Below are 144,179 nucleotides of genomic sequence, written 5' to 3' on the forward strand. Positions count from 1 at the left end.
TCTTCCTTTTGTTTTCCACATTGTTTGCAGGATATTACATGGCCGTTTCCTAATCTGCCTGAAACAACCTCCGGCCAGGAATGTCTTTTTTTTTCTTTTTTGTAATTTCCTGTGTTCATTCCTGTCTTTACCAACTCCTTCTGCTTCAAGAGGCCGAAACTGCCCCAACACCATTCATACCTGTCCACCTTCCTTTGGAAGCATCTCAAAATATAGAGCTCAATTATGTGCATTTGCTTATTTGTGAACTATAAAAACAGTCTCCATATGTGCTGCACACTGAGCTAACTTGATTCACCCCGTGGATGCATGTAAACCATATCCAACATCTTATTTCTAAATATAATATCAACTTGTCGGAGATGTGAAATCTAAGCATGCACTCACATAAGTAATATATGTAAGAATACAAATTCTATGCTCAGACACACTAAAATTGAGGCTAAATTTCAGATTTTAAAAAGTGTTGGAAGGAGTACAGTATTTTCTTTACTCGACTTTTAATTATCTAAATAATCAGTGTGCGACAACCTCAAAATCCCGTTCACACAACAGTCAATCGTAACTTCCATCATTTCTGTGTTTCTGTTTACAAAAAGTTTTGCGGTCAGACGGCAACGTTTGGAAAAGGATCACGGCAGATGTGGAAGCGTCAGCGATGATAAAGATGCTGTGATTTGCATGTCATTCCATAGCGCGCACTGTGTTTCTGCAATACAAGCAGCCATGCATGTATGTGAAAAACATACGACGTAAACATTCAAACTCCTTGCCAGTGGTTTTGGACCACTCAAATTCACTGATTCACACATACAAAAAAAAAAGCTACTCTGGATGCAGTTGTCAAAAACTTACATTTTCAGAGATTCTGCTGTTGTCCAGTAACCAAAAAACCAAAAGTTTGCCTTTTCTGAAAACAAAAACAAAAAGAAGAAGATCAAAGCCAAAATACCAACAAGGGAAACTCCTCCAGCTTTTGCAGTGACATCTACCATCACTGGCCGCTTTATTAGGAACACTGAGAACAGCCATCAAAAAAAAAAAAAATGTCTCACTGTTTTATTTTTTATTTACCCAAACCTGTTTATCATCCTAATCTTCAAACGGTCTTACACTGCATAAAGTTTGAAAGAAGAGAAAGCCATCCAAAACACATTTGTTTGAAACTAAATTGTTCAACCAAACATGTGCATGTGTATACATTAAATATGTTTGTACAGAACATGTAGGGATTAGAACAGCAGGCTTTAAGAGCTTCCCTCACTGAGCCTCATCATCACATTTAGTTTATATTGACTGTTGACTATGAATTTCATTATAAGCTGCAGTTGAGTGATTTTCCGTCTCTGATTTACGGCAGTGCTCATCAGCGCTCCGTCAAATGTTGAACTCTTTCAGAGCTTGAGGTACCGTCACACAATGTGTGGGATGTTCTGCATTCCACAACTACCAGGGCGGGTTTAATCAGTGGCTATGTTATCTCAGGCACACCCAGCCTTTTTTGCCTCTTCTTCAGAAACATAACAAAAGATCCTGCCAGCTTTTCCTGTGATTGAGGAGTCTGACAATGAAGTGTTTGCTTGGCGCTCAAGCCAGAAGTGGTGACCTGCAGGAGCTCACTGACAAAACCACATCTTAACACCTGTGTTGAATGTTTTGTCTCAACTTTTAATCCAGCTGCTTTGTGCTACAGTGAAACAGGAGAGCTCCATGCTGAACGTTTCAGTCTGTTCTGCATGAACTGTACCGGACTGCATTGAGAGCACTTCATCCAGCTGGGACAATTTAGATTCACCAATTAATTATAAATACTTGTTTCTTGGGCCTCCTTCACACTGCAGGGAAATGCAACCCAGGTTTGTTTTTTGCCCACAGCAACTCATATACGACCTGTTTTCTTTCCACCAAAATGTTAAAAACTGTGCTCTCTTTTTTACCCCTCATTCTCCTTCTTTAACTCGCCATGTTGTCTAGATTTTGTCGGCTCCTATTTAACAACCACTTGAAAATGAATCTGGTGTTGCCAGATATGGCGGGTATCCCCTGACTGGCCTTCGGGAGGCAAATTCTCCTTAACCTTCTGTATTTAGTGCATTTGTGTGTTTATGGCCTGTTCTTTAGTCTACATTTTACAATTTTTACCACAATTTCTACAGAGGTTGAAATTTGGCCTGGCTTTTATTGAGGTGTGAGGTTTTAACGTTGTTTAGGCTGAAAACAGTGAGTCACATATGTAGCAACCTTTGTGCTGACCAGCATGCCAGTGTACATAGCATAGCTTTGTGTGACTTTACGTTCACACCGCGGTCTGATAGAGGTCACGTTTGAAATGGAATGCGAATGATCACACACACAAAAAAATAGAATCAGAATTGAGCATCTGGACCTGTAGTACTAACGTCGCCTTGGACTGTGGGAGGAAACCAGAGTTCCTCAATAAACAAAAACATGCTTGTACCAGCAGAACATGCAAACCCCACACGGAAAGGCCCGGCAGAAACTGTCTCACTGTGAGGCGAGTGAGCGACCCACTACACCACCGTGGACCCGGATCACACTGTACCAGGACATGTAGATCATGACATAAAGAAAATATGTTCTCGTCTTTATTGCCAGGGAGCTGAGAAAAAAAATATTGACAGCTGACTGATTAGATGTTTGATGCCAGCAACATGTCAGAGCAGCATGTTTGACCAGTTTTTGTTTTTTTATGGTCATGACTTGTCTGCATGTAGAAGAAAAGTTATTGAGGCATAAATCATCCCCTGACATGTGTGACATAAGTTCAAAGGCATTCAGATTTTTGTAACAAAATGTCTGTTTGAACCAGGTGTTACACTTGGATGGAGACTCACCAATGTGTGTGCAATACAAACTGTACATTCACTTTTTTTTCTTCTTCAGCATCTGAGTTGAATCAGTATCGTAACAGTTTTTCTCTGCGGAACAGGAAACTAGAAAACGTCTCCTCTTGTTGCCGTCTTTACTGAAAACTGTTAATGTCTCTCTGGTTGGGCCGAGACGGGGCACGGAAGAACAGACGGGGATATTATCGACGATATACAGGGTTTAGAAATGTCCACAGAAATAGTCGAGAAGACATAAGCCATATCTACTACATCCTATACAACAGTTATATAACCAAATTGACATGAACAGATTAAACTAAAGAGACAATATATGTATATACTTAAAGACATAAACTAGACAAAAGCAGAACCATCCCCCCCAGAAAACTGTCCATTCACTTTTACTTTCATCCTGACACACAATTCAACAAGTTGAAGGTCACATCCTGCCACGACACAGAAGATAGTTTTCATAAAATTGCTACGGTTATAAAAACGGATCTTTATGGCTTTGGGTGCAGTTGTATAATACACTTTCAAATCTATAAAGCTAATAAAAGTCAACAATTAAATTCATTTGTTATTGTTTCATTTATATACTCTTGGTTTTTATTTTATGATCTCACCAAAGTGTTGAGTGATGTTGCTTTATGACAAGATTCTTCCCATTTTGACATGCTCCGTCCTTTTATATAAATCCTTCTTGTGTATCTATTTTCTCCAAACCCAGAGAAAAACCCCACATGCACGGGAAGAGCAACACAGCAGGTCCTGCCCCCTGACCTATAGAAGTATTAATCAGTACACCGCCGCGCATCATGACATTTAATTACATTGTTCGTGTGCCAACTTCCTTAATTTCTGGGAATTAAAATAAATGACTGGATGCTGACTGATCGGTGAATGTTTGCAGCATGAGAGCTGCATGTCTGACCATGTCCATTTGTTTAAACATGTCTATGTATTGAAAACACTTCTAATGTGGCATCAATCACTCTCTTTGGTTTCCACCGAGTGAATACAGAAGAAAATCATTTAGATTTCTTCATCCTGCAATTGATGCTTGTACCATTTTGTCTGCAGCATTTATCTTCTGTGTTTGATAGACTTACTATGGTTATAAATAAAACAAATGTTTTGGCTCAGGTACACCGTATCTCAAAAGAAACGACACAATTCAGTTCATGTGTTCATTATTATGAACTCTTTGTTTTTATGCAGATTGTGTTTGTAGCGTGAGTTTGGGAAACGTATCAAAGACTGTGGCTCAGTTAGAATGGGTCGACTTCCAAAAGCCAAGAAATGACTTCTTCCACTTCAACTATCTGATTTACCTGTGTTTGCACACATACACACACACGCAAAGCCAATTTCGTGCTCTGTCGAATGTTGTAAAGCTTCACTGCGGAAACTGGGCGGCTTCAGAAGAAACAGAAGTTACACCACCTTCTTATCACTTTCCATTAATGTTCACCTTTCACTTCACAAGACGCATGCTTCAACTCGTCAAAGACCGAAGCAAAAGCTGTGACATCAACCTCACGTAATACAAGTGCTGTTGAAGATTTTAAGGTTCCCGACAGCACACTAATCTGAGGCAAGATAGTAATCCAGGTTGTTCCGTTCCGTTTGAGATGAAGCTTGTTAAACACGTTTTACTGATTATATTAAAACAAGGAAGAATCAATTTGAAGACCTTAGCCAGCAAAATACAAGGATTATCAATAATTTATAGTAAAATGCATTCAGTCACCACTCATATCTCCACACTATCCTCATAGCATGGTTCCAATTCTACTTAAGTTTTATTCATAAGCAGCATCTGAAGAACTGTTTTAGCCTTTAACAACAAGTCACTGCTTTCGCATGACAATATTTGCACAGTCACCCAGGAGGGTTAGGATGGTGCATTTAGTAATTGTTCCCGTCTTCACTCACTAATTCTGTCATCACGCTCAGCTAAATGTCAAATGTTAAAGGACAATTTCACCCCTGGGCAGCAGACAAAGTTTATCAGTCTATCTAAAAAAACAGGGTGGAGACTAAAGCCTTACTCCCCCATGGCTTGACTTGTTCTAACAAGTGTCTTTAAGGCGTGAGCTCTCGAGAAAGGCCACTGTGGATCAGACCAATGGAAGAATGTAGTCCTCAAAAAATGGCGGCCAAAGTCGCAACCTGATGCCAGGAGTGTATCAGAGTGGAGCTACATGAATGTACAAGGTGTGCCAGGCCGGTTCACTACCAGCTGACGAGATTTTAATTGTTCAAAATTACCGTTTTGTTGCTTTATCTGATTACCTCGGCACTTTGTTTCAAGCTTCCTGTTCCCCCCCCTCTTGTATGTTCCCAACACGTTACCGTCTTGATTCTTGTTCTTTGGATTTCCTCAGTCTTGCCCGTTTAAACCTCTATCATTGCCACCGTCTGCGTGTTGAATGTCGGTTTTCTAAACTGTGGATTTTTTTAAATAGTTGCATCTGTGTTATATACCTTTATGTTTGAACAATGACTGAAAGCAAATCTTCAAAACTAATGAAAGCATTAGTGAGAATGATTGACTCTGATTTCTGACATATTTCTCATTAAAAGCACCTTTTTGCTGTGCTCTGATTGCTTTTGGTCCAACATTCATTTATTTTGTTGTGAAAGCTGAGCCTTTCCATGGAAGTGCAATAACCTGTTTTGGCAGCTCTTAAACTGGAAACAATGTCTCCTGTGTTATTAAATACCCAGACCCACCAGGTCATCGGACTTGCTTCCTGTTCCCCAAACGCAGGACCAAACATGCAGAAACTGATTTCTAACTTCTAAAGCTGCTATTCTGTTTTAATATCGCACTGCTTTGTCAATTAAAGCAGTGCGACATTGAAAATTCCAATTCAAAACTCCTAATAGTTTAAAATTTGAATAATGCTACTCAATACCTAATTTGTATAATTAAAGTGTTTTAAAGGCATTTTATACAAGCAAATTAAATAAAAATGTGCAAAAGTCAATTAAACGTTTAAAAAGTAAATACTTTGTACTTTCATCATTCACATGACCATAAAAAAAAATACAATTACAAATATACAGTTATGATACTCGTGTGAAACGGGACCTCCACCTAAAAAAAACCAAAGTGTGATCTGATTTAAATCCCGTCCAGCCTGCTCACTCCAGCTCCTGTGACAACATAGTTGATAAACCTATTGTCCATTGAGTCGCGTCAGATTCAGATTCATTTTATTTGCCATTTGCAGTAAAACCACATTGGAATAAATTTGTAAAAGTCCCCAGTGGGAAAAGTCAGTTATTACTGTGATTCTTCAGTCACTTTAAAAGTGAGCATCACGTACCAAGTGTCCACCGGTGACACCTGCTGGTAGTAGTGGTGAACTGCAGCTATACTGAGCATCTCATGTCAATAAATTGGCCCTCACACCCCTTTTGCTTTTCCTTGAATCACAAACATTTTTGAAGTTTACTGGATTATTCACACTCATGCCTTTGTTAAAGTGCAATTTTTTCTCTATCATCACCGAATGTGTATTTTAAACTATGTTCATATTCACAAAACATGTCACATATTTTATTTTGATTGGACTCTATATAAAAAAAATTAAATAAAAAAAAAGGAGGGTGGGTTCTATATTCAACACTTTATTTTAAATGGCTTAAATTGAACATGTAAAAGATAACAGTAATTAATCAAACAGTCAGGTAAAATTCTTCAAAAGACTACATTTATTAAACTTGCTAAAACATTAAGAACTTAGTGAATAAAAGTGACTTGTACTTTATCTTAAAACATTTTCTTTAACATTTACTATTGAAAGAACCATTCGTTTGGGTTTTTTTTTTTTTTAAACTGCAAACAGAACAAGCTAAAACAGTGCATTCTGTCTCAAGCCATCTTGCTACTTCCCAGTAGCTTGTTGGTTATTTTGAGGCAGATGATGCGGCTGATGTCTGGTTGGGAGCGGCCACTGCTGTCGTGTCGGCAGCAACCGCTGCAAAGCCCCCGGTTGTGGGAATGGAGGAAGGCCGTAGAAGTAATGCCTATAATTCTGACAAATAAAAAACAACAACAATATACGTCACCGCTGGTTTGATATGAAAAGCAAGTTTCCTCAACCAGAACAAAAAAGCTACAATCTCAACTGCTGGCCTGTAGGGTTTAATAGCAACAGTGACTTACGGCTGGATATGCCAGTGGCGTTTGAGCCGTGTAGCGAATGGCTGGCCGCCACCCAGCAGGTGGAGGAGGTGGAGGTGGGATCCAGGGCAGGTTGGCAAGGTACTGCCCATGTACAGGGAAGCGTTGGGGGCAAATGTTGGAGTCCACAAATGGGAAAGGGATGAGAGGCAGAGGACCCCTCTGCTCCAAATCAAAGTCAGAAGAATCTGAAAGGAGGATTTTAACTCAGTTAACCACCAACCCTCAATTCAATATTAAACAACAAAAAAAAAAAACATTTAATAGGCAACTGAACTGTTTGAAAAGCCACAGGAATTAAATTCTTTACCAACTTCCCTCCATGTTTCACTCGAAGGTGCATCAAACAATATTCTAACTTGTCCAGATTTGATGAAATGTTATAAAATAATCATGTTTCTTTCAGGATACACACATTGCCCGACTCTAAACCTTTGTGATATAAAGAATAATCCATCAAAATCTTAAAATGGTTTCAAATTTTAAGGAAAAAAAAAAAGCTCTTTATAAACTTGCTTGTTGGTACATAATACTGAAATGTTTGACACCCAACATTTTCTCTGATTATCTTTACAGAAATTCAGCATTGTTAAAGATTTATACCATCTCTACCTACCTGAAAACATCCAGTCAAACCTCAACACTGGACCACATTTTACAAAAATAATTTTGCCGTTTTGGTAACAATAAATCAAGATTTGAAGAGGACATTGAGAAAATGTATAAAGAATGATGGTCTGCTATTTAAAAGTCTGATTTACAATTCGAAAGTTATTAGATATTTACATTCGTAAACCTAAACATATTAGTGACAAGGATTACTTAAACGTCGAATACTTCCTCTGTTCAGACTCAGATGACATAGTTTCACATAGAGTCAGGTGTGAATTAAATATTGTAAATGAAAATGCCATTTTTGGCCCGAATTTCAATTAAAGTGAAAAAAGGCCAAAATCCGTCTCTTTCTAGCAAACTACTTCTCATGACGATGACGTCACTCACCCGACATCGACCGTTAGTATTTTAAATAAACGGCTTATTGTTTTCAATATTCGTTTTAACCCGCGAATATATAAAACCATGGTCTCGCGCGATAAATAGATTTTTTTGCAATCAAGGGAATATAAATAACATTTCGTTTCTAAAACGGTTATTATATCATGATTCGAGTTCTTTAAACACCAGAAGGATTATTAAATTGTATAGTTTCTGAAAAATATTAGTTAATCTAGATTTATATTAACATGTGAACAATATCTTATGGGTTTTCGGCTCAAGTTTAATGTATTTATCACATTAAACTGACAATGTTGTAGAATTAAAAACAATTCCCAGGTTCCGATCAATAAAGTACATCTTTAAGAGGTAAACTGGGGGTTACGTATTAATATTAAACTTATAAATTAAAGACAGTAGCGCACCACAAATAATTCATTTACAAAATTATATTTATACTTATGAGAAACTGATTAACAGATGACTCACTTCGAGCCTGAGGCGGCTGGTCGCTGCTTTCCAAGCCGGAGGAAGGCGCCCCTCCTCCGTCAGTGGGGGTCCGGGAAGCACCGGGGCTCCCGGGGGCGGCGGAGGCCGCGTTGACCTCGGCCGGCGGCCTGCTCACGCTTAGATCGACCACACCGGTCCCGCCGTGCGCGGCCGATTTCACCACGCTGTTTCGGACTTTACTGAGGCTCTTCCGGGAGGCCAAGGTCCCCCTCCGCCGGGCGATGACCCCGCACTTCGGGCACGGGCAGCCGAGGAACGGGCAGGCCCGGTGGCCCTTCTTCGGGACGATGAACCCGTGGTTGCGGCACAAGCAGCACTTCGGCGCCCTCTGCTCCTCCGCCTTCTCGGTGGTGTCAGACATCGTGACGCTCCCCTCCAGTGTTGAATCTTCCACCGGGCTCAAGTTTATAAGCAGGTGTCCGCGGAGTTAAAACACAATCCGGGTTCTCACACTAGACCTCCTCTGACAAGAGTAAGAAAAGTATCATTTGGCCGTGGGAACAGACTCCTCGTCACAGCCTAACCGCCAGCTGTGTGTCATTAGGAGCTGATTGGTCTGCACACACACGCTTCACTCCATTAATCTGCTTTTTTTTCTTATTTAATCAAACTATGATTTTTCATTTTTTTAACACATCATCTGATCCAAGACTAATTTATTAGATAAATATGTCAAACCCTTCATTTTTGAAAGCAAACGTGGTGACCGACAGACACCCATCGCTTCACACTCACCTGTGCTGCAGGGCCACCTGTGCAGGCGCCAGTTGATTGGATGGCGGCGACCCAGCTTGAGGCTGATCCAATTTCCCATTGATGTATATTTAAATTTCCCCCAAATAGTCTGACCAATCAGAGGGCCCACAAGGGCCCCCAGACTGCAGCCCAGGCACAGACTGCTGAAGCTGATCCCAGTTGATAATAATCCAAAGGTCAAAAGAGCAGGGTTTTTTTTTTTGTCACTTTTCACCAAATCAAATTTACTTAGAGCGGCACAACACGTTTAACCTTTAAATTAAGGCTGGCAGTTTCTAAAGTTGCACAAGTTTTGATATATTAACATAAACTCTGTCTTATGTTGCATTTATGAAGTTAAAATGACAACCTCGGGTGGTAAACATATAATTACATTTCATCTGTTTCTGTACCTGATTTTAGATATTTCAATGTTATTTTTCTGCATTTTACACACACGCACACACACACGACACGCACACACTTAAAACATTTTTTATTTTAAAAATCCTAGTTATTATTTTCAAAGCTGTTTTGACAGGAGCCATTAGAGCCACATATGTTCGACCACTGAGTTTGACAGATAAAATTAATTCATGAAGCAGTGCAATGCCTGACCCTGCAATAAAGAAGTGAATAGTGAAATAAATACATAAATGTTTTTTTTAAAATAAAAACAATTCACATTAATCAATGACATTAATTATTTAATAGTGTATTTATTTCATTTTGGCACAATTGATTGATTAAATTGTAATTTTTTTTTTTTACATAAAATAAATTGGTATTGTAATCAATGACACATTTATATATTAAATTCCAAATTTAATGAATTGATGACAAAAATATTTAATGGTATATTTATTTATTTAATTTTGGCATTTAGTTCTCCAGTGTTGAGTATGCATATTGTAATAATCCGGGAACATGTGTCTGTATTTAGTTTTTTGTTTTGTATTTGGTAATTGTTCAAACAAAATCTTTAGGAGTTATTTGTTTTTTTTAAACATGTCAAATATATGAAATAAAGAAAATACTTGTTGCAGCCAACCATTTTACAGATTTGCTGTGAAATAATCATAATAATAATGTCATCAATAAACATTTACTCAAAATGATTAGAGAAAAAAATCTATTGATCAATTATGCTTTTTTTCCAATCAGTGGTTGGACTTGTTGACATGTAAACTTTTATACACCTATTTTTTTTCCTTTTAATATTTTCATTCTTTATTGCCCGGTGCATGTGGTCAAGAAACTAGTGATTAAAACCAAGAAACCATTTTTTTCATTTCCATGTTTATTTACACAGTATAAGGTGTTACAATAAAATTCCTTGTCACCATTTTATTATAAATACACCATTTTAAACAAGGCTTGATAACCATCACTAAAATACATCCTTCAAACCTTTTAAAACAAAAAGACAGAAAAAAAATGCTTTAATGGTTACAACTATATCATTTTGTCCATCTTTTAAATGTTAGTAAATCATGCAAAGCAGAGATATAGAATATGAAAATAAAATGATATAGATCAAATGTGCTGCTTTACAAAGGATAAATGAAATCAGAACAAATATATGTAGTGTAAAATACAAATACTGTGTCTGGTGCAAAGCTTTAAGATCTTTCTCAAAGAGTTAATTCATGGCTTTCAGCAATAGTTTTATATCATTAATATACAGTACATACATTACTTTTGTGTGAACCAAAAAAAGACTTGTATAATGTTAAATTCAGCTGAAGAATATTAAAATAAATCCTTTTTTTTAGCCCTATGTGACTACAACATTTCAGAATGGTTATGTTAAAGACATTATTGTGACAAACTGTAGTCGGACTGTAAAAAGGCTCACGTGATAACACAGTAATTGTTACATTATGGGTAGCGTTGCTTCATCAGTCATGCATGTGTCAGTTTACAGTAGGACACTGCACCATCTCGTAAGACTCAACATCCCAGGTAAAGTGTTACACAGTATTTTGCAGGCACTTAATAAGCATGGTTCTGGCCTTTGGATGACTCTTGCTCGGCTTATAGAAGAAATCCGATTAAACATTGAATGAGTGTGTTGCAGTGAGGTTGCATAATATCATTCATTACAGTGAAGATCATAGTCCAAATTACTGCAGAGGGTCTCTGGAAGACATCTGAACGAAGAGGTGGGGATGTAGAACTGTGAAGGTGATTTCTGAAACATAAAATATACAAATAAATATAAACAAGACTCCACAGAGACAATCATTATTTTTTTTTTCCTGTACTTACCTTTAAAAGAATCCCGAGATGCAGGGACTTTAGCCTGTCGGCCTTGGAGTTGGATGTGTGAAGTCGAGAACTTGTCAGATGGTGTTATTGGTCAGTCACATTTAGCTTAGTCTGGTCTTTGTTGAAGTTTCATGTCCATTTCTCAAGGTTAACATGCTGCTGGAGTGCCAGGTTTTTTGACGGACCACAGGAGATGGAGCAGAGTTCAGGTGTAGGAAGAGTATATGAGGCAGTGTAGCCCAGACAAGGAAAGATCTTGAAGCTTGGCATCATTAAAGTATTTAAGTGTTCATCTTAGGGAAACTCCATATTCTGCTCTGCAGAGTGGATTTTGTTATTTTTCTTTAGCTGATGGATTTTGAAAAACTGACACATGTACCTAAAGTAAACTTTGTACATCTAATTTGGTTCTCTTTAACAGTGGGGCTGAGGAGATTTTTAAACTGTTAACAGTATATGTTTATGATATTGAACTCAGATAATCTCCTCCAGAAATATCAAGTACAGATTTGTGACATATGTCAGGCGAGATAGCATACACAAAAGTAAATGTGAAATGTACAATAAACAAAATTATTCAACCTTTAGAAAATTAAATATTAATATTCCTGTAACAACCCCATGCAGAGCAGAATAAAGGTCATCTTTATTCCACTGAGAATTAGGCATCTGGTGAGTATTGTGGTTTTATAGCATTTGCGTATCTTAGACTTTCGGATCAGTATCGGCGGCTGTAGCTTGGTGAACTGAAGGAGGAAGACGAGAAGGTTGTTGTGAAACTCGATCCAGTGGCATCGAAGCTTCCTCTCCTGGAGCCTGACCTGGAACCAGTTCTTGAACCAGACCGTGACCCACTAGCAGAGCCAGACCCGCTGATGCTGTAGGGACTGTAAAGGCCTTTGCTGGACTGAGACGAGGCTTCAAGTAGTCGCAGACCAGTTCCCTCCTCAATCATGCTTCTTTCCATCGCATCCTTGTAGGAGATCTTGAGCTTGGTTTTTGGGCATGTGAGATATTTTGAATATGCACTAACATCTCGTAACTTCTGCGCAGTGCGTGCATCTAAGGTGCCCTTCTTCACTGCCTCATCTATAGAGACTCTGCCCGTCGCATCTGGTTCCAGTAACCCACCAGTGAGATACTGGACCTCAAGGAATCGTTGTCCCGCTTCATAGTACAACCAGCCTTTCTTAAGAGCTTGCGCTGCTGACATTTTGGTTTTAGTTCTGGGATCTTCAAATCCATTGAATGCCTTCTGGGCTAAAGTGATGCGATCAACCATGATTTTATCCACAAGCCCCTTGTTCATTGCGTCTGCAACAGTAAATTTATCACCACTGTTGGGGTCAATGATGCCTCCTGTGCAGGCCTGGGCTTCCAACAGCCTTTGACCAGTTATGTTGTCCACAAGATTCCTGTGAATAGCCTCTGTGACAGAAACTTTCTCCAATGTGTCTGTGTCCAAGATCCCAGCCACTGGACCGGTTTCTTCAGTTGGGTCATTCCATGTGGTTGCTGGTGTTTTTATTGAAGGTATTGGGCTCATGGTGTAGGAGGAAGAGGAGCCAAATGACGAAGACCTTGATCTAACGCCACTCATGTTTCCAGACAGCATGTCTGCAAATTCTGTGATGGACAGGGTTCCTGCTCGGTATTGGTCCAGGGCTGACTTGTCAATTAGGCCCCTTGAAATGGCATCATCAATATCATACTGCCTTCCAGACCTCCTGTCATTGATTATGGATTTCACAACTCCATCAGAAGAGGTATTGGTAATTTCCTCCCACTCACACTCCTGTTCTGCAAGCTCAAGGTAGGTCTGGTGGTCAATGAGCCCTTTCTGATATGCTTCATAGACAGACATCTCTTTTCCTGACTCTGGGTCCACAATGACTACCCTTCGTTTGCGAACTGAGGACTTTGATGATGTCTTCCTCTCTCGCTTCTTTTCCTTCAGCAGCAAAAGTGCAAAGCCGGTCTCTGGGTCTGTCATACACCTTTCCATGAGCTGCAGGTAGGTGAGGTTTTCCTCAGTGTTTGGGTCAAAGAAGCCTTTTGTGTCATCAGAGGGGTCAGTGAGAATCTCGTTCATTTCTTCATCAAAGAGCCCACGTTCATAGGCTGTCTCAACCGGCAGACGATGGCTTTCCTCTGGGTCAATTATTCCACCCGTAGCAATTTGCGCCTCAAGCAAGCGGATGCCATGGTCTTTCAGGATGAGACCCTTTTTCATCGCCTGGAAGAGTGATATAACTTTGCCTGAATAAGGGTCCTTGTAGCCTGTGACAGCTCGTTCAGCTGAGAGGAGTTTATCTTTGAACTCTGTACCAACTACGCCCAATTTAACAGCTTCAGTGACATTTAGCTTCAGGTTTTTGATGGGATCTATCACATAACCTGTGGCAGCCTGAGCCTCAAGGAGCTCAAAAGCAGTACCTGGTCGAATCATGTTCTTCTTCATTGCTTGGTAGATTGAGAGCCGGTCTTTGCTGGACTCTACAAATACCCCAGCAATACAACTGGTCCCCTCAAGATATTTCTTCAGGTCTCTGCTGACTTCCTCCACGGAAATAGCACCTGCAGTAAGTTGGTTGTATGTTTTCTCATCTATAATCTGTGACCGGCGGAGTTCATCTGCAGTGATCTGCTTTCTGAGACCCTTAAAGAGAAGCCTTTTGTCTGCCAGTGAAAGTAGTTTCAGCCCACTCTGTTTATCTACTCTGCATCTTTTCAGTAGCTGGACATAGGACTGTTTTTCATCCGTTGTGGGATCAGTGTATCCTTTCACATCTGCAGTAGGTTCAGATATTCTGTCAAGTGTCTCCTTATTGATGTATCCACGTTGCATGGCAACATCCATGGGGAGATGGAAATAGTATTCAGGATCCATCAGCCCTCCAGTGGCATTCTGGGCCTCCAAAAGCCTCAGAGCATAGTCTTCTGGTATGAGGTCTTTCTTCATAGCCTGGAAGAGAGAAATGACTTTTCCACTGTATGGATCCTTGTAACCTGTGACAGCTCTTTCAGCAGACAAAAGCTTGTCATGAAGCTCAGGGCCGACAAGCCCCTTCCGAACAGCTTCATCCACTGTTAAAAGTTCATCTTTTACCGGATCAATCATGAAACCTGTTGCTGCTTGAGCTTCAAGGAGATTCAAAGCAACTTCTGGGTTTATCTTTCCACTCTTCATAGCCTGGTAAATGCTGATCTTTGGTGGACTGTCTGACATAATACCAGCTATGCAGCCTGTGCCGAAGAGGTGCTGCTTGACTGATGGCATTTCCATCACCTCACGAATCGTCATCTTTTCTTGTTTCAGGAGGTTGTATGTGTGCAGGTCAATAATCCGAGAACTGTACAGCTCCTCAATGGTAACTCTTCTTCTGATGACATCACAAGACATGCTTGGTTCTGGTTCTAGTGTCTCCCTTTGCTCCATGATTTCAATGATGATAATGAGCATTCTTTCCTTTGTGATTTGTCCCAAGCGATACTGCTCCATGAGGTGGCGTCTCTCCTCCTCAGGAAGCATGTTTGAGTTCATGACTTCCCAAATAGTCATGCTCTTTCCAGCGAAGCTCTTATGTGGGATGTCTATTTGAGTATTTGCTAGATCTGTTTTTGCTTGCTCCTCCGAGCGCTGGTAAGGTTTCTCCGCGGGAGCGGGAGCTTCAACATTAGACAGAGGCAAGTAGCAGAGGCCGGTGGTGGGATCTCTTGTGCAGTTCTCCAGTAATTGTTTGTAAGTGACACTTTCATTAGTGTTTGGATTAGTGAACCCTTTCACGTCCCCTGAGGGTTCATTGAAGGATTTGCACATCTGTTTACTGCAATAGCCACGCTGGATAGCGACTTCATTAGGGACACGGTGGCTACCAGTTGGATCAATTATTCCTCCTGTTGTAAACTGAGCTTCCAAAAGAGGAATGGCATGCTCCCTCAAAACAAGCTCTTTCTTCATGGCTTGGAATAGAGAAATCTTGTTGCCTGTGTATGGATCTTTGTATCCTGTTACTGCTTTTTCAGCTGAGAGAAGTTTCTCATGGAGCTCGGGCCCAACAACCCCAGCCTTCACAGCATCATCCACAGAATATTTCAGGTTTTTGACGGGATCGGTGATGAAGCCAGTTCCAGCTTGGGCCTCAAGTAGTGTAAGTCCAGTGTTTGGTTGTAAAATATTCTTCTTCACTGCTTGATATATACTTAACTTTTCATTTGTATCTTTCATAGTGACACCATCAATGCGGTCTGTGCCCTGTAGATACTTCTTGACTTTTTCAGTTTCACTGACTTCTTTAGGGGTCTTTTTACCCTGCTGAAGCTGTTCGAATGTAGCCTTATCAATAATGTTGGAATCATGCAATGAACTAGCAGTGACTGGTGCCCGAAGACCTTCAAAGCAGGCATCTTCCTTTGTTTGTTCTTCATCTTTTTTCTCAACCATTGTTACCACAATCGTTATTAACTTTTCAATTGTTACTTGTCCCATTCTGTACTGGCGAATCAGTTGTATTCTTTGTTCCTCCGTAATGTATTCTGAATGTATGATTTCCCAAATAGTGACTTTTCTCCCTTTAAAAGGTCCATACTCCAGTTCCATTGTTGCTTGGTTAAAGGCCTCTTGTGTTTTTGCCTCCGTAATCTGTTTGTCTTCTTTTGGTTTTGGGGCCTTCTTTGAAAGAGAAAGCAATGGGAGTCCAGTCTCTTTGTCAGTGATGCATTTCTTCATGAGATTTGCATAGGTTACATCCTCCTGTGAGTTGGGATCATAAAAGACTTTTGTTTCTCCTGTGGTTTTGCTCAAGGTCTTGCTGGTCTCCTCGTCAAAATAGCCACGCTTGCAAGCAACTTCATGTGGGATTCGATAGCTTTTGGTTGGGTCAATAATTCCACCGGTTGAAAGCTGTGCTTCTAGCAGACGGGTGCCATGATCTTTCTTGATTAGGCCTTTGTTCATGGCTTCAAATACAGAAACCTTTTTCCCTGAATAAGGATCTCTGTAGCCGCTGACTGCTCTCTCTGCTGACAGAAGTCGCTCATGTAACTCTGGACCAATGAGACCCGACTTAACAGCTTCATCGACAGGGACCCTCTCATTTTTTACAGGATCAATTACAAATCCTGTTGCTGCTTGAGCTTCCAGAAGATTCACAGCCGTCTCTGGAGAAATTAATTCCTTTTTCATTGCCTGGTAAAAGGGCATTTTCTCTTTGGTTGTTTCATTTATTAATCCAGCAATACTGGGAGTTCCATGCAAAGCTTTTTTCACTGAATCCATCTCAGAGACCTCTTTCACTGTTATCTTTCCATTGCTTAATTTGTTGAACAAGTCTTTGTTAATGACTTTTGACTCCAGCAGTTCATTAGGAGAGACTGGAGCTCTCAAACCATTGAACACATTGTCTTTGTTTTTCTCTTGATCTTCCACAACAGTGATGACAATTTTGATGATCTTTTCCACTGTGATCTTGCCTGTCTTGTACTGACGGATCAGCTCTCTTCTCTGCTCGTCAGTGAAATACTCTGAGTTAATGACCTCCCAGATGGTTACAGTTTTTCCTTTGAACTTACCAAAAGGCACATCAATGTTTGATTTACTCAATGCTTCCTTAGTCTCCAGATCTGTGTATGTTCTCTCACTCTGAGCAGCATTCTCTGTCACGGGTAATATCAGCAGGCCAGTCTCTGAATCCTTGGTGCATTTCTCCAGCAGCTGTTTGTATGTGATTTGCTCCTGAGTGCTGGGTTCTATAAACAATTTGCACTCATCACTAGGCTCAGTGAGTTTCTTATTCATGTCTGCATCAAACTGACCCTGCTTGTAGGCGGTCTGAAGTGGCACTCTGTGGCTATTGATAGGGTCAACGATGCCACCAGTTGCAAGTTGCACATCGAGGAATTTGGTACCCTGCTCTTTCTCAATGAGCCCCTTCTTCATGGCCTCATAAACGGAGATTCTGGCTCCAGTGTAGGGGTCTTTAAAGCCAGTGGCTGCTCGCTCTGCAGACAGGATCCTGTCATGGAGTTCAGGGCCAATCAGGCCCTCCTTAACAGCTTCATCCACTGAGAGGAGTTTGTTTTTCACTGGATCAACAACGTAGCCAGAAGCTGCCTGAGCTTCCAGGAGCATCGTAGCCGTGTTGGGAGTAATCTTGTTCTCTGACATGGCCTGATAGATACTCATTTTCTCTTTGGAAGGAGTCAGTACTCCTCCAACACAGTTCTGCCCCTTAAGAAGAGCTTTAATCTTATCTGTCTTTCCAAGGTCTTCCACAGAGACTTTGCCCTTTTTCAGTTTGTCAAATTCCTTCTTGGTCAGGACGCCAACTTCAAAAAGTCTTTCGGCGGGAACTTTTTCTCTTATTCCATCAAAGGCAAATGGTGATTCTCCAACTTTCTTCACTCCATCTGCATCAACAGAGCCGTTGAAGAATTTCTTTGTTGTTGTTGCTACAGTCATGGAAACCAGCTGCTCCTCGGGAACCTTTTCAGTCTGAACGTCAATTTCCTTCGTCTTGGATGCACCCTGCTTTGCAGCACCTTGTAGATTCTGAAGTTTCTCTCTTAGCTTTTTGTTCTCCTCTTCTAACAGCTTTTCTTGCTCAAGCCTTTTCTTTTCAAGCACTTCCATTTCGCTCTGCTTGTTTTTCATCTCCGCTTCGGCTGCCATCTGCTTCTTCACGGCTTCGTCCATGATCGTCTGAAGCTTCTTCTTCTCCTCTTCCATGAGCTTTCTCTGACGTTCCTGTTCGTCCTTGAGAGACTTGGCCTTGTTTACTTCATCCTCAAACTGTTTCTCAAGTTTCTTCTTCTCATCTTCCACGTCTTTTTCTCGTTTCAGCAACAGCTCCTTCTCGGTGAGGAACGACTGCTGAAGTTTAGTTTTCTGCTGCTCAATTTGTTCTTGTTGAGCATTTGCCATCTGTTGTGAAAAAAGAAAAAGAAAAAGTTACTGAGCTGTTCATGAAACATCACAATTTACAATTAACCTACATACATTTGTAAAATAAGAGTCTCTCATCTATTATATATTCTTAGAGTCCGATAAGCCACAAAAGCATTTTTTTGTCTGAAGGTAATTCTAAAGTGAACACGACTAGTTTGATCTTGTATCACTGATCTTTAGCTTCAACTCTGACATTACATAATATACACATTTCAGTTTTGTGTTTTGAATTACTTTCATATAAATTGCTGGGTGTTACGTCAAGGCTGCAATTTACATGAATAGTAAAGATATACTCTACAATAGTTAGTATGTTGGATTGGACTACGTTAATCACAAGGTTTTACAACAATGTTAATCTGGGTCACAATACCTCTTTGGATTTTTTCTGAAGCTCCTCAGCCTCTCTTTTCAGTTTCTCTCGCTCTTTCTCAAGGTCACTTATGGCTTTCTTTAAGTCGTCTGCCTCTCTTGTGCTCTGCAGTCTCTGCGTCTCCAACTTCTGCACGACAACTTCTGTCGTTTGCTTTTCTGTGGTTTGTAGGCGAGATTTTGCTTCGTCGGCTTGTTTCTTAAACTTCTTTGCCTCCAATTCAGCCTTTGCCTGAGCATCGCTGAGCTCTTTCACTCGCAATTTCAGTTTCTCTGCTTCGGCCGAAACCTCCAGTTGCCTTTTCCTCTCGGCCTCCAACGACTTCTGGAAGTCCTGCGTCTCCTTGTCAAGGCGCTGTTGGATCTGTTGTTTGTCCTCCTGAAGTTTTTTAGCCTTTTCTTGTGCCTGGTTCTTCTGTTTCTGCAGCTCCTCTGCTTCGGCTTTCAGTTTTGTAGCCTCTTGGATGGCCTGCATCTTCTCCTTCAGCATTTTCTCTGCAAGCGCCCTCTGCTCCGCCAGGTTGGCCTCAGCCATCTGCCTCTGTCTGGCTGTTTCTTCAGCCTCCACACTGAGTCGAGCAGCTTCCTCTGCCAGGCTCTTCATTTTCTCCGCTTCCTCCGCCAGGAGCTTCTGTGTGCCATCCTTGTCTTTTTTCATGAGACGCTTATTCTCTTCCTCAATCTTGAGCTTCAGTTTCAAGAGCTCGTCCATCTGCTTCTTAACTTTGGCGAGTTCATCCTCTACCTTTGCCTTCTGCTTGACGGCGTCGTTGACTTCACCTTTAACTCGCTGGAGCTCCTCGTCCAACACGGCCTTCTGCTTGTCAGTTTCATCCAGCTGCAGCTTCACCACTGTGAGTTCCTTCTCCACCTGAGACTTCTGATTGAGAGCCTGTTCAGCCTGCTTTTTGTGTTTGGCCATCTCTGCATCAGCCTGCTGCTTCTGCTTCAGAGCCGCAGCCTCGGCGGCAGCCCGCTTGGAAGCCTCGGCCTCTGCGTCCTTCTTCAGCTTCTCCGCATCTTTTTGAGCTTTGGCTTGTTTAGCGGCTTCGTCTTCTGCAGCTTTTTTCTGCTTTTCAGCCTCCTCGGCTTTCTGACGAAGCAACGCAGCCTCTTTTTCTGCTTTCTCTTTGGCTTTCTCTGCAGCCCGGGCAAGTTTCTTAGCATTTTCAAACTCCTCTTTCAGCTTATCCTGAGCAAGATTACCTTCTTTATTCTTACTGAGAACGTCCTGAGCGTTCTTCTCGGCGGCACTGCATTTTTGCGCTGCCTCTTTGGCCAAAACAACTTGCTTCTCTGCGTCTTTTTCAGCCTTTTCTTTCTGTTTATTCGCTTCGGCGGCTTTGTTTTTGAGTCGCTCAACTTCCTCTTGTGCAACTTTGCATTGCCGAGCCGCCTCCTCCTCGGCGGCGGTGCTCCTCTTCACCTTCTCCTCAGCTTCTTTCCTCTTCTTCTCTTCATCCGCTGCAAGCTTCTTGAGTTTCTCTGCCTCTTTTTCAGCTTTGACTTTACTTTTCTGCGTCTCATCTGCAATATTCTTAAGCTTTTTTAATTCCGCCTCCAGACCTGATTTCTCTTTAGTAGCTTTCTCAAAGTTGATCCTGATGATGTGGATCTCTTCTTCAACCACACGCTTCTGAATCAAAGTTTCTTCCACCAGGGTTTTTTGTCTTGTCAGCTCAGTGTCCGTTGAGCTCTTCAGATGGGTGATTTTCTCTTGAATATCTTGTTTGTGCTGTGCAGCTTGGTCTTCCAGCAGCTTCCTCTGATAAGCTTCATCCTCAGCCTTTCTCTTGAGTCTTTCATTCTCTGCCTCCTTCGCTTTCAGGGCAATCTCTGCATCAGTCTTGAGGCGTGTCGCCTCATTGATGGCCGCCAGTTTTTCCTTGAGAATCTTTTCAGCCTCCGCTCTTTGCTTCGCCGCCTCGTCCTCTGCCATCTGCCTCTCTTTCTTTGCCTCTTCAGCGACGGATCTCAGGCGAGCAGCTTCGTCAGCGAGTTGCTTCATCTTCAGCGCCTCAGACTCAAGAAGCTGTTTGCTCTTTTCGGTATTTGTCAGCGTTAACTTGTCGGCCTGAACTTTCTTCTGCAAGAGAGCATCCATTTCACTTCGAACCTTCGCAAGCTCATCTTCAAGTTGTTTTCTTTGTTTTTCCGCTGCATTGACGTCATTTTTCAGGCGCTGGAGTTCGTCGTCCAACAGGCCTCTCTGCTGCTCGGCGTGGTCGAAGTCAGCCTTTAAACGGATATACTCTTGTTCTGAAGACAGTTTCTGTTGTGCTATCTGTTCTGCAAATGTCCTTTGTTTATCAAGCTCTTTCTCTGCATTCTCTTTCTGCTTGAGAGCAGCCTCTTCAGCTTTAGCCCTTTTCTTGGCGTCTCGCTCTGCTTCGACCTTCTGCCTCTCTGCTTCATTCTGAGCCTGACTCTTCTTCTGAGCCTCCTCCTCAGCTTGTAGCCTCAGGCGGAGCGCCTCGTTGGCTTTTTGTCTCCATGTTTCAAGCTCTTTCTCTGCTTCCTCCCTGGCTTTGTCAGCCTCTTCTTGTTGTTTCCTGAGTTTTTCAGCCTCCTCCTGCAGCTGGAGCACAGTGCCCTGCTCTCTCTTAAGAGATTCCTCCAGTCTCGTTGCCCTCTCATTGAAGGACGTGGCTTTGGATTGCAGCTCGGTAGCAGCACTTTTCTGCGCCACCTCCTCCACCACCTTGATCTGCCGCAGTTTTTCCTCCTCAGCTTGTTTCATGCGCCTTTCCGCCTCCTCGGCTTGCATTTTAAACCTGTGCAGATCATCCAGGGCCTTCTGCTTTTGCTTGGCTGCCTCCTTTTCTGCTTCGGCTTTACGTTTCAGTTCATCTTCAGCATTCTTCTTTTTCTGAGTCTCCTCAGCCACCTGCTTGCGAAGCCTCTCTGCCTCCTCCTGAGCTGCTTTCCTGAGCTTCTCGGCCTCTGCGGCTCTGTCTCTGAGCATCTGTAACTCGCCCTCAGCCGTGCCCTTCTGCCTTGTCGTCGTCTCTAACTGAAGTCTGATTATGTGGAGTTCCTCTTCAATCCTTCTGCGACTGACAACGGCCTCCTCCAGCTGCTGAGTTTTGGACTTGATCTCCTGCTCGGAGAGACTCTTCACCTGATGCAGCTCCTGCTGTATATTCTGCTTCTGCTTCTCTGCATCCACCGCCACATCTTGCCTCTTATTGGCGTCTTCCTTCATTTTCAACTTCAGCTGCTGGGCCTCTTGTTCTGCTTTGGCCACAGATTTAGCTTGAGCCTCAGCCAGCTGTTTCTGTTTATCTAACTCGGCCTGTACCTCAGCCAATCTTTTCTTTTCCTCTTCTTTTAGTTTTTCAGAAGCTTTCTGTATTAGTAGAAGCAAAAGGGGAGTAAAAGGACAATTAGAGAATGTTAGAGGAGTTAGATTATAAAACGTCAATATAAAGTAGTTGTAGTACATGTAGGTACATAAAAATGTAAATACATGAGAATAAGTTACAGCTAAAAGTTTATTATCTACCAACAAAGAATGGAAATAGCTAGAGAGAGATACTGTATTGGGAAATGCTTGTCATGTTCATTCAATGTATGGCACACAAAATGACATTTTACTTCACAACACAGGACAACAGTACATTTTTGCCATCATGCATCTGAGGTATTTTAAATGATCAGTGTTTACAATCAGTCTAATGCTTCACAGCACCGTTTGCTGTGTTTACATTATGAACAAGTGGAAATTAACACAAAACCATTTTCCATTATTTTCTTCAGGAAGTCAAAGGAATTTCAAAAGATGTGTGTAATTGGATATCAAAAGGGATAATTGAAGCATAATTCAGTCATTGTTGGATATTTGGGGTTTGAGCACTACTGCTCTAGTAAAACACCTTTTAATGTATAGGGTAATGCAGAAATAAGCAGGGGATTATAATTTGGAAGAATGCAAAATAGTAGTTCAATCTAAAGACCCAAAGAAGCAACCTAAAATTTTACTGTAAATAATTGTGTTATTTGGAGTTTTCAATGTCGACCATTAGAAGTTGGAGATATAGAGTATCGTCACTTTATGGAACAGCGTAGTGATGGAGCAAACACAGCATGATTTCATGAAAAACACAACATGAGTGAGCTTGGACTGACATAAATATGAATGCAAGATTAGGTGGGGATACACCAGACAACAGATACAGCCTATATGAAGGGGTGATTTCTACCGTCTCTGGAAAAATGACCATTTCATATCAAAGTGATGGGACACTTACAAGGAAGGTTCAACACTTCAGAAACCTGTCACACTGATAAATAACAGAGCTTCGGTTCAGGACAGTTATTTATCCTTAATTGTCCACAACAGGGATGCCAAACTCCGTTTAGTTCAAGAGGCACATACGGAACAATTTGATGTCAGAGGGACCAATAAAGAGAGCCTATTAAACTAAATACAGACAAAACAAATTGTTTAATGACGGATTGAAATTTTCTTTAACAGAAAATTCTCACAACACAGGATTTTGCAGCTTTTGCAGAACATAGTTTCAAAATACAACACTGAGTTTTTGACTTGGTCTTATGTTCTCAACGTGTCCTCAAACTAGCTTGATCTCCAGTGGAGCTGCAGTTTGTCATTTTAACACATTATTCATCAAGCTGAATTTGACTCTTTTGCAGGATTGTTTTGGCCCATAGTCTACGTGTTTTATACCAATGGCCTACTGCCTAAAAGATTCATTGAAACAAACAGAATTCACTACTATCCAAGCAAGCGAATAAACAAGTTTTCAGTCGCTTTTTAAGGAGTTTTACATCAATGAAGACATTCCCATAAAAAAACAGGAAAACTTTTTTCTCAATTATTTTCTCATTTTTAATCTTTAGGAGATGGAAGGAATTTTTAATTTCAGTCTTAACTATAAAGGTTCATATGCATTAATGTCTCCAATCGTTTACATTCTGATGCTTTAAGTTTTCAAAATTAACATAACTGTTGGAAAATTGATTGAAATGTGACACATTTGCTCATTTTGAAACGTTGATAAAGTCAGACACACTGGCTTTACTATCGAAGTGAAACAATTAGGATTTATGAAAGATTTCTAAATGGTCTTGAACCTTCCCTTGTTCATAAACAACACAGGATGAAAATAGGAATGAAATGGACCAAGAGGGTTGTTTTCAAATACCTGAAGCTTTGGGGGGGGTTAATTCATCTCTTTAAGTGCGTGACTACTATTCATCATGACAAAGCACTGGTGAGCAGGTCGGCAGGATCAAACACAACAGAAAGTTAGAAAAGAAGAAAAGTGGGGAAGGGAAGCAAGGTATATTTAACTAGGTCAAAAAAAACTATGTGTCTGAAGGCAGAGTGAAACCTTCAAACCACTGTGGGTGATTTCAGGAGGAAATAAAGAAGCAAAGGCCAAATTAAAAATAGCCGGAGAAGCAAGTTGAGCAGTTTGAAAATGTGGGCTGAGAATCTAAACTAATTCAAGACTCTGCGACATGACCAGTCTAAATACAGTGTGGGAGAATGAGAGACACACTATAGTTGGGATGTGATGTGCTGCGACACCAGGATGAAACAGTTTGCTTCACCATTCTACACTTCACCTCATAGTATTGACTTAACAGCCTCATTCACCTTAAAGGCCGACATTTTGGTAATATTGGATGACAAATTATTTCCCATACATTAAGCTAGTTCACGGGCGAGGGTGGCATTGTTAGAGTTAGTAGAGAGTTTACGGTCCACGGTGGGTTTGCATGCAATTACCTCTTCATCTTCCAGACGGCGCTGTGTCTCTATGATGAACTTAATGTACTGGCTGGTGAGAGTCATCAGCTCACTGTAGCGTGTTCGCAGGTCAACATACTGGAAGAAATGCAACGACATAGGGATAATGGAACAATTAAGTTTGTTAAAATGATTTTCTTGATGCAAAAATGTGCCAATAGAAACAGCCAACTAAATGCAATAACTGAGTTTCTTTGACGAGCATAGAAGTTCCAGAACTCCCAATTGTATCTGAACAAATCAAAGCTGCCAAAAATAAAACAAATTCATAATAAATACCAACATATTATATGGTTAAAAGTTGTAGGGATCATTAAGCAAGACAAAGCACCGTTCTTCTAATTTTATGTCTGGTGAGTCTGACATGGAGTTTACAACAGTCATAACAGCTGTGGAATTCCAGTCAAACGTATTGGATCTATTTTTAAAATGTATTCTATTTAAACTCATCGAGACACAGGTTCCCTTGTTGAAGACAGGCCTGTTAAATGAATTGGAAATCCTCTCATTTACAAATGGATACTAGTGACTGCATGACCTTGGCACTCTGTCAGTCCTACCTCATGAATGATGTCATCAGACGCACACTCCATCTTTGGTTTTTTCAGGGGAGATGCGATGGGATCTTGCAGAGCTTTGTATGTCAAAAGCTGCAGCTCATAATCCTTAAGAAAAGAAAAAAAAGAAAAACAAACTTGGTTAAAACTGCGAAGTATGCATTTCTTTGGTTGTAAAAGTGAAAAGCCGTGTGTGTACCTTGACTGAATCGATGTAAGCCTTTGCATTTTTCTGGCAGTCCTCGATCTTGTCCTTGTTTTCCTCGATCTCGTCGAGCAGTTTCTGGAATACCAATTGAAGCAAGTAACATTTAACTTTTGATCTAACCTTTTTTTGCTTTCAAAATAAAGCCTTACAGTAGGTGATAAATGAACGAGACCTATTTCACTCTTGACCACCGGGGGGCACAATAACACATTGTCTTATTTGCCCCACACCACTCATTCTCTCCCTCTGTGGTACCTTCTCCTCTGCCAGCTGCGCCTTGAGAGCCTTGCTGCCGCCGATGGGCACAGCCTGGATCTTCTCCTGTCTCTTCCTCGCCTCCGTGAGCCAGAGGATGAGCCACTCGTGGCTCTGCCGGTACGAGTTCATGTTGCGGCCCAGCAGGTCGAGCTCCCGCTGCCTCAGGTCCATCTGGGCGAACACGGCCTGCCAGCGGTCCAGGAGGCTGTTGACCAGCTGGCGGTAATGCTCCAGCTCGGCGTCGCGCTCGCTGTGGATCCTCGACATCTTGTCCGTGACGCTCGTGGCCTTCCTGAGGTCGTCCTGGAGGCGGTCGAACACCGCCTGGTCGGCTTCGGCCTCAGCTCGCATCGCCTGCCAGACAACAGGTTAAAGTCATCCCCCCCTTGAATTTCATGTGAAAGAAAAGAACAAAATACCGAATGAATATAAAAAATACCTTCAGTTGACTACGCTGAGCATCCAGCTCCTTCTTCTCTGCCGGCACTTTACTGACGTCACGCAGACGAGTCTCGTAATTCTTCACCGTGTCTTCAGCGTCTTCAGTGTTTCTGATCACCACGTCAACGGTCTTCAGCCTGAAATCAAGGAGTTTAGAAATGTGTCGGAAAAAAACCCCCATCTAAAACGTTACGATAGCGCTCAGAGGCTGAAAGTCTCACTTGTCCAGGTAGACGGAGGAGAGGCCGTAAACGTGGTTCATCTTCTTCTGGGTGATGTCCAGCTCGGAGCGCAGGATCGGGGCAGAAGTGGACTGCTGAGGAGAAGCCAGGACCTCCTCCGTCTTCTCGGTGATGGAGTTCAAGTCTTTCTTCAAACCCTCCAACTCTGACTGGACTTTCTGATTAAAAAAATAATTATAAAAAAAATAAATCAAAGACACGATGAGCAAATCAAGCATTTACAGCTGAGCGTGTTCAATAAACGTGTGACGGCCGGTAAGAAAAAGCTAAATAACTCTCAGTTCCTGTGACGTTACCATTTGTTCTGCAGTCTTCATGGCGCAGGCCTTCAGAGGCTCCCTGTCCACCGGCTGGCGGAGACGCGTCACGGTCCGATTCTCGCAGCCCTCCAGCTTCAGACGGAGGTCCTTGATCTTGGTCAGGTAAGACTTACACACCGTCTCATCCTGCTCTCCTGATTGGAACAAAGCGCACGGGTGTAAATTTCACACGCGTTAAAATAAGGGGGTGAATACGCTTATTTGAATTGCTTTTATGTTATAGCTTGGATCATCGAAGGTAAAGTTTTAATATCATCATATTAAAGTTATTTATTCTTTTACGATAGTTTTTTTTTTCCACTTGTACAATTTAAATCAAAGCTCTGCGAACCGATTTAAAGACATGACATTCCTTAATCACAAGGACCTTTAAGCAAAGTTACATTCATGATTTGTTACTGTGGCTGTATTACGACGCACACACTGACTTTACTTAATCATGCCGAAATTTTCATAGTTGACAATCAGATGTTAATCGGCCGATCAATTGATCTGTTCATTCACTGATTAGCTGCAGTGGAAATCCATGCACAGAAACAGGGATGCGATGAAAAGTGAAGTTAGGAGGAAGACAAAAATCTGGGAGGATGATTGGGTTGATTCGAGTTAATGCACGATGATGTGGAAGTGACATCACAGCAGCCTTCGGTGCACACACAATCACAAACACACACACTCACTCACTCACACACAAATATACACACACACACACACACACACACACACACGCATACACACATACACAGTTGTGTCCAGCCAGTGAAAAGCACCTACAGCACATCGACCACTTTAACTGAAACACCTTACCTGCCCTGGGTGGCTCATAGCCTGCAATGTGAATCCAACAGTCAACTTACACACGAATGGCCATGACTGTATTTCAAGAGCTTTGGAATGATCTCGTGATAAAATGACAAATAAAAATAAAATGCATGTTCAAGGCTGTGTTTTGGTGACTGTGGTGGGAACCCAGCACACACCTTGCTCTGCAGAGCTGACCATCGTGTTATAGTGCTGGTTGGCTTTGCTGTAGTTGGACTCCACCTGCATGCGGTCCTCCGCTGCAAACATCTGCGAGTCCTGGCTGTCTCTCAGGAAGTCCTGGTAGTGTATCTCCAGGTTCCTGAGCGCCAGTCGGTACTCCTCCACCCGCAGAGTTTTAAACTACAACGAGGCGCAGACAAAAGGCTGTGTTACGTTGCCTGAGCACAGAAGAACGCGTTTTTGTCCTCGAAGTTGAATCATCAGCTAAAATGACGATTCATTCAATGTAGAAACAACATTAACAAGTGAAGCTACAATCAAATTACCGAAGCTGTGATTATAGCTACTCACCAGACAAACACACGTCACATTGTTTTTAAATGCATGAAATCCCATAGGAATTTGCCAATAGTGTTACATTCATACATCTTCCGACCAACTTCTTTTCTTTCTCAGATACAATTAACCCAAATGCAGAAATTTCATAGATCAAACTAAATTTAAATCATTTCCCAAAAGAAATTCAGACATCATTAATGTTATAGATGCTGACAGATAAAAAAAAAACATCAACTGGATCTTTTAATGAAGGAATCAACTGAGCTTTTATTTGAATTATCCTTTGTCCTAACATGGTTATCACGGACGGATGGATGGATGGATGGATGGATGGATGGATGGATGTTTTCAAGCTTTTACCATTGTGACATTCCAGGTTTTGATGATGTGGATGTCTCTCATCAGGTACTGCCAGGACAGCAGGCTCTTCATGTCCACAAACATCGTCTGCCACATGCTCTGCAATCTCTGGAGGTTTCCATCCAGCCTGAGGATGGCAAGGTGGAGGTCAGGCTTTTGCGTGTGCGCGTGTGCGTGCGTGTGTGTGTGCGTGTGTGTGTGTGTGTGTGCGCGTGTGGCTCACCCAGCCACACTGTTCACAGCGTCCTTGTTGGTGGGAGGAACCAGGAAGCAGATGGACGGCACCAGCGACTCGCTGCCTTTGTCATTCAGCACCTTCCACTTGTACGGCTGCGAGTTGTTCATCAGCGCACACTCATCTCCTCTGTGGACCGTGATCTGACGGAGGGGGAGGTGTTAAATTACTGAGTGGATCATTAATCATTAAAAATTCCTGTATTTTTTTGTTTCAGAATATTTGTTTTCATACTCCAAGTTAAACATTCTTTTCAGTCTGTTTATTTACCTCCATCTGTTTGAAGTCACAAACAGCCTGAATGGGCTGTTTTCCTTTTATCGGGGTCGCAGGGTTACGTGGTTTCAGCTGGATGACGGTCTTGGCTCTCCGCTTAAGGCCTTCCAGGTGAGTTTTATACTCATTCAGCTGCTCTTTCTCATCCTGTGTACACATGACATACTTTCACCATCATAAACTTAAAGAACTGTAGCCTAATGAGGCGTTTGATCTGCGATCTGTAACCACAGTTTTACTGAAGTGTAGAATAATTTGCCAAAGCACTGAACAAAATGCACTCCTCAGCTATGCAATGTATGCGTTAACAGAATGTTGCAAGTAAACCCACAGCAGCGTCTTGCAGGAGATCTTCCAGCCGTGTGACCGTGATGGAGCGGTCGCATGTGTACTTCCTCTTCATTGTGTCATGGAGCTTGTTAATCTTATCCTCGGCCTCCTTCACATCGGAGAAGAACTACGTGAAGAAGAAAGTGGACAAGTAAAGTTCAAATGTTATTGTGAATGTAAAAAAAAAAAAAAAAAAAACATTTGCCTTACATTAATAGACTGCCACAGTAAGACAAGCGAAAGGGCTGCAGGCTCAGTCATGGGAAGCAGTTTTGATAAAGTTAACTTTCAGTCACTAAACTGATCACATGAACTGGAAAGAAGTTTGTTTTTTTTAAGAGAGGGGCGGTACATTTGGCACACAGAATGCACAAACAGTATCCATTTAGAAATGTTGCTTTTGCAAGATTTCTGGAAGTTGTAAAACGATGACAAAGCACATTCCTGCCTCACACTTCACAAACTGCTTCACTCATAAACACTGTTCTACTTTGCTTACTTTACTTTTTACAAAGTATTTTTACTTTTAAAAACGTCAGCACGATATAATTTAATTGATAGTCTTAATTAATAATCAAACCTTTTGATCTGCAAACCTTCAGTGTTATATCTCCATTTACTGAGAGTAATTTACAAATACTATATTGTTATTGAAAAAAGAAAAGAAGTCAACAGTCCATGGTTGCAAAGTGGTCAGAGGGGAAATCCTCGCGTGTACACGGTTGAACGTACTTGGAAGTAGGCTGTGTTTTCTTTCAGGTGGGTTTCGATGCAGCAGCACAGCTGCAGGATCCAGCTCCACTGAGTCTGCAGGGCAGCGGTGAAGGCCTGAGGGGGAAGAAGAGGAAGATGGTACTTTTATCTCTGCGTTAAAAATATCTCCAGAGACGAGCTGCAGCGAGTCTCACCTCTATCGTCTTCTTGGCCGGGTGTCCGTCTCTCAGCAGCTTGTCTCCGGTGGTCTGCACAGTGTTCACCTTCTTCTCCCTGAGCTCCAACTCTCTCATCAGACCCTGCTCAGCACAGGCAAAACAACGAGATTCATCGTCACCATCGCCTGAAAATGCTGAGGTGACAAAAAAAAAAAAACAACCCATGAAAACACGACATCTGTACCGAGTAATTGTCTTTCTTGGATGTCATGTTGGTGTTCTTTTCACTCCAGTCGTAGTTGACCTCTTCCTCCTCCTTCTCGTTCAGCCACATCAACTCTTTGGTCGCCGCGACGACGAAGGCGTGGAGCTGGTCCAGGAAACGCAGGCGGGCCTTTGAGGCGTTCTGCAGGGATGCAGAGACGCATCAAGACATGTATGGACTCAAATGAAGGGAGAGTTTCAATGTGGCATCATCGAAAAACCGTGACAATGATTGAAAAAAAAAAACATACCCCCCCTTTTCTCCTGTTCAAAACTTCATTTTCAAATGATCACGGTTTGCAAATGTTAGAACATAATTTTTTTACTCAATATTCATACATCAAAGAGACATGCTAATAAATTTAATAAAATAGGAAATAAATGAATAAAACAAAATGAATTAATGTGAAAATGAAAGACAATTGGGTGAAACAGTTTTTTTGTTTTTAAACTTACCACCAGTTTGCTGTATTGCTGCTCCAGTTTTCCCAGATATTCGCGGTATGCAGCTTTACTGGAAGACGAAATCTGGCTCTGAAGAGGCAAACAGAAAGACGATGAAATCAAGTGTTTATCATCACTGAGTTGCAAACATTGTTTGACAGCATTCAAGCTACTAGTCTGGTATCAGTATCCGTTTCAAACATAGTTTGTGTACACAAACTTCTGGCCGGGATTCAGACGTGTGCAAACAGACTGAAAGCTCCAGTCTGGAACGCAATTTCCTCAAAGATTTCAATCTGCTCCGTCGTACCTCGTCCGCCTTCGCCCTCTCGATCTTGGAGCGGAACTCCTCAACGGACTGATGCAGGCCGCGGTGGCTGCCCAGCTGGGACTCCACGGTGGGCAGGTCGGAGCCCCACTGCCCGTCGTCCACCCGCCGCTGGTTCTCCTCCACCCAGCCCAGCAGGTCTCGGATGTAGCGCAGGGTGACTTCATCCAGCTCGGGCCTCAGCCTCACGGGGGCCTGCTGCAGGACCTGGGCGGTGTGGACCTGAGTCATGGGGATCTGGGCGGCGGTCACGCCAGACTTGAGGCGCAGGTTGTACTCGCTGCGGAGGTTGACCAGCCTCTCGTGAAGACGGTACACTCTGGAGGATGAAGGTCGGTTAGTTTCCAGTGGTTTCTTTCTTAACATTGTAGCGACAGTCAGTTGTTTTGGACACATTTTGACTGCAGGGACAGTTCAGACAGTTGAAAACCAAACCAGTAAAACAAGCAGCAAAATTTCTCTTTAGGGTAATTTGCAACCTTTGTGCGTTTGTTCCTTCAGCGCTGGATGCCACAGTTTGATTGTTTTGTATTAGAACTTCTGCAAATCAAGCTGTCAGGCAAGCACGGTCTCTGTTTTTAGGATCTCAAGCTTACAGCTATTCTGGCTCAGTTCAGTCTGGAGCATTTTCTCGCTGAGCTGCTCCAGGTCTATGCACTCAGCTTACTTTCTACTAAGTGCCATGAGGTTTTTGTAAGATAAAAGCATCGGTCTAAAAAAAAAATGAAAAGAAAAAAAGAAGTCTGTTGTTTATTTTACCTGCGATACATCTGCTCAGCTTGCAGGTGGCGTCCATCTTTGAGCAGCTGAACGTCATTGAAGAGGAAGCGGATCATTCCTTCAGCTTTCTCCAGGTCGGCCTCCACCTCCGCTGCGTGCTGAGCAGGTTTGCCCGAGCTCATCAGCCTCATGTCCTGTAGCGCCCCCACCCCCCAAAAAAAAAAAATACCTGTGAGAATTTATTTTTTTACGCTTTTTTTCTTTCTTCTTACTTGGAGCTGAGGATTCCGCCTCACCGTCTGCAGCAGAGTCTCCACCTGGTTGAGCTGCTCCTCACACACCCCGGACTCCATCTGCACCTTACCGACGACCCTCTGGAGTCGCTCCATCCTGCAGGGGAAGGGTGGGGGGGGGGGGTCAAAGGTCAGAAAGTAGCTCAAGACATTTTAGCTCCATCGCGTCGCAAAAACTAATTAGCAGACGAAACATCCAGAAGAAAAACTGAAAGCACTTACTCTGTCTTTTCTCTGAATAAATATTTAAAATCATATCCCTGTTGCATGAACGCCATGATGTCGCTCCGTTTAATCGGTGCATGTGAGTGAGGTTAGTCGCAATTTCTCCACTGCTGAAAGCAGTAAAATCAGAAGCTACGCCCTGCCCAACTTGTGATTATAAAACATGTCTATGAGGCAGTATCAAATGACAATAATATTGGGGAATTGCTACCATGGCGATGGCTCCGTCGTCATGTGTTTGCCCTAATATGAGTTTTTTTACTTCTCGTCCGACAAAGCCGTCTCAGTTTCTATTTCAAAACCAACATGGAAGTTATCATCGGGAAATGAGTCATCCTCGTGGTGGAACAGCAGCGGATTCTCACTCCCTTGTGGGTTGTTTTTTTTTTTAACTTCCCAAAAAAAAAGAAAAAGAAAAGAAAAGCGAAGTTTATGTTGGCAGCATCACGAGGTTTAAATCGTTACCTCTCGAATTCGGTCCGCAGGAGGCGCTCTCGCTCCAGTATGGCGACGTGCAGGCGGCCCCACTCCTTCTCCACGTCGAAGGGATGGTAGCCAGGCGGCACTTTCACTTGACCGGCCTGGACGGCACCCTGAACAGTGACAACACGTGAATTTTATCCTCTGCTAGATTGGCAGATTTTGACAACCTCTGTGAAGAAAAAAAAAAAAAAAGTTACCTCAAATGACTTGAAGATGTGTTTGGAGCGATTTTTGTCCGCCTCTTTCGCTGGGAGCTCGGTTTCCTTGAACTTAAGGAACTGACGCCAAAGAACCTGCAGGTGAAAAAAAAAAAAAAGACTTTCAGACGATTTCTCCACATTTTTCACTGATATTGATGCCGATTAATCCGTTTGACTGCTTTCTTTTCTCACAGAGTCGTTGTATTCTGCATAATAGACTTGGCTAGTTTCTCTGCTGTCTCTCTGTACTGATGGATGTGAGATCTGTAGCTCAGTTACTATTCCACTAAACTCCTCTTGACTGAAACAATTAAAGCTTTGAGCAACATTATTTCATATATAGCTACTTTCGCAATATAACATAGTCCGTTGCCTGTTTGAAGGTACCTTCCCATTTTTGCTGAATCATCATTATTACCTTACATCCATCCACTCACCTCAATCTCCTCATAGCTGGCCGGGAACTTTCTCTCCTCGAAGACGAGGATGTGGTGTCGGATCCACTGCAGCAGCATGGTGACCAGCTCATAATACTCCTGCCAACGCAGCTCCAGCTCCTGCGGCACACCAGTTCAAGCAGTTTGGATTACCAGAGTAGATGGAGGAGCTGACATTTTAACTGCGATCTCCTTTTAAAACTTGATGCTGTTTCCTGCTTGCATGGTGCACAATTTGCATGAATAAATTGGTTTTATATTGAAGAAGAAGCCATGCTATATGGTATGAGCGTCGTCACTCTGTGCATAAAAAAAAAACAACCTGCAAGGATCACAATGGGTTTCTGTTGATGTAATTTCTTCTCAAAGGTAGAAACACGATACTCACGTTGGCCACGACGCCGTCCTGGACGTCGGGGACGCGGGGCATGGCGTCGTACATGGAGGACACGTACGTGATGATGGATTTCTCATCAGGATGGGGAACGTCCACGTCTGCAGGGACGAACGACACGAGAAACAAACGAGACGGTTACGTTGCTGGAAAATTCAAGAAAAAGAAAAGACGGCAAAAGAGTAAACGTATGCAGGGATCTCGCTGTTCGACCTTCGGGGTCCAGCAGTCTGGTGACGCCCAGCTCTCTCTCTGCGACGCTGAAGGCCTGCTCCAGGTTCTCCTGGTTGCTCTGTCGATACACCTGACTCATGTCGATCAGCACCGGCCTGCGGGAACAAATCACACGCCGCCGTCAGTGGGAGGCAATCATGACGCTCGTCTTCACATGTTCTTCATCTTTCTTCAGAAACAGAGACACAAAAGGTATCGATAACATCTGCGTTATTATTATTATTATTATTATGATTATTATACCTACAGACTGATGTTTCGCAGCAGGAGATTGACTGATTATTCCTCAAGTTGCGTTTTTTCTCAATTACGTTTTAATGATTTAACTTTTGAAAGATTCATATTCTACTCTTTTCTATAGAATATCAACATTGTATTGTTTTCCAATCCATTTCTTTCACTCTTACATCCTATTTCATTTTAGTTTCTATTCAATTATTCATTATTATTTCATTACAATCTATTGTATTTTATTCTGTATAATTTATTTAATGCTATGATGTACAATTTCACCGTCTATTCAAGTCAATCCTCTTTATTGTCTATTGTTTTTTTTAACTATACTATTATCTACTCTAAACCTTTGTTTAACTATAATTTCATTATTTTTGTTATTGTATTCAAATTTAATCAATATTTGATTTTTAATTTTGATATTGTATTATATTTCACTCAACTATAATCTATTTGCTCTAAAACTTAAAATACTTGCATTAGTCGCTGACCTCTTACTGACACTCGAATCCATCAATCTTAATTAGTGCAGCCGACACGCATGTTGAAAACACGTGTGCTAAAAGGCTGAAGGCAGGTGGATCAGAATTGGTATTATCTCCACCGATACCATGAAAGGCAGGCGAAAACACGACCGTCTGCAGAGCAGACTAAATCCCCTGATGAGTTTTCACAGTGACGTGACAGACACGTCGCCTCAGGATGACACAGCCATTGCAGTCGACTGACGTTTAGGAACGGGCGTCTCTGAACTCTCAGGGGATTAAAAATACATTCGACAAGTGAAAGAATAGATCAGGAGAAAGACCAATTAGTTTTTAGAGGTTCATACACTTGCACCACTTTGTGAGTGCAGTACTCCTGCACTTGCTCCCTGTCCACATGGCAGGCCTGCCGGTAGGCCCGCCTGCCGGAGCTCATGTGGATGAGCTGGCGGTCCGAGCCGGAGTCCTGCTCCTCGCACTGGGAGCCCCGGCTGCAGGATCGGGCTTCCAGGCTGCAGGATCGGGCTTCCAGGCTGCAGGATCCGGCTCCCAGGCTGCAGGATCCGGCTCCCAGGCTGTGGGAGCTCCGGCCAGACTCCATGGAGTATCTCTCGTTGGGGATTTCCTCGCAGTACATGATGACCCGGTCGTCCAGGTCACTGACGGAGCCGGCGGTGCTGCTGGAGGCGCTGTGCAGTCGCCTCTTAGAGCCGAGCTTCCTCTTCAGCTTGAACATTGCTGCAGTGAGTCAGTGCCGCTTAACGGTTTCCAAGATACTTGTGGTCACTTTGCAAAAAACAGAAGTGGAAGGAAAAAAAAAAAAAAAAAAAAACTGAAGCAGAGGGAACGTGTAATTCTTTCCAAAGTCTGCTCGTTACTCCTTTTGGCAGCAGAGTCGTCTTCCCTTCGTCCGCTTGCTCACTGCAGTCCTCCGCACATCCTTCTCCTCCCGCTCCGTGGAAGAATGAGCAGTGTTTTGCAACGACCTGCCGAGCGTCCAGCGAGCGATCCCTAAGGCCAGCCTCTTTTCTCTTTTTAGTGCGATACTCCCACATCGTGGAAGAAAACACCCTCCAACCCCCGCCCCACTTTTCTTTTTCTTTTTTTCTTTCTCAGGACATGTGCTGCCAACTCGGCTTCCACATGCTTACATTGTGTTGCTCCATCCCACAAGGCTCGTTTGTGCAAACACAGACTCAAAGTGGCACTCCACCCAAAATAAATGTTTTGAGTTTAAAAGTCACATCCTGAGCTTCATAGGTGGCTGCCTCCCAAAGCACTGAGCCGGAGTTCATTTCAGTAGTCATGAACAGCACGAAGAAGAATCAGCGTGTCTGGAAGAACTAAAGGAGAAACTCCTTTTTCTTTGTTTGCTTCAGTTTGAGATCTTTACAGAAAACCCAACAAACAAAATGGACATTTTTTCCATCTGATTATGCAACAGGAAAAGTCTAAGGAGCTTGTGCAGCCCATTACTTCAACTGAGAAGTTAAAAGTAGATTATATTTCAAAATTACAGAGTGCTTGAGTGAGCAGAAAAACCACTTTGCACTCAAATCACTGTTAAACAGCTTTTAAACTTTTCCAATTGACTTATAGTTTTCTTCATGCTGTTTCCATTATATCTATACAGATGTTCTTCTATACACATTATTTTCTTAAAGTGCTTCATAACAATGTTTAGATAAGCTAAATATAAAGATAATAGTTTTTTTTACTGATGTGTCTGTCGCGCTAAACATTAAGTTCAAAGCAAGTGAAGCAGACGGGCTGGAGTTTCTTGAAGGAGAAACAGGTGGGTGTGAAAGCCAGAAAATCACCAGCTGACCTCATTTTATCTCCTGAATTCTTTCGTGCTTTCAGGCAAACCGTATAATGTGCCCCAACAGGGACAAATTGTTACAGGAAAAACCTTCATTTCCTCTGAAATGAGAGTGTTTAACACACAAATCCTCGTTTGCTTGTTTTTTTCCATGACGACTGTTTATTTTTTTTCATCAGTAAATCCTACCTATTTAATTATATTATGAATTCTATTACACTGTAGCATAATAAAACTTTTATTTTTAACATTTCCAACATCTTGATGAAAAGTGTTTTGATGTGTATATGCAAAAATGGGGAATGCAAGAAATGTATAAAGGAATAAATAAAGATGTTTAAACTGAACTAAACAATTAATTTTCTTATGTTCCACTAAAAAAGCAATTTTAAAGTAATAAATTAACGAATGGTGGGGTCTGCTGACATTTACTGTGATATTTGATTTAAAGTAGCCATTCCACCTTTTTGTCCTGACACGCCAAGTAAAACTGTAAAATATGGCATTCCTGCTCTGAACTCGCTGCAATAAATAATTAAAAAAAATACAACAACATGAGACGTGAAAAGGGCCAAAAAGAAGACCTTTTAAAAATGTGAGTAAAATTCCTGTCCTGCAGTGCCGCGAGCCTCCGAGTCTGAACACGTCCCTCAATTCAGTGAGGTTTGAAAATCACATCTGTGCAACAAGTGTTCACTATTTCCTTCCAAGATTAATCACAGCGACATCAGAATCCCATCTATCGCCCTCTGGAGGCGTTAGTCCGCCTGCCCGCTGTGGCCCGGCGCTCACCTGTGCTTGTGTATGATGGCGTTGAAGAGCTTTCCGTCCCTCCAGCCGGTGGTGAAGTTGTCGCAGCGCAGGCCCTGGTATCCCTCCACCATCCGCTGAGACCAGAGCAGCAGCTTCTCTTTGGCCGTCATGTCGTCCGACTGGCCGTTCACCTGGATGTCCGAGATCTGGAGGAGGGAGACGGACAACTCGTGAGAAACGGGAGCAAAAGACGGAGCAAATTAAGTCGTTTCTTTGAAGAAGCGTCACGGAGAATCTGTTCCAGCTGCTTTTGGGGTTTTTGTGTGTTTCTTTTCTATTATCAGGGCAAGACAGCTTTAACTGCATGGCCCATTTGTAGATTTAATTTTACAACAATGATGGTTGGAAACATTCCCGTTTCCCTTTCATGAATAATGATTTATAGTGTTATAATTACACTGCAGTGTGTGTTTGCACATGTAAGTGCTTATCACCACCATCAAAAAGTCTGATATGCCTTTAGCAGACACACCGTGTATCAATGTTACTCTTGTACCTGAATACATTGAAGAACCCGTACTTTTTCCGGTCCAAATAATGATGACTGAGCGGCTTTGGAGGTTTTCAAAGATATTTTCATGACGTAACAAAGATAAGTGACTTTCTCTCTTGGAAGATTTCTATGTGAAATATTAAACATCTCTGTTATCATTATTTGAGGATCTGACAGGAGGAAAAAAAAAAAGTATTTTTCCACTTTGTCTGGCTGATTTATTCCAGATTTGGTCGATGAGTCGCATTTTAAACCGCAAATACCAAAACAAGCACTTTGACCGACAGACCGCATGACAACCATGAAGCTGCACTGTTCTGGAGACGAACACCGAACAGAAGCTTCAATCTCCTGCCCGTGAGTCACTGATATCACAGAGACGTGCCGTAAACGTGCCAAGAAAAGTCTCGAAGAAACTAATCAGGCAACTATTGAAGAAATGTTGGAGCGTGCAACAAAACCTCAACTGGCAGACGATTTCAGGGCCCCGGGGCAAAGCCGTGACTCACGTTTACACACTGATGAAAATAAAACTGCAAGTCAAACCAAATCTAAACTACTTTTATGCGTCACCTTTGTCTCTCCGTCTATTCTTACACTGCGGCTGTCTCTCCTACAACTCGGAACAATAATTATGAGATCACTTTCAATAAGTTTTGTGTGTATAAACCAATCATCACCATGGCAACCTGGGACCTCAGTATGACTGTCCAATCGGAGGCAAGATTCACGCAGATGGGAAAACACAGTAATATCCAACACCAGCCTCATATTCAACATGGAGGAAAAAACAGAATTCCTTGCAGTTTGACAAATCTACAGTCCTGAAATCACAATAAATAAAGCAGACAGTCTGAATGTAATTCAAGCTATTAAGAGGGTGAAAGACTGCTCTGCAACAAAGAAAAAAAAAAGAAAAGAAAACAACAGCTTATGTAAAGGAAGAAGCAAGCACTCCAGATTAGAGTCAGTTTATGCCATTTATTTCTACTTGTTTTACATTTTGAAATCATTTAATCTAGTTTAGCTTATTTGGCACTTTTATCTTTCTGCTGGCATATTTATTGTTTTTTTCTGTTTTGGAGCTTTCAAAATAATGTTTTTGTAAACAAACAGACAGACAATGTTTGTAATTTCTTACTATTTTGCCCACAAAGTGGCTACATTTTTTTCCAGAAATCTCAAACTAGTTATTTTTTGTTGTGGAGGGTGCATTTAGTCCATTTCTTCTTACTGGAAGAAGCAGAGTTTTGTTACTAGTAAACACTGTTTGCAGTGGTTTCGGTTGATGCAGATGAGTCACGGTAGAAGTAAAGATTTCACTTGCAGATATCGTTTAAAGAGGGGGGAGGGCAGGAAAGGGTGGAGAAGAGGAAAAAGAAGGCATTTCGTCTTTCTGCCATTTTTCTTTTTTGGAAAGGAAACCCTGGAGCAGTGATGTGGACGCGGGCACGGTGTGACTCAGACACTGGATGGAAACGGGACCGCCGCCCTCGCAGCGTTTTAAGAGAGTTCCTCCGTCGCCGCCCCGTTATTCGAACAAATAAACAGTCACCTGTGCAGGAGGGAGCCGAGGGCTCAGAGGAAGCTCGCTATTGTCTGTGATGACTAAAAGGAGCAAAAATGCAGAGATGATGGGTTTGTTTTGGTTAAATATCAGCTGCAGAATGAATCAGTGCGTATATAATGTGACTTCACTTTAATTTTTTTTTTAAACTGAACATCAAACGGGATGCTTTACAATATGCACTGCCTGATCATTTCAGATTTTTTCCCGAGCTGCCACGCCCACGCCCCGCTGCTGGCTTCAACATGGGAACCACTGAGTCACAGCGAGCGGCGAGGAGAAGGATCCCACATGCACATCCCAACATAACCCGCACAGTCATTATAGCATCAAAGAATCTCCATGTGCTCCCTTTCCTCGAAAATCTACTAAAAACCATCTGCTTGCAGATCATCCACACATGCAGACAAATACCGTCCTGCAGTGCAGCCTGCACGCCCACGGGTGGCAACGACAATTCTATGTGGTTAATATTACTAAATAAGTCTCCTCTGTTTGAGTAAAACCCTGATATTTCAGGCTATTTCCAACTAACAGAGCTGTGCAGCACAAAAAACAAAGACATTTAAAAAAGCATGAATTAACTTTAAAAATGCATGAGCACGGAAAGATTTGGTTTCCATGTAAATGACTGCCAGCGCTGCATTCAGGAAATGTGACTCAGCCTGCTCCCCGCAGATCTCAGTCACTTTACTTTTAATACACATAACATGCATGCAACTGGAAATGGAACTCTGGAACTGCAGTACAGCAGGACACCGAGTAACGACCTCAGCTAAATCAAGAAGCAATGATTAAAAAAAATTATTTGAATCTTTGAGTTGTGTTGAGAATTTGAGATTTTAGGTGTCTATTTATACAACAGCACTGCCGTTAAACCTAACAAACAAACCAAAAAGCAAACAAACAGTTTTTAGCTCAAAAATGTTGGGTTTAAATTAAATGTATTGCTTGAATAATTTTAATGAAGGTCCGGTGTTACCTGGAAGTGAAGGATGATGGTCCATATCAGGCCCAGGGTCAGCTTGGGGTTTCCATCTGCAATGTCATCATTCCTGATGTTGACCAGTTTGACCTGAAAATATGTGACAGACAATAATTTCTCAGATGAAACGTGATCCAAACGATTTCTTGATGCGGGAAACGAGTGTGGAGACAGAATTATGTAAATATACAGTCAGAACCGGTTTCCTGGACTGACCTGTCTGTGTTTGAGGAAATCCAGGGCGATCTGCACGTTCTGCAGCTTGTGGAAGCGCATTCGGCCCTTCTCCCGCGGCTGTGAGAGACCAGAGGACAAGCAAGGGTCAAAGGGAAGGAACCTCGCGAGTATTAAACCCTCAAGAATATGCAAAGCCCCATGACTGAGGAGCAGGCTCCTCTCCGTGTCCAGTAACACCCACATCTACAGTCTACACGTCTGTACAGTCATGGACTTCAAAACTTAAAACAAAAGAGCAAATTTGAAGCGTGATTCAAATTGTGCGTGGCTGTGATTGAAGCGTTTGGCCCGGTCTGACCCGGTATGACTCCGAAATGCACCAAGATCCAAGCCAAGATGTCTGCTGGTGAAAGCATGATAATGGATGATACACATTCTCAGTAATTCGCCTTATCATCATCGTCACCACACCTCCTTCCTTCCAAAACCTGACAACAACTCTTCCCTGCTTCTGATCCGAGGCTTTGAAGTTGCACTTTCCCCTGTCGGCCGCCGCCTGATAAATGATGGTTTTCGCTGAGACACAGAATCCAAGAGTTTCTACACATCAAGTGGTTTAACCAGTAGTGATGGTCATGACATGCATTGGTGCTCCAAGTTGTAAGCTTTCAGCCAGTCGCAAGCTTGGTTGCAGAATAACTCATCAGAACAGCTTGCAGTGATGAAATTGGGCCTCTTTGCAAGTCTTGTTTGACCCGAGACTTCCTTTATAAATGTCAAAAGGACCATACCAGTACATTTAAAGGGGTGAAGTGAGTGAGATATAGTGGCATCTTGTGGTGCGGCTGCACACTGCAAACAGCTGCAACCAGGGGAGTGCTGCTTGGATATGAATGACACGTTTTTGAGTTGAAATATTTGCATTTTAAGTGATTAATTTGACTTTTAATACCCTATTCCCACTCACATATCCAACTCTATGCACAAGTATAAATCACCAAAGATAGGCTCCTTTTAGCAAGCGTATCGTCGTTGTTATATCAACATTTGATCAATACTTTGTGCTATCAGATGGAGCGTTACCGCACTTGATCGTGCTGCTAAAGATTATATTTCACGTTGATTTAATAATATATCATACCTGCTATCAACAGGCCAGAAGCACAAAAATTAAGAAAACAATTACTGAAACTTTGCTGGTGGGAACTGCAGATGGACATGTGATCCAAAAAAGGGAAACTATTGCACATTGCAGTTGTTTTTAATTAAAATTTGATCCTGGAGATCATTAGAAGTCAACATTATATCGTGAAGTGTTTGTATGGACAAATAATTTTATTCTATTATTTCATCATTGCATGTTTAAACAGTATTGTGCAGCCCCAGTTCCCAAAAATAATTCCATGAGACATTTTCTTTTACAAAGATACATAGTCAATGAATAAATAAATGTATCTGATAAATTCATTAAATAAATAAATAAATAAATAAATAAATAAATAAATCACCCTTAAATAACAAGATATTTATATCGTAATTTAAAAAAAATAAAGTCTCATATCTGAGGTGTCTGTTCTTTTTTAAATGTATGATATGGTCCTTTCAGTGGATGGTTTTTGACTGGTATCGTATTTGTTTTTAAAAAACTTTTTTTGTAAAAACCTCATTAAATAAATTTCTCACAATCTTCCGCAGAACCTAAATCAGCTCCAACCTCGACCTCAACCGTCTCGCCGTCTGAACACGACTTGACTCCCAGCTCGCCGAAAACATGAAACAGGACGATGTTGACAGAACAAGAGACGACAAACGGGGTGCGACTGTCCACATGCACAACCCAGCAGCCACCTGGCGGTGGCGACGCATGCGGGCGGCCGCGGTCCGGGCGGCACTCACCAACCGCACGTTCCTCACAACGTCACGCTCCCTCGGCTACCACAGCAAGAGCATCGCAAGAGAGGAAGGCAGAGGCACAAGGGGAGGGGGAGAGGTCAAGGGCAAAGGTCAGCAGACAGGAATTAGATCAAAGGAAGGAAAATAAAAACCAGGGGGTCAAACAAGTCAGTGCAGAAAGGTTACAAGATGGAAGCAAAGAATGAAATTAGTGTTTTAAGGCGACATCACAGGTGTGTTTCCCAAAGACCGGTGCTGAGGTAAGTAAAGTAAAAGAGTGCGCGCAGCCTCAGCATGGACTGAAATGTCCCCTAAAAAAAATCTTGGGCGTCGACACATGCAGAGGCGAGGACGAGAAACCCACAGAAAAAACAACAGGTAAACATTTAGAGCAGCGACATCAGGGGACGTGTGACAGAAATTAAAGTCTGCAGAGCGGTGTGGACAGGACGGGGGGGGGGGTTCCTGGTGTCAGAGGTCAAAGGTCACCCGACGCTCACCAGTGTCTCTCCAGAGAGCACCTCCAGCAGGGAGATGAGGTTGTGTCCATCTCTGAGGTCCTCGTACAGGTCGGTGATGTGTCGCTGGGCCTGCAACACACAGAGGAGACGAGACGACGTCGCGTGTCAATTCCAACACGCAGAGTGATTCTGACATCTTGTTCGTTTCCACACGTGGTGCAAAAAGAGCTGCAGATCTCCACAATGACGGCAAAAGCAATATCACAACATTCACAATCACATCTGTCTTCAACGCTTAATCTCACTCAAAAAAAAAGGAAGAAAATCGAACTTGAAAGAAAAATGTGGACACACAACGGCACAGGACTGCAGGTTCTGTTTCCTTTCTGCACCGAGGTTTTAAATGATCTTTTCTCTTTTCATAAATCACTAAATGTTGGTTATGATGCGTCACAAGAACCCAGGTCAACCTATATTTTACCCAATTTTTTTGTGTTTTCGTGAAAACCTACAAACTAAAGTCTGTATCGTGTAATTATTCACATGTTTGTGAGCTATAAACACATTAAATTATATGTTTGGAAGTGCTGCAATAATTCTGTGTATTCAGCTCTGAACACTTTGAATTTTATTTCTTTGCATTTTTTTTTCTTCAAGCACAAAATACTAACGTATGAAAAAAAAAAACTTTTATAACACAAATGCAAGCAAAATAAAAAGTTGGGTAAAAAAAAAAAAAAAAAAAAAAAAGCAGTGTATTTGTTCACAAATCACGTCTTTAATAAAGACCATTAATGACACTCATGTGAGAGTCGTATGATGAGGCTATAAAAGTGCTAAAATGTTCTCCTTGATGTTCGCTTTAGAGTCTCGGAAGACCGAGTTGATTCATCCCCGGAAAGATACAGGAATTATTCTAATAATTTTCAAAAATACGACATCAAAATCACATAAAACTCCATAAAAATAGTAGCTATACTAAATTACACCGACGTAATTTAGTAGAAGATGCACGTTAACGGCTGATAAGATGATTTAGCTGAAGCCCTATCGAGAGGAGCCTCTTATACAAGATGGATGTTGTAGATGCAGAACTTGTAGAGACGAAGTCTTAAAGTCTTAAAAAGACAGAGAGAGGGGACAGAGGGGAGAGGTGAGCAGCTGAAGCACGGAGGTGAGCGAGGGTCAAAATGTCACCGCAGACATGCAGGCAGAAATGAACATGAGTCCACTCAGCACCTACCTCTGCCTTCCAGTGCTGAGCAGGAAGGACGCGAGGACAGGGTGGAGGACGGAAAGAAGGAGGAGATGAAGGAGAAGACGTGAGAAGATGGACAACCCCGGGACTCGTGAGAGAGGAGAAGACAAGGACTAGGGTGCTGGGTGAATTTGACAAAGACAGTGGGATGTTTTCTGTATTTAGCTATTAAAACTAAAAGCAAAGTAAAAATTGTGTTTCCGTATTTATTTTATTTTTAATGTTTATTTTAAAGTGAGGTTGGACACTTGGAGGTACTTTCACGGTATTTCGTCCATCTTGGTCTCAAAGAAGGGCCGTCTCCGGTCTTTTTGGACAACAGATCTGAGGGATTTCCAAGAAAAACTGACGACAAAACCTGTGAGTCATCTGAAAGGGAGGACCGTGTCGCAGTATGATGCACATGGATGACGGTTGAAATTCCTCACTTTAGTTCTCGTGTGGAAAAAACAAGGATTGGGCAGGTTTTGTCATCTGCAGACAACACTGATTCAAGCTTTTTGCATGATTGATAATCTATTATATTTTTTTGACTCAGTGGTGGCCTCGAGGTCAGGGAAACGAGCTCAGACCGTTTGCTGGATCGAATCTCACTGTCCCTGAGCAAGGCCACTAAATTTTTTTTAAATAAATAAATAAACTCAATATAATCAAACATTAATGTGAGATTTCTCTTTGAGGAGATCACAAACTGAGCTAGAGTGCTATTTTTATTAAGCATTTTATAGATTTCATCATGAAAATTTGGTAAGAGGGAATTTGATTTAAACACACATAATTAGGATTCAGAGTATTTGTGGACGTAAAGCCTTATTTCTCATGATGCCAATCGCTTCATATCGTTGTTGGCATCTTAAACTGTGAGGTTTGTCTACCCTACAATGAATGGAGATAAAGTCAACAGACTTGCGAGGAATGTGGTTTATCGTGGGAATCGGGAAATAAGCAACAGGCAGATTCCCACTGACAACATTTTATAATATCAAAATAATATGCAACCATGCAGAGCAAAGGAACAAAAGTCATTCCCATGGCATTCTTTTTCCCTTGCAGAGCGGTAACATCTTTATTCATGAGATTAACTCAGGTTTTAAACCGGATGCTTGTCGGAGTTGAGGCTGACCTCTGGGATTAAAACCAGGGAACTTCCCACATCGCAAACTTGCTTCCCGAACCTCCCCCCTCCCCCTTTGGCCCCTTATGGGTAAATTACTTAGAATTCGTGAAATATCTTAAGGTTTTGTTGGATAAACACGCAAATTGAAAGCACAGCGGCGGGTTAAAAACAAAGAAAACGAGCAGAAGATTAAAAGCAGATTTTCATCTGTGACATAAAACCACTGGATATTTACTTATTAAACTTTCAAACTGCTAACATGCTTTTGGGTTTCTGTAGTTTAAAGCGGTCTTCTTCTTTAGTGCATCATTACGTATGAATCAGCCGTTGGCTGGAGAGATGGCCAAAGGCAAAACTGCAAGTTGAGTTAAAGGAAGCACATTATAATATTATAATCGCTTTGCATGTAAACCACCGTTTTCATAGTGGGACCACGTGGGTGATGCATCTTTAATGCACAAACTATTAAAAATTGACAAAAAAAAAATACGATTTGTTACTGCGGCTGCAGACGTTTGTTTCCTTTAAAGGCTTCGTGTCAGAACATTCTGGTGCATCGTGGTTGCCCTCATTTAACACATGTTGGGTTGTGGAAGTAGAAGGTTCCTGTTCCCCTGCAGAGCCCTGAGAAACCCCCCCCCCCCCCCCTCCACATTGTGTCTGGGTCCCAGATGTGAAACCTGAGTTGGCCCCGACCGCAGAGCGCCAGCCTAAGCGAGACCAGGTGTTCGTGACTCACTGCCTCACACGTACGTGGTTAAGTCAAATAGCACGCATGTTAGTTTTTTTTCAGAACGCAGAGAGGCGATTGGTCGGCTTTTGTTTCGTATCGACTCAGCGTTGGGTTCAGGTGAAGCTCTCGAGCAGGAAGTCTCAATCATGTCAGAGAGAAATTGTGATTTAAGATTTGAACAGAATAAACTGCGGGACTTTCACGACAACAGCAGAACCTTGAGGGTGAATTAAGGACGACGTGTTTCCCCAACAAAAATCCCCCCTATTCGTTTTAATGCACCAAGTGGGAGGAAGTACACATTTTTATTAGCGCGGTGAACTTATCAAGTGTAATCTGATGTAAGAATGAATTGTTAAATGAATAAAGAGTCGCCAGAATGTGACCTTACCTTTATCAAATGTTTGTTGACCCATTTTGTGAAGGTCTTCTTCTGAACTCGATCCCGTTCGTCTGTGGAGAGACGGAAGCTCTGCTCAGTCGGCCATGTGAGAACAACAGCATGTGCACATTTGGTTCACTACAAATCGTTTATTTCATAAACAACCGAGCCTTCCAGCAGCAATGGAATCCGAGCAATGGGGTAGTAGTTCAGGCTTTGTAACAGTTTCTGTTTGGAATGCGTGTGTAAATAAAAGAAATACATTCGTGGTAAATTGGTTTCTCCTTGAGACTTGTTAGGAGGTGTGAATGTGATTGTCCAGCCAGGAGGGATCGGCTCCACATCCAACGATTCATACAGATAAAGTAAAGATGAATGGACTTTACTCATCATGTGCTTTGGGTCTCATCAGTCACAATCATCCAGTCACACACACCAGCAGGGAAGCTATTTGGAGCGACTTCGGGGATCAAACCACCAACCCAGGAGACAAAAAAGATGCTGCAGGAGTCAGAGAGGAATGTTTTCCTGTTTGTGTTTAGTACGACAACGAGAATTCCGCGGGCGTCCGTTCAGCTCCGCATCTCTGCTGGAACATGTTCCACCTTGTAAACTGTTGCCGTTTTGGCTTAGATTTCATTCTCTGATTACTCAAAACAAGAATGTCACATACCAGCAGGTACTCCACACTCTGTTTTGGTGGGATTTATGAAGCAATCGAAAACTTTGTAGAACAAACCACCGAACAAGCACCGACTAACATTCAGCTTCTATAGGCGAGGATTGTGAAATAACAAAAATGGAATCAGGAGACAGGACAAAGAAAGCCGTTATGCGTGTTGATTTAATGATCAAAGCTTGTGAAACTGATCAAATCACATGAAGACGGAACAGAAAAACCAATGAAAGAGATGTCGCGTGGCGGCTTCTTTTTTTTTTTTCAGGGTGGCATTACTGCAATGACTCATCGACAAACTCACAACTGTTTCCTGCGTCAAAAACAGAAGTGAAATGAATATAAAAGGAGAAATAATAATTCTGCTGCTTTTTTTCTTTCTTTTTTCGCAAAGGCATTGGAGCAGTGTGATGGGAACAGTGTTTTTTTTTTTTTTTTTCATGTTAACTCATGTGCCCTCTGCTCAGCACAATGCTTATAAGTGGAGACATTAAATACACTGTGAGGAATCGCATCAGGCACTAAGAGCTGCAAAACCCAAACCCAGCATGATGAAGCAAACGTCCCTGATCCCTCTGACAAATATCAGGTTTGCCGGCTCAGTTTTTAACCTGAAGCAGCAGAAACATAGGAAATAGATGAGGTGGTAGATTTGGCCAGAAACATTTCAATCTGGTTTTGAATTTTGCAATAAGCACTTCAAATGTTTCCTTTTCATTGTTTCTCAATATATTGAGTGGGAATTTATTTTCTTTTTCGCTTTTTTTTTTTTTTTTTTTTTACTATTTGCCCTTGGGAAAATTTTTTTTAACGTTAGTTCTGTTTGGGGAGTCGGAGCAGCTGACCAATAAAAAGAGGAAAAGAAGTGACACATAAAGGGGTGTGGCCCATTCGATTAAAAGGGAGGCAGCAGACCACTGCTGTCAGAGCTGGACTCTATGAAAATTATACGATTTGAATCTAAACTCTCGGACTCGCCCGGTGAATTTCCACGCCGCAGCAAGACAACAACTGCTAAACAACACCGGGACAACAGAAGCGTAACAGACTCTACCTTTCTTGTAATCCATGGCCTTGAGGATCCCCTGGTAGTAGGAGTCTTCCAGGAAGACCCCGTCACTGCCCATACTGTCAGAGGAGTAGGTCCTGAATCTGTGCTCCATCGTCACGCTGCTATCGGCTCATCAACACCAAAACACAAGCCTCTGCAGGGTTCGCTTGTTTTCTACCTTCAAAACTTCTCACTGTTTTCTGGAGCACTGCTGCACACTTTGGAGGAGACAAGTAGGAGTGTCCAAGCCACCGATTCAGTTCCTGATCTTCCTCCCTTTGCTATCTCTGACATTCAGGGTTTTTTTTTTTTTTTTTTTTTCACCACCTCTTGCAAAATGCCTGCCTGCGGGCGACGTTGTCAGAAGCAGTCATTCATCATCACAGAGCGCTCTGCAGTGCAGGGGGGGGGGGCTCTCCTCCCCTTGTGGCCCGGCACTGATATCTACACCCACACCCCACCCATCACATCACACCTCAGCAAAGACAAACCCAGCACCCAACCAAAACAGGCCACCGAGGGGATTACATTACAAGACTATGATTTTACTTTGCATCTTTCGTCGCTCTGAAAGGGATGTGCTGCTTTAAAACACTTTAACAAACTTTCAGAATATACGTCTTGTATTGCAAATATTCAAACCCTTTCCATTCTCACATGATTCGGTCTTTTTAGAGGACAAAAGGAACATTCAAGTTCTGAACTCCTACATTCACTTATGGGGAAACTCCCCTCAAAACACGAGTTGTTTTCCACTTCATTTCTCCACCTGTTTCTGTTGTAAAGTGCACCTAGTTTTTCAGATTTCCTAGCACTGTCCATCCAGATTTAATGTATGGAATGTAAACTGTTTACTGTAAACATTCGTTCTTCAAACAGCCTGATAAATCAATGTGATTTAATATGTGTAAGAATATTCTTGAATATAAAATAAAATGTTTGAGACAATAATAAATAAGTAATTTTTAGGAAATGTCACATTTTTCCACAATCTAAAAGAAATTGTGATTATAATTATTTCCTTTTTCCATAGTTCATATATTTTTGATGTTTGCTTATGAGCTTGGGATTCTTCATGTTCTCCCTCTGCATGTTTGTGTTTCTCTTGGTACTGCAGTTTCCTCCCACATGCATTTGGAGTGTATTGTTTTTCTTCTAGTGTGTGTGTGTGTCTTGTGATGGACTGTGACCTGCGCAGGGTGTGTCCTGCACCGCCCGCTGTGAGCCATGATCTCCTCCAGCCCCACATGACCCTGAGCTGAATAAAGAAGTACAGAAGATGAATGGATTCCAGCTTTTGGAAACAGATGGGACCATTGTGATTATTTTCAGCCTTCATGTCAGACTAATTGAGTTCACACTGCGACGTTTTTCATCTTTTTGTAACTGAAAATTGCATTAACAATAAAACCTGTTTCCTAGAAGTGAATTCCTCCGTTGAGAACGAGCATCAAATGTGTCCGTTTGACTAAAAGTACACAACGGAATGGAAAATGATGCGACTCTACTACACCCAATAATCAGAATAATTCTGCGCCACAGTTGTTTGGGAGCAAAACTTTTTAAATCGGAGTGACGCCACTCTCTTGGAAAAATCGAGTGTTAGCGTTGATCACAACATCGCTGGATGGAAAATACTATTTATCCAGGAAAATTGGTTCTTGTGCTCGCTAATGCTGAGCATAAACATGTCAAGCTACGTGTTGAGATATTGAAATGTAAAGTTGTATAAATTTAAGTGGACAGGAATTTCTTAATTTCCATGCCACAACTCAGAAAACCACTTGGAATTTGAAAGACGACCAAAAATACGCTAGAAAGTTCAACTGGTCTGTGTTTTTTAAGCTTCAGCTTATATTCAAAACCCACCAAACAGATTTTATTTGCATAAACTTAAATTTGTTTGCAAATAACAACCGGATATCTCATTAAACAAACTGGTAACAAAAGAAGGTCATCCAAGGCACTGGGCTTCATTTAAATCTGCAGTTTAACATCAAACTGCACAGAGTTTGGTTTTCAGAACCCGCAGACCGTTGATCTAGAAAAATGGAGCATTCTCTAATTTAATTCCAGACTGTATGGAAACAAAGCAGTGGAGCTTACTAACCCCACATGAACTCCACACGCTGAAGCCATCAGTCAGCAGTGTGTGGTCGGAGGCGGGACGGCAGGACATGTCGCACAGCATCTCCAAGACTCAATGAGACGTCTGTTTCCCAAAGCACAGAGCCAAGCAAGGAGTCTGCAGAACAAACGCCCTCAGCCGTACCTCACCATGGACAATCACCAGATAAACCACAAGCTTGGATGCTTGCTTCCATCTGGACGTGATTAGAAAGAGACTGACAGCGTTTTATCCATCAATAAGACTGAGGAGACATTTTTTTTTTTTTTTAAGGGATTTTGTGTTGAGGAGAGAATTCTGGATTTTTTTACTTTCTTTCTTAGATGAGCTTCCAATCATCTTTTGGGCCACTTCAAGAACTCAAACAGGGAAAAAAAAAGTGAAAAAGGATCGGCTTCCAAAAACTCTTGAGAGTCTCGATGCTGCTGCAGAAAATGATCCCAGACACAAAGCAGCCGTTGTAGTTTTGTGTGGAATGACTAAACAGTGCGTGTCTGTGTGCATAATGAGGAGTGTCCATGCAAATATCTATTCAAACAGCTACTGTCCGAGGTCCTGCAACACAGAGACCTTTGATGGACTCCAGCCGAGCAACGCCACATGTATGTGCACATAACAACCTAAATACCTGCAGCACCTTTCATCTGCAGGAACATCAGTTTTGCGTGCCATTACTGACATACAACTGTCAAGAGAAGACATTTTTGGGATGCTTATAGAGGGAGGTGGCTTGTTGGGACCTGAAAAGTGAAAGGAGCTACAGTAAGATTACACACCTCCTGCAGACCTTCACCTAAACCTAAAGGCTGTGGCGTGGTGAACGCTACTAGCAAAGGCAAACCAATAAACACCACCAATAAAGTGCTTGTGGATTTATTAAGAATCTCTAAAATCTGCAAAACACCACTAGTTTTACTGCACAACCAGAAGTTGTGGAATTTGCCACATTGGAGTCGGAAACAAGATCCAGAACATTGAAGGGTGAAGAGTATTAATGTGCACACTTGTGCATTGAAACTGCACATATTCACCAGCAGAATTTTGAATGAATGCATTTCTGCATCTGCTTGCATGGATTGTGCTGCAAAATGACATTGTGCAAAGTTCATTTGTATGTAATTCAACATCTGCAAGGTAGACAAATGGTCTGGTGATATTTTATATGATTGCTCCAATCAGCCATTGTCCCGTAGACACAGAGCAGCAGTGTGTGGAGATAAATCAGAGACGCCAGCGCTGATAAGGGTTTTATGCCCTCGATAGCGTGAAGGGCTTGGCATTCCTGGGAAAGGCGCGCCCACCCTCCTCACAGACAGGGGGATCCGCCTCTCGGTGATAAAAAAACAAAAAAAACAACACCCCCATCCGTATGTGCGAGTGACAGCACGCAGTGTCGATCCAAGAAACGACAGGAATGCGAACCAACACAGCACATCATCTGGCCTGCAGGTTCTGATGGGCTTTGTGATGGAGGGACGATGGTATGTCAGGAGGAACCCTGCCAAGGTGAGGGAAGGAAAGCCCAGGGCATTAAGGGGCAGGTCCAACCCGAGGCTGGTGATGAAATTGTCACAGAAGCATGCAGGGCTGTCACAGAACATGACGGCTCTGTGGGTTATTAAAGCTGAATGGAATTTAACTAAAACAGGTGGTGCAAAGAAAATAGGTGGCGGGAGAGGTGACCGATTAAAACAAATACAATAAAAAAAGGAAAGAAAAACACACTGTCCACTAAAAGCTGTATGTCAAGGTGAGTTTTCACATAATAGGAGCTGACTGCTCCAGCTCACGTTTGCAAAACAGGAATACTTTCCTGACTTTTTGTGTGTAAAAACACATGTAATTAACCCCACATGGTGCTTACAATGTTGCGGTTACATAAATACGAGGCGGTTGTGATTATGGGATTTATGCAGTTCAGATGAGACAGCTGAAATCAGTCTGAGAAGAAGACAAGTTCACTGCTCTGCATGGTTTGTCTCCCTCTGTTGGTGGAAAGACTCCAGTCATGAAGCCTTTTAAAGCTCTTATATATACTTTACTGAGATCCTCTTAAATGTCAACAGGTAGCCGATAACCTCCTTTTGTGCTGAAACTCTAATGGCAGCCGAGACTCCTGTATAGCCAGCCGGAGGCCACGAGGGGCTGAGCAGTGTTTACACACAGCTACGACCAGTCACTTTTAACTATGGGAAGACTGGTTTGTGTAATGGTTGCCATGACGAGGCAGCAGCAACACACACAGAAGCTGAGAGTCTGTTGGCGAAGCAGTTCAGGACCAAAAACCTCTGCAAGGCTTTGAAAAAAAAAAAAGAAGAAAGGAATTCCGGGCAGCATTTGTCACACACTCAGAGGGAGTTTTCAAGTCTGTAAACAAACACGAAGGAAAGTTTCCATTCACTTTGACTATTCTTTCTCTCTGAGCTTCCTGCTCCGACTGTTGGAAGAGGAAGAGTGTATTAAAATGTCAGCATAAGTTATCATGTTAAGAAGTGAGGAGGCACACAAACTGTTCCCTTTCATATAAGATTGTCTAACCTATAAACTCTATCATACGCTGTAAACTGATCACATTTTAGCCAAGAGTTTGTATTAAAGTTCCATATTCTAATGGAAGTGAGTAACTGGTAAGTAAAGTTACATATTTATAATGGGAACAAGACATCTGATAGTGATCCAAATGGGAACTTTAAAGTGAAAAAGTGTAAAATTGACTTTCAAAATGACAAATCATCCCTGTGCTGCTTCATGCGGAGAGTACACCACAGACTCCTGCTGGTACGACTTGTCTGTTGTTTGTTGTCATGTGAGCTTTCCAAAGATTAAAATGTGAATTTCCCAACCTGTAACATTAAGATTTCTACTGGAATGCACCACTATTAAACAAAAACAAGTTTGGCAAACATCTTAAAATGGACACAAACATTTTTAAATGAGGAATTAGGAAAAAGGTGTGTTATTTACTGTTCTGATCAGATTTTATTTTAATAAACAAATTTAGGATTAAAAAGAGCCAAAAGTAACATTCAACGCATTTGGGAAGCTGGAGACAGACAGGTGTTTTTTTTTTTTTTTTTTAAACATTTATTCAGTTACGGGTGAACACGTGAAAAGTAAACACCGTCTTTGTTTGCACTTCAACAAAAGAACCAACAAAGTAAACAGACCCGCACGCCCACTGTTTTTGGGCCTCAGGGCTTGTTGTATGGAGGGGTGGAGGTAAGGAAAAGGTTAACGCCATCACCATCAGCCCCTCCCAGGCAGCCCGAGCCTCCTCCTCCTCCTACTACCGCTGCCGGCCGGTGGAGATGGAGAGAGGGACGGCGGCGGTCCTACCTGCGCAGCACATTCGGCTGTAGAGATGAGAGCCCACTTCCCCGCAGCTCATTTCGTGGATGTAATTAACTCGTCGATACGCGTATTCCAGCTCCATCCCGCCGTACCAGGACGGCGGGGCAGCCCGCATCGTTTCCTCCGCTCCGGCCATCCCTTGCTTTGTGCGTAAAAACGCACGGCGCGCTGGAGTCGCTCGAAAACGCCCCCTTCCACAAATGCCTCGCGTGTGTGGCTGCTTGCTTTCCAAGCCCTCAAAACTTTCCCCTCCGCTCTACCGAGAGCCACATGGAGGAGGGAAAGAAAAAGAAGAAAAAAAAAAGGGTCGTGTCAGATTGCAAAGACACTGTTGTCTCAAGCCCGGCCCACTTCAGCGGAGTTCAGCGACATGGAGCGGAGAGGAGAACGCGCGGCTGCTCCATCCTGCTCCTCCCGCTGTCGCCTTTGTGCACGGGGCGCCATAACACTGATATGGAAGTCCCTGAAATACACACCCCAGAGGGCTGTATACACTGCTGGGAACGAGTACGCGCTACGTTCCCAATTTTGGCAGCCGTGATATCTCCCCCACTGTTGCGTAACGCCGCAGGCCCCCCTAAACTGCAAAACAGAAACCAGAATAACCTGAGGCAGAACGCGCTGATCGCGCCGAGTGAAGGAGGGACGCTCGCTTTATTGTCTGGCGGTGGGCAGTGGCCAGAGTGCAGGGTTGGCATGTTTAACGTTTTCCTGCTGGTAATAAATCTTCACATTCCCTCATTTTCTTTCACAGCAGCTGTGGGTCATAAATAATCTCTGACAGAGGAGTCAAGTTTTCTTTCTTTGCCTTCTTTGTGAAGTATTTCACTTTAACTGAGCATGTACATGGTGTACATGGCGCTCCTGTGCCGTTGACCGTGAATACAATCATTATCGTGGCCTTAAATCACTTTTATTGGAGGGGAGTGGTTTCTTGGTACAATGTGGCTTTAAGACCACAGCGAAGTAGTGCAAAAACTTTCCAATGCAAACATCTGCACACATTTTGCCACAAAATAAAGGTGGCAATTATTGTAGTGTACACAAATATTTTCAATTCATTAGCTTATTTTTTGTCCTAGTTTTTGTATTTTTTATTTTCTTGTACAAAATAAGTGTGGGGAAAACACAAAATGAAATTGTGTGATTATTTCAACAGGTTGTGAATGCAATCGTTAAAAGCTTTAAAACTAATAATGAATGCACTATTCCTGTGCCAACAAATACATCTGTAAATTTCCATCCGAAACATAACTTATATGTCCCTACATTTGGCACCCAACTGAACTGAAAGTGACATTTTAAAGACATGGGCGTGAACAGGTGTGAGTCTGTAAACGGCTAAATTCAGAGTGATAATTTTAAATAGGAATGCACCTGCTTATCTGGATAAAAACAGATCTGTGCTATTTTGCCATATTCAATCTTTGTGGCAAGTGTCCAGGCTCGAGAGAAGGTAAGTACAACCTTCCAAAAACTTAGCACAAAGTAGTGTATGAGTGGCTCAAACAAAACATTTGATAAAACAGAGTAAACATTGGATTGATAAGAGATATTGGTGTGCAGATTATTGAATGGAAATTCCAAATTATCTCAAATATTTTCGCAAAACCTGGCCAGGAGTCATTGGCGCTGCAGTGGGGTTCCCCCCTTTAACGTATGAACACAGTGTTGTATTGTTTGTATGACATAAGCTCCCAGTGAGGCGTTTACCACTGTTGTGCATTAAGTTACTTTATTGTGAAGGGCATGTAGGGACATTGTGGGTGTGTATTATTTTGCAATACTTGATGTCCTTGAAAATCGCCATGTTTTTTCACTTTGCAGTTAAAGTGTGTGGGGGGGGGGATGTCCTCCCTCGTCAGTGTGTTATTACTGTCTCACTGACGGGAGGCAGGAAAGTGAGTCACAGCTGCACACTACCAGCCAAAACCTAAACCCCAGCCCACTGTGTGCTGCATGAAGCCTGCGGTTTAGGCAGACATGGCCGTTAAATCTGCAGGGTCCTCCGTGAAACACTGCTGCCTTGGGTGTGGCTTCCTAAAAGCATCAGCCATGTTCAGCGCCGCAGCTGGCATCGTGGTGCTTTTTAATCCTGTGAGTCTTTAGCGACTTTAGAAACTAAATAATTAGCGGAAATCTCACGCAGCAAGAGACGTTATCAAAGTCTGTTATGGGAAGGTCAAAATCAATAGAAGCTGCCGACACGACTGATAATGGTTCATGATTTACAGAGATGCAGAATGACTCGTCACTCAGCGGGCGGCCATGCGGCACTGGGATTCCTTTAAGGGTCTGAGGATCAGCACGAGCGTTTTGTTATGACTGTATCCAGGATACACAGTCCACCGTCCTCAGTGTCGAGTTTACTACCTTCAGCCTTGTGCGCTGGTCACTGAGCTTTTTTTAAACCTGGCACTGGTTAAAATCCCTTTTACCTACTTTCCCCTTCCCTCCCACGAAAGGCACCTTTGTTGCTCCGGCAAACTATAAGTCAACTTACACAAGTGGGACTCATTACCTTGCCTCAACGTGTTCAGTTTGTATCGAACCCGTCATGTAAACAATGAGCACACTTACAGACTGATTGAAATCGATCGTGACAAGCCCTTCCTCTGTTAGAGTTACATCACAGACTCAGCGGCAGACATTTGGGCAGAGGGAACGTGATCGTTGCTGATGTCCAGGGTGTAACCTCGGCCTGCACTGCGGCAAACCAAGAGCTGAAAGCACATCTCCTCAAAGGCGAATCGACGAGATATTGACGGAAGGTGGAGATAATGCGTGGCCTAGTTTTGCAAAGCAGTGTTTGCCCACAGCTTCCCGGCCAAACAGCGACTCCACGCAACATCCCTTTGATCAGCGCCTCGACTGCGTGCAGGTTACACAACACGTGTTGTCCAACTGCACCGGTGAAGTGCAGATTCAAATAAATCTGTTTATCTGTTTGTGAAGATGCGTGCACATCAGCTCCCTGCAGAAGTTCCCTTCTTTTCCAAAGAAAAGAACTTTTTTTGGTCTTTCATTCTTCAAACCATAGCAAAGGCAGAAATGTGAAAATTCCTCATATTTACTCAAGGTGTGTCCCTTTACAACACCGCTCAGACAGGTGGAAGTCAAATTTTACACTATGTGTTCAGTTTGGAGAAACAACAAAACAAGTATAAAAACAAATATCAGTACATTTGTATGCTAATTGAGTTCAGTTCCATTCTGGTTGTTGAAGAATGGCACATGTAAAAGCTACTTCATTGTTTTTGACCAAAAGTGACTTGCCGAACTGTGGCCAAACAGGTTTCCCATATCTTCACATAAAGCTCTCTTTTGCACACTATCAGGAAGAGATCCTTTAATTTGCTTGTAGGTGCGTCACCTGCAGAGCCGTGTTTGACTGCCACCAGTTGGACGAGCTGCGTCAACAGCATAATGAGCCTGTCTGACGTTCCTGTGACATTAAAGCCACAGATGGCTGCAGGTAACCTTCAGGCTGCACAGTCGGGTCACCTTGCCTAATGGTTTTTACCCCCTCCGGCATCAGGAGTCTGAAGTCTGAACAAGATAAACTTTCAGTTTAACAATGAAAAACGATGCCAAGATCCGAGAAGAAGAAACAGGTCGAACAAGCCTATTAACAATACACAGGTGACGGAGAGCTTAAGGAGAGCACTATGAATAGCCAGGAGCTTAAACTCAAGGGCAAAAACATGAGTCGGGCCAACTCTCTGCAGAGAGAAAGAGTTTCAAAAGCCTTAAGGTGAAGTAAAACCCAGAAGAGAAGGTGAACCTGGAGATGGGGTGTGAATGCCGGAGCTCTGACGAATCCAAAACACCCACAAGAATAGTCCAGCACTCCCTACGTCACTACATCTGAGTCAGCTCTTACAGGGTTAACAACATCTCCACGCCACAGGAAGCCGAGAGAGTGAGGGAAAAAAGAGGGGGGCAGTGAGGTAGAGAGAGAGAGAGAGAGAGAGAGGAGTGAGCGCCATGAAAACACACGAGACGAGAGAGAGCAGAGGCGGCGGATGAGGACGTACCGGCAAGAAAGTATCTGAACAAGAAAAGACCTACTTAACTCGAGCGCTCAAGACTCTCTTACCTTGCTTCTTGCGTATTCTCAACTGCCAGACAACGAGTAAGGTAACAATGTGTCCCACAACCACCAGGGCTGGGAACACATTTCCAGGGGGGCTTGCCGGCATCGGGCCTGGTACAAAGTGGAGAGTCCCAGGCTGTGAAGACAGGTGGGAGGGCTGGGGCGTGAGGGGGGGGTGAAAGGTGAGGGGGAGTGTTGGGCAGGAGGAGGAGGAGGAGGAGTAGGGGGGGGGGACGAGCGCCTAGGGGTGTGGTGCCATCCCGGGACTTTAAAACGAGCGCTGCAGCCAAGTTGTCCGTGACTTTTAGAAAGAGGCAGAAGACTGAGAGCGCACCCCTCCCGCTGCTCTCCCTCCTCGGTGACTCAGTCCTCTCGCAGAAGTGGCTGATCTCTCTCACTCAGTCTCTCCCTCCCTCCCCCTTTTCCTCTGTACTTTACCCCAACAATGCCCTCTTTATTGTCGATATACACTCCTGTCTGTTGTCTAAAGTTGCACTTATCTCTGAATGAGTCAAAACTCTCAGAGCACAAGCAACTTCACAACTGTGACGTAGTTAAAAATAAGTTTTGCCCTCTTCCACAGCTCAAGTGACTCCACTGGTTTTGCCCTACTGGGATTGGCTCTCCTCGCTCGCTGCAGTCCTGCTGCAGCAGTTAATAATATATGAGGCTGTTTTGTGTGACACACACACAGACACACACACACACACACACACACTCTCGGGTCAGCTTTGATAAGAAACAAAGGAAGAGAGATCCACCTTGAGCCCGGTGTCAAAGTTTCCAACTCACTCGGTCTATAAGATTTCCTTTTTCATTCTGAAGCTCATTTTCCACTGCGGTTAATGAGTCATAGACCGTCCAAGGACAGCCCCTTCCTCTTTTTTCCAAATATTTGTATTGAAGCCATGCCTCTCTATTTAATTTTTCCCTCTCGTATAATACCACACTCGCTATCAAGCCTTTATGTAACTCCGCTGTGTTCCCCTAATTGCTACCTTATGTTTGGACAGGACTACAATTGTGCATTTGTTTCCCAGAATCTCTCTCTTTTTTTTTTTAACTGGATTCTGTTTTACCAGCAACCGTTTCAGCAACTGCATTTCTACCCTATAAATCATAAAATGCTTTCTTGTTTCTGCTCCACACCAGACCTGTGGTTAGAACCCTGAGAAAGTCTTCAGGTAAAACGTCTTGAGCTGCTTCACACTGACTGAACGTTTTAGACCCGTTGAACCGTGTCAAACTGCCGTAATAACAAGGGTCTGCTGTCAGCACGCGTTAACGAGTGAATTCTTCAGCGAATGCTCCACTTTCTTGTATGTTACAGAAGCAACACACCTTTTGCACTCAATCTTAACTCCAAACAGGAAACTGTTTGGTGCAACAATACCTGCACATCACCTGTTTGCGTCACCGTGGCGACATCACCAGCCCGTCGCTGCAGGCAAAGATGTCGTTGCCAGCGTTTCTGTTGTTAGAACGCCGGTGGAGGATTATTCGCTGGTGTGCTGCCAGCCGCTCAGAAACCCAACACCAAGGCCGGTGTCACCATCACACATTTACAGCATTGCAATGTCGCACGCCTCCCCGGCTCCATGAAGCAGGTCGAAAATAGACGACGCAGCCGAGAACCTTTGGTATGCGCACGAGGGTTAAATCTATAGAACGAGGAAGAGGCAGAAGAGTCCTGTGATGTTCAGGCCTCGTGTCGGCTGAAATAAACTATTATCAGTTTGGATGGAGTTGATTGAAAGCAAAGGGTTAATAAAAAAGTTCAACTCATGATTGAATGGATGAATGAATGGTTTATTTTGGTTACAGTTACAGTGCAAAAATAGAATTTTGTGCATTCAGCTTATAGTGCTTAAACGTTCACACAGACATTTTCTTTTTTCTTTTTTTTTTACAATTTCTGGAGCCAGAGTGGTGATAGGCTGAAACCAAGGACACCGCTGATACAAAAGAAAAAAACTAAAACTTACTCAGAGTTATTATTCTTAATTCTGATTTCATCATTTTTCACTGTAACATTTATTATTTTATATTTCAATGTTTTTTGAAGCGCAACAGATTTCCACTATTTTAAGTTGTCGCTAAGTCCATTCCATAATGTGAATTGAAACAAATCTATATTTAACATCAGCTATCACACTACCTCTTTCAAAGAGACCCAATCCTCTTGAATTATAATTATATTCTCTGAATGAAAGAAAAAGTTTGAAATAGTATTTCCATTGTTTTTAAGTCTGGTTGTTTTTAAAGGATATTCCAGAACAATAAGTTTTACTTTTTGAACTTCATATGAATAGCACAATCAAATGGCAATTATTTATAGTAACAAGTCACATTGCCACACCCTCTACACTCTAGGGAACCACTGATCTTCAAACCATTTAACAACAGTTTGACTTATTCGATACAGTTTTATCCAGTTGTATGTGCATGAAACATTTAAACATCCACATGTCATGTGTGCGAGGAAAAGATTTGTTGTATCACTTATCGCTTTGAAGAAACGCTCAGAAGTTACCAGACACAATCTCTTGGCCACGGAAGGGTTAACACTGCCTCCCGACTGCCAAAAATCAGAAGCCAAAGTTGCAATAAAGAAGATTAAACGAGATTGGTCACTTTAGGTGGGTCTGAAGAACTGGCAGTGCATAGTGAGACCTTATGTGATCCCAGTTTCAAAACACTGACCAAATACCCAAAAGGCTCAGAAACTGGCAGAAGAATTTGGCTAATAAAGTCAGAGAAGATTGAGCAAAGGGTATAAACCAGACGTCTGGAATAAATTAACTCCACCACTCCCTCATGGGAGGAGCCGGCTCACTCCCACTTTCCTCACATGGTATGTGTGTCCTGCTCAGCCATTCCCATGTTGTGATGCATACTTTATATACTCCCACGCAGGCATTATAGTAACATATTTCACATCGTATGAGAAGTTAAATTGTCTCAATGGTTGCTATGAGAGCATTTCCCACCAGCAAAGGTGGATTCAAGAGAGGAATGATAGGAATGCCAGAGATGCTTCTAATCTCACAAGCTTCAAAAACAATCCCGGTGCTGGGAGTGGCAGTGTCCTCAGATGGCATGCATCATGCAAGTAATTCATTTCTACATTGTTTCCGTCTACTGCAGCATCCTCAAGTGCATAATGAAGAGCCCAAACGTGTACATTTCTGACAAAATAAATCAAACCTTACCCAGACGACGGGGTCGTAGACAGAAACAACAGCAGCACCGGTTCATCCTCTCTGACCGTCTTTCCCGACTTTTAGAGAAAATAGAGAACTGCCAGGGAGTCAGAGCTGACCCCACGACATTGTGTGCTGATCAGAACCAGGGGGGCGTGCAGAAGAAGTGAGGGGAAGCAAAAAAAAAAGGAAAAGAGGCAGCAGAAGCGGCGGGGAAGCAAAAAAAAAAAAAAAAAAGTCGACGGCGTTGCTAGTTTGATTCAATTTGTGAGGCTTTCCTCAGTGGAAACTGCATCTCAAGCCTGGTGGTTTTCTGACAAGCGCTGGACTGAGTCCATGCGCAATGCTCCAGAACCTCCCAGGGACACATTTTTTAACAGGATTTAAACAAAGAGTGGAAAACATGACTTTTTGCCAGCAAGCTACCATAACAAAGGGCTTCTCTGTGGAAGTCCGAAAAAAAAAAGAAAAAAAAAGCTGGAGACGCTCATATCATTGCCCCCACATATGCAGGATATGGATGAGTCTGAGTCACAACAGCAGCCCTGACTGATTTAATGCTCAGACAGAGAGATACAAGATATTTTTGCAGTGTGACACAATGGCTGCTTTGTTAAATACAATTATACTTTGGGTCCTTTTTTCTAATATTATTATAACAGAGCTGTGCTGAATAGTGCTTAAACCAATATTAACCAGGAGCAAGTTGAAACTCTTTAAACTTTACAATGCTGACGGAATGAGTGATAGTCTTTGAAATGTGTGTTTTGTGTATAACTGGAGTATCTTTTTCTGGAGCATTTGTAATGAAATCAATTATAAATACATGCAGACACAAGTAGAATAGAACATATTTTGCAGGGAACACACACGGTTTATCTGGAATTGTGTTATCTGTGCAGCCGTGCATTAACCCTGAGCCCACTGGACTCACTCCTTCACATTTGATTAACTATTTCGTGCAAGGAGAGATGTGTGCCAGCCAGTGAGGGGCCTTGCTGTGGCCCACACCCCTCTGCTTTTAACACCAGGAAACATGATCTCCGACACTGCCGCGCAGCGTGGGTGGTGTCGAAGCTCAAGGTCTCCACTGTAAAGCTAGAAACTGTAATTTTCTCCACACTTCTTCTCCAAATAAGCACTTGCTGTCGTCCTGTGATCAGACTGAACCGGACATGAAATGTTTAACTTGTTGGAACACACTCTTAAGAAGGCCTGTGTTAGATTAATCTCTGAGACAAAGCGCTCTCCTCCTTTGTTATCTGATACACTGACGGTGAGAGACACGCCCAAACCTGCTTCATCCTCTTTGGTCCTTTTGGACAAACTGGGACCCGGCAGAAAGCATTTCTATGCTGACACCTTTTGGTAAGAAGACAGAACTGTCCCGGCATTAAAAAAAAAAAAAAAGAAGAAGCTTCCTACCTTGGCCGTGTTGAATCAAAGCCTCCATGAAGTCTCGAGAAATATTCTTTTCCATCGTGGCATGAGTGGATTTGTGCCGATTTCTCCTCACTCGGTGAATAATTCAACACATAGTTGTCCGGCGCAGAGCAGCAGATCTCTGGCTCTGCTGTGGCTAATCCAATTCAAGTACAGTATGGTCTTTTTAAATGTTGCAGTTTCTGTTCAATGAAGGCTGGGCTGAACCAAGGGGGCAGATGAAAGGTGGCAACTGGCAACAGATGTTCTCATCCGGCCTTCTTTGCTTTGCCCTTCTTCTGGAGCCACGGGCAGGAAAAGCTGAGTGTGGCCTAATTGGGCTCACATTTCCCAGTCTCTGCTGAGTCACGAATCACGACTGACAGTGGAAATGTTCCGCGGCAGACGGCACGGTAAGGTAGAGGCTGGCTGACCCAACGAGCACCATCAGCCTCGTACAAGACTTATTCCTCTGGTCAATGTGATGAAATTATGAAAATACTGACCACAAGATCTGGCATACATCTTAATCTGGTGATTATCTACAACACCATTGAATAAAGTCCTGTTCTTTTGTGCACTGCATTTGGTTTTAAATGTGAATGACGACTAAAGCCTGCCTATAAAGTTGATCACATGTTCCCCAGCAGAGGGCAGAATGAACTATGTGCATGTTCAACATGTGTATTCTGCATTTGCAGTACAGTCCCAGAGAAAATGTGTCTTGCAAGTTTGGAAAATATGCAATTTCACATCATACAAAATCGACTTTTAATTTGTTGTTTGGTTTTCAAGTTCTGAAGTAAGATCTCAACAAACCAGACCTTGTCTCGTGTACGTGTATTTCTTTACACTCCGAGCTATAATCAGAACTAATCTACAATTAAATAAAGCACAGAGAAACTGTGATTGTGGGCTGCTAACTCACTGGACGTGTGCATTGTAGATTCAGTGTTTAGACTATAAATACTTCGGGATAACTGCTTGCCCTGTGTGTCTGTACTCGCATGGAAAATCCATATATCGCGGCTGATTGCTAGTCTCAGTCTGTCAGAAACAGCAGAGGCATGAACGAGGGGCACAACGCTCAAGTTTCTGTGAATATGTAAACATTTATAAGATGGAAATCATTGGTTTCAATGAGCAGATCCAAAGCATAATTTGCTCCACTAAATACACTATATACAATGTGGAGCTGAGCTTATATGTTCTATTTGAACCTAAAGAAAGAGAGAGACAATAAACCTGCACAGAAATACTGGCTCAGTGTTTATTGTTACACACAAGTGCAATCATGATGCATCTCTTTATAACGTTGAGTTATGTTGTGTTGAATTAAAAAAAAAAAAAAACATAATATGCTTAAATCCTTTTAAAATTGCCAGTTTGTCTGAATTACCTGCTTTAGAGGAGCAACAGATTCAGTTAAACTCATAAATCTATTGACTGCTCATGGAAACAAGCCACAACCAAGTAAAATGACACCTAATTGGCAGTCTGTTATTATTTGGCCATGTGGAAACTGGCAAGACCATCACGTACATCAATAGAAGAACCAATTATCGTTATCTCGCCCTCCTAAACAGTAGCAGCGCCCATAGCAACGTCTCGATAACTCAGCGGTTAACAGAGGAGGAAGCAGAGGGGGAGGAGGAAACTCCAACCTGCAAAGTCGGTGCAGTTCTTCGGAAGCCTTCTGCTTCTCGTCAAGCTCCTCTGTCAGATTTCAACGCCAGAGCAGAGGCTGGACACTTTGATAAGACTACGGGTTCAATGGCCACAGTGGAATAGATTTCTCTTAGAATTCTTATGCGAAGTCATAAGTGGAGGAAAATATTTACATATTTGATTGGCGCTCAAAGCAGACAGTTTTACCATAAATTGCCAGAAAAATATGGTAGATATAAGTCTATAGACAATGTCAAAGTATGAGGCTCATGCGGCATTTTTACAACAAAGTGGAATGCATTCAGAGGAAGGGAGTTGACAGATAAAACATGAAGCGAGGCAGCTGAGATGTCAGGCATCGAACCTTCAACAGGCCTGAGGGGGAAACTACCAAACACACAAGAAAAACACAGAACAAGGAAAACTGGTGGGTTCCCCTAACATTTTGGTTAGAATAAATGTATGGTTTTATTTATAGAAAACAGCACTGATTCAAACTGCTGAAGGTGCATAATGTAATATACTGTAACCAAGTCTTCCCAATGCGTCTTTTGGATTAAACCTAAAGGTTGCACACTATAATCTGGTCTCCCTTCTTTCTCCTTCAGTCGACACCACATAGCCAGCCAAACCCAAATGGAAAACCATAAAGTCGTTTCTCTTCTCAAGAGAGCAGACAATTGTGCCTGTGTTCAAGCTGCCGTTACTCAACGTCTTCTGACTGACGGTGGAAAGCATCATGGAGTCCAGCAGCACCGCAGCTGCCCGGAGGGTTAAAAATACAAACAGGAGGTTTGGATAATGTTTGCAGGGGATGGTGACTTTTTTTCCCCCCCTTTAGTTTTTCCTTACATATCCCATCAACTCCCGCCGCCTCCGACAGCTGCACGGATTAACTATTATTCTTTAGGTAACACGAGTGTAAAGCACATCTGGTAGCGCCCTCCATGGACTATTTAAGCTCTCCAGACGATGCGGAGCGCCACCAAGAAGTGAAATATTTTGCAGATCATACAGCATCTGTCACAGTGGTGTACAGTATATAGAGAATGCGAGCACCATATAGAAGGACCTCCAGTGAGACTTTAATGAGAGGTATTCTCACTGTGACGCAGGACGACGTCGAGAAATTCATGCCGGAATGATTTGAATGGAGCACAGCCCAGACCCGGGTTCTCTCACGGCTCCAACCTTTCTATGTTTGCATGTTCTCCCCGTGAAAGAAAAATTAAAAAGAAGAAAGATAAAAAAATTTTTTAATCATTTTTGTTTTCATGACTTTTGAGCAGGTCAGAAAACACTGAAATCTGGGGTGTGACGCCATTCCTATCTTCCTCGTTGTTATAAAAGTTAGCAGGTGTTGGCCTCAGGTATGCGGCTGGTTGTCAAAGAGGAACACTTTGTACCTCGACTACAGCCAAATGATGGCAAGCCTGCTGCGGCGTCCTCACACAAACCAAGCGTCTCTTTTAGCCATAATTCAGATGTCAAGCTTGGTGTCTTTGTCCTAAATCACAGTGGGTTTCATTTGGTCAATTCTTACAAAAGACGTGGAAAACACAGAAAGCACATACTTAGTAATGACTCCTTTTGGGATTATCGCAAATACGACTTCAAATATTTACTCAGACATTTGAACAAAGCTTCACAAGGTTACAATAGTCTACAGATTTCCTGTCATTGTTAACTTGTTTCAGGCTGTGAACTTTGCGGACGGAGATAACCAACAATATTACAACGACTGCAAATAATATTTGTACCAGATGAGGATCGACTGGGCAAATGATGTTCTGCCAGTTCCTTGGTATTTTCATTGCCTGTCAGTGGATCAGGAATTATAAACTAAGAAATAAGTGAAGATATTTGGAAGAACGAATAAGAAATCATCGACGAGGCAGACGATGCCCGTTGCTGGCATTGATGCTTTCTTATTGTTTGGCAGATACAAGCTTCTCCTGGTAGAAGAAGACAGATCTCTCACAGGTCAAGAATTTAGTGGCATTGTGATTCATCAGAAACCCGGTTCCCTGAACTTCATCTCCAATGTGGTCTTCATCATCTGTCCTGTGGCGCCAAATCAAACAAAAGAGCGGTAACAACAGAACTTTCTTTAGTTACCTCCACCGAAAAAGAAGCACAGGTGGAGATAAATGAAACCGCCTGGAGATCAAAAGAATCAAACCCCTCGCCGCCTCGGGTCTCCACTAAAACCAGGTTTATAACCAGTGCTGGTGCTTATAAACTGGCGTTCGTAGAGAGACGATAACTTATCACAGCAACTGTGAATTCAGGTTAACGTGACTTATAGTTGGAAATCTTTCTATGTTCTGTCGGGAGAACCGAGTCAAGAGGCTGCTTGTCAGGGGTCACCGACTCACAGCCCGGGTTCTTCTTCTGGTTCCTTACGTTTCCGTTTGATGTCTTGTTTTCCATGCAGTTTTGTTGAATGCTGTGCCCTCCAGTATCTTTCGCATCACATCAGGTTGTAATTTCTCCACTGTGCTCTCTCTCAGCCTCGACTGTCAGCTGTGGCTTGTTAACGCTCCACTAACACGTTTCTATACGTCTTCCTCAGTCTTTTCAGTTGACAGTTGATTTCTCATGTATGTGACTGAGGGGCGCCAACTAAAAACGAACTAATCAATTAGTGTGTGATTAATGTGGGGAGCCACATTATGGTGACCCAGGGAGATGATGGGGGTCGGGGATCTTGTTGCCACATATGACCCTTTGGCTCTCCTGTAGTGGCTTTCGGAACATTTCACAAAATAATACCAACAGTTTATCTTATTTTCATTTGCAAGATATTGGGGGTTTCAGTAACTCTGCTAAAACAGCTAAAAAAAGAGCTAAAGTTAAATGTCATAAGTGCCTAAAAATCCTGAAAAACAAGGTTGAAACCTCTAAAATCAGGTACAAAAACATCTGAATATGTAATGAATGTTTCACATCCTAAATTGTAATTTTAACTTCATGAATGCAACATAAGAAACAGCTTATGTTCATATAGCAAGATTATATATTAAACTTTAGAAACTGTCAGCCTCATTTGAAAGATTAAACGGGTTTTGCGGCTCCAGTTAAATTTGATTTGATGGAAAGTGACAAAAACTAATCTTTAGGTCAAAAAGGTTGCAAACCCCTGATTTAGATCATATTCAGACCCTGTTTAAAAAAAAAAAAAACTATCTGTATGTGTGTGTGCAATCTGACCATGTCTGCATAGTAACAGTAAAAAAAACCCAAAAAAACAACAAAAGAAAAACTGCAATTCAATAAAAAAAAAACCCAAAAGAGTCGATGGGGAAAAAAAGAAAACAGAAAACATTTAAGTTCTTTCAAGTTGGATGCCCACGTGAAACACAGGCTTTATCCCCCCCTAACTTCTTCCTGGATAAAAATAAAGAACTTGTTTTATTGAGGTCCTCTTTAAGCCACGATGAAAGCTCATTGCCATGGTGGGAGAGGCAGACGACGAGAGAACGAAGGCAGCTCAAAGTGACAGTTCAAAAATAAACCCATTCAACTCCGCTGGCAAAGAAAGTGCCCTCTGAATTCCACTACTCACTTTATAGCAAGTAATTTAGGATACATGGTTGTCTTCCAAGTCGTTAAAGTCTGCATCTCAACATTTTGGAAATGGAGCAGTGGGAAAATGTTGGGAGGAGAGTTGGGTAAACAGTACACAAACACACACATACACAAACACACACACACACACTCACATAGGCGATACTTTTCACAACTATCACCGATCAACACGCAGCCAAAACGTCACTCAGCAGAGACCCGAGGCCATTTCTGTCTGCAGTGACATCAAATATAATAGATGTTTACACGTGAAAGGGTGCGACTTCTATTTCCCTCCTCGCTTCTGATTTTAACTCCAACATCTGTCAAGCGGATTCAAGTGAGTTGACCCTCCTTAAATCACAGCCAATCCATGTACAGTCCTGGCAACGAAGACTATGAGTCGGGTGATCCCGACTGACCAAACAGTGAATAAATATTTGCTGCAAACGCCGAGCAGTTAACGTGCTGTTGATGTTCAAGTATAGAAGGACATCGTTGTATAGTTTCAAATGAAAATAACTGAAGATGAGGAGACAGAGCGAGTGAGGAAATCATTTCCCAAGACGACCTTTAAATTATTTAAGCACTTATTGTGTAACTTTTAATCTGGATGTTTTACAATTGACTGGTCTGTTTAACACCCGGCTCGGCTCTTTCTACATGATGTCGCCATAAAATTCCCTCTCATAATCCTATACATGTGCAACAGGCGACTCAAAATTGATTGAATATGTGTATGATTGTGAATCTCTGTGTTCGCCCTGTGATGGAATGGTCACCCCTGTACAATGTGATAAACTATAGGACTTTGGAACCCCAGCTTGGATTAAATAAGCTACAGAAGATAGGTAAATGGTTATAAGATGATCCTATATAGGTCCAAAAATGGCTTATAACATACTTAATCTTATAATAAATATATAACTATCAAATGAACATATGATAATAAATTGACATTGTGCACTAAACATAAAGTAAGACATTAAAGATAAATACATATTTTATAGGTCTATATGTACACATTTATGTACGTGATTGTATTTGTAATAGTACATCTTGGATAAAGAGTCTCAGCTGGCGTTGCAGAAGCCACTCAGATTCTAAATGTTGTTTTGTATAAAAGATGTGAAAGATGAGCGTCCGTGAGGGATTCGAGCTAAAATGGCTGAGCCACTGAGCTGCTAATGGACGGACTGAGCACCACAATGAGAGCAAAAAAACCAAAACAAAATCTGATCCTTTATGAGGAAAAAAGGCGCTCCGGTGTGGGCAAAGCACCGTAAAACATTTAGAGTTTAAAAGCTGCTCGGAGCCAAGAGGCACAGCTCCATTCTGCAGGAGCGCGAATATAAAATGGCTGAACTGGAAAGCAAATGGATGAATGTGCTTCTTTCTTTGCCAACTCATATCATCCCATCATGTGTGGTTGTGTGATTAGGAGGAAACGTAGTGTTGTAACAGAGAAAGAAATAGACGAGCTTGTGTGTGTGTGTGTGTGTGTGCGTGTGTGTGTGTCTGACCACTGCAGTGACTCATCTAAAACCCATGGTCGGGTGCGGCCGGCCAGGAATTCCCGTCGCCATGGCGACGTGACACATGGTAGAAATATGAGTGGATACAGTGCAAAGACAGATCAGTGGTCAGAGGTGATACCGTCGCCTCTGGCAACACTCGAAACAAACACACTCCTCCGAGAAGTTTCAGCCAGCCATCACAGCACCACCTCAAAACGTTTGGGTAATAATGAAAAAAAAAAAAACGAAAAAAAAAAAACAAGCTTTGGACATTATTTTGGAGATGCAACTTTTTCCCTTGTTACTGAACAGACGCACCTGAACGAACACCAACAACATCACTCGCCATACTTCAAGAAATATTCCAGCTAAAACAGCAGCAGCTGCTGATCTGCAGCAAGTCGTCAGCATTCACACACGCACACCTTCTCAAACACCCAAAGCAGGACATAAAAAAAAAATTTTTTCCCATTGATTGCTCATCAAGGTGGCAATTCCCTCTCCTCTACTGATGCTACAGGCTTTAATCAGAGAGCTTCTCTGTGCTCATTGGCTGGGAATTCAGTCAAGCTTCATGAAGATCTCCTACAGGAGACGGATGTCTTGCACTGTAGTCACTGTGAGGATGAACCTATAGGAGTCCAAAGTACTGGGTGATATATTCAGTACAATGGTGTGTTTGACTGCCAAACTCACAAGGACAAAACTCAAAGGCACTTTGACTCCTGCAGCTACAACTCACTCTGGACCAGGAAAAGCTCTGCGGCTACTCTTTGTCAGCATGATATGTGTGGGGCGCCATTAGAGGGGGCCTGTATATCAGCTTGTCCTCCTCATAAACCCCACCCTGACACACTGTGAAAGGAGCTACTTTAAAATAAACCCACTGACTGTGAGCTCCGCTCCGGCTCTTGTCCTCATCTCACCATCTCGCCCAGCCTTTCTCCACATCGGTCCCAGACTTCACAGCCTCGGCGGAAAATAATGCACATTGGAAGCCACAATCTGCTTCGGAGAAAGTGCTTCGGAGAAAGCGCCGTGCTGGCTGCTGTCGGCTGCTCCGCCTGCGGTTGAGGGCTGGCGGACTAAAGAAGCCCCTGCAGCTTCTGTAACTGCACCACACACCAGGCAAGCTCTCAAAATGGCACAAGCATGGAGGCTCCATAGCTTACAATTACTGACTAACTTAGATGCCAGTGTGAATCATGAGATGGAGGCAAGAGATGCAGAAATAAAACTCACACCGGGTAGTTACAGTTCATTTGCGCACATGTAAAGGAAAACCGACATGAAAAAGAATTTTAGTCATCTTCAGATTTTCAGATGCTTTGGAATAAATACACCAAAGCTCGAATGTGGTGTGATCAGATATCAAGTTAATTTAATCACAAGATAAAACAACTGCAAGGCATCAAGTAATGTAACCCAATATGGATTAATACATTTGCAAAATATTGAAAAAATATATCATGTGTGCATGTAGCTAAGTGTAAATAAAACTGACACGGCGCTTATAGTAGTAGTTTGTAGTAGAATGGAGGAGTAGCACAACCATTAGAGCTTTCCAGAGATAAGACAAAATAGGAATATAAATAAAGTGTAATTATTTTCAGAAAACAAAGACAGTTCATACACTTTATCCTTAAAGAAGAAAACTGAAACAGAACAGTGCAAGCTAAATGGATTTTAGTTTTTTGGGGGCACTATTTTGAGTAAATATACTAACATGAGACTGAATCCAAGAAAAGTTTCCTCAGAATGCAAGAAATGACTAAACAGCCCATGTGACTTGTTCTTCTCTTAAAAGAGATAAAGATTTAAGCAGAAAGACGAGGCCTGGAGCTCCAGATGAGGTTTGGATAAATCTCGTGGCTTGATATCAGAGCAAAAAGACATATTGACTCAAATCCCCTGCAGCTTTTTCATATCGCAGAAAACAACAACCGAGTGTGACAAGTGATCTATTATATGGAGTGAAAAGCTACTTTTCTTTAAAAAAAAAAGACTACGTCAGTTTGAAAGACGGTTTGGAACAAGTGGGAAATAAATTAGAAACAAACAGCGACACCAACCCGAACAAAATGATGATACCAGAGAGCATCATGAGTGTTTGATCTGCTCACCCTGCAGCCTCACGGGACCAAGTCAACATCTCAAAGAGTTTCAAAAAGGCCCAACAGCAACTTACCTGGAGAGAGACAGAAAAACAAAATAAACATATTTAGAGAAAATTATGCACCACTTCAAAAACACACTGCTTAAACTTTAATAGGCGGTAAAATTTGCAAAATACACTTTAGTAAGGGTTTAACTTGAAAGAACAATTCTTTCTGGACTAAACATGTTGCAGACAGAATCTGACTCTAATGGCCGAACATGGAGATGAATGGTTCGACCACAAGTCGCCTGAGGCAGAGCTGAAGAAAAGCAGAGCCCAATATAACAGTAATGGCTCCAGAAACCTGCCTTGATAGCGCTTGACTGCAGACTCATTATTTGTAGTAGCTTCACTCACAGTGCGCCCTGCTGGTCAGTTTAGGTAAAGCTTTCATCTTGAGAGTCACCTGGTTCCAATCCCCCCTGTCCCCCCCCCCCCCCCCCCCCCCCCCCCCCCTTTGACAAAACAAAGCACGACGGGTGTAATCACGCAGAGGATTAGAGGAAGGAGGGGAAGATCAGAGAGGATGTGTCAAATTACGCAGGCAGCCGGCCCTCTGAATTGCAGGAAACTCGAGGTTAATGGGATTAAGTAATCACATCTGAGGAGTTACGAGGACACGGAACATGGCCAGAGTTCTCAACCGGGATAACTGACGGCTCCAGCAGGAGCAAACAGACTATTATTGAGCCAAAGCCCACCATAGATTATACTCTCACACACAAGAAATAAAAAAAGCATTTGTATTGATCACAGGCTTAACTGCATATATCTGCTCATACATTAGAACTCCGTCAAGGTTCTGCAGAGCATGCAACAGTGGTCTCTGATATGTATATTATGCATGTTGGCATCTGAATTTGCAATATATAATGTAGCCCAAGTTTTCTCTTTTCTCTTCTGTATAATTTAGATATTCATAAATTCCCAACCCATACCTCCTACATATATCTTTGTAGTACACGGTCACGTGTTTATGATTTGATAGAGAGGATGAAGGTCTGAGGCTCACAATCGTCGTAATTGCTCCTTCCTGCTGAACCCGTAATAACTCATCATTGTCGCAAATGAGAATAAACGTGTTGTTGCAGCCTCATTGTAGGACGATAACTGTATCAGCTCTTCTCTGAAGCTAAAGACAACATCCTGCTGTGGAGAACAAAGCTGCGGAAAGTCAACCAAAACAGCAAACCTGTGGGTTGTAAAACCAAAACAATAAGCCCAGAGACACGCGTTTCAGGAAGGACACACACACACACACACACACACACACACACACACACACACACACACACACACACACACACACACACACACACACACACACACACACACACACACACACACACACACACACACACACACACACACACACACACACACACACGCACACACACTTGCTTTGATGTTTATTTTTCAGTCTGTGCACTTTGCACACCATGGCAGGGTTTTCCATCTGGGACCGACTTCTCCTCCCGGCTGTACAGAAATAGGTGAGATATTTGAAACGACGCCACCCACCGATTCCCGCAGCTCAAATAGCGCCCCAAGCATCCGTCAGCGACTGAACACCGACGCTATTTGGAATCGGAAAGGTGACATCTTAGTGCACGAAATGCAGACAGGATGTGGGCATCAGCGACATCCAACCGACGCGGTGAATGAAGGAAGCCACTCGATATGTTCAAGCGTTACAACCGTGCAGAAAAATAGCTTCTAAACATCTAGATTTTCCACACATACGCTCAGTAGATTCATGAGGATCAGATATCGTAAACTGCAGCCCCCCCCTCCACTAATGAGGTCATGTTCTCTACACAGCAGCAGCAGCAGAAAGTCAAAATCCCTGATCTGATATTGGGATTATGGGCAGATATCACCCAGAGCAGGACTGCAGATACACATGTTGGAAAATCAATAGAGAACACTTATTCATTTTCAGATATCATAGAGATATCATAGTCCAACCCAAACTCTATTTATGTCCCTGGGAACGGCTGTGATGTTAAACACACTCCTCAAATTTGGTTGAGCTTCGCTCACATCTGGTTTATTTGTCTGGATGTGGTAATAACGCCTGCAGATCACAGCCTCGGAGGTAGAGGGCGCCACACAGTGCACGAGCTGAACACAGAGGAAAGAAGTTCACTCCTCATATTAGGATTATTGTTTTCTGCCAGTCAAAGCCACATTGTACTTAAGTGCATCCTAACGCAGTTAAGCACATCTTTATCTCTCATAAAAAGAGCAAACATGAAGAATAACAACTCTTTTCAAAGCATCATGAGTTTTTGTAAAAAGAATTTGCATGGAATAAGTGTATGAACTTGGAAGGAGCAGGCAGTTGAAAAATATATATGAGGGATATTACAGATTTTAAAATTAATTTTGATGTTTGTTGTTTGAGGTTTTGGACAATTTGGATCAGATTACATATTTTAAAAAAACAAACGTTTCTTCTACCACAGCCAGTGTTCAATGTTTCAATTGTTTTTCTGCATGTTTCAAACAAGCAGGTAAACCGGCACCATTGACAATAAACGTATGAGTGAGTCTGCAAATGAAACTATTTTCCTCAGAGACTTTCCTTTATTTAGATTTAATCCGAAAACCAGAATGAGACAGTCATCAGGGTAAAGTGAAAGGCAGTATGCAGCAGACAATGAAATGACATATTTGTACATGACAAACTACTGACAAACATGTTCCTCCAGAGCCGCAGGTTACAGGCTCATATTCTAGTATATCTACTAAATTGTAAAAAAAAAAAACACTCATTAAAAGGATTATTATAATCATCATTTTGAATACAATATGAATTTTTTATTTTTTTCTTTACATAATTGCATGTTCTTGCAAGGTGAAAAATGTCACATTGCCTTTTAGATCCCAGTGTTTATGAATTCAACGTCCACCTATTAGATCGTTTTTCTGTGATCACAACCGACTAGCAGGATGAAAACACTGAAGAGGAATCTGTGTGGAAGGAAATCTTCCAAATGTCAGAAAGCTGCTTTACCTTTTCGCCATGCACGCCTGTAATGTGATTCCTGTCGGAGGTCAAACGCAGCGGCTTCTGACCTTAAACTCTCTTTTTAACTGGACATACCGGGTTTGTAGCCGACATCTCCCCTTTCACCAGCACGTAACCTTCAGAGCGCGTAAATCATAACAGAGTGGTATTTGTGAAAACACACAGATAAGGGGGCGACAGAGCTGAAAACTAATGAGCCACAGACACAACAGGAGCGAGAACATGTGAAGGTAAAAGTCAAGCTTGTCATTATGCTGTACTTAATGTTCAATTCTAATGAAAGTAATTCAAAATGTGACTTTTCTTTTTCTTTTTTTTTTCGATAACCAAGAAACCAGTGGCTGCAGCATTATTATGAAATAAGCCACAATGTAAAGATTTAGCAGTAACGGGTGTGATGGTTATACATTGTATATAAAGAGTGTACGCAGCCAGTCCACAGATTAAATCAAAATATATGATTTTGGGAGTAGAATCTTCACAGAAAAACTCAGTTTAAAGGGTCCATCGAGATGTGAACTCGTCACCTTCCTGGATTTAGTGATCTTGCCAAGTATGGCTTTTTAGAATTTAATATTTGTTCCTCCAAATATTTGATTCATGGCCAGGAATGGGTTGGTAGAAAGAGGAAAAGCAGACAGGAATGCTATGCCGTGTCTTCCTAGGTGAATACTGCCGTTATTAACAGGCCACAAAGGCCACATTTCAGTGTTGACTCTGCTTGTCCCAACACATACGAGAGCCCATCAACAGGCTCCTGTGTGAAGAGCCGAGTCCCTACCACAAAAAAAAAAAAAAAAAAGAAAAAGTGACAATGGGAGTAATGGTCTTGAAGTGACGACGTGCGTACAAATGAACTCTGTCTGACTGAGTAAGCAGCAGCAGACTCCAACAAATTAAGGAAGTCCATTGGGAGTGCTCAGTGAAGCGAGGGAGCTTTTGTCTCCCGAGCCCCGGGGAAAACATTCTCCGCCGGTCCGAATGGACCTTCAGATCTCCTCTCCAGGATCATTTAAAGGCCTTCAAACACATGGAAAACTCCTCCAAAGTGCTACCACAGTTCGCCGGGCCTGCATACTGCAGACAAAACCTCAGCGCTTTAAAGAGGCTCTTCACTGGGCTGAACCGCTCTCACCAGCAGGGTTGGGTCCTTTTTTTTTTTGCTATAAATGTCACTGGGGCTGCTTTTAACAATCTAATTAATCAAATGGGCGAAAAAAGCAATGTCACAAACTGGGATTTTACTCAAATTTGTTATGCAAATTAAACTAATGCAACTGAAAACACAGACTGAAGGACTTTAATCATGCAACCTTTGTTGGACAGTATATTTATGGGAATGGATGTTTTAGCCACGAAGAAGTATAGGAACATATACGAAATAAATAAGCAGGATCCCTCACTTTTATGAAGAAGGCTTTGTTCCAAATGTTGTCTTTCATCGTGCCGTGAAAGAACATACATTTATCTTCACCTGTCCATTTCTTGGACGGACTGGTATCAAATTCTGGGACATGAACTCAATACAGCATCAGAAAGAGAGAATCCCACCAATAAATCTCATCTGGTGGAATATGGCAACACTTTTCTAAGAGAAATAAACTATTTCGAAGCCACACAGAAGGAAAGCACAAGTACAAAGAGTGAGCTTATGAGGAACTGATCTGTTTAGGTCGATTTCACCATGATTTCATCAAAAATATCCGCTAATTCAAGACTTCGTAATAAAGTTAATCAAAATGTTGCATGTGACTTTTCCTCTATCTCAATCTGGTGCATGAGTAAAGTTTGTTATTGTGCCGTTTTCTTTAAATATTCCATTTTCTTAAAGGATTCAACAGGACAGCCAAGTAAACAAATTATACAAAAACTGTGTATTCGAAGTGTGTTTATTATGAAATTTTGTGTTTGTCATTACATTTTAAGGATTTCACTTTCTATTTTGTTCTTTTGTACTTCAATAACAGAAATAAACACGTTCCATCATTTTGAATTTGACTCCATTATACTATTTGACACACTTCAGTGTTTGTGCCGCGGCTGTGCAGTGAAGTGATGAGACATACAGTTACAGGATGTAGTAAGTTGCAGGTGGGAGGAGCACACATGGGGGTGTAAACACTCTATATAAGAAACTGAAGTGAAGGGCTGAGAGAAGCTGCGCATGATGAGCTGTTTCCCCCCTCCCCGACAGTTTCCCCCCTCACTCTCTGCACCAACAGTGCCATCCGCACTTGGCCGTGTCGCTGCCGTTACCGCGGCGATGCAGCAGCCCTCTCTGCAGCTCCACGGCGCAGACGCATTCAACCTGCCGCATCCTGCAGGACCGCCGGCACTGCATCTCACACGCTGCCTCATAAAACGCACCATCTCAGCACAATCGCTGCCCGGCACCCCGGCACCCTGGCACCTCGGCCACAACGGCCCACAAAAGGGAAACAAAAGCTTTTCATCCACTGAAAAATGCAGTGAGCAGGAGGATTATAATCCCCCTTTCTGGCCGCCACTTACTGAAACGCTCAAAACTGAACTTTCCTTCTGCACCGACACGCTGGAGAAGTCCGCACCACAGAAGGATTGTGGGAAAACGAGGCAGTCCTGAGAAAGCCTGAGAAAGCATTTGATAGCGATGACAAGAGTCAGGCGAGGAAAAAAAGAAAAAAAAAGAAAAAGTGGGGTACCTTTCAGAGAGCTGATCTCATGCTGGATAGACCTTGCAGGATCCATGGTCGCTGCTGCCCGAGGCTCCAAACAGTCGAGTCTGAGCTCTGCAAGGTCAGCTCAGCAGCAAAACACCACGCTGGAGGATGCAAACCTCTCTGTGCGAATGGCAGGCTTTCTATCCCTCTCTCTCTCCCCCCCCTCTCTCTCTCTCTCTGAGCACTCTGCTGCTGCCACAGGAGTTGGCAGCTTAGTGTTTTTTGTTCACTCCCTTTTCTCCCTCTCCTGCCCGCTTGCACACAATCCCTGTCAGCAGAAGAATTGTCAAAGAAAAGCACACACACACACACACACGCACAGTGCTCCCTCTTCCCCACCTCCCACCCCTCCCTGGCGTCGTCCCGTGGTTCTTCACAGCGAGGCGCATCACACTGGCATACAAAGCCGGTGGAGGGCAGTCAACGCAGACCGTCAGATGTTTTCTCCAAGACGTGGTGGATGACGGGAAACACGCCGCTTAAACAGATTGAGTGAAATAAAAATGAGATCAACTTCACACCAGCATCTGTGACTCAGCTGCTTTTCCCCCTGAAGTACTGCACTACAACACTGGAGGAGCCACTTTTACAAGAAAAGCACTGCAGAGGGCTTTGCATGACAGAGCAATTTCTTTAAAGGAAACCAAACCTTTGAATCTTAAATCAATTTAATCTTAAGCCATCGATCAATGCAAAAAGTTGTTTTTTTTCTCTATAGTTTATAAATAATGAACAGTTGCATCGTCTGCACAAGTGTAGGTTAAAATGGTTTTTTTTTGGTTGCATCACAAATTCATACTATTCATGCATCAGGTATGTGAGTTATTAAAATGATTTCTGCAGCTCAAATTCATCCTTTAATCGCAGGAAACCTATACAAGCTGATATAAAGTGAAAGGCTGGTTTCACCATAGACGGGTTAGAGTTAGACACCTACAGACAATAATTCAGTTCAGACCATTATTTTGGAAGAAAAGCACCAGGGATCTAACAAAGATCTTCTCCTGTGATGCAAACATGCTAAACACTACACCACTGTGCATCCACGTGCAACTTTCTAAGTATCCAGCTTCATAAGGTTTCTCGAGAAAGATCCACGACATTTATCTTTACATGCGTATTACACACACGTAAACACGGAAAGCGTTTGAGCCTTGACAGGAATATTGAAGAAGACAGCGAAGTTATGCTGACTTTGACTCAGCAGTCTCCTGCAGCCTCCAGCGACTGGCTGACACTGCTGCCTTGTGCCTGAAGTCAGCAAGACAAACCTATGAATAGACTGACTGGGGACCCGGTGGTCTGAACGGCACGTCACACAAACACTTCACTTCTGTCAGAGCTGCAAACGACAGAAATAAGATGGAACGACCAGTAATGTAAGCATGGCCATGAATGCAATTCCGGTCAATAACGCAATCATTTTGGCCTTTGTCAATGTGACAAAGCAAATTTAGTGGCATTCCAATAGCATAACAGAATATTTGATCCATTATCACAACAACATGATTCAAGTATCATTAAAAGAAAATATTTTCAGATTAATAACTGCAGCCAATATTGAAATAATAGATAAATATGACTGCATTTCTTAGAAATAAACACTTTTAGTTGCCATATTCATTCATACACATGATGAAATTCTCTCTCAATCATGGTTATAAAAAATATTTTACCATCTTATGACATTATTGATAAGGCTGCGAAATATAACCTGATTTTGTTTCCGAAACGATGACATGTAACAAAGGAACATGGCTTTGTCTGTTTGTGTTACGTGAACCGATCGATTCCCGGCTCGACTGGAAAGACGATCTGGGGATTGGGGCGGGGCGGGGCGGGTGTGTGTGTGTGTGTGTGTGTGTGTGTGTGTGTGTGTGTGTGGGGGGGGGGGGGGGGGGGCGGGGTGATGTGCACCAGTAAAAGCCATATCCTGTTGATGCTTCCTAATGAAGTGTATCGCGGGCAGACGACTTCAAAGCAAACCTTTTAAAACCATTCAGTGATGAATGCTGCACTGTCTGAAAAGTTCTCCCGGCAGCCGCTTTTCATTACAAAAGATAAATAGCAGAAATATTTCACATCGTCTACAAACCAAGCACAGGCGCTCAATCCCAATCAAAGCGTTTGGAAGAATCCTGAAAGTAAACGCCGTTTTTATGAGATAAATGACCAAAGATGATCATCTTAAACTGCTGCTGCAGCAAATCACAAACCATTGAGCTCATATGTGTGAACAGACGTGAGGAATAAAAATAGATTTTCCATGGAAATAAAAAAAAAAAAAAAAACACACAGCTACTGTACATGTTTTCTCGGCTTTACAAGAACCACTTGGTCCACAAAAATCTATTTTCTCTTCTAACAGAGTGCTGCTGAATTCAACAGTCTGACTCAGACGTTGCACTGCCTCACAATTCACTTCCTCGCGTCCCGACGGAGGCGTCTAGTGTGAGAAAGCAAAGCTCTGCCATCGTAGGACACCTGCAAAACAAATAACACAATGTTGGCGCATTTCAGCCACGGCTGAGCTACGACCTCGTCCTGCAGCCCGTGAGGTTATTCGTGGAGGGCATAATGACCGTCTCGTCAATACGCGATCGATAAAAGCTCGTCAGGGTGAACGTGAACCAGGGATCTTATTTCAACTGCAGCAAAGTGATAGGAACTGGTGAGGAAGTCTTCATATTATAGCAGGCAATTGGAGTTTAATATAAGGTTGTGGGATATTTATAAACTGCAACACATCTTTAGATTTGGATTTCTACAGTGTAACGTTCATTCAGAACTGCCTCGATAAGCTCACACAACAATAATATGTTTACTTCTCAAAAAAGTTAGATTTGTTCTTTTTTTTTTTTGCTAAATCTGTTGAACAACAGTGAATCATCTCTATATTTCTGTATTTTAATACTATATAAGACATTTGCTCAACCAACTCCTGTGGAGCATCAGGTTAAGTCTGAAGACGTTAATCAGAGAGGACCTGGGGTTGAATCTCAGTTGTGACAAGAGGGACCTCTGGTGACAAAAACTAGTGAAGGAAAAGGGCTGAACCACACAGAGACACGCTACAACAACACTGTTTAAGTGAAGAGCTTCATTCACTGCGAGCAGTAAATTCGTCACAAACCCAGTGAACGCCGAGACGTCTCATTACAGAAAAGGAAACCATAAAATGAGCTCCGTTTGTTTGGGTGATCCGGGACGGACAACACCAGAATACTAACGTTACCAGAGTATACCTTCTCCCATCCTACTTTAATGTTAATTCCAGCAAAAAAAACAACTAAATATAAGGAGAAGAATATTGTCAACTCCACTTCTAATGAAGCCAAATGAGCCATTTCACTGCTCCAAACTAAATGATTGCCACTTCTTCAATAAGAAGCATGGTTTTGCATATTAATCAGCTCATTCTGGATCTGAGAGCCATCCAATTTCTGGAATTATGATGGTCAGAATACCATTTATTAAGCTCAAAATGCAGTTTTAAGCATGTATTGAGACGGAAAAAGTTCAACTGTTACAATAGTAGGCACACTGTATTTTATTTGCTTTTACTTATTTAGCTCTAAGTTTGGACTTCATAGTAAATACTGGAACTCTCAAATGAAAAAATGTCACTACAAAACAAGTTGGTCAAATGAATAAGAGCAAAACAAAGAAAAGAAATTACATGGTTTAGCTGAATTATTGTGACATTGAGCACTGTTTATGCAAACGAGTTGATGTAGTGACTCAATCCCTGAAACTGGAGCCCTTCTGCTCTTTGATTACTGCTTCATGAAAGTATGGAAAGAAACACGTCTGGCGAACATGAAGTGCTGCGGCCCAGAGTGGAGCAAAGGTCATAACAAAACTCCAAGGATATTAAACCACTGATGAGGAACGGTGGTAAAACAGAAACCGACAGGCCAACATCCGAAACAAGTGTTTGTCCAAGGATCCATACTTCTTTACAGCTGTCAGAGAATGTAGAATTCTCTTCAGCTATTCACACTCTTATTGACAAATGCGTATATTAAAGAAATGTTAAAAGGTGAAGCAGCAGCGTTAAGCGTTTGTCAACATGATTCACACACCTGATGCTCTGAGATGTGTGGAATTAGGTTACTGTGCCAAACCAAACTTACACAAGACCTCGAGGATTCACCTGCAAAGGCTGGTGCCAGAAATGAGAAACACGTCGTGTTTATGTCTCGTAGAAATAAAAAAATAATGTCTTTTAGGTTTTAACTTTCCAAACACCGCTGCTTTTGTGATTTTATCTTTTAGTTAACTTTCAAAATGCAATTTTCTCTATTCTCCTTAAAACAAACAGTCGATGTTGCTGCTCCTCAGTGTTTGAGAAATCGATGTTTCTCAGGAAAGAGTCATCGCTTTTAAGGCCACCCGACTCCCCAGACTGCGTAATGTTTCTGTGTCCATGCAGCTGTTCGGTACTATGGTGTCAAAACTCTGTGTGAGACGAAGACAGAGTCGCACGTCCGTCTGAGTCGAGGGCCTGAAGCTCTCCCGCCGCCTCTCGCTCTCTGAGATACGGTGAATCCCACAGTGGACGTCGGCCATGACAGGCTGGAGTTCTTATACTCTCAATATCCAGTGATATCAAACTTCATGTGCAGTTTCTGCGGCGTGCTTCGCGCACGCTTGCACCCGCACATACACTTCAATCTAACGAAGTGGTCAGTGAGTGACTAATCAAATGGAGACGACTGGTTGTAAATCTAGCCTTAACACACATAATGTACAATTGATAAACCTTTGAATTCTGTTATACTGTAATCTAGATCCAACATTTCGATCAGAAATGACATCTGGTTAAATGGATAGACGACTTCTCACAGTGTATAACTATTCATACTTTATTTAGTAAAATCCATATTGTCCATATTTCCTTCAAACTAACAATTGTACACTAATGACATTAATAAAATGCATGATTAAATTGTGACACTAAATAGTGAGATGGACACTGCTGTGGGTATGTTCATCTAATTGATGTTGTCAATGTGAAATTATTAAAAAAAACAAAAACAAGGAGAAGCTGTGTTTGAGTAAAGCACTATAAATATGAAACGAGTGCAAGTTTTCATGTATGCATCCAGTGTAATCAAAATAGTGTAATAAAAAGTACTTTTTGCCAATGACAGCTTGTACAGCAGAACAGTGATGCGCAAATTCAAAGGACTTCAAAATATTAACGTATCGTTAATTAACAATCAATGCAATGTGTGGAGACTGATGAATACATGATATATTTTGCATGTTTTTGAGAGTTAAAATGGTGTGTTATAAAGTAATAAAGGGAAACGCTGACATTGTGATGACAGTGCTCAGGAATTTGTCGAAGGCTGGTATAAAGAAATGATACACAACAAACAAGCATGTCGTCGTCTGCCATCACTTTCTTTGCAGCACACAGACTTGTGGCTCTTGCGCTACAGTGCGAGGCTAATTGTGTTGCATTTTCCACGTATTAAAAGGGTTAGGGTGTGGTTTTAGTGCTAAAGTTACAACTGGGTGAGGAGCTTTGGAATTTAGAACCATTGGAAATGATCTTCTGATGCATTGCTTGGAATTAATGTTCTAAAAATGATTGCACAGTAATTTTAAGTGAGACGTTAATCTGACTTGGTTGTGTCGTATAGTCATCATTGAGTTTGGAGTAAATCTGTAGAAAATGGTTTGAAGTCCCGAAAGACATTAAAACAAAAGCATGTGCATGCGTGTTTTGCACTTTTTCTGAGGCGCCAGGAAGCAAAACACCATCAGGAGAAGAATTCACAGAATGTGTCGTGGTGAAAAATGTTTTGAGGCCCGCTATCGGTCAGATCTACAACTCTGAAAGAGTCACAGTCACAGCATCTCTCGTCCTTTTGTGCGGCTCAGTCGGAGAGACACGACAGGCCGTCTGTCCTCGGGCCACCCGGAACAACAGTTTATTAACAAAGAACAACAATCCCATTCAGTGTGGATGTTGTTTCTGAAAACTGGCCTCTGAAAGAAGTGAATGGAGATGAAAAATAATGAAAACACAGCTAAAGTGAAGCTGTTTAACATAAGACTGGTTGGAGTCTTGTGTCACTTCATGTGTGTCCAAGTACTAAGGTACTCCAAATGCTACATTTTGAAGTGCATGTAAACATGCAAGATCTGATTATCTTCATTCTAAAGTGATTACTCTCAGTTTTCATGGTCATCGAAACAGGCACATTCTTTCAGATTGAAAAGTGTTTGTAGTAGAATGACTGCAGTTAAAGTAAATTAATGTTATTCATGTGCACTTCAGGTTTTCTTCATGAACTTTCATCATGTATTATTTTCACAGCTCATAAGTAGGTTAGACATCAGCATTGCTTTCCGCTCAGCTTATCCTGTTTATATTTTTAATTTAATTTCATGGCTATTTTTTGTGACGTCTTGCTCAGATGAGTCGATTCTCGATCATCAATCAGTGCAAATGAGGTTGCTGCTCGAATCCTGCAAACCCACTGTAACGCGAGTGCTATAAACAGTGAGCGGGGCAGCAAGGTGGGGGCGAGGATAAGTGGAGAATCCAGCTGTGATGGTCAAACCCAGGGACCCTGGCTCATGTCGAAACGCCGTGCCAGAGCCCATCGGATCAGTGGTGACATTCCTGGCATGAGTCTGGTTTACTGTGGGAAGCCACAACTCGGGTGTGACCACCATTGTTTCTCACCACAGCACCGATAGGCAAAGTTTAAGCATGAAGGGATCGCCAATGTGCTAATATTTCCTTGTGTTGCCGGAGCACTGATGAAATAAGACTTTTGTCCAAGATATGGTGAAAACAAAATGCGTAACTGAGAAATTTGGTTCTCATCATATGAAGGAAACATGAAAAATCCACATTTCTCAAAGTTCACAACTATCGTCCATTACTTGACTCTCAAACTCCATCATGGACCACAAATCACTGCCCATGATTTGGAATTACATTGTGGTCTATTTCGGTATGCACTGACGATCTTTTATAGCTCGACTATGCAGAGCAGTCAGGAGGGATAAAATGACAGTTTGTATTGGACCGTATCCTGGAGACTGAAATCTCTCTGCAGGGGACCTCGTCCTCACAGATACATTATAAAGACGTCTTTCATGGTGAAACTCAACAAAACGTCACACGAACTGACATCCCCACGTTAAATAGCTGATGTTAAGTGTTACAAACACCACTGATGAAGTTTCTATTTGAGATTTGAGGTAAACTGTGAATATTTTGTTATCGTTTCCTTGGAATTTAACCTTCAACATTCACAGAATCAGCTGGATAAATATCTTTTTTTAAGTCAATTTGGGACTAAAATGACAAAAAAGTGCCTTTTTTTTTTTTTTTTTTTTTTTTTTTTAATCAGTTTGGTTACATAATTAATGTCAGCTGTTATTCCCTGCCTGGCTTTAGGAAGATACTAATCCTTTGCTCCAACACAAATCCCATCTCAATTACAGCAGCTCTGCGCTCCTCTCAGGTCTCACCGGCAAACTCTGACCGGCCCAGCTCACTTCAAACTCAAATTGTCGACAGGAGAAAACCACAGACATAAAAAGAAGCATTACATCTTTCTGTAATTCAACCTAAAGGGGGATATGAAGTCACTGAAACAACCGGAACTCAGTGTTAATGCAGGAAGTGAAAGATGTGATGCTGCCAGTGACAATCACACCTGATAAAGTCATTTTTTTGTATTTTGAGGAGTCTGTCTGCTGTGTTACCTGTTATATTACCTGCTTCCACTTTTAGCCACTACTTTGTCCTGCTTTCGGGATGTTTTCTTGGTTCCCCATCTTAGTTTGTTTTGAATATGGTTTTGGTTTACATTTTTTTTGAGACTTCTGTTTGGTTGTAATCATCTATTAAATACTGCTTTTGACTTTGGACTTCTTGTGCATGTTGATTCTCAGTCTTACCACTCCGACGTCGTTTAGAAATAGAGTTTGCATGTTCTCTCGCTCTCTCTCTCTCTCTCTGTGGCTTTTATCCATGACAAACTATGAAAACCCCAAAAACTAAACAGTTTTTAGTTGTTGAGAAGCCCAAATCACGTAGAATACTCGGCTCACCATGTTTCAGCAGCACATGTGAACAAGCAGGCCAAGCAGGTCACCTTACGAACTCGTGTGAAGAAGCAGACAGGCGAGAAAAGTCCACTGACCTACAGATCACGGAGCCGCCCTGCAGGGTGGAGCGTAGGTGTGAACATGTGTGCAGATAATATACGAGAACGTCCTCTGGTCCGCGGAGGTCGCCGTGCTGGGAGGCCCTCGATGTATGACAATGTATGTGCGATCTCAACTTTGACAGTCGTCATTCAGTGTTTCACTCCTGAAAAGTTTTTCTGCTGAAAAACCATAAAACCTTTTTAGCCACTATAAGTCCAACAGCAAGATTATCTGATGACTATCTCTTTGGAATTGTTGCTCTTCCCACTATTCTTATATTTGTGGGACTATGTAAGCAGAGAGAAGAATAATTTGGTAACAAGCAGCCAAGATCTAATGGAAAAGAGAATCTAATCAAAATAAGACATTTTTTCACCTTCAATTTATATAGTCCATTGAAAGAATGTAGATGCTGCACTAAACTGCTGCAACAATACGAAAAGTTGTTACAGCTGTATAGAAAAAATGCTTTAACGTAAACTCACTTCTGTTCTGAAATGAAGTGGGAAATGGCAAATCATATTGTCATGAAGGAATAATTTTTTAAGCTCTATTGAAATAACATTTACACACTGCACCAGGGATGCACAAAACAATAATCCACCAGTGTGCAAGCTGTTGATTTCATTCATTTCTCACCTGCTGACACAATTTTACTCAGTAAACAACAAAAGCTAAAAAGCTAACTGGATCCCCCCCCGGTGCCAATAATTTCTGTAACAAGTCTATTAATAGTAATCTACTTCATCAGTGCTCTGCAGTTCATAAACAAATCTCACCTCCTTCATGTTTTAGAACCACTATATGAAAATAACGTGTGTGTGTGTGTGTGTGTGTGTGTGTGTGTGTGTGTGTGTGTGTGTGTGTGTGTGTGTGTGTGTGTGTGTGTGTGTGTGTGTGTGTGTGTGTGCGTGTGCGTGTGCGTGTGCGGAGTGAAGATTGTGTGCGCATAGCTTACGGACTATTACTATTTTTGAATGTGAGCTCAAGTTGCAGGAAAGTGATCGGAGGGGAGTGCTGGAAGTGAGCAGAGGGTTTCTGGGCAGGTGCTTAAACTCAACACTGATTCATAAGATAAACTTGTCCGGAGTAGTTCTACAAGTCACCGACGATAGACGATACAAGCACACACACTTTATGTCTTAACCATCCTAAAACATGGCTTTAACAAACAATGTAATGAATTCATCTAAGTTGACCGCAATTGCTGTTGCCACGGTGACATCAATCGAGTCCCCATTAATAAGTGCACATGCACACACAAACACAAGTTGTTTTTATGCTTTTCAGATTTCAGACCATTTATACCGTCATGTTCTAAACTCAACCACAACTGCCTCATCTTCAGTCGAGCTCAGATTCACAGTGATAACAAAATGCCCAAGGGGCAACTTGAAAGGCTGTTCAACTAAAAGACAAACACATAAAGTATGTCCATCCATCTTTCATTCTACTTTATCTAATGTAGGGGCTTGTGGTGTGAGATCGGATCCCAGCCGACTGAAGGACGGTTCATCACACGGCAACAGGGACATCAAATGCAAATGTTTGGACTGAAGAACAAAGCTGGAGTTCCCAGAGAAAACCAACACGTCCACAGCTTGGACTCGAACAGGAGGATATCCTCGCTATAGGGCAACAAAGCTAACCACAGCAACATCATGCTCTTAATGAAACAGGTTCATCTTAGAATTTAAAGATTTGCGTCATTGAAACCTGATTTCTATGCAAGGACATCAAGTTCTCATATTCTGAGTCATGATCACAAAAACGAACACACAGGGAAATCTGAGCTGGATGGTCCAAAAAGCAAAAGAAAATGCAGTTTGATGTCATGATCACAGAGGACCGGCCACTTTAGAGGATAAACACAACAATGAGAGCAGTAAAATCACAGATTCAGTCAGTTTTATGAAGCAGACATGAAATCAGAAATAAAACCTTTAATTTGTTGCCACACATTAATATTTTGTGTAGTAGATTTAGTAGATCAATCAATATTTCATTTCATTTCAAGTTTACCTTTTAAGCTCAAGAAAACTTAAAAGGGAATGTCAATGTTTGTTAGTTAGACTTGTCTGACCTTATGAGTCCTTTTTATGGGATTGCGCTTCAAATGAAGGACATTCACTTTCATGTTTTACAGTTTTGCTGGATCTATATCATTTTGAAAGTCACTCAGATGTCAGATTCAATGTGCTCTCACTTTTAGAACATCAATTATAAGAATTGCTTTATAAGATTACTTCATGCAGCAGACATTGGCAGCAAATCCTCAATAAAAAGAACCTATCAAGGTCAATGTGAAATGAGCCGTTATTGCTTTATTTATAAGGCTAAATAAAAACATCTTCCAGCCTCGCAGGGCTCCTGCTTTCTTTCTTCAGACCTGCGATGAAACATCAATAACTGCATGACCCAAGAGCTTTGCTCCTCAAAAATAAATACATCCTCGCTGCAAACTTGCAGAGCAACATCACTATTGAGATAAATGTCAGGAGTCATTTTAGTTTGCCTTTCAACCAGAATAACTTGGGGACTGACAAGAGTAAACGCTCGGGGTTGATTTGCAGTGAGTATTTAAAGCGGAGCTGCATGTTTCACACTAATAGATTTGTTCTGCAGCTATTCTCACACATGAGCTGCTCCCAATGCACGGCTTATCATTCTCACGAGGAACCGAATTTCACCTGTTGCAATTATACCAACTCTATAACTCGGCAGGCGGGAACGACAACTGTTTCGATGGGAAATCGAGCCATAATCATGTGACATGGGACACGATGTATACAGAAGCTGCCAATTAGGAATACCAGCGAGAAACTCCCTGGGGTATAAATAACAAGCTGGACGCGAGGGATCGCTTTTCAAGACCTGTTATCTCTCACAGGAGTGGCAGAGTTTGAACTTGTGTCAACACTCAAGCTAAAACTGAAAGAGGAGCGACGAACTAACAAAATTCTTTGTTTCAAGACAAAAATAGAATTAAAATTAGAATGGTTGTGAAATAACTTCAAGTGTTTCTATTCATGTTTGCAAGCAATTTAGGATGATTTATTAATGTGTGGAAAGAAACTCACAAGTAACCAGTAAAAACACACAACACATAAAACTAGTGAGAAAGGACAGTATATATGTTCATCTTCCGCAGTAATTCAGAGAGATACGTTTCCAACTTATAGAATTTTTGTTAGTTTCTTTTTTTTTTGTGTCCCCCTTGATTGTTGGGGATCAAGGTTCAAATCATGACTACAGCAATGTCCAGAGTGCCAGTTGCAATAACTTCCTGTGGAAGCAGCTGAATCAATGCTTTCTCTTCTTCTATTTTATTGTAATAAGTGAAACTTTGGTCGGTCAACACCCCGAAATATCATTCAGCAACACTTACATAAGTTGACAAGAGTTAAGTGGCTTTGCAAACAATGTCCTTTCTTCTTTTTCTCTTGTACTTAAGCAGATGTGTGTCCACATTCGTCCATTTATTAAATTATGTGAAACAAATATCTTCAAATCCAACTTGAACACAATATGAAAGAGTAACAGGAAGTGAGGTCTTGGCAGAGGGATGATGGGAGGTTATGAGGGCGTGGAGCTCCTGACTGGTGCCAGAGCGACACGGAAGCGCTGCTGCCCACAGTGACACACACAGTAGGAAACCACATGGCAAGAAAATGATCGGACGTGTGTGTGTGTGTGAATGTTGGAGCACGTCTGTTCCCAACAAGCACAGACTGAGAGGAGAGTCCATTCAGTGATGCTGCTGAATGAGCATCAATGGTCTGGCTTTGATTTATAACCTTTTAAGGTGAGATTTCTAGAGAAAACTATTTTTCTTTACGACCAGTGGTGCCTTAATTCATACAGGTAAATATACAACAGTACATGTATGGTCTATAGACACCATACATGTACTGATTCACTACAATAACAGGTCATGTGGATGACAAGCAGTGTTGTAAACTTCATAGTAACGCCTCACTGCGACAAATAACTATTAGAAAATTAACATTACAATTATTCAGGTCTAAAACATTTCAGTGGCTACATTTGTCTAAAATAACAATAGTTGTGAGGCGACTGTGTCATTCTGACCTGTTGACTATAACCATAGCGACTCGCTGCATAGAAACTATTTTGCAGAGATTGCATTTGACCGCCACAAACGAGCAAAAGTGTGCAGACTGAATGAAGTAGGTAATGCAGACATGTCGACTTCAGGAATAAAAATAAATATCAGCGTACCAGAATGTATCAAATATAATCACATGAATGTCCTTCTTAATGTATGTGGCACCTTGTTGGCTGAGGGCTCTTATCGTTCATGCTGCCCTGTTGGACCTGTGCCATTCAACCAAATGTCTCCTGTGATTCACATGAAGCTGCCAGGCCAAAAGAAAAAAGAAAAAAGAAAAAGCAAACCAGGAGTCAACTTTCTTTCACTCACACTCAACCTGTATGAGTGGTTCAACTCAGCCTTCTGGATCTCAGACACACCGACTTCCCTTCACAGCCTCGAGGTCTATCGATCACCAAAATAACAGACCGAGCTCAACATGAGTCTCAAGGACCACCGCGTTAAAATGTCAGTTCACCACATGTACATGTCGTCCCTTCAGCAGGAATATCACACTATGCGTCTCTATAGGTCACACCGACCCCCTATGAAACAATATACATCAGCTCAAGTCAATGTGGAGTCAATTGGGATCATCAAGTCGACTGATTCTTAACATAGTCGCTCAGTGAACACACCCACCTCTCACTCTCAGCCTGGACATCAGTCTGTACAGTTAAGTCATTAGAGAAGAGAAGAGGTTGTGGGGCGTCGTTACCTTTGTATTTCTCTCTGACGTTCTCATAGGCTTGAACATAGTCCTGCTCCTCAGGCAGCCGCTGACCTGGGTCAAACATGGACATGGCTGATACTGGGTCAGGGTGAGGGCAGCGTCCTCTCTGCAGACTTCTTTCCTTTTAAACTTCCTACTGGCAGTGTGCACACCCTCACTTTGAGTCCCCCCCCCAACCCCCCCTTGTCCCCTCAGTGCAGATTAAAACCCTCCAGGCTATCTGTGCACCTATCAGTCTGTCCCCACCTTCGTCCTCACCCACCCTCAGTCACAGTGCTCCCCACCAAGCTGCACATTTCATTCCAGACCACCACCACTCCCCTCTTCTGCTTGAGAAATACCCACACTCTCACACACACACACATCTGACCCTCCTCTTAAAGGCACAGAGGCGAAACCAAACCACAAACACAGATACTAGTTGCGAGGGAAGTTCAGGTCCGGCCCACACACACACACACACACACACACACACACACACACACACACACACACACACACACACACACTGCACACCAGCTCCGCCCTGGTTACAGACACACATGGCTACCTCCATGAAAAAACAAATGACCGAGTGGTGTGGGGTTATCCGAGTTTCTGCTCGAAGAGAAAGAAGTGAATCCAATAAGTTTTAATAACTTTTACTCTTAAAATGAATTTTACACTTCAAAGACTAAACAGCAGCATGTTGTTGAGAATTAAACCCAGACAGCCACACCTTGTCAGCAATGGACAAAACAGTAGATGAGTCGGTCTCATACACACTCTTCTTCTAAACAACGTTTGCGAGACAGAGAAGCCGATTTTTAGCTTGTAGATTATTGGAAATAAACAAACCTCCTGGTATGTCAAACAAACTGAAATTGTGTTTTGGCAAACAAAAGACTTTTTAAAACACAATAATAGTGCACAGCTGACCCATTATTTAATCATTGTTCAATCAATTTCAATAAAATAAAGAACACATTTTAATACATGTAATTAACTCAAAAGAAAGATTGAACAATGCGCATCAAAGCCTAAAATCTCTTGTTTCTTCCAGCTAAGAAGGAGATTATTATGTAGTGTAAGATAACTGAATGTGAATTATTGATTTGTATGACACCATTAAATAACAGGATGACCTAAAAACTGGGTTCGTTTGATATTCTTCAAATCCCATATTTGCTGAACTATTTGTTTTCCCATCAATTCTGACCCACTCCTGCCTTTTAATGACGATTTCTACTGCAAATATCTTGATCTACATCATCTGCTGAACCACGACGAACATTCCCAAACTTCATAGATGTAAATATTGAAACTAGATCCAACAGCTCTTTGAACTGGAAAGTAAAACGCTGACTAAAGCTTCTTTTGTAATGAGCTACTCTCACTGTTTGAGGGGTTAAACCAGGGATCTTGCAGTTCTGGGCACACGTGTGTGCGTTATCACTTTCTCACACAAACACTCAGCCTGTGTTTGCTGAGCTATCAGGAGATCGCCATTTGCTACTTGCAAAATGCATCTTTCTACATCAAGATGTGAAAGATTTTTCAGCACTGACGAAAGTGGATGATAAATTGGATGTGTTGCAACTGTGAGTCACACCGCGACGTCCCTGAACGTCTCCGGCCACGAGTTACAAAAACAATCTGGAGGGGGGGGGGATTGTGTACAACAGTCATGAGTTACACTTACAGCAGAATTTTTAAGCTGAGCTTTCCAGTAAATAACAATCAGAGGGCAGAAATGGAAAGTCCAGTCTGATTGGATAGCATCGCTGTGACACCGCAGTAAGAGGCCACTCAAGTTCAGCTGTTTAAATGTTAAATCTTACGGAAGTATGGATTTTGATATTGGCTTGTGCTCATACAGCAAGAATCGCTGGGTTTGAACACAAGCCAAGGCGTTTTTTTTTTTTTAATGTCACTATTTTCACTGGTTTCTATCCTGTATTGTTTCTGTCATGTTTGATTTTAAACCGGCGTGGTGTGGCAGTGGTTAGCACATCATTTCAAGATGTGCATAGTTCAAACTTAGTTTAAATCTGGGCCGAGACTTTCCATCGAACAGCTTTGAGCTCAGGTTACCCAAACAGCCCAAACCATCATATCCAACAGTAAGAAACTTCTACATTGAGGTTCTGTGAAAATACTTCCTCTTACTTTTTACATATATTCCTGATCTTTGAAGAAATGTTTTCAGAAGCACAATTAAGAGTATTCAATTCTATTTTGTTCCCACTGTTGGATCCAATGTAAAGGTACTGAATAAAGGTCAGTATATATATATATATATATATATAAAAGAAGAAAAAACACACCAAGAGCAGGAAAGATCAGTGAAAATGAATTAGAACATTGGAGGCAGGATGTATTTCATACTGTCCTCTAGTGACCAGCATGCATACTGCACAACCTCCTCCACCTTGTTTCATCACAATACGTGAACCGTGGAGTTAAAAATGAACTCACTCAAGTGATCTTTACTGTCTGCAAACACCTAATAGTGAAAACAACAGAAGACAGAGGAAATTTCTCTCTGTCCTTCAGCAGGGAGGTTCTTCAAAAGTTAGTTGACGTGTTGAGAGACAGTGACAACTGAGAATCCTGTGATGCTAGCTCTAATCTTCAGATAAGTTAAAAACGTAGAGACAAAAAGTGAGAACGTTTAATCTAATAGAAGAAAAAAAAAGTCAATCTAATCATTACAACACTCGCACAGTAAACAAGACTGTTTGGCCCTTTTGTTGGGCCTTTCAAAAGAAAGTAAACAACCATTAACAGTGTGTATCTGGTTGAGATGTGAAAAGATTCATGCGTCTTTCACACAGCATGAGTCACGCGACATCTTCCTGTGAGAAACCATGATTTATTTAGCTTGTAACCACAAAAAGTGTGGTTAACTTTTTGTAAAACGGCGTTCAAAACAACAACAAACACTGGACAGATGATGACAGATGCAGTTGGGAAACTGCTTAAAATGATAAAAAAATAAAGAAAATACATAACTCCAGGGAAAAGCAATACATCAAACATCTTTTTCCAGCTTGGCCAGAGGCGCATTGGGGAAAACTCAGAGACTGAGAGCGAGCGTTGTGTTTTAAGGCGTTGCAACAAGCTGAAATACCAGAAATATCAGCAGGTGAGCAATAACATTGACACTGCTCGTGCAAATGTGCTCATTAATAGCCCAAACACTCAGCTGCAGCTCGGGGGGGAAAACACTGAATTATGTAATAGTGCACACTTCTCACAAGAAGACTGGGTGATCACTTCAGTTCAGCGATACATATTCCCTTAAATTAAAACACTAATTGACTTTAAATCAGCAAGATTAATTACATATGATGTTATTACCTACATGTGACTCACAGAATGTTGTTTTCAATTGATTTTATGGTTTTTCATTCATCTTTTGTGGGCCAGACTGCGTGAGCCATCAGGCCACAATGAAAAGGTCCGTTGCGGACACTGTCATTACGATACGTTTGTAAAATAGTGTGCAGGTGACTTTACACACACATGAAACTTGTTACAAGAGCATTAAAATAATGAGAAGCAGCAATAACATCCTGAATAATTGTGAGCAGAAGGAACGTACTTTGTAATTCTATTAAATCTGGAACATTTCTGCATTATTTTCACCATCAATGCATAGTGCTGTTTTCCTGTGTACTGATTGCAATTCGAGTGAATGTCACCAGTGTATCTGATCGATAAACTTCAAAGTCGGAGAGCAAGAAAAACATTGATAGTCTCTCCGACAGCTCATTCCGCCTCTAAAACTGTCTGCAGCTTGAAAACAAATGTTCTCGACTCAATCCGTGGTGAGAGAAAACTGCAGCTCGACTAATGAGTGACGTCAAGGCCGCTGTGGCAGCGATCCAACACGGACACCGTCACCCTGTTGGACACATTTCATCTGATTCTGATCCACTGCAGAAAAATAACCTAAACCGCTAGTTGCTAACAAGCTCAACTGTTCATGTAACCGAGCTGCTACTGTCGAGTCTGCAGAGACGGTAACACCCAGCCACACTGCAGTACCCCACCCCGGCCAATCAATATCACAGAGGAGAGGGTGGGGAGGGGGTGGGGGTTCACGCTGCTGTTTATGGTCCGAAAAGACAACCTGAACCCTACAACCACCACAGGAAGTGCCGAGCCAGCGGATCGTTTCATCTGATCCTGGCCTCAGTATTCGGCCGACTAGCAGGGGAGATACGAGCTGCAGAGAGAGAGTCAGACATCCCAGGGAGCCTGAAACTCCACCGGAGACACGAATGAGGACAATGACAAGGTGGATGTTCGTCTACGTTTTTGCACACGGCACACTTGTTTTAAAATGAAACAATACGTAAAGAACAGTCAACAACCAGACATCACAGCTCCTCGTATTCGGCGGGCCTCACCTGCGATGCGGATGACGGCTCTCTCCGCCGGGTCCAGGACGTCGCCGGAGGCCGACTTGGAGCGCTTGATGCGATGGTGTTTGGGCAGGTTCCAGGGCAGCGTGTCCCCGGGAGACGGGGCGAAGCTCACCGAACACAGGTCGCTGGTGCTCTCCTCGGACGCAGCTCTCACCAGAGGCCTCTGCTTCCGCCTCTCCTTCAACTCCTCCATCGTCTGAACGGACACAACGATAGCCTTTTTTTAGAGCTTTTGCACATTTTAGCGTCACCTGGAGCAATATTCAAGAGTTTACTCATAAACAGTCGTGGTTCCCAGTGTTGAGTCAGAGGGATTTTCTTTTAATGAAACCGTTTTGTAAATCTACCCCAGAGTCTTGCAAAAATAAAATATCATCATAAAACCACTCTGGCGCACCTGTGAAGCTGGGCGATATATAAATACTTGAAGGAAGGTGTGACACAGATTTCTTTTATAAATCATATTAAACTACTTATTAAATTATGTTTGTTTTCTCCTTATGTCAGCTGGGATCTGCTTGCCGTTTCCAAGCTTTATCCAAGTCAGGGTTTGAAACTTAGATGATTGAAAGCTACTCAACTAAACTAACTAAACAGTTGTATAACTTGCTTTAAAACGCTTTGTCAATATTGTGAGCATCACTCAATATTTGACAAATGCCTGACTGTGTACATAATCGGTGAACACACATCTCACACAGGAAGCCCTCTCTGCTATACCAACGTGTCGGATCACCATTTCAATATTTGCTATCGGCACGCTTCATAACCAATATGTGTAACTCCGCTAGTTTCTGTAGTGACACACCAGTAACTCATGTCAATGGTTTCAGTGAGCTTTGTTGCACATAAACACAGGGTATGGCGTTTCCACTAAACTTCTGACGTTATAAAATGACTGCTAATGTCTATTTTGGAACTTCTGTGGTGCAGATACAAGGACAGAAACTCGGCGCTGCAGCTCAGATTCCACACTGTTGTCTGTTTTCAAGGAAAACCTCCAGAGCGGCTGGGATTTGTAGGGCAGCTGCTGCCGTCGCACGGCTCAGCGTCACCACTGCTCCCATGCAGCTTCATTTCAGCTGAGTCACCATCCAGCAGACGGGATGCTCTCCACAGGGGCGCTGGCTGCACCGCCACAGCCTCTCTGATTGGACGGGAGCATCAGTCCCAGGAGCAACTTCCACAGGGATACCGAATCAGATCATTTCGGGTTATGACTTTACGAAATGATATTTATGGCTGCTGCAATGCTGTAGCACCAAATGTCCCACTTCCAAAACAGTTAAGGGATTTTGTGATTAAGTGACCTTGAGCTTCAGTGTTTTTTTGTTCCTGCATGATGTCAGCTTTCAGCCTAATACAGGACAAAATTAAGAGAAATGTATGAGTTGTCATTTCTACAAATGCTCTTATTGTGCATACTTCCGTATAGCCCAAGTGGATAACAGATGAAAGTAGAACAGTGACACGTCATCCACTCCTGTAGAACAGAAACAGACAGATTTGTTGAACCCAAATGAAGAGTCTAACACTGCTCCACCCTGCGATACAAACTTGAATAGAAGATGGATGGATGCACACTTGCAGGAAAATGCAAACTGAGCACGTTCAGAAAGGTTACAGAGGGTCTCGTTAAAAATTCATTAGATTTCCAAAAAAAAAAAAAGCTCCTCTACACAACACAGTGGGAGTATTTCCTTAAGTCACGAATCCTACAAGCTGCCAGTGAGTCAAGCATCTGCTACACTCAAGTTGAGTGAAGGTCAGAGCCTGAGAGGCAGGATCCACCATAGACAGGTTATCAGTGCATCACCAGAACAGAGAGAGAAACTGCCAAACACACCTGGAGGTATAATAAACCCGCTGGCTGGAGTACTCCGAGAAGACGAAGGTAAACACAGTGACAACATGCAAACTTCGGAAGAAAAATACAAAAATCAGTGAAATCCACCTGTTTATATCTCAAACTCCGTTCCCCTACTGCATCTATTCACTCAGATCAAAAGCATCCGCTGCTTTTCTCAACAGGACAATGTGCTTTTAACACTTTTGCATCCACAACCAGGACTTTTCATGGTGGACCTGTTCTCTGGTTTGGCCTCCAGTCAGGCACGCCGAATGAATAAGGGTGAATATAGTCACCAGGCAACCCCGAGGAGCCTTTGAGAGCATGTTAATGAAACTCTGAAGACTTGGAAACAGAAGAAAGTGAAGTGGTGCGTGCTGGTATGAACACACTCGGACAGTGGCTGAATCACCCTGACAGCTGACACACAGTGTCCTCCTCCCACTACAAGTCGTCCCCTGCTATAAACTCATGGACTTCTTCTTCTTCCGGAGAGGACCTGATGGTTGATGATGTTCAGTCCAGAGCTTCACCGGACTCTTTAATATGTTGCAGGTATTTCAAGCTGCACTGCATCGCCACGTCTCAGGTCTGGTCTGCAGTGACGACAGAGGCGCACCTGCAGCAGGTCTGAGCAGTAACATGCGATCAAGTGATGACGGTTTTGGAATCGCAGCGGCTCGTGAGATCAACATCAATGCGGCAAAAAGAAAAAACCCAAAACATGAATAATAAATCGACAGTTCTCCCGGTGTACTCACGCCAAATATATCCAGGATGACTGCGGGTATAGTCCACTGTAAACAACACGAAAATGCGCTTCAGCAGCGGTGCAGGCAGAACCCGATCCGATCAAACTTAAAGAGCCTTCATCATCCTGCTCTTCTTCATCCGCAGCGGGCGCGCGCCTGCGATGCGTTGTGGAGATGCTCGGGCTGATCCGACGGGGAGGAACCTGCTCCTTCAGCCGGCTGCCTGCATCCTCTCTGCTGCCCGCATGCCCGTCTCCCTCCTCTCTGCTGCACAAGTTGTCGCAAAGCTGCGGGCGCGCACCGCACCGGAGGCTGCGCTTGTTTGTTGCGCCGTGCGCGCTGCGCTGCGTCGCGTGTCCGCCCGGCGCGCCTCCGTAGTAGGTCCGTGACTTCCTCACGCGTTTTGTTTTTTCTTGACATTGCGGGGCTATTATATGTCAAATGATTCCAGCTCAGGTGAAAGGAAAGGTGACATAAGTCACGTGCTTTTCCCTCTTTAACTTTACAGGAAGTATTAACGAGCTCAACATCCGTGGAAACACCTGCTGGGACTCACCTTCACACCCAGACTGAATTCTGGGTAAAAATGAGATTTCAGCGCAAACGAAGACAAAGTTTTAAGCGCAGCAATGTGAATATATCCAATATATTATTATACATGCTCAAATATCATATTCCATGTGGTATAATCTTGTCAACCTTTTAAAAATACTGTATTCTAAAACAAATACGACACTTCACTTACAATTTAAACACAGGTGCATTACAAAAAAAGTTAAATTTTTTGTCAGTCATTTCAGAAAATGAAAGTTATTTTATAAAGGTTCATGACACAAACTGTAATAATTCATGTTTTTATTTCTTGTAGTTTTGATGATTATGGCTAACAGATAATGAAAACTTAAAATTCAGTGTATCAGTAAATAAGAAAATTACAAAAGACCAATCAAATTAGGATGTTTTAAGCACAAATGTCAGGCTTCTGAAAAGTACGTTAATTTCCATGCACTTAATACTTGGTTGGGCCTCCTTTTGCATGAATAACTGCATCAATGCACCGTGACAATATAGGTGTATTTCCTGTGGGGTTCAGGTCAGGGGAGTTTGCGGGCCAATCAGGTACAGTCACACCACGGTCATTGAACCAGCTTTTGGTACGTTTGGCAGTGTGGGAATTTGCCAAGAGCTGCTGGAAAATAAAATCAGTATCTCCATACAGCTTGTCAGCAAAGGGATTCATGAAGTGCATTAGAATTTCTTGCGAGATGGCTGTATTGAGAGATGCTTGACGCCAGGAATGCCACATTTGTACCACATATCGAGGATTGGTCAGTGCTTAGCGGCTCTTGATGCACCGACTCCAGCCTCAGTCCTTGTGAAGCTCCCACAAATCCTTGAATGTATTTTGCTTGACAATCCTCTCAAGGTTGTGGTCATCCACTTTGCTGGTGCACCTTTTCCTTCCACACTTTTTCCTTCTACTCAATTTTTCTGTTAATATGCTTGGATACAGCACTCTGAACATTAAGAAAATTATGATCTGGATAACCTTTCTGTTTCAGAAACTCCAGCTTTAATGTGAATGAATAATAAATCAGCAGCCTCACAAAGACGCTACAAACATTTTGTGAGCGGATTATAGATTGCTGTCCAGACATATGCTTCTTTTAGTTTGTGAGCTGTTAACCTATTTTAATGTTCCTTATCGTTACCTATCACACAACAAATTACCATATTATTCCGTGAAACAGCGCTCCTTCAAACTAAACATGTTTAAACACAGTTCCATTAAAAAAAGATGAAAACATTTTCAGGAACTGAATGAATGAAAAAAAAACAACCTAAGATAGGATGTGAAAAGTGAATGTGACTTTGCATCGTACAGAAAAATAGGTTTCAAAAAGCTAAATTTATAGCTGTCAAACAAAGAAACAGCTTAAATGATATCTGTCCATTTGGTTTGAGACCCACTCTGGACCCCAGACAGTTTCCTATGGTCTCTTCATTAATATACATCTGATGGAGGGATGATGAGTGACAGAGGAGGGGTTTTTGATAATGGTAGTCTAAAATGCAAAATCATGACTGTGCAATTTGCAGCTTTTTTTTTTTTCTTTCTCTGAGCCAACCTCTTCCATGTGATGCAAAATGCTGATCGAGGGATTAATTAAGAAATCGCTTCTGTTTAGTCTCCTCTTGCTTTGTTGTTTGTTCTCAGGGTTCCTCTTTGATCCAAATGAGGCCAACTTGTCGAATTAAAAAGCACCATGCTGTGCAATTACATAATCACGACAGCATAAATGATAGATTGGTTGTTTGTGTGGCCTTGCTGCATGATTGGTGTCCCACTAGTGGAATGAGCCCATGAGCACGGACAAGCTGGAGGGGGTGAAACGTTGGCTCGGTTCTGCACAGAGATCATTCTTATATTCCTAAATGATGCGTGTCATCCGCCCTGGAAGCGTTCGTGTGCCAGCTCTGCACTCATTGTATTGAAGGTTTGATCTGATCAAGCAGGAGCAGAGAAATTCCTCATGCCAGTATAGTGTGATCGCAGTGGTGAACCACGTCTATTGGCACAGTATATTTTTTATTCTGTCCATTCTATTCAATGCAGATTTGGTTTGTTTATACACTGAGCTCCCTTCATTCCCACATCCGAGGTCAAAACTTCACCCAGCTCATGTATTATTAGATACACACTTGGCTTCTCTTTACAGGCTCCTACTTCTATCAGGCGGGTTTGAAGCTATTGGCACAGTGGGAAAAAGTTTGACTTGATTCATTATTGTGAAACTGAAGAAATGACCTTTGATCCAAAAAAAGAAAAGAAAGAAAAAAGTTTTCTTTTCTAAATGTCACACAAAATGATCTGGAGTTTCCAAAGTGTCTCATTCAAACCAGAGGAAGTGGAGTGTGGAAAGGAGTCCTCACCTTTTGAGTCGAAGCCACAGTTTCCATCCCGGCCTTCACTTTGAGAGGACGCCTCTTCCTCTTCCTCACTGCAGGGCCGGGCGGCGGCGGCGGCTGTCCGAGAGACGCAGACTCCTTCACCGCCACCACCACTTCCTCCGGCTGGACAGAAGCAGGCGGCTTCTCTTTGGGCTTTTTCTTCCTCTGAAATGAAACGCTGGCTTTAATTCTTTCACTCTAGTTATTCATGAAGCTACTTCATCAGTCAGGTCAGGATCCCCGAGGAAAGCTTCTGTCTTCGCTGTAGTTATGATTCAACTAAACAAATGGGCTTTTCTTCTCTTTTTTTCACTGCTGCTGGAATTCAAAAAGAAGTGGAAGAAAACCTCGAAATCAATGCTTTTCTAACACACGTAGCAAAACACTGATTAGAAAAACAAGCGCAGAGGGTTTAGAGGAGTCCTCCTGCAGCGTGTCAACCTTCAATCATTGAATCTTATCAGGAGCATGTGAGATATTGAAAGGGCTGATTGTACACGCCTGTGAAATACGACTCAGTGGTTATGACTGACATCTCATTGTCCGACACAAACAAGAGTCTCTTTCATTCCATTAGTCAAAATCACATGCGATCATTCATTTTTGTTTCGTACAAAGCAGACAAAGAAAGATGTAAGACGTCTCGGCTCTGTGCTAACCTCCATCATGGGATATTCATGATTTCACATTTAACAGTGTGGTATTGTTTTCAAAGAAGTGGCCGCATTACACTGCTTCCAACATAACTTGATTCATTTGTGACGGGACTAAATGCAGATGTTGAGGATAAGATCACTGAAGCCTCAGTTAGTGCAAGTTGAAGAGCGACAGAGCTGCTGTCTACATTCCTTTATTCTACTTTCCATATAGTCTGGAAGCTTGGTGACTGCTGGTCTCTGCATTAGAGTGGTGGATGTTCACCAGACTGAGGCCTCACGTGTCTCTTTGTCCATCCACTCGTCGCTGCAGAAGGAAATGGACCTTTTCGCTGGCGTGTCGGACAAAGCGCTTCACTCATGGAGCCGGTTCAGAGAGCCTCTTCCAGCTTATCTCACACAATGACCGCACAGTGCTCCTCCGCTGTGTCACAACACTCATACCGACGGTGCCAAAACACACCGAGTCGGGCCAGAACTTCTCTCAGTGAACTTAATGAAGCCACAGCAGTGTGATAAAACTGCCGCTGCTGAGAGGTTGGACTATATTGGAATGATAGATGCATTGTGCTCTGCTACACTAGATGGGACTGATCAGCAGTGAAAGTCAGCAAAGTAGCATTGAAACATTAATGCTGCAGGAATGGTTTATCCTGAGGAGTTTTGACCAACATTGGCCTGAAAACAAAACATGCACCACAGGGGATTTTAGTTCTCTTTGGAGACTTTCAGAACCAAATAAAACATAAACTCATTTGTAGCATTTGCAGAATATTTTAAACTGTCACATGCAGGCAGTTTACTGCAGTTTGCACATGAATCATCAGCAATGACTCAGTGTAGGAATCGCCTTTTTTCCGGTTATGTGGATGGACAATATAATTAAAATGACTTTTCACATTTTACTCGTACGTCTTTGTAATAAAAGTAAGGAAAGCATCCAGAGTTTGTTTTTGGTGTAGTTATCTTAGATAATTCTATCGTTTTACAGATTCTGTCCAGTTGAGATTGAATCAGCTTTTCCATGAGGCCCCTGAACTAAAGTGACACACTTTTATGGTCTGCATATTACACAATCTACAGTTAGTGGTGCTAATCAGCTTACATTTGAACTTATTATTTAGAAAAGAGTGCCTGTTTAACTTAGAGTAAACAGGTTTAACCAGTACTGCCACTTTGATAGTTTTTTTCCCCCCTGCCCTTTTCTGATCACATCTGACTGACTCCAGCTCATAAAACCCATGGAATCAGTTCAATGCTCTTGTTCATCTAAGGGGCTTGAAAAGTGCAAGTGAACGAGGACCTCTGAAGTCCAAAGTGGGAATTACAAGCAGACAGAGGGAGGACATGATGTGAAAAATGAAGAGGGGGGAACATTTTGCTGCACTCTCGTAAAAAAGAAAATAAAGTACACGGGCTGAATACAAAGAATGAGGTTTTGAAGTTGCAATACTGCAAAATGGAGTAAATTTCACCAGACTTTCTCACCTGAGATGAAGCTTTAGACTTGGGGTGCTTTGCAATCACTGCGAGGGAAAAGAAACATTGTTCAGAAACCTTAAAATAGAGGAAAAAGTGAAAACACTTATATGGCCCACAGTAAGAGCAGCTCCATGGAGCAACTGATTTGTGGTCTGTGGTGCATCTGAAGTGCCAGGAATGACCTGAGCTCACGTCACCCTCAGCAGGCAGCGTGCAGGAACATGCAGCTGACCACAACTCTGCAGCTGCATGCTGACCTATAACATCAGGTCCATTCTACAAGGTATGACTAAGTTCTCATCCTGCAGTGGGCAACAGTCAAGTATTGTTCCATGTGCTCGATTTGGGCAGAAAAAGGATGCCTATGTTGTCTTAAAGCCCATTAAAAAAATCTTTTATTGTACTTCTGAGTATGAAAAGACCCATTGTATCCTCTCACATGGGGAACAGCACATTTAGACGACAATCAGAGCAACTAAAACCACAAAGTGGAGCCAAAGCCAACACGAGCTGGCAGCTTGTGGAAAATGTGGATCCTGCAGTCCTGGAAAGGAAATCCTGCCAATTTACAATTACTGCATTTGCAAGAGAGAGAGAGAGAGAGAAAAGGCATTTCCACTGAGGACTGAAAAAGTCTTGAGTTGGAGTTCTAAATTCATTGTGAGCAGCGTGAGCTGAAGCCTATCACAGGCCTCCACACACCCACCGAGGAGAGGCCCACCTACCTTCCAGGTACCTCTCCAGGGAGGACGACGAGCTCTGGTTCCAGCTGTAGCAGCAGAAGAAGAGCAGCCACACCAGGAAGGTGGCCAGCACCAGGGCGAGGACCCAGAGGAGCCGGGCCACAGCCGGGTTAGTGACGGCCCAGGCCGTCAGGAGGTCCATGCCGGGGGCGGGGGTCGCTCAGCACACCGTCTCAGGTCGGTCTGGTCGCAGCGTGAGCAGCACAGCTCATGAGTAGGGTTGCAGTGGGCCGGGTGGTGTCCTCTTAGGGCAGACGCGATGCCTACAGCAGCAGGAAGAAGAAGCAGCAGCCAGAGCAACGGCAACCACAGATGGATACCAGCTGTTGCACAAGAAGCCCGGCTCAGACCTCAGCCCACGTCAGCTCTCAGTGTGCGTGTGTGTGTGTGTTGTGTTTTACAGTCCTGGAAAAGTGTGAGCGTGTGTGTCTAAGGAAAACAGATTGGAGGAGTGGCCTGGAGTAGTCTGCAACGGCTAACTGAACTGTCAGCCACTCCCAGAGCTGCACATCACAAGAAGTCAGTCGTCTTACAGGGAGACGGAGTGACGGCGATGTCGAGGGGCGACTCAGAAATCCACCCGGGGCTTCCCCCCACCCCCCCCGTCGCTCCCTGAACACCTGCCAGCTGGGACTTCGGTAATGACAGGCCTCTCTCGCGTCATAAAAGACACTTTGTCTCTGCATCGCCTGTCGTTCCTCTAAATCAAATCTCTTCTAGACCTGAAAAAGTTTAAACCCCAACGAGAACCAAGTCCCAAAACAAATTAAAACTATTCTAAACCAGTTACACACTTCTTCACAGAGCCATACTAAGACAGTAATGCAGTAAAAACTGGTTTTACAAAGCGTTTACACCAGTCAAATATTTACTGAGGAGCTCCTGAAAAGAGGTGGTGTCACAATTAAACACACACCTCCACCTCACAGGATTAACAGAAAGACATTAAGGATGAAAGTGTGACACCAGTCAAGAGTTTTGTGAGGCAGCTTTTCAGGTTGGTTGACTTCTAAATGCCAGTTCACATGTTTTTTTTACATAATGTAAATAATTATGGCTTACATGGATGCAATATGAATCTTCTATTAACAGCAGAATCTAAAAGTAAACCTTTGGTACCACCTAGTGGCTAAAATGAAAACAAAACTTTCACAGCGGCAAAAATATTTAATTGACAGTTTTGCATCACATCAGCAATTTTAGAACCACTTATGAGTGAAATAAATTAACGTGACCTCAAATTTTAAATAGAACTATAAAGATAAATAAAACAAGGAGACATTTTAAGTTAAACGTAGCTCAAGTGAACACATGAAGCCAAACTAGCTTCCCCTCCTGAACTCTGTTGTATTGCACAAGTTAATCTGGGAGCTCTGAGGAATGTGGATGAATCAATTAATTTAATAACAGAATAAAAAGTGTCCAGATCCCAGGTGCGACCTGCTGCTTCTTCACGCCAGCAGCTCAGTAGAAGCCGGAGTCCTGAGCCGCCCAGTTTGGCGTCTGAGGAAACAACAGAAGAACAGAAGAGGAACAAATTGGAGGTGAAAATGCTCCTCATAGTTAAATGAGCTCTGCCTTGAGATTCGTTATTACAGCAAATCAAATATGACCAGACGCGGTGGGAGAAAATCACAACCACCACTCCGATTTAGTGCCTTGTGGATATTTGGTCTGATCATTTGTTAAGTACACAACGACTCATAGGAACAGTTGAGTGAAGCTATTTATAGGGGTAAATTAAAATGGAATATAGCAACAAGCTTCTGTGCAGCGACTGTGTAGAAAATTTACATTTGAACATATTCTGAGCTGAGGTTGTTTTTTGTTTATTTTTTTACGTTCAGTGCCATGTACACAGTTTAGTTTACCTCGTTCCTGTTGCTGTGTGCCACCTTCTTCTCGATGTTCATCGCCAACATCTGACTGCGGAAAGACAAGCTCTTCGTCTTCTCGATCACCTGCTGGTACGGCGACACGGCGTTGTTTCCCATCACCACATGCCCCTGGAAACCAGCGCCAAAAAGGAGTGATTTTCTCCTCCTATAGCATCTCTCACAGACACACACACACACACTGAGCTTTTCCCAGTCTGAGGGGAGCAAATAAAAATATTGACACGGTGATATTTCTCCACAAGCGAGCAGTCGACACTGTTTATGCTTAGCCGAGAGATTGGAAGCTCTTCTGGAAGACTGAGCTGCGGAAACTCACCAGCTTGGAGTCGATCTTGGCATCAAGTCTGGCGTTACGGATGAGGTTGACGATCCACCTCTCCGCCTCCTCAGGCGTCATGTTGAGCTTGTCTGCCAGCATGCTGAGAGGAGAGTCAACGAGGAGCGATGCTTCATTTAAAGTAAATATCCTTCAGGAGAATCCAGGCTTCAAAGATTTTTTTTTTTTTTTTTTTAAATACTGTTCTTAATCTTCAAAAACTAGGACACAATGCAAGAACCTCAAGAAGTTAAAATATTAAACAATGAAATAATCAATGGAAACCTTTACCGAATTGTGAAAGGAGACATAACTTAGTCTAGAATTCCAAGTGACAACGTGTTTCAGGCTCCACCTACCTGATGCTGATACACTGATGGATCCGACAAAACGTCTCAAAAATGAAGAGTCGAGCGTTCTCAATAAAATCTTCAAGACAAGCAACCAAGAAGAAGTCGTTCACGAGAACCTGAAGAAAAAAAAACAACAACCCCAAAACACCACAATACAGTCAGTATTCACTTCAAACTGTAATTACAGAAAACTGCAAGATAAGAACGAAAAGTCTGTAATTTCAGCGTTTCGCCTTCGTGATTATGAGGCTCGCTTTCCAGTAAACAGTCATCGTCAAGGCACAAGTTATCAAAAAGGCCCATTTGTAACTTCAAAAACACTAAACTGAGTGTTTCCAACCAACAAGAAGTTTACATAACAACCACACAGCATGTGCAGGCACACAACTTTTAACTATTGGCTGAAACCAACCTCACATTAAAATGTCTTAGTGAGAACAAACTAACATTGCAGGATGTTTATTTCAGAGCTTCTCTGTATTTAGATCCTGCTGGGGATTATGGGATTTTTTTTTTTTTTTTTTTGGGACAAAGGATCAAAACAGCTAAAAGACACAGTCACACAAGTGGCATCATATTAGTGGGAATAAAAACTGTGTGTCTCACTTGTCATTTAAATACACAAATCAACTCACTTTCCCTTATAATAGGGTTAGATAATAAGCTCCTTATTGTCACTGCACTTTACTATGACATTTTGATGGCAGGCTTTATGTGCTACGACATCGATCCAACTCCAATTCCTCTCCCGGGTTTTAGTTTCTACCATCATCAAATAATTATCAGCAGCTAGAAGTTTGCCCGCAACAGGTCACATGCTACATTTTTTCCTCATCAATATATTTTTAACAGTGAGATTTATACACAATGCACAGTGAACGGTAAGGCTATGTCTTGTCTGTAACAACTTGTTTATTCCCCTTTATAAGGTGTGACAATTTTAAGAAGCTTGCATTAGTGTGATGAGCAGCAGTGGTGCATCTACATTACTTTTACATTAAACTATTTTTCAAATCTCCTGCTCTGATTGTATTTAGTGGTGAGTTTTATGGGGCATTGGCTTTCTCATTAACATATACTACCCTTTACAAAAATAAAGAAAGTGGAATATAATACATATTCATATTATATGCTAATAACACTGTATTTGAAGGGTCTATTCGATTGCTTGCCCCCCCCCCCCCCCCCGACTCTCTTCCTGCCACACCGGGTCTGTCACACTCAAGGTCGACTTCATTTTCTGTAATAATTTTATTTAACCGCACCAAAAGTTATAAGCATCCCATTTGGTTTGATTCTGAAAAAGCAAACATGCAAAGTCTGGGTATGAGTGGCACAAGTCAAACCGTATAAGTTAGCAAACATTTCCAATGTCAAGAATGAATCTCTCTTAGGTCGACATAGATTCAAGTTACCAGAGGTGTCCTGAATCAAAATACAAAAAGCAAAGAAATGTATTACCGATACTCTTGGGACGCCGATTTATTTCCCCTTGTAATGCGCAGAGCAGCAGAGCAGAGGATGTAGGTCGCAGAGAAAAAGTATTTCGGTAAATAAGAAATCTAATCTCCAAGAATGTTGCAGCTTCTGAAAACATGACTCACTCAGCTCTGCAAAGTTTTCACCCAAACTTCGGAGACACTGTTAGTACACAAACAAACTGTGTTGATTTTAATATTGAGCATTTTTTTCTTCTTCTAATATTTTCTTTGATATGAATGAAGTCAGTGACAATTCAGGGAGCAGCATTTTAATGAGATCTGCCTGCAGCCTCTCATCCGTCACCACCGTGTCACACAAACAGCATAATGACCGAGCCAACTGCCACAAACAAATCAAAGCTGCTTCAATGTAACGCGACATAATGCAGCGTCAAATTCGGTTGATTGTAGGAAATACAGCTCCAGGCCGATAACCAAAACATATTAAACGAATACGGTTGTAGATGTAATGTTCAAGATTTGTTTAATTAAAAAAGCCAAAATATATCCCCGACTGTACTCGTCAAGCTACGTCTCTGTCAAGGTCGACACCCACACGTTTCTTCATCATCCTCCCCGAGCTCACAATGAAAAAGACATGAAACCTACATGAACTGATCTCGACTGCCGAACACGAGTTCTGAAGAGCTTTACTCCGGAGATTATGTGTGTGTGTGAGTGTGGCTGGTTGCTGCTGTGATCACAGCAACATGAAATAAGATGTTTGTGCCACCTCAAAACCCAGGAAGGAGCTTAAATGCATGAATATATTAGTGACCAGGATTTTGAGTTGGGGGGGGGGGGGAAGTGTTGCCAATATTTCATGAGAAACTTCAATCAACCGAAACAGCAAACTCGGTGTGAGTCAACACACACGCCGTGGAAACACACCGGGCACACCAGTTTAGTTTTATTACAAATGTCTGCAGTGACGCTTTAGTTCAAAAACAAATTACTGTTCGGGTAATTAAAAAGCACCGTTAATCTCATGGGGAGATTTTTCTATTTTTTTTTTTTTTTTTTTGAAGAGCAAAATTGCTCCTCCCGAGCTGAACGAAAGACTTTCATTCTTCCACCCTGACGGGTTGGTCGAAGCCTCTTTGTCTGCTGCATCAATGACACAAAGAGGCTAAAAGTCAGTTGAGGAAAGTCATAAAAAGAAAGCGTCAAGTGGTCCCAAAGCACGGCTACAAAAAAAAGGCAGTGGAGAGTTTCTTACGAGTCCCCAAATCTGACAGCTGTTCCGCTTTGACAATCAAACTCAATAAAAGTGAGAGCCAGCAAATCAGTCCAGACATGGATTTACTGGGGCTGAATAGCTGCAAAGTTAAATGCCGGGGACTCGGGAGATCGGCGGCACCACGGCTGAGGGGAAGCTTCATATTCCTCCTCGGTCCCCGGGGGGACAGCCGGACCTTTACGGAGCGATTGAGGACAAACACACTCTTCCTTACCGACTCACACTCCCGCAGCTTCTTCTGGGCGCTGTCAAAGTCAAAGTTCACGTAGAGACACTCCACAAATTCGGTGATGGGGTCTTTGTATGTGTACGACTCCTGCGGGGTGGAGGGACAAACCATCACTCACGGGTTTATCAAGTCCTTCGGGCGTCTCGAATGAGAAAGATTCTTTAAAGTCGTACCTGTTGAATGACTTTCACCAAGTCCTTGAGCACTTGCCTGCGCTTGCGCACGTCTTTGTTGGTAATGACCGCCGTGGTCAGGTACCGCAGGATGTGTGGACACATCGTCTGGATGGCATTCAGATATCTGGGAAAAGTTTTTTTTTTAAAAAGCACACAGAATTAATTTTGTTATTATTTGACCATTCATTCGTTAAAAAACACAATATTGAAGCAAAAATTTAATAAAACATTAGGGCAGCCATTAATACAGTACAAACTAGTCAATATTGCTTAAAAGGTTTGAGAAGTGTAAAAGATTAATGCCTCGCAGCCATTTGTCCTTGAAAAAAGGCGGCAAAAACGCGCCTTTTCTGTAAGCTGAAAGACGTATATAGAGTATATGTGACTCACTGCGGCTGGTAGAGGAAGAGCTCGATGATGTTGTCCCTGCCTTTGGGGTGGTTAAAGAACACAAAGAGAGACCAGTGGATGAGCCAGGTCCGCTGCTGGAGCGACTGCAGGGGGGAGCTCACCGACTGGAAGGACACAAAAACAAGAGATTTACAATAAACGACATTCAGGACGACAGATTTACTGTGAAACGGAACATTTAAGAAGCAGCAGAGTCAGAAAAATGGAAATAATGATGCAGTTTTTGTAGTCATTACTCTTCAGGTTTGCTCACTATAATATGAAATACTGCATAGCTGACTTTCGTAGATTTTTAATATGTTGTAGTCGATATTTGGCTATTCTGACTGAATACTGAGGATCACTTCATTCATATTTAATTGCATACACTCTCTTAGTCTCTTAATTTTCTCTTAGTTTTATACATTTCCACTTTCAGAGAATCTGGGAACATTTTATCAAAGGAAAAATGAAGAATGTGAGAATTTTTCCAGTCTTTGGCGTTCCAAGGTAGTCTAGTAGTAGAAGTAGTATAGATCTCAGAGCTGCTGTCAATAGATTTAGCAAGTGTGTGGTGAAAGTAAAGAAATGCGAATTGTCGTACAAATGTAATGTAGTATTTTTGGGCATCTGTAAATTTATGAGTATACACCCGTTATTGAGTCCATGTCCTGTGTTCGGCCAATTGAGGGAGTTTCTCTGTCAGAGTTCAGCTGAACTTTGCGCCCGATGCTCCAGAAAGCTTCGTTCATGCCTCCACACCAAGAACCTCTTTCACACAGTGAAACCCACAACAGAGGTGGAACCGGTTTTCATTCAGAATGAAGCTGCTGTCTGATTTCAAACATCGAGCCGAGTCCAATCAAAATGTACCTGCAAGTACATGCAAGTAACTCCACTTTGCTTTCTCACAGAACTTGCTTCACCTTCAGTTGCCTCTGTGCTGCCACCTCCCGCGGCGGCACAGAGGCGAGGAAAATCCATCAACCATCCTGCCTTCACACACACACACACACACACACACACACACACACACACACACACACACACACACACACACACACACACACACACACACACACACACACACACACACACACACACACACACACACACACACACACACACACACACACACACACACACACACACACACACACACACACACACACACACACACACACACACACACACACACACACACACACAGCAGAGCAGAGCAGAGCAGAGCAGAGCAGAGCAGAACAAAGCTGAAACAAACCGGCTGAGAGAGAGCGACTTCTCGCTGAACCACAGCTGCAGAGAGCGAGAAGGCCAAGAAGAAATGTCCTTACGTTGTTATCGATGGTCTCCCGGAGGCGGGTCAGATCCTCCATGGCGGCCTCCCAGTTCTGCATCAGGATCTCAGAGGCCAGTTTCCCCCACAGAGAGCTGAGAGCATTCCTGTCAGTGGACGGAACCTGAGCGGACGGCAAAGAACTCAGGTTCAGCATCAGAAACTATTTTGAATATCCCTCATAGTAAACCAGAGTTGTAAAAAAAAAGGACTTCTGCCCCTTTTCTCACCTCAACTTGTTAAAAATGTGATATGCTGGTAAATCTTGTCTGTGGGCCATTATAACGACTGGTACACAAAGCAGTATTTGAACTGCAGACATTATGGTTGAGACTCAGCAATGACGAGGCACCAACCAGAGCTCTAAATCTATTTAGATATTTTCTGATGGCCCACACACAGTATCACAGGTAGACCAGCCCTACTGCACGTGACAATATGCTTCTTTGCTCTCCATCCTACGCTTTTAAAGCCCTCCTATCCTCTAACTGGAACAGTTGAGACCATCCACCATGTTTTTGTTTTATTTGCTTTAGTTTTAATAGGCTGCTACGTGCCAATGACCCCATGATGACTAAAGCACTGCACACCATGGATGTGCATTCTGCTCCTACAATTGCTTTTAAACATGAAGCCCCACTTGGCTGGAACATTTCACTTTCTGCTGCGTCACAACATCAGAATCCATCGACCCATCTGTTCCTTTTTGCCGCTCTCATGTCTGATGACTTTTATTACTCCGTTAGTTCTATCTGTATAGTTTGAGGTTTGAAGTGCATGTACACTTTTATTTAATTAGGTCTAATTCGATTGCTCTTGAAAATTAGATGCTACATCTCAAGGATCATACTTAAAATAAATTCCAGTGTGTGAAAAATAAGATCACATTCTGTGAATTAATTCTATATATCAGATTCTGTCTTTCTATTGAATTTCTTACCAAGACACGGAAGAAGTAGAGATATTCAGCAGCACCGGAGTAATTACCACACTCGTACTGGAATTTGGCGTATCGGTACAGTGTGTCCAGGTATTCTTGACGAAACTAAAGAGCAAAAAAAAAAAGAAAAGAAGAAAACATTCATCAAAGCTGAACACACAATGAACAAGGGTCAAACTGGACCAGCAGCCAATTATAAAGAATAAATGCTCACCTTTCACTGAAGGATTTTTCTACTACTAGCTGTGATTCAGGTGGTAAAGAGTCTTTATGAAAAACCTTGCAAATTATTAAAGTTACAATAAAAACATGAAAAATCCGGAGCAGCAGCAATGCTGTCATTTTCAAAATGCCAGCACCTGCGCTTTTTTTTTACCCTCAAAGAAGCTAATTAGATGAAGATGACAGCATGCAGCCGATTAGCGAATTCTGCCAGCTCCCTTCATCGTTAAGAAAAACAAAGTCTGTTTGTTTCAAACTGAAAACAAGCCTTTTTTTTTTTTTTTTTTTTAACTGCACTTGATGTAGCCAACACGGCTATGTACGTACAAATCAATAACAGGCAGGAGTGCAATTCATTTCCATTGGACTGAATACTGTCCAAACATTTGTGTCAACACTGATTACTGAGCAGGTAATGAACACATTGGTGGGTGAAGTGGGATGTTTGAGGATTCACAGATTTAGAAAACAGCCCTGCTGACTCACAGTGGCAGCTGGTTGTTATGGAAACAATAGCAGCAATAATGCCTCCCACTTTGAGATTAAAAAAAAAAAAAGAAAAAATGTAGTAACTTGAATACAGTGAATAGCAGCATGTTTACACTGCTGTCATTTTAAAAACTTACATTGTGCTTTTCTGACAGGTAATCGAAGAGCATCCGTCCATCTCTGATGAAGAGAAAAAAAAAAAGCAGAATCAACAGACGTCACGCAGCCAGATGACTCTTTAAAGGCGCTATATATGATTTTAGTACAATAATACTGTCAGTGTCGAATGACAAAGAGAGATTGTTCTGTGACCTTGTTGACTGCATCTGCCGAGTGGTCTCCTGGTCCTCAAACATCTTCACTATTGGCTCGGTCTCTGACTGGAGCTGCTTCAGCTGAGCCACCACAGTGCTCCTCTTCTCCCTCAAGGCTGAAATAAAGAAGAAAGCATCTTTTCTTTAAACACAGTGGTTCAAGTCAGTCCAGCTTGTGTTATACAACGCTTATTTAAACATCATTTAGTCATGTAAATGACATGGTAATCACAACGAAGGCAGTGCGAAATAGTTAAATACATAATTATCCACATAATGTAAAACAGGTGAAAATATAATACTTTTATGGCAATCTGAACATTTTAAGCTTTACTACAGAGTATATATTGACAATGATTTGCCTACACAATTCAACTAATCCTTTTGAAGGATAATTAGCTTAATCATGGAATTAGATTTGATTCAGTTTGTTTGTGCCAGAGTAGAAGTAACTGTTTACCAAATTAAGGTGAGAGGAACAACGATTGATCATATTCCACACAGAGCTTAAAAATCAACATAAACTATGCAAGATGCTTAACTTTGCAAAATCAACATCCACCCTTGAACAAACACTAAAACAATATAAAGGCGTAGCAATTTTATATTAGGACACGTTTGGACATATAAAACCGATTTAGGAAGTGTGTCATTTCCAGGTTTTTGTAATTAGGCTCTCAGGTGACGGAAAAGAAAAAGTCAAGGTATTTTGCATGTGGTTCAAATTCTCCATCACTGACTTGAACGTTAATAATCTCAGTTATTGTAAAAGACAGACGATGAAAAGGTTGTCCATGGAGCTTGAGGAGGCTGGTGGCTTTTACAAGAATATTACAACAGGACAAGGCAATAGTGATCTTACAGTGTGGGATTTCCTTGTCCGAGTAGAGGTTTTTGTACACATCCATGGCGAAATCCACCATGTTTGTGTCGCTGAGGAGGTCCAGCTTTCCTTGCAGAAGCTCCTTCTCATTGTAGATCTGTTACAGAAAAAGAAAAACAAAAAACGTGCAACATCTTATAATTTGTGTTTGAACGTGTGATTGCGACAACATTAGAGCTGATATTTAATATGACTTCATTCATTTTTAATATATTAAAAACAAACGAAGTCAATGTTGATCCTGTCTCTCGTTGGATGGGCGCGATCAACCGACTGCGCTGCGCAAATGATGGCTACTTAATTAGCACACGTATTGGCATTATATCCACACACAACGTAACTATATCTCCATAATTATTGTGAAAATGACACAAACTGATACGCAGCTAGCATTAAAAGGCTAAACGGCCGGCTGATGATGACTATATTAGCCAGCTAGCCGGCTCTCGGCAAACTCATTCAAATGAATAATAGCTGGCCAAAATCAACCTCTCCATCATTTCTCGACATTTGTAATAAGCTCGATACGCACTTCTTTCACCGACAGAAACTCCAACAGAGGAAAGACCAAATGCCGGTCCAGAAAATGTGCGATCTTGGTGGTCAGATCGTACTCCGCCATGTTGGCTGGCTTCAAAACTAAACTTTATTGTTTACAACGGAAGTGTAGTCACTGCCGAGTTTGTTGTCCGCATGCGCAAATTAGTGACGACCCGCCCCTTGACAGTATTAACATTTCCCTCCACCAGTCATTCTATCGGGCATTCATTCAATTAAGCAATTTCCCATCATGTTTACAGTGTAATGTGTAAACTTTACACATGTATGAATCTAAATAAAAAAAACCAAGCAGTGAAATGTGTTGCATTTGAAAAACCTTGTCCAAGTTACTTATTCCAAATGTTCTTTTTTTCTTTTTTACAGAATGCACAAAGAATAAACTCCAAATAGCTCTGGTAATGTCACTGTGCCTTTGTAAATGCTTCAGTCCCGGAAATGTACAAATGGTTTGAGGAACCCCAGGTGTGTATTGGTCTGCATTAATACAGTTTCAGATTATTTTCTCGGCAGTTATTAGAGAAGTTCCAGAACACGATGCACCGAATGTCCCTGACAGGCGTATTGTCCAAATAAATGGAGGACAGGTTTTTTTTTTAGAACCTTTTCATATATTTACTTTCCACGATGTCACTGAGGCATCCAGCAACAGCAAAGGGCTGCTGAAATTGCACTGAGAACTCATGTAAAACAATTTAAGTCCAACATAAGGACACAAGGAGCCTTTGTACCCTGCGTACATGTTGCAGAGCTGAAAGAGTCTATTCTGTTGTACTGACCTCCCTGGGGTCAGAAGAGAGTGCCGTCGGACAGGTAGCAGCTGTCCCCGCAGCAGGACTGCGATCAGTGATGTGGGACATCGAGTTCATCAGCAGTTAATGAACAGGAAAAAAAATCTCCTCGCCCTGCTGGGGATGTTACTGCCTTGAGGCCACTCTGATCGGAGAGTCAATACCCATGGAGGGAGATCCATAGTGTTTGAGGAGGCAGTATTGGTCGTATCCTGAGTCAAGTGATCTGCATGAGCTGTGGAGGCTCGATCACACACTCAGTGCAAACTGCCTCAGGAACCTATTTGAAAAAGTGTCACACTGGTCAAGAAAATATAAATGTGAAGAAACATATGGCTGTCTTTAAAAAGCTATTGAGAATCAAAATATAATTTTTGAGCATTGTTCGACTGTGAAAGGCTGAAATTCATTTTTGGTTTCGGAGTAAAATCAAGGTAAGAAATACAAAAAGCTGCATAGTGCAAGTTTCACAATCTGCCCTCTCATCACTTTGCAGTTCTCTGAGACTGCAGTTCAGCACAGACTCTTCCATTGGTTTTTTGACTTGGTAGGCAATAATTCCCTAACAAAATCTCTATAGAAGAGTCTACGCATTATCACACACAAAAGCCTGTACGGGAGTAAACGCTGGTCTCACCCCTCCCTTTTTCTGTTCCCCACTTCTTCTCTGTGTGTCTGTCCTCGAGGCCAGGACATATCCCAGATTCAATCTCAGCGGCTGGCTGCTTTCCACATCCACTTCTTTTTATAAGAACAAGAGCCAGCTGGAAGTAAAGTGCTCGACAGAAGAAGGCAGAGATTCAATAAAGACACAAGAGCGAGAGACACAAATTAAACTGATTAATTAGAGACAAAAAGTACTATAATAGACCATGTAGTGCATCCTCCCTCAGATGGTAATTCAAATTCAATCCCCGTCTTGTGAAATTTATGCTCTAAACCAGGTGGTGTACTGTACCACGGCTCTCCGGAGCCACTGAGGATCGCAAGTGTCAGAGTGAATGAATTTCCATGTTCTGACAGTAAAGCAGCGGAAATAAAACAGCAGGATCAACAGTCTGTCCGGGGGACTCCTGCCTCTCCCCGAACATCAACTTCCAATTCAGTTTCCACTCGGTTTCCTCGCTAAAACAGTCTGCTGGGTGATGTGTGCGCATGCATCGGTAGAAAACAAGCCCAGGGATGACTTGTGGCTTGTTAGGTGTGCTGAATGTGCTGCAGTCACCAGGCAACAGTGGTGAGACACGTCCTCCCACTGCCCATCCCAGAAAATTGAAGTCTTAAATGACAGCGAAAGCGAAGATAAAACAGAGAGATCAGTCTGATAAGTGAAATTACTGCAAATGTCTTGTTTTATGCGATTTTACCCAGAAAATATAGTTCATTCTACTCCAATGTCCTTTCCTCCAGTCTTTTGTGTTGAAGCATCCACATAAAAGAGTAGGTAGACTACAGTAAATCTGAAAACTGACCCGACAGACTGTTGTGCTGTAAAATGTGTATTACAAGCCCAGTAACTAAGTACATAAATAAAAAAAAAAACAGAATCATTCTACAAGATCAATTCATTTCTCCATATAAGATGCAGCCTCAGGTGTGGTCGTAAACCTAGTTATGACAAAAATATTTATGTCCTAAATGTCATATTGATTAAAGCGTCAATGACAATGCACCTCAGCCTTCTTGTTTATTTGTGTGTTGTTTTTGAGTAAAATCATGATAAATCAATGCCAACCTGCCCACCACCAACAATAAGTAACTCTCAGGTCAGGGAGGCATTCAAGCAGGGGAAATTATTACAGACTTCTCATGGCCAGGATACAATTTATTATTAGATTCCTCCATCTGGTGGGAGCGGCACAGTGAGGGCAAGATATGTTTCTCTCTTATATGAACATTTAAACGCAGAGTGGACAAAAGCAATTCATGTGAACCAGAAATACTACACAATGACTTTCACACCTGCGGCAAATTTATTGGTTTCTGAACGCTGGGAGGAAACCAGAGCATTCTGAGAAAATCCGTGAGGAATATTCTTGCTGTGAGGCGCAGCGTCAACCACTGCAGCACCGTGCCAGCCATAAATAGCCAAACAAATAATAAATAAATTGAGCAGTTCATTTAAGCCAGGGGTCTTCAGCGTACAAGCCCACATAGTGCCCTCCCAAAATGTCATGTAACCAAGTAATACTTATTTGATTGACTTAATTTAAAAATGTATTTCACAATTTAACTTTAATGGGTAAAAAAAATGTTGGGGTCTACATGCTTCTTGTGCGAGGGTGAGGCTCCAAGTGTGTTCTTTTCAGTCGGAAACAGGTCCAAATGGCTCTTTGAGTGTTGAAGGTTGCCGACCCCTGGTCTAATTTGTATAGAATACGTGTATGTACTATACATTAACTTGTATATGTGCTATTTTTTTTAAATATACTCATATGAAAGTTACTTTTGTGTATTTTTTTCACGACTCCTCCTTCAAAATTACAATGAAAACTCTGTATTTGAGCAGCATACCCGAACACAGTGGCAATAAATATAGATTTTCATGTTGGCAGGTAAAAAGGCCATTATTAGATGCTGGCTTCACAGAATCCTCCCCGCTTGAACCAATGGAGAGACATTGTAAAACGTATTCCCACAATGGAACGAATCACAGTTGTGCTCAGACAAAACTAAATTGGAAACAAATGTGAAATACAGTATATCTGATGAAAAACAAGTGAGACTGTTGAAACACAGACCAAACAATTGTGCAACAAAGATTTGAAGTGAATGGGCAGCTGTATTGAAATCTCTTGTTGCTTGTTATAAATAAATAGCTCATCTATCCATGATTCCACATAAGATATGGATATGTAATACTAATAGTATCAGACATACAACTCTCCATGCAGTTTTACTCTCTTGAAGCTGTCACAACCAGCGGTATGTCTGTTCGCTGCATCGCTGTGTTTACTGACACTGCTTGATCTTTGTTGGCCCTTTAAATCTGCCTTTTCAGAGTTGAAGTGTGCTGAGAGCTGCAAAGTTAAGATGTCAAATTCCTTGTGTCAATACTTTGCACAAAGTCGACTTCCTGCTGATTCCAGTAATGGGAGCATTTTACAAACGCCCACATGCACAACCAAGGTAATTGTGATACTGCAGGTAGTCACACAGTTCAGACTAATTTTCCTTAAATCCTATTAGCCTCCGGTCACAAAGATTATGTTGCTTCTTGTCACCTGATACTGAAAGAAGCAAGCTGCTGGTGTCTCTTTTTCTTTATTTCTTTGCAGAAGACTAAAGACAGCCCGGAGGTGTATAATCCTCTGAAAACTGTACAAAGTTTTAATCTTGTGATTTCTTTCTTTCTTTTTTTAAATTTTTACTGTGACCCAGATGGAGCTCAAGCAGACGGCCATGGAAAGCATCCCAGGATGGCTTGTGTGATCATCATGCATATATGTGAAAATCAATATTGTAACGCTAATGTGCTGTATGAAAACATTTGCGGTGGGTCCTCAAGGAATTCTGTCCCTCTCATAATGTTTGCATGAATATTGTATGTTTATGAACATGGAACAAAGCGCATTAAAGCTTCAATGATTGAAGCTCTCAGCCATGTGTTCTCATCACCAGAGCCCAGCAGATAGAAAGAGCACAACAAGCAGAGTTTGTGATGTGAAAGAATAATGTGGATGAATAAAAAGGAACTTGGATTCTGTCATCAGTTTATCCTCCGAGGTGTGCAGAGACTTTGATTTCCATACGAGACATACTCAAATGACCCAGCAAGAAAAAAAAGAAAGAAAAGCAAATATCACATGATAGCAACCAAACTGATTCAACATCTTGAACAGCACTGAAGGACTGACATAAGATTGCTGGATTCTATCTGCATTAGTGTGTAAAGTGCAGATTTGAAACTAATAAAAGCTTCTCGTATTGCCTGTAGCGTTTTCATTTTCTCAGAGCAGATTCGGGGAAACACAAAGCTATTAGACTTCCAGAAAAAAAGCCACACTGACATGTTTTATTGAGACAATCTGTGCTCACATGTTCTCCATGGAGGGATCATATGAAGTGAGCTTCTTGAGATGTCGACACACACACACTCGCATTGTGAGGGTGAAGGAGGGGAAACTCCAGCTCAGACATTTGGTCATCTTCTTCTAATGTCGAGGGTTTTCTGCCCAAGGGAAACATGTGTTCAGCGCTTTGATCCCAAACGCTGCACTGACCTGACGCCTTTAGCACAGCGCATGGGGTAGAAAACCAGCTTGAAGTTTGAAGCTGAGGCAGAGAACTGAAACCCAGCGTAAACCTGAGAGGATGAAATGCAGACTGACCCTGGCTCCGAATGAGTTGCAGTCGCTGTAAGAGGCAGCTTGGAAATAGATGAATTCTTCCTCCACATACTTACATTAATGGCTGAGAAAAACACCTTTCTTTTTGTTCTTCTCAATCCTTTCAACGTCCTCGGCAAGTTGTGACTACAGGATAGATGCATTGTTGTAGCCTGAGGGTCGAACTATTGTGCACTAAACATGAGAAAGGAAATTGGTCCTGCCATAGGTGTGGTTGTATAGTAATACAGAAAGCTCAGCTTGGCAGAATAATGAGACTCCTACCTTATTTAAGACCAGAGCTGTGAAAGCCTATGTGGCTTTAATGACTTAAAATCCGTAACGATTGATTTTCTTTTTCACTGCTCCAGGGTCGCAAAACAAGCTGTAAACATGGTATTGATGTATTATCTATCATGTCATAAAGATTGCATTTGACCGATCCCACCTTTTATATATTTCCCATCAACCATACTCAACGATCCATGTTACGTTGAGTTCACCACAGTGTCAGATGTGAAGTAGAAGTGTATTCTCCAAAGTGCTTTTTACTATAATTTACTCCCCAGGGCTCATTATTTGACCTTAAGATCAATATGGCTGTTTTTACACATGTGATGATCACATGGACTTAACTGATGTTGAACAATATTAAAACAAATGATTCGTGTCTGGTTTTCATTGTGCACAGTGATATTTTAAAACTAATCTTAACATTTATGCACAGCTGTATGAAGGTTTTCTGCATATATGAAAAATGCTGCAATGCAGATTGCTTTGACAAATGGAAGTGCAAATACAAATCTGCTGCAGCACAGGCCATTTCTAATTAACCTTGAACTCTTTGTCATATGAAACTGGAGTATTCAGAGAAAATGCACATGGAGAAGAAGCAAACTCCACACAGAAAGACCCTGAAGTCAGGATTCAAACTGAGTATATTCTCAGTGTGAGGCAATGAGATTAACCACTACAATTATAGAAATTTGAGAATGCAAAGCAGATGAAATCAACATTTTGCCTTCAAAACAGCATTAACTGCTGTGAACACACTTTCACAGCTTTAAGAGGAGCTGTTGTTACCTCGACGTGTTGGATAAACAAACAAATAATTTTTTGGAGAAGGATGGCTCTAATGAATCTTCATTTAATCGAAGACAGAATTAAGGATGTTGAGATTTAGACTCTGCGGTGGTCCTGCTTCCATTTCCTTGCTAATGTCAAAATACAGTTCTTAATGACAGTGGTTGAATGTTTTGGAATTGTTGTAAATAATTGGTGGATAAATTGGTCTGAATGATCATTAAGTAATATTTGTCATTCTTGTGTAAGACACTTGAACATTTCTTTATCGCCTGCATGGCAACTGTAATAGCTCCCACTATGTTGCTCTGCGTTGAGCCTAAATGCATTGCAGTGCATGTTGAATCATTGTGTTTATGTTTTAACCTGTCAAGAATTCATCAACAAGACTAAACAACACTGGTATTGTTGCCTCCACTACACACAAAAGATAATCTATGCGGCGTTTCTGAGGCCTTCTGTTAGAGCGACAAAACAATGCTGACGTTAAAAAGAGACAGTTTCTTCTAACTCCATCCGTTGAGTCATCTTCTAAATCCACTTTATCCAACTAAGACTCAAAAAAGAACTGAGTCTATCCTGCCTAACATTTCGCAAGAGGCAAGACACATCCGATCAGTGCCAGTCCGTGACAAAGCTCACACAGAAAGAGACTGACGATCAAACTCCTGCCTCCCAATGACATCTTTAAAAACCTGATTGGTTGCAACTGGATAGCAGACATGAAGCTCTGCCTCACGTCACATGAAATAATGCACTATGCAATTAAATCTATAATGATTAAGAATATATAAACTATAACATACAAACTATTTTTACACACTCTAACTTGAATAATCAAGCCTTGAAATACAGCATTTTAAATGGTAGCGCTTTGCCACTTTATGCCAGAAACATAAACTGTATGTAGTAAAAGTTCTACAGATCATGCCAATATAAAGAAATATCATTTTCAAGGACAAACCCAAAAAGGATAAACGCTCAGGGGTTGGAATTGTAGAGGTAAGACAAAGTAATGACATTTCTTCCTGTGTAAGTTCTACCAACTACAGCACTTTTTTATGGGGTTAATTATTCAGATAATCTGCTTCTGATTTGACTTGTATTAGATGGTGGATTTTAACTTGTTGGCCCCTGGTTTGCTTGTCCTCCACCTACAAGTCCAGTGAATTGGACACTTTTTGTCTCCACGTTAAATCCCTTTAAACTCTACGTACCTCCTGATGAAAGACAAGCCTGAAAGCGCTGTTAAATGCAAGTTTGTGAATGAATAAAAAGCAGGACGCGCTTTCAGACCACTGCGATGACAATATGGCATTTAGTCGAGTTCTTAAACCTGCTAAATTGATCACTGTCAAGGAGATGAAGGCCAATACACTCTCTCTTGTGAAAATGACATTGAATCACGGTATTGACAAGTATTCTGTGTCAGGGGAATCAAGGGCACAGCGGCACACAGTGGCATTGTACCACCCCCGAAGGCACAAATAATGCTTTTTCGTTTTCCTAAAAGTGATTTTCTCAATAACACAAAGGCCACACAGATTGCTCGCCCAAGTTGTTGTGTCAAGGTTGCAGAGAACAGATGCTCCGATGCAAATGAAAGAACAAGTGCTCCTAAGAAAAAGTCTGAATGGCGCAGTGAGGGAGTGAACGTCCTCAGCATCATCAAAAGTCATTAAAAATGTGTCACGTGTGAAGCCTTTGGTCTCCCAGAGTGACATAAACCTTTTCAACAACTCTCACATCATCCCTGAGATCTGCACAATGTGTTTCAGCAAATTGAAAACAATCTGGATGAAAAAAAGCAAATCAGCCCACACAGAGAGCTTCAGAGCTATAGTAAATAATGGCTCCTGTGTATAGCAAATTAATTTCCTGTGCTTTTTTTTTTGTGAGGAGCAATTTCACAAAATAGGAATGATTTTCTGACTCACATCACACCATTTACAATCGAGTTCATGTAAAAAAAACAAAACAGGAATGAATGAAAAACTAACAACCTAAAATTATTCTGTCAACAAGCCCTGTTTTCTTCCGCATCTGTACGAGGCCAGAAGGAGAAAGCAAGGCTAAAAATACAACATGACACCTAATAAAAGAGTCTTCCTAATTAGCTAATAGCTAATTATTCAGATGGGCATAAAAAAAGAGTTAATGCAGTCGCAGAAAATCATCTCGGCTGTTGAGATAAAACATTCAGCTGCGTGCAAAAGTTGTAGGCGTGAACAGTAAAGTGAGGCTGCTCCATAAAGGCAATGCCATATACAGATATTATTTCTTAATTACATTTACAAAAAGTGTTGAAAAAAGCCAATCAAATGCACTCAATCATCTGAGGTGCCTGAAACATCTGCACATGGCTGTATGTTTTGTAATCACGCTGCAGAGGGTTGAACATCAGAGTGAAGAGGAGCACCTGCTTCCCACATTATAAGAGATTTAAAGGGGGGAACCTGGGACTGCGTGAGGTCTGTGAAGTCTCCCACTTGGTGCACACGCTCATTATTTTTTGTCTGTGCACGCAGAGTTGAAAAACAAGGTGCGGTGTTTGTAAGCACATGTATTTTTGCCTCCTTCGCCTTGTATTTGCTCTCCATGCACATGTGAATCACCTCAGTTTGATCTGCTTTGACTGACAGGCAATGTAATTCACCCCAGAGAGCAGATGGGGCTTGGTGTACATGTTGAACAACTACAAAGAATCAGTTTTCCTTTTGTTGTTGTTGTTTTGTTTTTTTTTTCCATTATTATTATGCTTTTGCCACCTGAAATATATTTTCCTTGGATTTCCTTTCAAAGGCAGGAATCTCAATAGAAAAAGCTCGTCGCAAAGGAATCAAAGGTTTTTCCATTCAGGGGCTACATGTACACCGATTTAACCGAGAGCAGATCATCCTCCTCCCTCACTGTGCCCATCAACCTTCTCACACGCCTTCCTCTTCTCATCTTGCCTGGCAGGTGCATCTTCAGCATCCGTTCCCTGATACACATTTTAAAATCAACCTCGTCCCACCAAACTGTCAGACATGAGCAGTCCTTCACCCTTAAACCTGCCTGTTGAACTCATTCCCAGAGAAACCCTCATCATCCTCGGCTCCTGTCAGTTGGTCAGTGCTTCTGTCTTCAATGCCAAATAAAAGCTGAAATCCTCCCTGCCGCAGTGGGAAAGCTTCTGCAGCCGTCAGCATGCGTGCTCTGACAGTAAGACTTTGATGCTGATGCTACGAGCAACAAGCAATCTGGATTCCACTGGGAATGTTTTTTTTTATCTGATGAAGTGTTTTAATCCTCTGACGATATTTTATCTTGTTCTGTGATTAAATGCAACGCAGCACTTTCCCTCATGGGACAATAAACTTTACTTTATCTCTGAATGCTAGAACACTAATGTTTTGGGTCCTTTCTCAATATCCTCAATTAAACAGTGCAATCCTTAATGGACACACTTGGAACAGCAGCTACTTTTATCAACAAAAAATAAAAAAATCTACATACATTTTTAATTTTTGGACTCTTCATGCTTTGTTATGTTACAGCAGAAAGTAAAAATACTTACAGAGATGAGCAATATTTAGAGAAATTGCATGAGTCACTTGTTTATGCTTGTTTAACAGCTTAAAGATTAAGTAAGTGTGTATTTTTATTTTTTATTTTTTAGGTTTTTGAAAAAAGAAAAGCATACCATGTGTTTTATTTGAGCTCTGATACAGCGATGGGTTGTCACGACGAGTCACAGACGAGTGCGTGAGTCGGCTGGCTCGTCTGCAACTCAACAGATCTGCACTTTTTCAGCAAACATCTGTCACCCTGTGAAAAAAATACCCTGTCGTATCTTGGCTACTTCATGTTACGGAGTGGTTCAACAAATTAGCAACTTAAATAAACCAAAAAACATGTTTTCAGTCTTTTGTCAGCAATTCATTTTGGTTTCTTTTACAGTGTTTGGAGATGTGTCGCTCAGCACCTCCAACGTAGAGGCAAAAGGAAATACATTTGCATTAATTGCAGCACTGAAAATAATCATTTTTCTATTGCTGAACCACAGCTTTTTTGTCCAGATAAAGAGCCTTAGCATTGAAATTAATACTGATGGAGAACTGTTCACACTGAAAGCTGCACGTTTTTAAAGATTAAGAGGGAGAAATGTTTAAAGGAAGATAACGGAGACTATTCTCATATCTGCACAGGATATATGTAATTATTAGAAAGCAGAAGCTGAGAGGGTTTGTGGGAAAGTTTACACCCAAAAGGAAACACGGAAGAGAGAAAAGTCGTGAGATCTCACAGTTTCTCAGGATCCATAATTTTTCATCTCTTTTATGCTCCATCAGGGGGATTTATGAAATCATCATACCACATCGATGAAGCTCATTACTTGTTGAAACTCGTGGAATTTATGAATATATCACAGAAATGTAAGAACAATAATTACTTTCTGAAAGAGGGTTGTGTGCAGGTGGAGTCACACTGACTGCACTCGATATGGTTTCTTTTAATCACAGAGCTTGTACAACTAAAACAAACACAATTGTGATCACTGAGCTATTGAGTTACACATTTGCAGTCTTTAGTCATCCCTACATTTGCTGTAGCAATAAACGTGAATGCTATATTGAGTACTACTGAAGTGCTCAAAGACAGAATATTGTAACTACAGAAGGGCTTGAGTTCACAATACTTATTCTAAATAGATTAGCTTTAGCATATGTATCATATATATTGATCCCAAGCTTATGAGAATAGCTGCAGACCGCCTCTCCCACCTTGAAAACGTGTCAGTGAAACCATCCCAATCTCACCAAAATCCACAAGCAATAAATAAAACCAATGGACAGTTCGCCAGGTCAGATCCTATAAAGTGTGCAAATCAGATATCATATTAAAAACCAGACTGAGCAGACAAAAGCTCAGGTTGGGAACCTCCAACTTAAACTCCACCACTGGGCTTGAAAACCATCAATGAAGCCTGAAGGTATCGTGACCTTCGTCACCATAGCGACGAAATGGGAGTTTTGGTGCCTGAGTCTAACCATCTGGCTCACCTTGACAAGCAGGGCTGTTTATGATTAAATAAGATGCCCAGACACAGAGGAAAGTGGCATCGATCTCCTCATTGGCTGTAAAGTGTTTTCCAAAATGTCATACTATTCTTTAGAATGTCATTCCTCAACACAGAGAGCATCACAAATGCTGATTGTTTTATGCTTTCTGTCACAAATCAGAGGCAGAGGAATGGAGATTAAAATCAGAACAAAGTGCAGCCGAAGCTGTTCCAAAAACACCCATGCAAAAAGACACGATTTCACAAAACATCTGAGGACCGTTTCACAAAGAAATGAAATCAAGCAGACAATAAATTGAGCCATTAAGCCTTGAATAATAATTTAAAAAAAAGTATATTTTGACAATGTATGAAAAATGACAAAGCGTGGATGAAGGAAAACTCTTTTAGATTTCCTGGTAGTTTGTGCTGCAGCAGATGACAAGAAAAGCCACCGCTCAGACAATGCAGCATTCCGCTGGTAAAAATATACAACTATTGATTCTGATGGAGAAGAATAGACATAATCAATGTCGCCAAAACACGCACTCTTGTGGTGTTTGATTCCGAAAGATTGCACTCAATTGATTTGCTTCAGATAAAACCATCCAAGGCTTTTGTGTGCTGCCTTTTCTGAGAAAACCCTCCGGTGAGTCAGCCAACATCAAGCCGAGTGACGTCAGACACCCCTGGGTATTTACATCCAGCCTTTAAGAACAACTTAAAATGGAATTAGTATTCTGCGGGAACCTTTAATGTTCCTTCTCAGGTGCGATCTGTTCAGATATGAAGATCTGGCGTTGTGGGATGAATTGCAGCATAAATCAGAGACACGGTGAGCAAAACTGTCCTGCTGTGAGATTAATTCATCCTCCTCCCCTCAAAGTGCTGAAATATTATATGAACTAATGATATTCAGTGAAATTACAGACAGAGAGGCTATATCATTTACTCCCCTCTGAGATGCTTGCAAATGCTCATATGTCCTAATTTAAAACATCTGTATTTTATGAATCAGTTTTAGTTGAAGATTAAACAGTTCAGCATAAACAGCATGTGGAGAAACCACACGGGTCCTGGTGAGAGCCTCACCATCGTACCTCCTCTGTCACCGTGATTGATGGCCGAACCAGTTCAATCAGTGATCATAACAGTGATCATATCAGTACTACTGGGACTGCGTTCTGCTTTGGATTTCTAAAATTCACATGTAGAATGTGGAGATGCATTTTTGAAGTATTTACCAAAGAGTGAAAGAAAACAAAACAACAGAGGAAGCATCGACTCCACATATACTCAGCAGGTTCACTTGTTTCTTCCTTTTAAAACTGTCCATGCATTCAGATTCAGACACTTAGAGTCTGTTAAGCCGGGGATTCCCACAGTGAGGCCTGCAGCCATGTGGGCTGTCAGAGGTAAATTACAAGTAATTCAATAAAAGTTTTCAACATTCAATGTTTTGATTGAAAAGTTATATAAAGAAAACACAGAAATTCCTAAAATGAATGAAAAGTAAAACAAGACAGTCTCTAATTGGGAGATTTGCCAGCCTTGCTCATGAAAGTGTGACATAAACTAATCAAAAACTACATAACATGACATAAACTAAACAAAAAAAAGATGTAAAAAAAAATTAAGCTTATATTTAAGACACATGTTCACTGGTTCAACGATCTGAAAGTCCTTTACACTTTTAGTCACAGTCGCATGCACACACACACGTACACACTCAAGATCCATTGGGAGCAATTTTTGGTTAAGTGTTTTTTTCCCATGGACACGTGCTGGATAAGATGGGGGATCGAAATATGTGCAATGGGATTTTTCAGAAGACCCACTCTACAATGATCCAGCTGCCATCGGAAAGTATCCAGCTTGATCTTAGAAGCAGAGATTTTACCTGTTATTGTCCATCCTTCCATTGTCTCTGGATCGGAATATTAACTGGATCTTCAGTTTGTGTGTTTGTTTACGCTCTCTCGCTCTTTGACAACCATTTTTGATCACACATCTTCCGTGTCTATGCCTGGAGATCCTCCGAAGTTCATTGATCAACATCTTTTCCCTCAACCGACGCACTTCAACACAAGCACAAATGACAGCCCCGAGGATTAGTTACGCTCAACATCCATGCATATACCAGTTATGTTTCAGAAGTAATTGTGCCACTAAATCCTGTGTGAGTGGGTGACCTTTCTAAAATTACCCGTTCGTGGGAGAGTTCAATCTTCGCTAAATGTCCCGCCCTCTGCTGAAAGAGTGTTTTGCATTATATCATCTTCAAATGAAGACGTGCCAGCTGCTCTCGACTCCTCATGCTAAGCTAAGCTAATCTGTTAGTTTCATATTTGTCATGTGGCATTTTAATTGAGTCAAACAAATCAAAGTGCTCTTGAAAACACACAGTTTTTAACACAATTACTAAAAAAATCATGAAGATTAGGAGAACTGAAGAGCAGCTGTCTTGATTTGCTTTACTTACTCAGGTAAGATTCAATATCAACTGAAGCTGCTGTCTCAACAGTTACTATTCCACTAATCTCCAGTTTACGGTATCTGTAGTATTTTCACTGTCAGCTTCCCTTTATGAGAGCTGTCTTCATCATTGTAGATTATCTCTTTTTAATCTTTTTTCGAAACTCAACTAAAAGAATCCCGTTAACATTTAGAGAAACAGAAGGCGCCATAATTGATTCATTGCTTCATGTCTGAGCTGAAAAACTTCAAATATATGTATGACTAGATGTATAAGTAAAACTCTGCTCTGAGTGAAAAGGTGTGGAGTTTTTACTTGGCAGAATGAGACCCCCCCCCCACACACACACACACACACACACACAAACACACTCCTTTCTGCCAATTTATGATTGTTTTGAAAGCCATTCATGTGCTGCGATCCTGCAGTGTGCATGTGTAAATTGATTGTGCTCCTGCTTCACGTGTTGTGTTGGGTGAACTGTGAGCTGTGGAGGGATGAAATGAGATGTTCTGCTTGATGTAATAAAAAAAAAAAAAAAAAAAGGGAAAAAAAAGCCCAAGATGTTCAGAGAGGTTTTCCATGGTTTGTGTTGGTGAAGTGAAGAAATACTTGGGTCATTATTTAATTGCACAATCATAAACATGACAATAATGCTCCACATATTTGTCAGAAGTATAAACACAAAGGAGGATTTTATTACTTTTTTTTTTTTTTTTACAACCAAGCAATTTCCTTCACAAACAGGGAGGAACTGGCACAAACAATATGTGAAAACTGCCTCAGAGTATTAAAAAAAAGGAGAATTGCAGTTTTCCCTCCTCCAGAGTCTTGACCAAAGGTCTTGCATGTGGGTATGTAAAAAAATCTATAGATGAAACTGCTGTGCTACAGTGAAAAAAAACAGTGGTAGGAGCTTATTCAGCATTCCAGACTTCGGTATTATGCTTGATCTGAGCAGAGTTCAGGTTCGCAGAGGAAATATTTTCTGCCGCTTTCTTGCATTTTTGGAGAGGAGCTTGTTTGACAGGAGACTCAGGATGACAGCTCCTGACTTGTCTGCTCAGATGAAGTACGTAGTTAAAAAAAATAAAATAAAATAATGGCAGTAATGCCGGGAGTGTGCCAGTTTTCACTCACGCTGCAGCTGCCATTAGAGTGGCAAATCAAAAGAAGAGCATCTTCAACTCTCATATACCGAGGCTTCGTGACACACAGGCATTTCTCCGTAGCAACAGGCTGACCCCGTTTCTATGGTTATGGTGTCCATTCTGCAATTCCTCCAGAAAGAAACGATGGCAAAAGAAAGAGAGAAAAAAAGGGATGCATGCATGTGGGTGCTGCACAACCTACAGCAGGTGGTTCAGTTAATCACCACAAACAAAGGAGAGAGAGACATTAAGACATTGATGGTTCATAAGTGTGAGTTCAGAGGGAGATCAGTGCAAAGCTGCACCTGCAGTACAGCTCACATCTTTCCTCTGCAGTGTGAACACTTACAAAGGGTTGGAATAAGTTTGAGAAAGACGATTCATTTTTTTTTACCCTCAACTGGATCAGAGGTGTCAAACTCATTTCAATTCAGCACATTTTCATCTTGAATTGGCACAACTGAACTGAAATGAACAATCAAATTTCTGGACAACATTCTGCTTCTCATATTACTACCGCTTACAGGTCTATACTGTAGTATATCCACTTACACAGACCCTGAGAAGGAGGAACGTCGGATCGTGTGGGATTTGGTTTTTAAACCCTTCGAAGAGAACGATTAAAGTTGATAAATGACGTGTGGGGTGATTTTTATTTCCAACTTGTTATTCTCCTCCTTTTTAAAAGACATTTCTTAACCAAATCTCGGCTCGGTCCCCTCCTTCTTGGAGCTGTGACTGAGTCTGCCTGCCGTTGCTATGCAACGATGGGAGTAACGAGAATCATTATTAAATAAGTCATTAATTTAAGGTAATAGTTGGAGAGAAGCTATCCAGACCTGGAGACATGATCTAACTCCCTAATTTCTCACTCCAGCAGAACAATGTGTGTGAGATTGTGTGATAGTTGGACAGATTCTGTGTGCAGAGCTCCCGGTGCCGTGATGCTGGCTGTGATTAGTGGTTGTGACGGCTGATGATAAGTGGCTGCTCGACGCTGATGTAAAGCACCACTGCAAAGCTTTCCCCCCTCCCGGTCCCCAGTGTCCACAGCCACACCCAAGCTCTTGACCCCAAGTGACCCCCTCGGCAATCCAATTCCATTTCCTGCTGCCAGCTGCCCTGAATGATTACTCTGACTGACTCCATTCATGAGCGAGAGAGTGGGGGGTAGAGGCGGGGGCTCCAGGCTATGAGCGTGCATGTATAATTGTGTCTGCACCGAAAAAAAGCAGAGCGTTTATCCATTGGTCTGCCTTTCCTTTTCTTTTTCAGAACAGGTTTGAGGGATTCTGTGCGTTCTGGGGATTCTCGTGTGTGCTTTGGCAGTCTGTGTGCGTTCGCACTCATGTATGTGTTTTATTACAGGTTTGATTTACTGTCTGAGTGTCTGACAGATTCCCCCTGGCAAGCAAACCCACTCCGTGCAATTGTGGTTTTAAACCATCTCCTGAACAACTCAGCCATATCCTGCAAACACTTTTGGGTATAATGTACTACCACGCTTTTTGGTAGGAATTCACAAGTAACTGATTATTATTATGGAGTTAGCAATGTTGGTATAATTAGATTTCATCCTAAAGTTAACCGTTTACTAATTCACTTCTGCTAATCTATTTTTTCTCATCTATTTCTTTCAAGAGTCTCTACCATTCAGATTTTAGAGCATCTTTACCCAAAAACTGATGTCAATCCCGCTGAACTTAGTGTGAATGAAAGAATCAGTGACCAGATCGACCCACACAGAGCCGGCGGATCAGCTGATGTGTCACAGCAACACTACAATCATAAAAATATGGGCTCAGTATTAAGACATCACCAACCGAATTAGACAAAACTATACTCAGTTACCTCTGAAGTAACTTGGTACATTTCATTTTTAATAGCTACTATAACCACTTTCTAAAGAAGTAAGAAATAATCGATTTTCAGTGGCAACTGTAGAGATATTTGTATATGTATGTTCTCCCTGAGCTTCAACGCAGGGCAGTGCTGAACAAAAGCAGTTCAATAAGACGAGTAATTCTTAATATGTTGATGAGTTATTGCATTGCTTTTTCCATGTTACCATGGAAACGTCGTTCTTCGTCAAAACCTGATCAAATCACGCTGCTAACATGGCTGGACATCTTCCATTGCTGCTAAATACTTTGCTCCACTGTGAGAGGGTGCTGAAGAATCGGAAGAAAACATACACTCAAGCTCAAGGAGAACATGCAAACTCCGAACCGGCAGGCCAAGTTCTGGAAAAGAACCCAGTGAGATTTAAGTATAAACGCCTACTCCATGGTGTCATGAACGAGTATCGACTAAGTTAGGCTGAGTGAGGGACTGTACAACAACTGAACATGGATGCTATGCACACCGGACTGTTTGCATGGTTAACCAAAAACATGGTGACTCCTGCACATTGGGCCTCATCTATTTAAAGCTTTGAGTAATAGATGCAAACATGGAAATGCGTGTGCACGTGTGGAAACTAATTTATTAATGCGATGCAGCTCGGATCACATCCGACACAATGAAACACATTTAGCCTTCATGAATGGGATATCAGGCCTGTCTCAGATCACACACAATACTGAGAGGGATATTTGCAAACTGAATGATGTACAACACGTAATGAGATTTACTCCCTCTGTAAGCGTTTGTTTCATCCGTTTTTATTATGTTTGAAGAGCACGCGGAGACTTGCTCAGCCTTCAGAGATGCCGCTTCTGCCTCCCAATGATTTCCATTTGCAGACTTTATTTTCAGCTATTCTCTGTGTTGTACCTCAAATGTTGACTTTCACATTATTCAATAGTTTTTTTTTATTGCAATGCTCTAATATATTTGACATTTTCTTCCAGTAGTGCATCCAACTCAATGTTTCTGTACCTGTTCAGAAGCTCAGCGCTTCATCCGTCATCCCATGGTGAATATGCAAGACAATAAACACTGAAGCAACATTTCCAGCAGGTTGCCCTTATGTGCGCAGGACCTAAAGCACTCAAAAGCCTCATTTGAATGCTCCCGTTTGTGAATCACTCGCAGTGTTATTCTCACCTGATCACCTGCAAAACACAAAGTGAAATCTATTTGCATGGCCATGCCTTCAATCACTCCTTATGCAGAAGCTGAGTAAATCAGACCCTGGATTTTTTTTCAATTCAACTGTATTTACTTTAGTGATCCCCTTGAGGAAATTACTTGCACTCTGCACTCATCCTCTCAGAGCAGTGGGTTGCTTTAGGGCAGTGCAGGGAGCAGTTGAGGGTTAAAGGCCTTGCTCAGGGGCTGTGACCTGCCATCAATGAGACTCAAACACCGACCCTCCAGCGGCAAACCAATTTGTCTTCCACTAAACCCAATCATACAGTCAAAATGACCTCATATCTACTGACATTTCACACCTAATGAAACAAAATGAAGTAAAAGCCAATTCTGTTCCCTCATCAATATGTATATCAGTGTGTGTACCTTCTTTAATTTAAGCTGGATCTTCTTTTCACAGGATGCATTACTTGACAAAAATATTATTCCTGCACAATACTCGCGTTGTGTCCAATCTTCGGGTGCTGTAAGGAGACAAATTAAGTCAAAACTACTTTATGTTAGAAATAATCATCATTTTATTACTTGAGAGGTATTTAGTTGGCTTCCTGTTCCATGTACATAGATAATGGTATGTCGTTTCAAGCAGATTCACAGATAAATCTCACATTAAGTGTGCCGAATGCGAGAAATCCATTCAACAGGACAAGAGCTGGAAACTATTTCCATCAGCTGGTAGCCTCAATAGTCTCTACTGCATTGCAGGTTGTGTTTTGATTTAGGAATCTGACTTTCATGTTTTCACAATGGTGAAAACCGACTCTTTTACTATGCTACACCACCCTCCCCGATCCCACATAGTTAATGCAACAAGCTCACAGCTGTTCTCAATGGGGGAAGAAAAAAGTCAATCTGGGAAATGAAAGAAATCATCAACTGTGGCAGATGAGGCAAGCTGAGGGAAAGTGGGAGAGTCTTGAAGCTTCCCCGCAAAATAATTAACCTAGAAAGAAAAGTTCTCTCACGCACAGTGAACCTTCAGCCACCTGTGAGTCGACCCCTCAAGGTATCAACTGTTACTCTATCGCATTAAACGAGGACAGATTAACATGAGGAATCAGTTCAATATTTCATCAAGAGGTCAGTCAATTCTACCTTTTTAATTATATTAACGAGGTGCGAGGGAGCGAAGGTCGTGTGGAGGATAATGTGATCCCGCTGGCCATAAGTGCTTCCAATTACAGAAGCCTGCACAGCACATATTTCTGCACGACGTAAGCAGGGGATTTTAATTGTTTGTTTGTTGCATCTTTAGCCAAAGTGGGCAATCCATTACTTCCTTCCGCTCCGATGGTGTGTAACATTTCGCTCTGATATTGTAGCTGGATCTGTTTGGTTCTTGGTAAGCGGGTCAAGCAGGCTTCATTGAGATGGCTGTTAAAATGCCAAGAGGTTTTAGTCTTTATGTTTCACTAATTTGCCGGACTCCCACGAGCAATTAAGTAACTCCTATTACCAGGAGAGTTTTTCCCCCGGGGGTTTGTTGATTCCCCCTCTTTGTCTCCCTGAATGCTCCTGAACATCTGCAGTCACAACCCCCAAGTGTATATCTGGCATAAACCTCGCTTTCCCGACATCGGTGCTCAACCACAAAATCTAATTACACCTCCTGTGGTATTGCTATTTGTGTTTCACAAATCTGAGCAAATGCAAGCATCACTTCATCGTGTCACAATTATATTGAACAGTATTTCTTTGGGACTTCAACGTGGATTCATGCAATTGTTTTCATTTTCAAACCGGCTCTTCACAGCTTTGCTGCTTTGCAATTCAGCGCAGTGTTTCTGACAAAAGGTGGAAATCGAAGGCAACAGATCTTTACAGGAACGCCACCACTCCCACTTTGATTTTTGCTTGCAGCTACAGTATACAGGCCTTTCAACGCGCACGCACGCACGTCGGCACTGGCATTTAAACAGGATTCGCTGAAGTAGCAGCATCATTAGAAGCGGCGGTAAACAAAAGGGTGAGTCAGAAATTTTCATATGCAAGATCAACAACCAATGTAAATAAAAATATATATTTAAGGACAGAACAGTTTGGCTTTTCCAGAATTTTTTTGCACGAGTCATCACTGTGTACACATAAATAGAACATGAGAAGATTCACACTTGCTCAGGTGTATTTTCAACCCAATCCTACCATGCAGTAAAATACGTAGTTATTGGCTGCTGTTATTGTTCCTTATTCTCAGGCTGAGCCTGAAGATATTCATTCCTAATGTGAGTCCCTCAGACAGATGGTGGAAAGACTCAAACTCTCTTTATGTGTAAATAACAGAAGTTCCAACAAACCTGCTCTTTCTGAGTTAGAACAATCTGGATCTCCTCATTGTATTTGCGCTGACAGTGTTCCCTTGATAAACTGCCATGGATGGATACGAACACAAAGAGGGATGTTTGCACCGAAAAGCCTGCAACTCTGGGAGACACCTGCATGATTTGTGTAAGGTCACATTCAGACCAGCTCCAGCCCTGCAGGTGGAAATAAACACAGCCTCCTCATTTATTTGAATGGAAAAGATTTAGCACGGCGTCGTCTGGCGAGGTGCTGCTCTGAATCAAATACATTCATGCTCTCTCACTCCCGGAGAGTGCTCCATAACGTGAACGCTCATATTTCTACCATTTTCTTGTTTCCCTCACAACTGTCACAATAAAAACCCGACAAAATAATTACCGTCGTAAAAACTTTTCAGAGTTAAACAGAGCTGTTTCAGAACGTTGTCAGTGCAGTCTCGGCTTGCAGGTTTGCTTTTTTATGGTTCCTCACCCTCCAACAGCTCCTTGATTTGTTTGACTGTTTGTAGGGGAATAAATTCCTGCAAATCACACAACTAAAGCCCCACATTTATATTTAAAAAGCAGACATAGGAGTGTGGATTTTGAGTAAAGAAGAAACTTTTTTTTTTTTTATCTCTATGAAAAGAAGACACAATTTCAGCAACCAAAAACTGTGAGACATAAGGGCACTGTGCAGACACAAACCTGAAAAATGTGATTCTAGCATTTATAAAGTTCTACATTAATCGAGAAAGTGGCATTAGCTGTGAGAAATAAAAAAAAAGGCATTAAAATTGCTGATTATAGGACAGCACTGGCAGGGTTTTCTAAGCACTTTCTAAGTCTCCTCCGCTTGTCCTGTACATAAATTCAACTGAGCACTTCTAAATCCTCCTCAGCCACTGACAATTGTGAGCAGGATTCCTGAGTCGGGCTGTAGCCTGCTCTTAGATTGATGGAGCCGTACAACTTTGCAGCATGTTTGGAATAGGCGAAAGCTTTCCTCCTCATCATCTCCCCTTTCCACATGGAAATCATGAGCAGCGTGGAGAGCAGCACGCCCCCAAGGGTGAGCAGACACAGTCCCGCTATGACACAGCGGTCCAGATGGGCTCCCACTCTTGCTTTCTCTATCTCCAGACGCTCCATCTCCCGGGCGGAGACGCTGTCCGGATCCACCCGGACGTCCCTGGGGACCGCGTATGATATGGCGACCAGGGAGATGCCAGTCACCAGGCAGGTCACGGCGATGATGAAACCATAATCCACAGACTTTGCTGATCCGTCAGAGGACAAGTCATCATCAGATAGCAGATAAAGTTCTGGGATGTCCTCCTCTTCCTCCTCCTCCTCCTCCTCTTCCTCCTCCATCACCTCCTCCTCAACCTCACTGGAGGAGCTCTGACTCAGTTGGCAGGCTTGTGGACTTGATCCTATCATCTGGTCATCATCAACCTCTCCATCACACTGTTTCTTGCAGGTGAAAGATGTTTCTGATTCCTCCTGCTTCCTCCCCTGCTCGTCTCTCCGGAGCGCTGTCCATGGTGCTGAATCGGAATAAAGTGACTTTCCTCCGTAGACCTCGAGGACACTTGGTCCGTTTAAAGCCAGGGAGGAGTCTCTGGGATCAGGCTGCTCAAAGTAAAACAGTTCCAGATCTGCCATTTGATCCTGGGCTGGGTTTCCCGTCTTGTCAAGCCCATGCGTCCGTCTGCATCAGTAAAAAACAAACAAAAAAAACCACACAGACACAACCAGACGTTTAAACTCCACGACGCTAAAGCAACTTTCATCCTCTGCATGCTTTTTAAATTAATAGCAACTAAGTGTTTTCTCTTCCACTGACTGCATGCATGTGTTTTAAAGTAAGGCTTAAAAAAATAAACTGTAAAACTAAGATGTATCTCAATAAAAGCTTTTCTCACACAGCGCTCCTAATGCGCTCCTATAATGCGCTATTAAGCAACAACATGCGGTTTGCTGAGTACCTCTCTCTCCGTCTGCGGCGGCTCGCATCCCCGACTGACTCTGCTTCTGCTCCCCGATCAATTAGAGGGAAAGGTTTGCCAGACCCCTCCCACAGACCGGGCTGCGACCGGCACGCCGCCTCACCGCGCTTATTACCGAGCGGACCTCGCCGTTTCCCGGGTACATAACGTGCGCACTAATCGGATGAGAGGCAGCGGAGAGCGCAGACCGCTCGCCGCGCGCCCAGTCAGCGCGCACACCTCAAATTAAGGGCGCACTCTCGTCAAAGTTATTACAGCTTCAGCAGAGGGAGGGCTCCGGCGCATTTCGAGGTAGTTCATCCAACAGTTATGGGAACATGTCAGTCTCAGCCAATTCTGCGATAGTGGAAGAAAGCAGGGGCGGATCCTTTTTTTTTCTTTTTTTTCATCTTCAGTCGATGGTACAAGGGGCGAAACAAGAGGCAAATTTCCAAAAAGGATAAAAATAAATAACTGTTCAATTACTTGTTAATGTAAATAACTCACGAGTCAATAGCACGCTCATGGAAATAGATGGCACTTTTAATTTGTGTGCATTTTTGCCATTGGTTTAATAACTTATTTTATTTGTTTGATTGGATTTTGTTGTTTGCGTTTTTACTGTGAAGCTCTTTGTGCAACATGTGTTTTGAAAAGCGCTATATAAATAAAGTAATTATTAAGGTTATCATTCTAATAACCAATGCCCCCCACTTACATGACGGAGTGAAAACAGATTGTTTTTACATTTCCATTTTAGACAAGTTTCGCTTTTACACAGCAATGTTTTAAAAAGACAGAGAACAATACAATAAACAAACAATGGCAAGCACACAGAAATTCACATGGACAGATAATGAAGTTGGATTGCTATTACAGGTGACTAAATCTAACAAGTTGCAGGAGAATATGGAGTCACACTCTGGAAGCTGCCATTGTTTACAGAAGATCTATTTACTATGCCCATGGTGCACAAGTGCAGTAGCAGCATTTTTGAATTGCATTTCCTCTCCTTTCCCTGGAGCTGGAGTCAGAGCATTTTCAAAAAGTTCCACCTTGGGAGCCCTTCTCAATCAGTTTTGTTGTCAGTGGCTCTGAGCACTGTTGTCGACTGTCGGACACCACAAATGCAATGAAAGTTTTCAGTTTTCACTTGGAAATGTTGTGTAAATGGGGTCTAGAAATAACAGGCATGAGTATTCAAAATACTGGTAATATTATCAACTTGCTAGTTCAACCCAGACCTACGTTTGCGCATTCACATGAGAACTTAACAAATACAACAGGTTCTACATCTGAGTTTGGGGGGGGGGGGCAATATTGGAAATTATGTCTCTAAATTGAGGTACAAAGGTTGAATGCAGCCATTTTAATGCAACAATTATATAACGTCATATAAATCAGTGTTATTTGTATAATTCCAAATAACATACAATCATCTCAAGGCACATTTACAAAGAAAAACCCAACTATTCCACTTGAGGAATCATAGGCGGCAGTGGAAAGGAAAATCTATCTTTTAACAGGAAGAAACCTGCAGATCCAGACTCAGAGGTGGAGACTTACTGCTTCTCCAGTTGGGCTTAGAGAAAGAGAGAAAAGGGAAAAGGACAGAGACAGAAACAGAGACAGTGGAATTGGACCACAAACTTCAAATACATAGTTTAAAAGTCAGTTTGATTGAGCTTTACTTGAAGAGACCCTCAATCCCCACAAGACATCAATGAATTACAAACAAAACATAAACTCATCACAAAAGGTGCCCTTCATGAACAGCAGGTGTTTGTACTGATAAAACACATAAAACTGGGCTGTTTTGTTTCTCTCTCTGAGGAAACATGATAATATGACGCATGCTATATTGATCGTTGGAGGCTTTGGCGCCTTCGCAATTATTTAAGGCCAACAGAGGTTAGAAAAGCACGAGTTGCTCTAACTGACATGGTTGTGCAACTGGATGGATGCGTCCATCCATCCATCCGTCCTAAGGTTGATGTCTTCCCTCCAGACAGAGCCAGTTTTCTCCAGTTTCAGATCTGAACTAAGCCGACTGGCTGCTGGCTCAAGCTTCAAGTGAATCAACAAACATTTGAGAAGGAAAAAAAACAAAAAAAACCTTTTGATCAAACTCGTAACTTGAAAGTGAACTCTTCCTTTTGGACAAAATAGCACTTCAAATGCTTCATCCCACTTTCCTAAATCTCCTCTAACTTCCCCCCACAAATCACATTAATATGAAAACTGCAGTTGACGTGATTGTAGCATCTTCATTGGTGACTACAGTCCTTTGCATAAATAGCAGTCTCATTATTCACAACAGTGTCGTTCCTGCTGAGAACACATTCAACATTATTACTTGTACGATGCCTATTAATACAATTGTGACCCAGAAAATGAATATTTTCCATATTTCTGTTCTTCACAGCCTCTCCTATTTTAGGAAGCCGGACTAAACCTTGACTCTGACATTCAATCTAAGGCACGTCGAATCTCTCCCGTTGAGAGAGATGCACGAGGGGCTCCAGCGTGGCGGCTTTGCAGGACCTAACAAGCTTCACCATCACATCATTAAAAGCGAGGTAGCATGCAGATCAAGCACTGTAATAATCCGACCTGTCATCTCTCAGCTGAGCTGAAAAGACTAAATTGACACGAGCCATGTCACAATGCCTCTAAGTGACAGCTGCGCGATACACCAATGGGGATATTCATCTTGCTGAGCCCCTTATAGAAATTCTCTTGCATGAGCTGAATGGTCTTTTCTGCCTATGCCGAGCACTGGAGCATATATAGGTTATGCTGAAGGTAGCCAAAGGTCACGGCATGATGACGCTTGAGTGCACCGCATTGAAGTTAATTTCCAAGATCATCCAACCTGATGCTTGAGTGTACTCCATGCATTTCATACGCTCTTCCCGCTGCACATTTAACAGTCTGGACCTTTACAGAAGGAAGAGACATGCTTCAGATTGAACCTCACCTTTTTGACACAGGGAAACCAATGTGATGAAGAAACATACATCACAGCGCGGGTAGAATCTGCAGACGTACACGAACCTCCACACAACAGCAGCATCCGAGGTGCTTAAGCCGGGTGGAGGCTTTTGTGACTGGCTCCATTGATTAAAGGATTAATTCACCGATAGCTAGTTAATCCTGTTAAATATTTGCTTTGAACGGACCTGGATCCTTATCAAAGAGGATTCCATTCGATTTGCATGTGAGAGAACATGTGCACTTTTCCAAACAGACATAAAAATGCTAAATGCCTTCGATGAAACTGATGGTATGGTGGTTTAGTGGTTAACACTGTTGAGTCCCAGCAGGGTTGAGCTGGGTTCAGGTCCAGGCTTGACCTTTTTATGTAAATAGTTTTTATTTCTATGGCATATTTTTTTTACTACACAGTCAGAAGTGCTTCACAGTACATTCAGCTGCACACACAGATATGCATACATAAATATGTACTGTTGTAATTATATTCTTTTCATTTATTTTGCAGTTTGCCTGCTTCTTCGCGTGGGTGTTCCTAAATAAGTACCGTATGTGTTCCACTTGTTGTCTGCTCTCCTGTCCTTCTCATGTTATTTGCTTTTCATATCACACTCTTGTTTTTTTATGTTATTGCTCTGCAGGCCTCACAAGTTGCCCCTCGGGGATGAATAAAGGGTTTTGAACTGAATTTCAATCCAATCACACAGGGTTAAAACTCAAATTAACCCTGTCTGAGTCCGGTGTGACCGTGTTCAAAGTGCAAGTTTAGTTTCATGGTACTTGTCAGTGTGTTTCCCTGTTATCCTGATATATGTAGAAATTAATAAATAAAGCTCATCCCAAGAACTGAGCTGTTGTTTTTGTGGTGTTTATATACATGGAAATTGGAAATAGACCGAACATGTAGAAAGATTTCACTTCATCTGGTGTCTTCTAACTATTATTTTGGTGTTTGGAGTGACTTGGATCATAACTGTAAGACACACAGTGACTGTGTGGTGTTGTGAGGAGCTTGACAGTACATCGTTGACAGTCAAAAGATCTTTTCTCACACAACTATGGTCACAGGCATAATGATTGCTTATTTCTCAACTGAGATGGCAAAAAGGACAAATGACATCTCTGTCTTCATTCAGAGAGTTAGTTTTATACTACGGATCATCTAATATTACAAAAGGGATTCTCCAGCTATCACAAACTAAGATCCTTATAATGCTGACGTGTGGGTTCCTTCAGGAAGGTTTGTCCTTTCACGTCCTATTTTTACCCACAAAAAGAAAAATCACATTCCCGTTTTTTTTTTTTTACATTTTGCTTAATCACTCTCTTCCCACGCTGTCAGAATCAACCCGTTTTATATTCTGATGCCTCTGCTTTTATCCAGTCATACATTTGCACACTTTTCTTTCCAGAGCCAATCAGCCTCTGAGCTCTCTGAATATCTTCATGTAAAGGCCGTTCTGTTTTCTAGAGTCTGTGGTGTGCAGGTTTCCTCCTCGCAATCACAGCTTCATCCTTCCGCCAGCAGACATGAACCAATTTATTCCAACACCACCGGTATCAACTATCCCTCTCAGTAAACAATGCCTTTAAAAAAAAAAAAAAAACTAAAACTAAAAAAACATTTAATACATAATCCTAACTCATAGCTATTCTTATAGTCATACTTATTTGCTGTAATTTATCGGTTCTTCAAAGATAACAAATTTGGAGAATATCTGAAAAGGTCATAAAATGCAACATCCTTCACCAAATCTTGCCTTCACCCCCATTTGAAATACAGGTGTAGTGGTGTGCGCGGCCTCCTCATGGCGAGAAGGTCCCCGGTTCGATTCTCTGAGCCTTTCTGTGTGAAGATCTCATGCTGAATCTGTGCATGAATCCTCCTGCATCCTCCCCACAGTCCCAAACAATGTGTTTGGGGCTAACTGGTAACTCCAGTGAGAAGTAATTTGTGAGACGTTCAAAATAACAGTTTGAGCCTCGGACAGAGTGTGTTTAAAACGGTCATACAAAGCTAATGTCGGCTGACCCTCATGTTCATGTCAGAGCATCCAATATGGTCTGAATTACCACAACTTCACTTCCTGTTGTGCCTCCAGTGATCGCTGCCTCTTCTCAGTATGGTGAGAAGTCCACAACTATTTCCTCTGTGCACTTGTAGCTCCTCTCCAGGCAATCAAGGAGACGTAGTCCTGCCAATGTGGGCGATAACCAAGGTTGTGCTTGTCACTCCAGGCTAAACAAAGTTTCTCGCTGGTGTTGCACGCGCAGCCCACGGTCTTTTCATTGTTTATGCACTTTTGTCCTGCAGTACCGTGTTCGTAAGATAAACAGCTTTTTGTTTGTGCGTTAAGGCCAAAGCCAGCGGCCTTCCGCCACTGTTCTCGGCAAAGTTTTCCACACGCGGGAAAGAGCAACACTGACCATGAATCTGCTGAGGACAAAACTTTACTTGAGAAGCAGGGAAACATATTTGAATTTCTGCATGTTTTTACTGCCAAACTTCAGCACTGAGATGTCACAGCAAATTACCAACCCGAGTGGGAGTGTGGGGAAAAATTATTGGCTGCATTCCTGCACCTTTACAAGACTTCCACTTTCACATATCTGTATTTTACAGTGTCTTCACTGTTTCTTTTCCCTGATATTCAGCCTTTTAGAATACTGTATAGATGTTTATGTTCAGTCGTAAATAAATGTTTGAGGATATAAAATATATGGAACTGAATGAATGAATGAATGAATGAATGAATGAATGAATGAATGAATGAATGAACGAATGAAAAGGTAATTATTATAGTGATTAATGCTCCTCAAGTATTTAACATGATCAACTACATTTCACCCATGAACAAAACAATGTATTGCAATACATTTAGAACTGAAGGAAGGAATGAAGAAAGGAGAGAAGGAAGAAAGGAAAGAAAGTAAAAAGAAAAAGAAAAATGTATATTCTGTGTATTCAGAAAAACTACAGATGTTGTATTTTTTCAGCCATGAAAATGTCTTCCTATTTATTCTTATGGACTAAGGAAGCATATAACATATTCCTTACCAATAAAAGGTATTTTTTTTAAAACAGCGAACTAATATACTTTTTGATTATTTGACTGACTACTATTGTGCATCCCTTCAAAAGGTAAATAGATGACAAATATTGAACACAAATCAAAGCATAAATATACCAATAGAATCTCCCCAATACCTTAAACTACATTGTTTTGTCTAAGATTGCATCATTTATGAGGAAGTAAAAAAAACTCCACAAGTAAAAAGTCAAAGTGAGATTTCAATATGAATCACGGCAATCACACAATATAAACACAAAGCAGCGACATTACTGTCAGTGCAGCGTCTCCTGACCTGCCCACAGCAGCCTGATGACATGCATAACCATGACTGTGCCATGTCACAAAGATTTTCATAACCGGCACACGCGCGCACACACAATCACACACGCACTCACGCACACACGTAGGGCCCGACGGGGGCCTAACGTGCCACACCACATGGCTTGCATGCCAGAGTGCAACTGGAGGATGACAATGAAACATCGGTTCGTTAATCTAACGTGAAACCGAGAGTGGAAAGGACAGGAATTTACATTTGGCCATGATTTAAATTACAGTGCATGACATTCTAATCCAAGCAGACTCTTTTATTTTTTTTGTGAGAAGACACCAGTGACAACAAATAAATTTTTGCAATTTTTGTTTTGTGTGCAAAAAGGACAAACAGGCAAAGACGATGGAGGATTCCACCTCCTGCTTCTCCTCCTCTTGCCTCATCAGTGCCTTTGAGCAAAGCAGCACAGAGTCATTAAGCTGCAGCTTCTCAGTGTCTGACAGCACAACGTTTTAGTGGTGACGTGTTCTCCTGGGGTTTTGTGTGTCGAACCTAATCTCCCCCTGCTACCCATCCCCTCGGCGGTAAAAAGAGAGAAACGGGGAGTTCATCTGTCTAACTAAGACTTTAAGTGCAGCGCGGCGGTGAAATTAAAACTTAGCACTGTGAGACATATTGCGGTGAGGGCCTGTGAACATCCTGCTCACTCGCAGGCAGAGACAGAACCGCCAGGCTGCTCCCGTGAGACATTTCTCTAGTAACACCGCTGCTCTGCCGTTTATGATCTGAAGTGATTTGTCATTTCCTCCAGAGATGCTTCCCAACCAGCGGGGCCGTTTTATTTACGCCATCCGGTGAAGTGTGGCATTTTACACTGACGGATCTGCTGTGAAGCCACCGTTGCAAGTGAAGCTAAGAATAGCTGATGGCGGCGGCGGCCGAGGCAGAGACGCCGGTCCAAGGTTAGACGAGGACACAGGAAAGCGGGCACAAAGGACGGAAGACACGACTGAGTCAGGCGGCCTCGCAGCGCCACTGCTGGGGTGTCTTTGACCGGACAGTGCACACACACACACACACACACACACACACATTCAAACACACGCAACGTGTCTGCAGGCTGGTGTGTGTGCCGCGGCCACCAGCCAGAAGCACGCCACACACTGTAGGCGCTGAGTCAAGGGGCGAATTAGAGCTGAGTTCTCTCCGTTCTCACTCAGCACTATACTAATAGGATATTTTGGATGAGGTTCAAGTAGGTAAATAACAACGACAACAACAACAACAACAACAAATCCCACACACATCAAACAAACATTGACTCAAAGGTCAGAACTGCGGGAACGCGTGCACAGGCAGAGACCGAAGGCCACTTTTCATTTCATATCATCCTCACGACCCTGAGAGTCCATCCATCTCTGTCTGCACCCACAAACAGACCGATTACACAGGAAATTTAGTTTAAAACTAAGTCTATTACAGCAATACATATCACATAAATCACTGCTATTTCACAATTTATACCGACAACACAGAAATTGTTGTTGATTTCTTCCTTGTTTTCTGTGACTAGTAGATTTCATTGGGTGAAAAGAAAATCCAAAATTATTAAGTTATATAATATAACATAATACAACTTAGTAGACACAAATAGTTGCCACACTGTTGCTTCACTTTGGCTGAATTTATCTGCACAATAAACATTTTTTTTAACATATTTTAAAGTAACCTGCTGGATCAAAGGCAAAGGTCTGAAACAACAGCGTTTGTATGAGTATCAGTGCAAAACAGTTTTAC

The 144,179-nt window shown here is 42.0% G+C and overlaps 3 protein-coding genes across 13 annotated transcripts; all 3 read right to left on the bottom strand.

Moving 5' to 3' along the window:
* Positions 1-10,570: 10,570 nt before the first annotated feature.
* On the bottom strand, positions 10,571-103,285 carry pleca (plectin a). 11 transcript variants are annotated; one of them, XM_080516153.1, is made up of 38 exons: positions 102,959-103,285; positions 102,240-102,277; positions 100,078-100,260; positions 94,525-94,738; positions 46,530-46,591; positions 44,274-44,288; positions 43,070-43,159; positions 40,716-40,793; positions 40,497-40,589; positions 37,434-37,600; positions 34,080-34,195; positions 33,861-33,967; positions 33,473-33,592; positions 33,033-33,128; positions 32,818-32,945; positions 32,131-32,224; positions 31,874-32,028; positions 31,097-31,433; positions 30,799-30,876; positions 30,323-30,484; positions 30,115-30,219; positions 29,939-30,034; positions 29,208-29,333; positions 28,871-29,023; positions 28,589-28,743; positions 28,366-28,492; positions 27,663-27,846; positions 27,490-27,510; positions 26,659-26,816; positions 26,342-26,520; positions 26,119-26,257; positions 25,677-26,033; positions 25,413-25,496; positions 25,217-25,321; positions 24,636-24,734; positions 18,879-22,226; positions 11,560-18,481; positions 10,571-11,482 (listed from the first exon to the last, which is right to left on the bottom strand). In XM_080516153.1, the coding sequence occupies exons 1-37, from the start codon at positions 103,116-103,118 to the stop codon at positions 12,278-12,280; spliced, it is 14,133 nt and encodes a 4,710-aa protein (XP_080372279.1). In that variant the 5' UTR covers positions 103,119-103,285; the 3' UTR covers positions 10,571-11,482; positions 11,560-12,277. The 11 variants fall into 11 exon arrangements, with proteins under 11 accessions (XP_080372279.1, XP_080372282.1, XP_080372287.1 ...); XM_080516156.1 differs by lacking the exon at positions 44,274-44,288; XM_080516161.1 differs by lacking the exons at positions 94,525-94,738; positions 100,078-100,260; positions 102,240-102,277; positions 102,959-103,285 and adding an exon at positions 90,113-90,281.
* Positions 103,286-104,174: 889 nt separating this feature from the next.
* Positions 104,175-113,869, bottom strand: eif3eb (eukaryotic translation initiation factor 3, subunit E, b). Its single transcript, XM_080516249.1, has 13 exons — positions 113,776-113,869; positions 113,223-113,340; positions 112,359-112,476; positions 112,184-112,226; positions 111,336-111,440; positions 110,394-110,519; positions 109,060-109,184; positions 108,667-108,793; positions 108,479-108,580; positions 105,550-105,659; positions 105,191-105,293; positions 104,848-104,982; positions 104,175-104,479 (listed from the first exon to the last, which is right to left on the bottom strand). Exons 1-13 carry the CDS (start codon positions 113,863-113,865, stop codon positions 104,441-104,443), a joined length of 1,341 nt encoding a protein of 446 aa, XP_080372375.1. The 5' UTR covers positions 113,866-113,869; the 3' UTR covers positions 104,175-104,440.
* Positions 113,870-134,922: 21,053 nt separating this feature from the next.
* Positions 134,923-135,755, bottom strand: LOC308144931 (uncharacterized protein; the record flags this gene model as incomplete). The annotated part of the gene is given in 2 exon segments (XM_080516219.1): positions 134,923-135,722; positions 135,725-135,755. Coding segments are annotated over 2 exon segments (831 nt in total).
* Positions 135,756-144,179: the final 8,424 nt, after the last annotated feature.

The sequence above is a fragment of the Blennius ocellaris genome (assembly GCF_963422515.1).
Source record: "Blennius ocellaris genome assembly, chromosome: 20".
Classification (NCBI taxonomy): Eukaryota; Metazoa; Chordata; class Actinopteri; order Blenniiformes; family Blenniidae; genus Blennius; species Blennius ocellaris.

What these genes read in the sequence shown, in the direction of transcription:
- pleca (XM_080516153.1), bottom strand. Translation starts at nt 103,118, where the DNA reads ATGGACCTCCTGACGGCCTGGGCCGTCACTAACCCGGCTGTGGCCCGG. An exon ending in AGCCGTCATCCGCATCGCAG is followed by an intron (nt 46,592 to 94,524) that starts GTGAGGCCCGCC and finishes GTCTCTCCACAG; the next exon opens with ACGAACGGGATCGAGTTCAG. An exon ending in CCAAGAAAGACAATTACTCG is followed by an intron (nt 30,220 to 30,322) that starts GTACAGATGTCG and finishes TGTGCTGAGCAG; the next exon opens with GGTCTGATGAGAGAGTTGGA.
- eif3eb (XM_080516249.1), bottom strand. Translation starts at nt 113,865, where the DNA reads ATGGCGGAGTACGATCTGACCACCAAGATCGCACATTTTCTGGACCGG. An exon ending in GGACAAGGAAATCCCACACT is followed by an intron (nt 112,477 to 113,222) that starts GTAAGATCACTA and finishes TCTTTATTTCAG; the next exon opens with CCTTGAGGGAGAAGAGGAGC. An exon ending in TCTACTTCTTCCGTGTCTTG is followed by an intron (nt 110,520 to 111,335) that starts GTAAGAAATTCA and finishes CCGTCCGCTCAG; the next exon opens with GTTCCGTCCACTGACAGGAA.